Source organism: Serinus canaria, chromosome 10 (genome assembly GCF_022539315.1).
Source record: "Serinus canaria isolate serCan28SL12 chromosome 10, serCan2020, whole genome shotgun sequence".
In the NCBI taxonomy this organism is placed as follows: domain Eukaryota; kingdom Metazoa; phylum Chordata; class Aves; order Passeriformes; family Fringillidae; genus Serinus; species Serinus canaria.
This window is the reverse complement of record NC_066324.1, coordinates 11,869,018-11,998,261: the sequence shown is the minus strand read 5'-3', so window position 1 is coordinate 11,998,261 and position 129,244 is coordinate 11,869,018. Positions and strand designations below refer to the sequence as shown.

At 42.2% G+C, this 129,244-nt stretch overlaps 4 protein-coding genes across 6 annotated transcripts; 2 read left to right on the top strand and 2 right to left on the bottom strand.

Moving 5' to 3' along the window:
• Positions 1–15,205: 15,205 nt before the first annotated feature.
• On the top strand, positions 15,206–24,327 carry LYSMD2 (LysM domain containing 2). 2 transcript variants are annotated; one of them, XM_009089917.3, is made up of 3 exons: positions 15,206–15,550; positions 18,823–19,160; positions 23,554–24,327. In XM_009089917.3, the coding sequence occupies exons 1-3, from the start codon at positions 15,353–15,355 to the stop codon at positions 23,603–23,605; spliced, it is 588 nt and encodes a 195-aa protein (XP_009088165.2). In that variant the 5' UTR covers positions 15,206–15,352; the 3' UTR covers positions 23,606–24,327. The 2 variants fall into 2 exon arrangements, with proteins under 2 accessions (XP_009088165.2, XP_050834538.1); XM_050978581.1 differs by lacking the exon at positions 18,823–19,160.
• Positions 24,328–29,329: 5,002 nt separating this feature from the next.
• SCG3 (secretogranin III) lies at positions 29,330–53,825 on the bottom strand. 2 transcript variants are annotated; one of them, XM_030228374.2, is made up of 12 exons: positions 53,702–53,825; positions 52,947–52,999; positions 52,309–52,354; positions 51,999–52,214; positions 50,832–50,974; positions 49,557–49,718; positions 49,072–49,249; positions 47,106–47,222; positions 36,760–36,843; positions 36,040–36,168; positions 33,999–34,067; positions 29,330–29,893 (listed from the first exon to the last, which is right to left on the bottom strand). In XM_030228374.2, exons 1-12 carry the CDS (start codon positions 53,784–53,786, stop codon positions 29,775–29,777), a joined length of 1,401 nt encoding a protein of 466 aa, XP_030084234.1. In that variant the 5' UTR covers positions 53,787–53,825; the 3' UTR covers positions 29,330–29,774. The 2 variants fall into 2 exon arrangements, with proteins under 2 accessions (XP_030084234.1, XP_009088166.1); XM_009089918.4 differs by having other exon boundaries at positions 33,987–34,067; positions 53,702–53,824.
• A 4,258-nt stretch (positions 53,826–58,083) lies between these two features.
• On the top strand, positions 58,084–78,329 carry AP4E1 (adaptor related protein complex 4 subunit epsilon 1). Its single transcript, XM_050978465.1, has 21 exons — positions 58,084–58,270; positions 58,595–58,666; positions 59,514–59,637; positions 61,001–61,074; positions 62,443–62,564; positions 63,350–63,509; positions 64,007–64,173; positions 64,746–64,819; positions 66,895–67,017; positions 67,106–67,215; positions 67,478–67,621; positions 68,714–68,822; positions 68,956–69,074; positions 69,768–70,070; positions 70,630–70,744; positions 71,109–71,244; positions 71,779–72,034; positions 72,780–73,346; positions 74,688–74,872; positions 75,566–75,723; positions 76,156–78,329. Exons 1-21 carry the CDS (start codon positions 58,109–58,111, stop codon positions 76,314–76,316), a joined length of 3,441 nt encoding a protein of 1,146 aa, XP_050834422.1. The 5' UTR covers positions 58,084–58,108; the 3' UTR covers positions 76,317–78,329.
• A 2,180-nt stretch (positions 78,330–80,509) lies between these two features.
• Positions 80,510–124,912, bottom strand: TNFAIP8L3 (TNF alpha induced protein 8 like 3). Its single transcript, XM_030228645.2, has 2 exons — positions 124,770–124,912; positions 80,510–83,507 (listed from the first exon to the last, which is right to left on the bottom strand). The coding sequence occupies exons 1-2, from the start codon at positions 124,819–124,821 to the stop codon at positions 82,945–82,947; spliced, it is 615 nt and encodes a 204-aa protein (XP_030084505.1). The 5' UTR covers positions 124,822–124,912; the 3' UTR covers positions 80,510–82,944.
• Between the last annotated feature and the right edge of the window lie 4,332 nt (positions 124,913–129,244).

The following is a 129,244-nucleotide window of genomic DNA, read 5'->3' as shown; positions in this document are numbered from 1 at the left end:
ATCGCTTGGAGTCAGATTGAATCACTGCAAGAATACCCAAGGAGATCTGGGTGTTCAGGAGGAGACCTGCACAAGGTATTCTTATTGTTTGTGCACTGGTGCACACAGCCACTGCACATCCAGCTGTGCCCCTCACAGCAGTGTCAGGTGAGTCAAAGGCCAGGTGGGGACTTAAATCACCCAGTGGCACAGGTCACAGCTTTGCCTGTGAGTTGCTGTCAGTGCCTGCTGCTTTGAAATTACTTGGTGCTTTGGAATGATTCCACTTGGTCTCATTTTTCCACCAGGGGGACTCTTGGGGCCACCTAGTCTGGCCTCTTGTGTATCTGATATCCCTAAATTATAATTTAATTAGGCCAAATACTTGCATCATATGGAATAAAAGAAAATGTTGACACAAGACCTGTGCTCCATAGAGCAAGTGATGCAATGGCAGGAATGAATTAGGTGTGACATTTGAAGAGATTTTCATGTGCTGAAGGTAAAAGCCACCTGCTACAGAGGAAGTGAAAAGCCTGATGTCTCCATCAGCTCAGCTGGAGAGAATCAGCTCAGAGTTGGTGATTGAGTTTACCATGAGCAGTTTGGCACACAAGATGTGCCAGAGATACTAAAAAAGCTTTGGCACCAACATTCTGCATCCTTTTCCAGATGTTCAGATGGAGCCCAAACATTTGCTCTGCTTGGAACCTGACAAAGAAATCTCAGCAGGATAATTTACTTGAAAATGTTTAAACCCATGCCAAGCTGATCAGCCCTCTGGATGACCCTTTAAATCTCCTTCCCCTGAATTTAAGAAAAATTCACCCCCAAAAGGTTTTAGATGCCACAAGGGTACATAGAAGGAGTGGCTATCAATGGCACTGGCCCTGTAACTGGTACAGGTGACATTTCAGTTCCTGGACCATCTTCAAATCATTAATAAATCACAGTTTGCTGCATTTTGCCAAGCACTTTTGGTGTAAATTTTACAAAGTACTCGAAGACGACTGCACATATCCTTCACAGACTGCAGAGGAGGAAACAACAAAATGTTCACCCAACAAAATGTTAACACTGGATGTGCCCTTGGTATTGGTTGTAGGAGCTCCTACAGATGCCCTGCTCTGTCAGCAGAGATTTATCTGCTGGCCATGCATCTGTTTTGCAGTGGAGCTCATTGGGGCTGCAGTAATGCTTCTGGCCCTCTGATCTGTGAGTCACCAAAGGCATTGGTGACTGCACAGACACAGCCAGGCACCCCAGCACAGCAGAGGGGAGCATGACTCAGGCTGGAGCATCCAGGGGCAGTGATGCCATGGCAACTGTGCTTTAAGCACTGGCTTGCCCAGACTAGGCAGCCTTTAATTAATGGCTTGAGTCTCACTCCCTCCTTTCTCCCACATGTAATATTTACTGCACTCCCTAGGCAAGCCACTGGAACACTCCAAACAGACAGCAAAGAGCAGAGACTACAGCCCCTCATCTCCTTGATGAATCAGAGCTGGGCACAGCTGCTGGCTGCCTCAAGGAAGGGCAGTAGCAAGGCAAGGGACACCAGCTGGATCTGCCTGGAGCCTGTATGCTCAGCACCAGAAGAACTGAAATCTACCTGTCAGACTTAACACTGAGAAAGCCCCTTCAGCATCAGAGCATGGAAGCAAAACAAGTTGGAATTAGAAGCTCCCAAGCATGCCCTCATGCTGCTCATGGGAGGAAGAGGCCAAGGTTTGTCCCCTCTCCTCACAAGGGGATGACTGAGACCTACCACAAATAGGTTTATGTCTTCTGGTAGATGGACAGTAAGCCAGTGACCTTTAGGAATCCAAAGTTTATGAGCTAGAAATCAGTTCAAACCTGAAAACACCATTGGGAATGTTGAGGTTTCTCTGCTGTTTCAATATTAGGTGAAAGTCTATAATAGCAATCATTCAGCAAAAAGGTTCAAAGTAAAAGACAATAGGAAGGCTAACATGCATGCTGGTCAATTTTAGCATTGACACTTTTGAAATGCTCCCCCCCACACCCCACCCCTCAGATGCCATTAACTCTCTCTCAGAAGACACCCAGGGTTCAGTGTTCCTGATGAACTTGCCTTTTAAGGGAAAATTGCTGCATTAACCAGGAGAAATTCCTGAGGATAAGAGGTTTAAAAAGCTGAGGACTTATTTTGGCTCAGGGAGAAGCAGGACATGGTTTTTTTCTCTAGAACATAATTTTCTCTTTAATAAGCTCTAGACAAAAACCTGTTTAAGTACAGAAAAGAAGCATGACTTACAAAATGCTCTATCCAATTAGAAGACAATTTCTTGCCCTGCACTTCCTACCTGAGACACAGAGGGGTTTGATGCTAACAACTAACCTATTTACAGGGATTGCTCCCGGGAGGACACAGGGAAGAGCAAACCTGCATTTCAAAAGGACCAGTCCAGTTGTAATAAAGAGCATGGAGCTTTTGTTCTTTCGACCTAATCCCTTACCCATGCAGTCTGGGAGGAGAATAATGGTTTAATTTGAACACACTTCAGACTGACTTGAAAGATTCAAGTGTCCCACCACAGACTAAGCAGGGTTCATGCTCTTGTTAGGGGATGAAATTGAAAAATAGGCATAAACTGATACTGTTGTGGCCACAGACTGGCCTGAGTCTCCTGAAACTCAGTGTGGAACAGAAATTGCCATTCAGGAGCATCCACACTGCTCTGTGTGATGGCACAGCTGAAATAACAGCAGCCTCATCTCCAAGCCAGATGCAATCCCCCAAAACAAACCCACAGGCAGGGAAGACTGAAATCTCTGTATGAAAATGCTGCTACTCTGCCAAGATCTGGGTTTATGAGGACTAGAGAGCCTGAGAATACAGACAGCACAAAGGACCAACATGGATACACTGAGGTAATAGCTGATACCCTAAAATGGAACTTTCCAGACTGTCAGTGAAGCTAAGGTAGATTCCACACACAGATGATATGCTGGCAATAGGGATGATGAGGAGAAATCCTTGCAAGCAAAAACATTTGCTAAGAGAATTCCCAACTAGTGATTGCAGCTAGGAAAGGGACTAAATTACCGGGATGTTGTCTACTGGAAATAGGCTTTAGTGCAATCAGTTTTGGGAAAAAAAAGTCATTTCTGAGCCAATCCTCCTAGGTTTCACCTTTGAAATGTCATCTGAGTACATATTCTACTTGAGTTCCTTGTGTGCTAGATTTAACATTCAACAACAGAGCCTGCCTGTTTACAGAACCAGGTCAGGAGCTGGTCACAGGACTACAGGATGTTACAAAAGGGACCTTGGGATAATAATCCAAGTGAGGATGAGTAATGGCACCTGCCTCTTCAGATGTGTCAAAACCAACCATCATTAAGAGGTTTGGGCTGTTCAGATTTTCAGTGTTGTTAGATTTTAAGCCATTCAAGGACAGAGAGAGTTATGATTCATAAAAAGGCTTTTAAGAAGATGAGTCTAAGCCCTGCACTGGAACAGCTGATGTGGTGCTCCCACTCTGTAGCTTAGATAAATCACTTGGGTCAATTAAAAGCTACAAAACTAGCACTGGAGATGCAGTATAACAGCTCTTTGCAGTTTACAGAGCTTAGCAGCCCCAGCTGAGTGGGAGGCCCCAGTGTGCCATGCAGAGATCACATATCTAGCAAATGCACAGTTACTATTGCAAAAAGATTAGAAAGGAAGCCAGCAGGATTGTTATTTCTATTTTAGAGCTCAAAGTTACAAGCACACATCTGGCTCCTCTGCACCTAGCAGCCCAGCTGCATTTAACTCTCTGCATTCTGCTCTCTCCAGTGACCTCAAGCCAAGGGGCCTCAGGAAGCCAGACTGGACCAGCCCAGGCAGGACTGAGAGCCCAGAGACCCCACTCAGACCCTGCAGCAGAGCAAGGAGCCCTCCCCTCCTGGGCCTCCCCCCTCTGCTCTCCACAGAAACTCCTCCTTGTCTGCATTTCCCTCACAGAAATTCCCTCTGGGTGACCAGTACCAGCACAGCCACTGAACTCATAAGCAGCTGCAGTCCTACTGGGGAGAAAGATCTGCCCTAAAGAGCTTGAGTTTGTTTCCACTTTCAGGTTTAATGTAAATACCAAAGAAAAGCACCAAATCCTTTTCATCAAGAAGAAAGGGAAGTTTGTGAGTTTTTAAAACAAAAGCTGAAAATTGCTGGTTTTTTCAGGACATCAATGCACTGGAAAACATAATATATGTTCATTGTTTGGATTATACAAAGAATTAAATCAGTAACTAGAAATTAGCTTTTTTTGGGAAAAGTAGTTATTTTTTGGACAGAAACATTGCAACTATTTCCAAAAGGTCCTCAACTAAGAGTGCTCTCTGACTCCTACTTTGAAACAAGTCTAATAGCTGCAAACAAGCATAGATTTAAAAGGTCACTGCATAATCCAACCTCAGCGATGAACATTTTCCTTTTTAGTTATGGCTACACTAAAATAATGATCTCAATTCACAGGATGATTAAGCACTTACTAATTTATTGCTGTAAAAGAGGCTGAGGAATCTTTGTGCATCCAAGCTAGCTGAAGTGTAGTTCACACAACCTTATCATTCAAGGTGCCAATTAAAACAAAAAAAAAGCTAGTTCTTTTTCAAACTCAAAACTGTGAAATAAGATTCCAATTTTAGTATCTCCTTCAGAGCCAGCATCTCAAAACTACTGCTGAACATGATCCTGCTAATTTCAGGCATTCATTATTGCCCTAGGAGGCAGGTAATTGTTTACTATGAGAGTTCCCCTGCTGCTCCAGCCATTTGTACAAATATTCACCGTGGTGAGTGACTGCACTTGATATGTGAAAAGCCTGCAACTTCTCAGAAATTATGCCCTCAGAGCCACTTGATACCCACAGTTTTATCTTTCTGTAAAAAACACTGTTTTAGCAGACTTCCCTTGTTTTTTCTTAGCTTTCATTTATTTATCAGCACTGCCTTGGACATGAACAGACATCTCCATCCAGAAAAAGAGCAATCAATCTGTAATATTCTACTCCAAAGAAGTTCTTTCTTTTCTTGCATTTTGTTCTTTACATCCCAAACTAAGGCATTGCCTGGTGAGGCGAAATATACTGATAGTATGAAATGCCACTTTTAATGAAGGAAAATTAATCTCTTACCCTGACAGACAATTAAACCAGTAAGTAATGAAAGCAGATGGCAACTAAGTCACATTGCTTAAGAGAGTAACATATTCAGTACTTCTTGTTCCTCAATTCATGCATTAAATACTGCTGGTCAGCTTGCCAAGTTTAATCTGCACCACTAAATACAAGTGGTGGAAGTGGAAGTGGGGTGAGGAGGAAAGAAGTCCAGCCAGCTCTTTTTGCAGCTTCACAGTACCTCACATTATGCTGAAGGGGACAGAGGCAACAAAAGGGTCTGGACACCCATCCCACAATGTCATCCTAACTCCTGGGGATCCATGCACAATGAGGCCCAAACCTTGAGAAAAACAATCATCTTTTTTCTTTACAAAGTCATTGGAGAGGCACAGACAGAGCTTCAGAGAGACCCTGGCTCCAGAGGGCTGCTCTGACTCTACTCCTGACATGTGCTTGAAGTCCTTGAGCTTCTGATCCCACCTATGGAGCTGTGCAGGTGAGTGAGCTTCAGGTTTTGTACATACAAGGTCAAGACACAGCTCTTGATATATTTCTCTTCTGATGGGATTCCTTTACCCCTTTTCTGTCTCCTTCACCTGCCCCCCCCCCCCCCTTTTTAATGTGGCTTACTTCTCTGGAAGCAAGGGACTGAGCAATATATAATAAAGTCATCACTCAGTGGTGCCATGTTAGTGATCACAGTGCATTTTGTGAAATGCATCTTGGCAGCTGTACCCAGTGTAACAAACAAATATGCTGCAGGGTTTCATATGATTTTACAACAAAGTTAGTCTTGAAACAAAATGCTAATTAATTCCCTGATTGCTTCCTAATGAAGAACCTATCTGGGACTCTCACCAGGAAGCAGCAGAAGATTGATCCTGAGAAACTGAGGGTACCTTTTCAGGCTCTTCCCATGCATGGAGTTAGGAAATGATTCAGAGCACCTTGAAAGAACTGCTTAACAGGAAAGAAGATGTGAGGCAAGTTCCAGCAAATATGTGTGACTAAGAACAGCACAGGTATTTGCATAAACTGTTTGGGCCCTTTCAGGTAATTGGCTCACTTGCCACCTTGAAAATATTTGTTCAGCTGCTACAACTGACAGGACTCTCACAGGACAAGGCAGGTCTCACACACAGCTCTGTTCAGGTGAATCAGCTGATGGCAGCAGTTTGTTCTGCAGTTCTTCCACTCCATCAGGCTGATGGCCAGCAGTGGAGTTCATCTCAGGAAAGTGAAAATCCTGGTGCCAAAGAATAAAGCGACAGATTGGAATGGTCTATTTTAAAAAAGAGCTGCCATGTCTAGTTAGTATCATACAGAGATTCACTGCACACCAACAAATGGATGTTGGACTGAGCTTGGAAACTAAAGCCAAAAGTGTATGGAGTATTTCAGCCAGAAAAAGGAAGGGAAAAAAAGCTTTTCTTCACAAAATTGCAGGGAGAAGACATTCCAATTTTACTGATATTCTCCATTTTCCTCACTTAAGTTTATTACATTTTTAAGGACATAAGACAAAATTTGAAATGCAAGGGAAGTAAAAAGGATTTGATGTAAGCAGCAAGCAAATCAATAGATCCCTATTCCATTCAGGTTTCACCTGAAGGGATTAAATGTATCAAAATGTATTAATGTGTATTATAAACAAATGTGAGATATAATGTAACCAGTACAGCCTAGCTGAAAGAGTCTGCCTCCTCCTGCTGCAGCCCTGGCCAGCTAATGCCTTCATTTACAGGTCCAGTGAAAAGTAACCACCAGGAACTGCCACTGTCCAGACCTCTACACACGCAGCCTAGGCACTGGCATCAGCATCTCACCCACCTCTGCTTTAATATCAGACACAAGCACTGCTTCAGGCACTCCCAGTGACTGACTCCCACTCCAGGATCAGCTGCCTGTAACACTGCCTGGCAAGTCTGGAACTCATCTTTGAAAATTCAGGGCATGAGCTAATATGTATACCTGGTTTCTACTGGAGTAGTCTTTCCTTTCTTTATTCTTCCCTGTGGTAATAATGCCCCAGAAAGGCTTCCCATACTTCACTGTGTTTTCATGGAATTTCAGAAGTGTTGGGTAAAAAAAGATGAGGTGCTAATAAACCATTTGAAAAAAACCACATTTTATGCCTAGCATTAGCATCCTAATTAAGGAGCTCTCAGCAACTAGAAATAGAGATATAAATAACTCCTGAGAGAGCTTTTAAGTACAAGAAGTCTAGCTGAGCCAAATCATCAAGGAAATTATTTAACTGACAGTATCTGACAGATATTTCACACAGAGCCTCTGAGAAGCCTTCATAAATCATACATGCCATAAATTCATACACACATAGGTAGAACTATTGCCAAGGACAATCACCCAGAGGGTGGTGAGCAAGAATTAGCTGGCCATTACAGCAAGCACCTAAATAACCAGTCCTGAAAGACTCCCTAGAAGGGACTCTGCATGGGAAATTATCTCACTTTCTGTCTTCACTTTATCTGAGCTCACAAGCCATAGTGATACTTGAACAAACAAGTCTATCCCTAATTAAGTGTGTTAATGCAGGAAGAAATGATGGTATTTGCATAATGTGCAGGATGACAGAAGTTTACAGTACCTAGGAAAAACACCATCTTCTGTCTCTATGAAAAGATGAGAACATGAGAATATTCCCAGTAGGACACACTTAGGTACTTGCCAGAAGAGTTAATTACGTACAGGTAAGATTGTATATCCCTTTGGACAATTGGCCTTCAGTGAAGCACAGAAACATGGAGTGCTCTTCAAATACCCTGGGAATGCTAAGAACAAAGTCCTCCCAAGAGACACCTCTCCCTTCACATAAAAACCCTTCCTCATTTTTGTTTTTGCCTTTTACCTGGCAGGTAAAACAAGTCACATGCTGACACAGTTTCCAGTGGCCCAGAAAAAGAGCCATCTGAGTAAAACCAGTACACTGAGCCATGACTTACTGGCTGAGGAGCCAGCATCCTTATGCTGCAAAGGCTGCAGCCTCTGGCACAGACACAGAACAAAGCTCAAAGCAGTAATGCCTCAAGTTTCTTTACCACAATCCACCCTCGTCCTTTTATTAACTCCTGATGTCATATTCCAGCTTGATATACTGTTGGGGTGCTCTGGAGCTCATTCAGGACCTGCACACAGGCCCTTTGCTATGTGACATTCCCTCCTAAGACCCAGAGAGCACAGTGCAGGTACTGCTTAGACAAGCTCAGAAGTCTTTACCCTGTCACAGAAAAATATTCTTCTACAAACTGTTTCTATGTTAAAACCTTGAACTCATGTCAAGAATCAGTACAACAGGTCACAAGAAATAATCATATAAGTTAAATTTAGAGGGCTTGTGATCAGATAAACATATCAAAACACTACATTCATTCAGAATTACAGTTTTCCATCTGCCTGTAAAAGCTGAGGACACTGCTGGTGTCAGGGAGTTCCAGCTGCTGTGCCATAGCATTGCTAGGAAACTTCCAACCAGTTTCTGCACAGAACGGGCTGAGCAGCTGCTTCTGCTGGGTGCTGGCTCTGCAGCCCCTGGTGCTCGGGGACACCCGACCACAGGAACATTCACCTCCCAGAGGGACACGGGACACCGGCCAGGCAGGAGAGCAGCTCCAGCTCCCCTTGGGATCAATCGGCTGCTCGCCACTCGAGGGCAGCATTTCAGTACAATAACAAAGACACGGGAACAAAAAGGAAGGACACCGAACTGCCGGACTGTGTCAGCTCACCATGAGGATTTTGTTTGCAGCTTTTCCGTAGCTATTTAAACAGGGAGGCAACATGAGCCGAGAACTGAAGTGCAAGCAGTGAAGGAACATGAGGTCAAACCCAGATAAATCTGAGCAGAGACTGTACAGGCACGTTAGTTTACACGGGGCTTAGCTACCTAAAGAAAAACGGATGCACCCACACCCGAGTCTCCCACCCTTCTCCAACGGAAACATTTCATCCAAGAAAGGGAAAAGGTTTTCACTTCTTTGACCAGACCTGAGGAAGTTCTTGCACAATAGTGACTTTAAAAGCTAAGGAGCAGCACCCAGTAACAGGCAGGATACAAAACAATGACCCACTTGGACCATCATCACCTATTCACTTCCAATAATGCCATGGCACTTCTAGGGCCCGTTGCTAAAGTGAAAATCCCTAAAAGAAGGCATGAATGCTGCTGGTTTAGTGCTCTACTTACACCAGCTAAAAATAGTCAGAGGCCAAAAACATACTCCAGTTTTGGACAATGAATGACAACATAGGCGACGAGGCCAATTAGGTCAAATTAAAATATACCAACAGAAAGAAAATAAACACTGCTAAACTTTGTCTGGAAGGCAAAGAGAGCTCTTGGAATAGAAACTTGCTACACAGTTCCATATGCACTCATGTAATTGTTTTGCCTTCTTATTCCAGAGCAGCTTTCCTTCACACAAGGACTCTGCTCTCAGAGGAGTGTCACAAGGGCCACCACCTTCAGGCCTGGGCTGCTGTAGTCTGAGGCATCCTCTGCACTCAGTAAATACAGGTGATTTCAGAAGTGACTCACAGCACATCAGTGAAGCTGCCATTAATATCCACATTACATCCAGATTTACTGTGTTTGTTGTTTTTTAATCCAAAGAGGCTAAAGTAGAGGTTAACAGCACTGAATCTGGATTCAGCAGGAAAAGGAAGATGTTGTTGTTCACTTGGCACCAGCAGGCTCAGCAGTGATGGCAGAGTGGGATTAGGGTGAGGATCCTGCATATCCAGCTGTACCTGTGCTGTAGGTGCATGTGAACAGAGGAGGCTTACAGGAAGCAGCTGTCAGCATGGACAGCTCAGGCAATGAGAATAGAAGCACACAGAAGCTAAACTAAAAACATGTTGGAACTCAGAAGTACTTTGCAATGGCTAATTGGTAATTTGACATTCATTTCATTCCAGAAACTGAAATCAAATATCCCATCACGAGATCCAATGATGATGGAATGGCTCAGAAGGTTCACTGTTCTTCACACACACTTCACTCCATGTTTCCAGCACTATTTTTGCCCTTCCAAAATGAGCATGATGTGCTGCTATCATCCTGCAGCAGGGTTTACATGGACAGCAACAGATTAGTAACATAAGGCAATTCCCCCAGCAAATCTCTGAGGCAGGGCAGCTCAGGAGATAAAAGGTGCTTTGCCAATGTCTCCTGTCACTAATGTGCTACCCAGTGCAAAAGGAAATGTGCCACTGAGGCATTGTGAAGTTAGTCAACATTGAGCCATCTGCTACACATAATCTCAGGCTGCACGTCATCAGCGAGGCATGAATGGAAAGAAGGCTCTAGCCTGATATTTTACTTCTAAATTGAGTACATTTAATCCAGTAGTCACTGAAGGACAGCAGATACTGTCCCATGGCACCTTCCTAACAATTGCTTCTTAATGTACAACAGTGATTTATGTAGTTAATGATGTTAAAGGATATATATGATGAGGATACTGCTCCAAATGCTCCCCTTCTGTACTGTTGGCTTCACTGCCTGATAACTCATTAACCAGCAAAGGTGTAAACAATTTGATTTCAAGGATTTTATGACTTCAAGGAAAAAGTTGATAAACCATAAAAAGAGTATAAACAAAATATGAGCAAAAAGAAAGCCTGAAGGCCAGAGACTGTCCCTGAAGAGCCAATGGAGAGCTTGTCCCACACTCCTCCAAAGGAGTGCCAGCAGAAGCTCCCTGCCTGCCAAGTCCCTCATGCTGTACTGAGTACTCCCTGCTGGCCCCATGTCCCAGGGGCTAGTACAGCCATGGATAGTGTCCTCTTGGACTGAGATGTGCAGAACGTGGGGATTCCATCCTACATATTCAGCCCACCTTTTTTCAGTGAAAACAACAATGACATTTCCAAGAACTGTCTGTCCTTTCAACATGCACAGGTAAAAAGCAAATATCAGTCAAAAGATGTAGTTAAGAAGGAGAGGCTGAGTGGTACCATGATTTTCCAGGAGGTCACACCAAAAACCACATGGCTGGAGGGTGGCGGCAGCTCTCTGGCCACAGAGAAACAACTTTCCCAGGCATTGTCCCAGGGAAAACTCTGGGAGAAGACCAGAGAAAAGAATGATAAACAATTCTCATCTTCACTTGCTGCACCTGTTGTTGTGTACAGGTGGAATGTGTTATGGAGATTTGTTTTCCAAAGGGTGATTTCTTAACTGGCCACTGGTGATGGTGTTTGGATTGAAGGCCCAATTAGGTCCAGGTATATTGCAAATGTCTATAAAAAGCAATGGATTTCTTAATAATAAAATAGAATAAAGATTATTGATCAGTCCTCTGAGAATCATGGAGTCAATGCTAATTATGACCAGTTCGAGGATGCCCTGCAATGACACTGGAGGAAACAGAACATATCTGTGACAGCAGAAGCCAGCCCTTGCCATGGCACCCAGACTGGTTTCCTCCTTTCCTGTGCAAGATTGCTCCTCCCAGAATGGGACATGCAATGCTCACATTGTTAATTGGCAGGTGATGGACTAGTAAAGCTGGAGGCAATGAAGAATGAATAATCATGCACCACAGTCCACCTTAGAAAAATATTCAGCCTCTGCAAATGCTAAGGAAGGGGAATTAATAAAACTTCACTAGAACTTTATACAAAGCCAAAAAAGCAGAATGCAAACCCATAGTATATGATATTGCAAAGTTGTCTTGTAACCTTAATACAGAAACCCACAGTAACCCCTGCTAAGAGCATTAAATATTAATAATGGCTCCCAGCTGCTACTGCTACATAATGGGCTTATTTTGATGAGGAAGATGCGCACATCTTAGGCAATGTTCACCAGATCAGATGATCCTACTTTCCTTTTGAAATTCATGCAAGACCCTCTCTCCTTGCTGCAATTAATTGAAGAACCCAGGGCTATTATTCTTAAAAGGTAGGATTTGTCTCTGATCTTTGTCCTACATTACATATTTTTTTGTCAGAGGTTACAACATGAGCAGAAGTGGATGGTTTAGCTTGATACACGACTCATTACCAGAGGGCAGCCTTCTTTTCCTCTGTACTGTCCTAATTAGTGGAAATCTGCCCACACAAATAGCCCACAAGGATAGGGCTTTTCATTGTTCTCTGTCCTACATCAGGGCAACTATTATAAATGGTAATGTTCCTGGCTTGCATCAGCATAAACATCAAAGCTAGGAAATGCTCAGTTTCCATTTATCCTTTACTAAGCAAGCTTGAGCTTCTTTACTGGCAACACAGGTGATGAATAGCTGACCACTAAGAGAGTGATTCATTAGCCAGAAGGCATTCTCTTCTCTTCTCTACTTACTTTGCCATTAAATTATATGGCCACCATAACTAGACTGAGCTGATACTGATCTCTGTTTTAGAAGATGCTGACTGTAGTCTGCTGACCCATACATTTTTTTAAAAATCATGATCACTGTGCACTTACAGATATAGAGCTGATGGTTCTCAATGATAAAAAGGCAGCTAGATATCCAATACTTGTTGTCACCTTATTGCAGGGGTTCCATACTGTTGTCTCCCTATCACAAAAGTTCCATACCTTTTTGGTGTTTTTTTGTGGACTGCTCTTCAGAGCACTGACTCGTTCTTCTTCACAAAGCAGCCAACTGACTGCAGTTCCCCTCTCCACCAGCCACCCCACTCTTTATAGCACTCTTCTTCTCATTGCTTACAGCTGTGGCCTGTTAAAGTCAGGCCTGCTCCTAATCTTTGATCATTGGCCCAGCTGCAACTCCATAGGGGTGAGATTACTTTCTACACTCTCTTTATTTTCTTATAGTCTATTCCCCTACAAATACTCACTGGAAGTAACACAGACTTAAATACAGCTGGTTATTTAGAAGATTCATCATGAAGCATTACTAAAAAGAAAACCCTCACCCTCAGAAATTCAGAATGACAGAAGAGGCAGTAAGTTTCTAGACTTAATGATTCACTAGAACTACCATTAACTACTACTGCATGAGTAAATATTGAAATATATATTTTCTGACCTTAACCAATTCCTGTCAAAAGATTTTAGGTAAGAATGCAAAACTAATTTTATCTAGGTCTGAACATGTCCCCAAGCACACTTCCAAACTAATTGATATTGCATGTTCAGCTGATTGTATCACTAATGTTAAACAACATTTCCATTTTCTCAAATTGCAGCTCCCCTTTACTAAAAGCCACTTTAGCTGAAGTAACTGGTCTGAATAATTCCAGTTCTAGGCAGGCATCCAGATGTTTGTAACTTCCATTAATCAGCCTGAAGAGGCTGCAGCTGCTCTATGGCTCCACACTGCACACACAGTAGACATTTTTAATAAATGCTGACCTGCAGTTCAGCTCTTTGCTAGGTGGGTCATGGCTGAAGTGCTGATGCAGTTCTGCAGATCAAGCTGTTTCACAAGGACTTGAGAGCACTGAGATGGCACAATCTGGTGCTCGCTTTCTATAGCTGGGATAAACTCAACTGGACATCCCTAGGGGACCCTCCAACTTCCCAAATACATTGTAGGAAAAATTAAACTGAGCCTTTTCTTGCCATAAGTTTATGGTCTCTTGTACTGCTCTGGTCTGTCTGTGCATTGCCTACAGTCCCTCTGCTCAGGATTGTCACATTGTCACACCGGCTTCTCATGTGATGGTGAGATGCTGATGTGTCAGCCCTTATCAGCAACTTGTGTGTCTTGCAGGGCAACTTTTGTATTTTCCTAACTTACATCTGGAAACTCGTGGCCAAATTAACAGTTTGTGAGATCTGTCTTGATTTTTACACTGTGTTTCTCAGAGACTCCATGACCACCACTGAACAAAATCTGAAAACAACTAGGTATTATGTCAGTTGATGCTTTTTTTTTTTTTTTTGCAAATACTAGTATGAATACATACTGGACTGAGGAATGTGAGGTTATGATATGCCTGGTTGAGGCTGGAAGTGACCTTTGAGGAGCATCTTTTCCAACAGCCCTGCTCCAACACAGACACCTAGGGCAGGCAGCTCTGGACACTTCTGGGTATTTTGGTATGTACTATATTTGTACAGGATGCACACATGTGCACCATCTCTTTGTGACATACAGGTTTTGTTAGAAAGCTCCAGTTCAGCAATAATGGATCAGCTTTCCAAGCCCACTGCCAGGTTTCTTGGTGAGAGTACTCACTTAAGAACACATTACTATTAATTTTAATGTGACATGGTACTCCAATACCTGAAGGGAACTTACAGAAGTAAAATCGGGCAAGAGTATCTGCCAAGAGCCTGTAGTGACAGGACAATGGGGAATGGGTTCAAACTGTAAGAAGGTAGGATTGGAGTAGATATTAGGAAAACATTTTTTACTGTGATGCTACTGGGGCACTGGAACAGATTCCCAGGTAAGCTGTGGATACTCCATCCCTGGAGGTATTCAAGGTCAGGTTGGATGGGGCTCTGATCAACTTGGTCTAGCGGAAAGTGAGGGGCTGGAACTGGATGATCTTTAAGGTCCCTTCCAACCCAAACCAAATTAAGGATTCTATGATTCTAAGTCACAAGCTATTTTCCTCGAATTTTCCCACGTCTTACTGTTTCAATAATCCTGGCATAATTAGACTCTCATATTTGTGCACTTATGCCCGAAGTCACTCCTTTTCACCCTCGGTAGGACCGCGCTACCGAGCCTCCAGCTGCCAAACGCGATGGGGTCTGACCGGACAGGGCCACTCAGTGCCGGCTCTCTGGGCAGCGTTCTGGGGCAAGCGTGCGTTCTGCGCCCAGCGCTCAGGGCTGCCGACGGCCCGGCTCTGCCCCGGCCCGGCCGTGCCCAGTCCAGGCTCTGCCCCGGCCCGGCTGTGCCCAGTCCCTGCCCTGCCCGGCTCTGCCCCGGCCCGGCTGTGCCCAATCCCGGCCCTGCCCGGCTCTGCACCGGCCCGGCTGTGCCCAATCCCGGCCCTGCCCGGCTCTGCCCCGGCCCGGCTGTGCCCAGTCCCTGCCCTGCCCGGCTCTGCACCGGCCCGGCTTTTCCCCGGCCCAGCGGAGCCGCTGCAGCCCAGCCCGGCCGGTGCAGGGCGGGCGCTCCCCGCGCATGCGGCCTCTCCGCGCCGGGCGGGGCTGCCGGGCCGAGCCGGGGCTTCCGCCGGGGCCGGGCCCGTGTCCGGCGCGCCGGGGGCGGCGCGGGGCCGGTGCCGGTGCCGGTGCCGGGGCGATGCCCGGGGCGGCGGCGCGGGGCCGCGGGCGCTGAGCGGGCGGCAGCATGGCCGAGGCGCTGCGCCAGGAGCCGGCGGGCGGGCCCGAGTCGGAGGCCGAGCTGTCGCAGCGGCTCGCCCGCACCAAGGCCCGCTCGTACGGCAGCACGGCGAGCGTGGCCGCGCCGCTGGCCGAGCGCTACGTGGAGCACCGGCTGAGCGCCGGGGACACGCTGCAGGGCATCGCCCTCAAGTACGGCGTCACGGTAAGGGAGCACCGCCGGCGGGGCCGGGAGCGGCGCTTAGAGCCGGAGAGTGGCCTGGGTTGGAAGAGACCTTAAAGATCATCCAGTTCCAAACCCTGCCTGCCGCGGGCAGGGACACCTTCTGCTAGCCCAGGTTGCTCAGAGCCCCATCCAGCCTGGCCTTGGACACCTGCAGGGATGGGGCAGCCACAACTCCTATGGGCAGGCATCTCCGTAGGCTGGCGGCTATAGCCCCGACAGCGGGGACACTGGGGCCGGAGCCGCGAGGTGACAGCAAAAAGGTGTCCCTCAGGCATTTCCTACACACAGTGCGCAGGAAGCGGCGTGGGTACGGTGTTAGTTCGAGTTTCAGTATTTAAAATGCTGACATCAGAAGCACGGCCTGCCCGGAGCGGGCAGCGCTGGTGCCCGGGGCTGGCAGGTCTGGAGCTGACAGCGCTGGGTTCCGGGGCCCGGGAAAGGACTCACACCTGCTCCCACCCAAAAACCTGGACTCACACCGCTGTGCACCACTACACTCACTGCAGGCTAAAAAATATAATCAGTGTCATTAAACTTATCCTTAAAAAAGCATAATTTTGAGCTTGACACACAGGCTGTGACCAGAGAAGGAATTTCTTATAGTAACTTCAGGGCTAAACATTCTTCCATTGCAATCTGCCTACCAGTCCAGAGGTGAGGCACATATACCACTGATTTGAAAGTGTTGCTGCTTTTCTGCTCACTTTCTAGGGAGAAAGAAAGTTAATTTCTGAGATAACTGTTGAAAGGCTTATGCCAGCCTAGGACATGCAGAGTCCAATAAAGTCTATCAGCAGACCCTTCTACTGCCATTCCAGACGGAGCAGAAACCATCCACCCTGTGTGCAGCTTCAGTAGTCCCAACACAGAAAATTGCTTAGGGCTGAGCAGCTGAAGAGGTGGCACTGGTACAGTCAGTGCCACTTTGACATCAACTGCAAACAGCACCTTCCAGTTGGGCTCCTTCTAGGAGAGCTACAGAGGTTCTGACTGGAGTGGCTTCTTTTCCTTCTCTTGGTCTGCAAGATCTACTAAAGCCTTCTATCACCTTCAACAACACAAACTGATCACTAAAATAGTAGTTTTCTAGAAAAAAAGGCATTTCTAAGCTATTTACAACTCCCTTTCAGGTAAAGTGAAGTTGTGAATCAGACCTGCACAAACACCTCTAAGTTGTGAACCATGAATTTTTGTTTATAATATGAGTTTGATAAGTTTTTGCTGTGCTAATGATGTAAAAGATGTATGTTGGGATTTTTCCCCAACCTCTAACTGATTATTTGATTTAATAAGTGCTCTGCTTTAGAAGCCAGAGCTGCATTGTTACAGACTGCAGTTGAGAGAGGTTAACTGACATGAAATGCCCCTCAGAGCAATGACAAGTCCAACAGAGTCAGCCCTTGTGTTTATGTTTTTGAGGGTTTCAGCCCAGGGTAGGAACATTTGCAAACACATTTGCTTTGAGCAAAATGCAGGCTGTTGTGTGTTCACGCAATGACAAAGACAGATTTCCTCTAAAGAGTCCTTCTGTTTGCTTCCTGCATCATGTATTCTTGGCTGGAAGTGAGAGTTGTAATGGAAACATCAGAATTATCTTTGGCTGCCATTGCCTCCAGTATTGCTGGTTTTAGGAGTTTCCCCTGTGGTTTTCATCACTGGGAGCTAATTTGTAGCCAGAGACATCCTGTCCAGTGGCTGCCTTTGCATGACTTGGCATAGACAGTTCAAGATAGATAAAAATACCATGCTGGGGGAGAGGGATCAGTGTGCTTTGTTTGGCCTCATCCTCTGCCCTTCACCCCCTCCCCTGGATACTGCCTATTAATCTTTAGAACTTGCGTTTGTTATATTTCCCTTTTGAGTAAATTAACACTTGAATTCATGTTTATGGTTCAGCCAGTTTATGGTTCAGAGCAAGTGCCGTATCCCTTTTGAGGGGAAAAGGATGAGGACTATATTTCATTGTCACTAGAAGTAGTTTTGATTAATTAGTTCAGCACCAGTTTACAGCTTCAGTTAAGATATTAAGCATGTACTGAATCTTTTGCTCTTTCACCATGATAAATTTGTAGCTAATTGGCATTACTTCAGTTGTTCTAGCACTAAAAAAAGAAAACTCTTGTTAAATCCTGCTCTCCATGCACCTCTGAATGCAGAGTCACACTGAGTTGTAGGAGTTGTATTGCACATACAAAGTCACCTGCTCAGAGCTGGGGGATGTTCTTTTTAGAACCAAGTACTTTCCTTTTCATTATTGCTCAGTGCAGAGGTACAGAGTTCCAAATGCTACCAGCTGGTATTTTAGGAAGGAATAACCAGAGGTAGAGTTACAGAGAAATAGGAGAGAGAATAGCAGTGCAGTGCATTATTTATCAGCTATTGAAGCATCACCTTCCAACTCCCCTGCAGTAGGCTCTCAGTTTTCAGCTTCTGTATTGCATTTTTCCAGAAAAGCTCCAGCTAGTGTTTTAAACTTTTTTATACCCATCAAGACAGACAACTTACAGAGATTTTAACAATTGACATTTACACTAGAGCGATTAGAAGTCTCACTAAGGCCAAACTCTTACTGAGTTAGGTAAAGCTTCCTTTATACTCTTCAGATGGTGCTGAGCTTGGGAGAGAACTTGCACCCTTATACTCATTGAGCCTTACTAAAAATGGTTTCCAAGCTTCAGGAGGTGGAAGAGTAGTGATCTTCTCTTGCTTGTGACACTGGATATTAGCTATTCAGTTTTTAAATGGGATTATTAAATTGAAGCATTTCATCATTTTAGTCATCTGCATCAGCAGGTTGAACCCTCATAGTAGCTTTATCCCTCTTGTTTGGATTCTGCATCATTTTTACCAGAGTTCACCTACACAAGCTGCTAGCAGTTCTGAGCCTTATTCTAATATAAATCCAAATCAAAAGTACATTTGTGGTAGAATTTTTGTTCTTTGGCAGGCTGTTCCTCTGAGCCTGCATAGAGACTGCAAGACTGTTCAAGGACAGCATCTTTAGGTAGTGCAAGACTTTGAAAAAAGCAGTATTGTGGAGTCAAGTGCACATAAAGCTAGGGTGTTAGCAAGGCTGAAATAGAACATGCACTCTGAAATGACTTTGAATGCAACAAATTCTCTCCTGAAATAATTGCTGCTGCAAAGAAAGTATAGATTTAATTTAACTAAAGGTTGTATACTACTTCAGAAAGGTAATGCTTTATACTTTGCCAAAACCTAATAGCTTATATTTTCTCTATCTTTTTCAGATGGAACAAATAAAGAGAGCAAATAAACTTTTCACTAATGACTGTATATTTCTGAGGAAAACCCTGAATATTCCAGTTATATCAGAGAAACCATTACTGTTCAATGGACTCAATTCACTGGAGTCTCCTGAGAATGAAACTGTTGACAGCTCCCCTTCTTGTGATGAAGGACTAGTGGCAGTTCAGGAAGAAAGTAGCTCTTCTCCCAGTCCTCCAGAGCCTGACAATCAGCCCACTGCACCAGAAGAATTATCTGCCAAAGATTTCCTACAGAGATTGGACTTGCAGATTAAGTTATCCAAACAAGCAGCCAGAAAACTAAAAGATGAAAATGTCAGGTAAATGCCACTTTTGGTGTTAAGCATTGTAATCTCACCCTGAAGGCATTGCAGTCTAAGCTGACCCCTCTTTGTGGGGTCTCAGCATCTGTGGCTTTTACTTGTCAACAGCAAGTGCCTCTGTTCTCATGCACCAGGTACATTCAGAGCACAGCATTAGCAGGTGCCTTGCTATGGCAGTTAGAAAGGCTGCCTCACAACAGATTATTTGGAGAATACAAATACTATTTGATAGAAGCCAGAAGGCCAGGATTCTCCAAGATGTCTTGCTGTGTAAGTAGGCAGCTATTTAAACAAAAACATAGTTTTTGGTAGAGTGTTAAGCAAAGGCCTATGAGGAAGCTGATTGTGTACAGCAAGGCATGATTCTGTTTTTCTTCTGTCCCAAATTGCCTCATTGTGTAAATACTCTCCATGACACAGTTTCAGTTAAGCTTTCCTATCTCCTATGCACTTCACCCCACTTTGTGGATCCACCTGTGCAGACTTCATCTTTTCTTCAGTATTTCCACAGCCAGGAGCTCCCACATATTTACTCATAGAAAAAGCAGTACTTTGTGACCTCTGTGCCACAATAGTGGCCCATATCCCCTCACGTGTGTAGGTATGCTGTGGATAGCACAGAAAGACTCAGAACAAGAGTGGGTTTCAGTAGTGTTTGTTTTTCATGTCCTTGGGACAAACTTCCTCAGCTTGTTCACAATCAGTCTCTTGGGCTGGTTGTCTGCCTGTTATTCCTTGCAGAAATCCCTTCAGTGGGGGATGCTGAGGTGCTCCTTCTCACAATATAAGGTATGACTTCAGGGTACTGGTACTGCTCCTCTTACCAGAGAGCTGGAGAGAAGTTATGCCTGCAGATATATGCTTTGTTTTTACAAATTTGTTCAGTGTAAAACTTCAGCATCTTGGTTCACTGTCCTTTTTGTTTTGAGCAATGTTTTTGTAGCAGGCCAGAAGAAATGCAAAAGGATTAATACAGTTCTCTGTAGCATATCTTATTAATTTGTGTATTTGTATATTAGGGAAGAATACTCATTATAAAGCAGTTGTGATAGTTTGAGAAAATACAGTGGTGCTTCACCTGGCTCAAAACGCTCTTATGCTGAAACTGAACATGACTTTAGTGATGCTTTTTGTATCAGATAGTTGAATATGAAAAAGGTAAACAATGCCAGATATCTAATGCAAGCTGTTTATAGAGTCCTTAAGATAGACTTCAGCCATATACTGGGCTTCTGGAACAGGTCACATCTTTCTGCATTCACCTTGGAGGGTCTAATTTTGAAAACCTTGTAACTGAACAGAGCCTCCCTAATCAGTGATTGAAGCCAATATAACTGGTGTCAGCACAGGAACAGAACCTTGTACTGTCATCTGCTCACTTGCCTTGACCTGAACCTAGGAAAGACTATGGTCTTCAAGCCTTCAAAGCTCACAGCTGAGATAATTTGCCCAATATTTTTTCACCCTCGTTGGCTATCAGCTGAGGAAAGAGATGCCTCAACAAAGGAGGCTCTCTGTGGAGAATTCTTTCAACATCCCAAAACTAACAACTCAGATTTTGTTGTTTAATTGTGCGTTCTAGAAGCATCCAAGCATTTGAGTGTACTTACTCACAGTCAGGTGTCCTTGCTCTCACAGAAGCAGTTATTTGTGGCCTGATGTGCACCATAGCTTGCAGGAGATTCTTTCAGTTCCTGTAACCCACTGGGCAAAGCGGCGACAGCAAACGGGAAGAGACAGCACTACAGAGTGTTGTAATGCTGTGCTGTTCCTTTTCCATCCCCTGAAGGAGAATGTTGCTATGACTTAGCACTTTGCTATTTTAAGCATCTTAAAAGTGAAGTAAATTGTCTGGTCGTTAAACATACACACACTGCCATGGTGGTGCTTGTGGGTCACTGACCAGAGCTACTACTGTATAATTTTACTTCATGTAAAGCTCAGCCTCTTTTTAAGCCATCAGAACAGACTTGTACTTGCTATGTATGGTTCTAAGATCTGTATGAGTATTATTTCCTGGTCATTAGCCTGGTTTGGGGTGGTGTTGCAGAGCCTGGCACTGCAGCTGGAACAGAAGAGCAGAAGCTGTTCTGGCCGAGCAGTTCCAAGCCTTGGTCAGAAATGTCCTTTGCACATTACACCAGTCACTGCTTTGCTTCAGTTCCAGCATAACAAGCTGCTTTACAGCTCGTTCTTAAGTCCCTGCCCTGTAGAGAAGCCCCTCAAAGCTCCCACAAGCCCAGTGCAGGCCTTCTGCCCTCTGCTGACAACTGCCACCTGTATCCAAGTGCACCTTGCCCAAGGCAGGTGGGGACAAACAGCCTCAGCAATGGTTTTGGTGCTTGCGTGTCTGAAGAGCTGCTGATATAACAGCAGTATTTCAGCTCTTCAGTTGTCTATACTCACCCATAAATAACTCAGTTCAGTTCAGTGTTTAGTTGTTGGTAAAGATGGATGGATGTCCAGGTTAGGATGGATGGTATTCCTATAAGGCTTTTAAGAAGAATGTCTGAAAATCTGATTTTAGCAGCCTTTGATTAGAAGGAAGGTCTTTTTGCTGTAGTTCTGCCACATTTTATTGTCCTATAACAGGAAACAAAATTAAGTAGTACAAAGTAATTTCCAGTGTAGAACATAGAAAGGAAGTTTCTCTCCTACTAGAGTCCAAGCTCTGAAAATAAAAAAGTTATCCTTCATCCTCACACAAGCTAGCAGGAGATTGTTATTTGCAACTAAGTTCTGCACATGTGGCTGGACACCCATTGCTCCAGAAGGGCATATGTTGGAGCTTCAGAATGTACTTTTTGAAATATTTAGCTTTGGGCAAGTTGTTATGGTTGAATTTTACAGAACTGCAGTCCAGTCTTACCAGCTTGCTGTGTTGATAGGTTTCAATTCAGAAAAAAGCTTTAAAATGTCTTGTGAAAATTTGTAAGTAAAAGTGGCTTAGTGCTTTTTCCACTAAACATGAATTATTTGCTTTCTTACTTTACTGTCATGCCATGTATCATGGAAAGCTTCTGCAAATGATACATTATTAAGATTATAGTCTTCCATGGCAGTTTTGGATGCAGAACTGGATATAATGAAGGATACTATTTAAATGTATACAGATATTTGCATCCTTGGTACTGGCTTGGTAGCATCACTAATGTAAATAGATGTAGATTTGTAAGGAAGGCTAAAAATCTGTTCTCAGTACTACTGTAACCACACATCCATGCAATAACAACCAGTTTTATCCCAATCTTGGTTTTTTGAGGTTTCTGTTTTTGGCAAGATTATTTCAAGGCAAAGGACATATTATGCCTTTGGCTTAAGATGATAATTTTGCTGGGAAGACAAGTTACTCTGCTGTTTGGTTAGTTTGTAGGTTAGTTCTGTTTTGGGGGGTTATATGAAATTTAAGTTGTAGATAAATAATCATGTTTATTAGGGAAAAGTCTTCATGGTTTTGATATTGAAATATTTACTTTTTACCTTATACCATTATTAGACTCTTTGAATAACTGTACCTTTGTATGGAGGTACACACAGTGTTAAAAGCAATCCTTTCACAGTGTAGCAGCTGTAAAGTCCTTCTGTTCTTACCAAAACACTGAACTTGGCAGCAGCTTTAGGGTTGGACTCTCAGGAACAAAACTATGAAGCTACAGTAGTACAGAGCAATGACCTTTGGGGAACTTGGCATCCTTGATGCTGCACTGCAATAGGTTTACATAACCCCTGTTTTTATAGGCAATATTGTCAGGTGAACAGCAGGCAGACTGATTTTCTTGAGGATGTTTTAAAGCAACATTACTTGGCTTTATCCAGTTATTGCACTAACAACAACATTTGGGAGAAATTGCTTTTTCCTAAGAAAATCCAAATGATCAGTCTCCATGGGGATTGATGTAAGGAAAGTATACATCAGGAGCAGCTTGCAGCATCAGGATACAGATCCACCCACAGCTATGATTGACTGCTCCTGTTCTTGCTTCTTTTGGTCTCTCTCTATCCCTCCTGCCATTCAAAATATTGAAACAAACCTCTAACTAAGCTTTATTTTTTTAAAAGAAGAAATGAAAAGCAACACTGCAGGAACTCCAGCATGCCCTCCACCTTGTTATCCTTTAAGTTGTTCTAATTGATTTGATCAAGAATACTTTGTAAAATACATTCTGATGTTGTTGACCTTTCACAGCTTTACTTGCTTTCAGCATTATGTTCTTGGCATATCAGGAACCCCAGAGATGTGTAAGTTACAGTATTAATCTGCAAATATTCCTGTTAGGCAAGGCTGGCATGGCCTGTTTTGACCCACTAGGAAAACTGGTCACCTGCATTTTCATTGCAGTTTTACTGTTGAGAATGGATGCTCCTGACCTGATGATCATTTTCTTTCTAGAGATGAGGAGAATGAGGAAGGTCCCTATGCAACTTCTTCGTATCACCAGTAGAAGACAGACGTGATGGCCTGAAAACTTTCCATGAAATCAGTTCTTACAGAACTAAGCAGTCAATAATTCAAAACCCAAGTCTTTTGGACTCATCCTCTTGATGTACTTAAAAGAAGTCATGAATGGGTAATTGCACTGAAATTATGACCTCTTCTGCCTTCCATAGGTTAATGTCCTTATGTTATATCAATAAAAGGTTTAAGCCTTCCAAAACTAGCAATGGCCTTTTTACCCCTTCTGTGCAAACTGTAGCGTGGTAGCAACTATATATCCCTGAGGTCACCTTTATGCAGGATGTTGATCTTTAGTAAAGATTTTGTAAATACTTGTTAAAGTGAAATTTGTTTTAAGTATTTAAAAATATTAAATAAGTTTGCTTGTAAATGACAAATGATGGAAGTAATAGGAATTTACTTACTCTGCAAACATAGGCAAGTTTACTGTGAAAGTTTTGTCTACTTCAGGGCTGCAGAACTTGCCTGTAAACCTTGTATGTGTCTGTGTGTGGTTATGATGTATTCCTAGAAAGGGGAATTCAGCTCGTGTTGATAAATTAAAGCCTTTTTGGTTAAAGAACTGTTTGCATATTGGATTTCTACTCATAAAAGGGATGAGTTACACAAGAGGTTTTTTTGTGAGATATGACATTGGAATATCAGATGTGTGTTCTCGTGTGCAGTTAAATTTTGTGTGGTTTTAATTTAATAAAATACCAAAAAATAGTGATGTGTGTGTTCATAATGAAGTCAGCTTGGTTCCAGCCTCTTTTTAGGGAAGAATGGATTCTCTAGTTTCACAAAGTATTACATTGTAACTTCAGGGTAAATAATGTCTTTACCCTATCCATATAACTCACCCTCCTAGGTGAGAAGAGCTATCTGCCCTAGTTGTGCAGTTTGTTAAGATGAGTAAGAGGCACGTTAGCAAGCCTTCCCTGTTCTGAGAAGATGTGCCAGTATTCAGGTATGCAAGTGGACTCCATCTGCAGCTCAGGGACACAGAGTACAACCTGCAATCACTGTTGCCCTGAAGTCAGGGTATCAGGAACTTCTTGTTACATATCCTAGATTTTTTTCCCCAAGGATTCCATAAACTTCACAAAAGTTTTGTCATTAAAGATCTGATGGATCCCCACTGAAACTGATGCAGTTTCCTATCATATAGATCATCAGTATTACCCTAGAAGAAAAAGTTTTCAGCAGTATGTTAACAGGGAAACAAAAGAGAAAGTTTCATTACACTCCTAAAACCAGAAGTAAAAACTCAAAGCTCAGCAGGAATTGGCTGCTTTTGTGCTCTGCCTGGGCTTAGGGTAACACCTAGCAGCCTTGGGCTAGGGCTGTTTCTGAGGAAGAAGCCATGGAGGCAGGCATGTTGGGGCAGTTTTGTGTTCCCCTTGGGATGCCTTTCTCAGCTGCAGTGTGCCTGGAGCTCGGGGCTTTGTGGTTTCTGAGACACCAACCCTAGGCATAACCCTAGGTGAGGGATTCCCTTGGTTTGGCTGGAGCTCAGAGCCAGCAGGCTCATTCAAACTGACTCTATTGCTTCCTAAAAAGCAGGTCTGCAGTGGCACACAATAACAGAAAAAGCTTAGAGTTGAGAAAAAAATGTCCTGATTTTTCTTGAAGAGGCTGGTGGATTACTTTTTGGTTTTGTATCTTTCTTAGATTGGGATTGTATCTATTTCTTGCAGGATTGTAACTTCTCTTGTTGTCATTTAATTACAGTAGAACATTACAAAGCCAGAATTTACTATTTTTTCCAAAGGCCACCCTACCTTCAAGCCCAGCTGTATTTTATTATTCCACAGAAAAATGTAATCCTTTTCTATTGAAGACCTGCTGTAGTGATCCCCCCAGTGCTGCAGCACAGCCAGGCTGAGAGTTCTTTACTGAGCAGGTCAGAACAGCTCCCTGACACAGGAGCACTGCACCTCCTGCCTCCCAGGCTGGGCTGCCCAGCCTCTGGGAAGCCACAATTCACTTGGGCCTTTCCAAGAGAAGGGCTGTGCCTGTGGGCTGCAGGACCTGAAGGACACACAGCATTTGCACCTGTTTTCCCCAACAGAAAACTGCCATAGCCTCAAAGAGCTAGGCAGGGGATAGAAAAGATGCATTCTCTTTGATACACAACAGCAGCCTTGTACTGCTTCCTGTGCTTTAAACCCAGCTGGCAGCTCAGCCCCTCACTCCCCCCACAGATGGATGAGGCAGAGCACCACAAGGGTGAAAGGCAGAAAACTCACAAGTTGAGAGAAAGCCAGTTTAACAGGTAATGCAAAAGCTGGGCACAAAAGCAAAGGAAAGGAATTCATTCAGCACTTCCCATGGGCAGGCAGGAGTTCAGCCATCTCCAAGAAGGCAGGGCCCCACCCTAGGTCAAGGTAATTGGGGAAAACAAACATTGCTACTCTTAACAGCCCTTTCCCCTTCCTCCTCCTCCTGCCCCAGCATTACACACTGAGCATGGCACCACATGTTCTGGTGTTGTCATCTTATTGTAAAGCTCTCATACCTGCTCAGTGATTCCTCATGGGCAGCTGCTCACAGCACTGACTCCTTCACTGCACAGCCAACACACTCCAGCTCTCCCCTTACCCAGCTAACCCACTCTTGTATAGCCCTCATTAGACACAGCTGTGGCCTGTTCCTAATCTTTGATAATTCGTGCAGCCACAACCTCTTAGGGGTGAGATTACCTTCTGCACTATCTCTATTTTCAGTCTGGGACATCCCCTGGTTAGGGTTTGGGTTGGTGTTTAGGGTTAGGAGATAGGGATCAGGTTTGGCATAGGATTTGTGTCAAGGAATTTGGGATCAGCTGTCCTGCCTGGGGTCCCTCCCAGCTTCTTGTGCACCCTCAGCCTCCTCAGGGGTGGGGTGAGGAGAAGGAAAGGCCTTGGCTCTGTGCAAGCTCTGCTCAGCAGAAATGAAAACATCTCTGAGTTATCAACACATTTGTGTTTCCAGCACAGATCCAACATATAGCCCTAAATTGGCTACTGTGGAGAAATAAACTCTCCCCCCACCAAAAGCAGCACACTAATGTAGCTTGTAGTAAAGAGTTTAATAAAGTACAGTATCAGAAACAATAGTCTATTAGAAAAGCTCAAAAGGTGAATACCATATATATTGTACTTATTACATTTTCAGTCATAATTTAGAAGTGAAGGATTTCTGAAGGATCCAGCAGAGATAGAAACAACACAGAAACTGATTTTTGTCAGTTTTGAAACAGAGATGTGCAGTTGAAAAAAAGAAAGAAAGCAAGCACTGTGATTTACTAATTATGGCTAAACACACAGCAGTGCATGTCAAGTCCTAATGTGCTCCAAGTGTTCCCTGCAAAATGAGTACTGATCTGTGATGCAAGTTGAAACTTGCATCACTCGGTTTGATTTTATTTCGGGTAAGTCACAGCCCTTTAGGAATGCAGGGTGATTCACCAGGCTGGCTGTGTTTCACTGTCTGGTTCTGAGAGGTGTGATGTACAGATAGATGTTCATTCCATGTACCAGCAATGGAACCAGTATTTGAAACATTCAAGGAACAAGTTTAGTGGGCTTGGGCAGGATGGAAAGTGAATTTAGTTTGAGGAACTGTAGCTGTGATTTCTGGTCTATCTGTCAGAGGCTTGCTCTGTTCTCACCTACTCATCAGGCTGCTCCAGTTATCTCCCTGTACCCCCAGGGATGCACAGCAGCAGGGTAAATACAGAACAACTCCAAGAATGTGCATACTCTGAAATACAATCAGGGCATGCCCATTGCTGGGTTTTTGTTTTCCTAAGTTATGCCACTGATACTTTGTTCAAGCTATAAAATTTGCAAACTCAGAGGTTAACAAATATCACCACTCACTGTTCATAGTCACTGGCCACTGGTTGATGACATCTGCCCTTAAGTACCAGACTCGTGAGAGGACTAAGAAAGAAACTAACTTCCACTGAAAACTGAAATTATTCTTATACTACTCATCATGTTGACAGGAGAAGGAAATTTGGGGTCTTTTTAAAAGTAGTCATTGGAGAAGAACGGTTTGTCCTTTTTTGTTTTTTTCAAGTGCAGATCCTAGGTCACTGCCACTTCCCTATCTGTAGAGGTCTATGGTTAGTTACCATCCTCCTGACTTCTGTTATAAATCCAAGTTTGGGAAACAGTTTGCTTTTCCCACGTGATGGTCACATAAGAAAGGAAGTCAGAAGCTGTTGCAGAATGCAACTGAGATCTATAGAGACATAAAGAAATTTGGATCTTTGGGAACAATAGCAAATAATAATAAACTAACAAGAGGCTTTAGATGAGAAAAAAATGCACTGATTTAAAATAGCATTAATTCTTTTTTCCTAATTTTTTCTATAGAGTTTCTAAGGGACTATTTGTCAGGGGAAGATTACATTGAATACATTTTTGAATATGGTTTTTACCATTAGTGACTGATACTGCAATTCAGTGATTCATGTCAGGATGTGTATGAGCAGGCAGTGATGATGTATTTTGTGGATGCTAGAAAACACTCACTGGCTAATGTTTCATCAGTTTGCAAGGAGTTATGCTGTTAAACCTCAGTGCTATCACAGTCACTTAATGCTGATTATCAATAATGCTCAGTTGACAATTTATGTTTTGCAGGGATTCCAGGGTTTACTTCAGTTGGCTGAAAAACATTGGTCAAATCTCCTCCTCTTTAATCTCCAGCTGTGAGGAAGGAAATGACCCAAGGAGTGAGTCAACACTTAGAGAACTTTGTAAGGCAGTGCTCTAAGTCAGTATCTCCATCCACTGGCAGGCAATTCCAACCTCTGCATCAGATAACATTTTTAACTGTGTCAATCTTAGAGATATCATAAGATTAAAAAAAAAAAACAAAACAGAGAAGGGATAACCTCAATGATGAATGAAGAATCTGTAAGTAAAGAGTACAGGGCTTTGCTGGAGTTCCTCTACTCAACTGGGTCTAAGGCCTTACATCTTCTGGGACTCTGTTTGAAATTTACCTTTCTAAATGCTTCTTTACCTTTGATCTTGCTTTCTTAGTTCTTCATACATAAAGTATCCACTCACTTGAAGGTAAAAGACCTCATAAACCATTCTTCCAAAACTTTGTTAGCTCAGGAAGAAGAATGAGGATGACATTTTTGTTTTTCTTTTGGATTCTTTGGGAAGGACCAAATTCTTGGCTAATGCTAGCATATATAGGCCAAAAAAAAAAAAAAAAAAAAGTTGTTCTCCAAGATAATACTGCTCAGCACAGAAGAGAGGTCAGTAACCAGACCACAGCCTTGATATTCAGAGATACTGAGATACAACAGATTCTTGAAGTCTTTCTGAAAAGCAGGGCCCCTGTTCCTAAAAAAACATCTCTAGTTGCAAACTTCCCTTCCCAAACAAAATGACTTGAATTGCTTTCTTTTTTTTTCTTTAGAGAAAGCAATGGCTATTTACACTTGCTCTCAGGATACTCACATCAGGAATTCAACTAATTATGCATGCACAATCATCAAATGGTGCAAAGAGAATGTTCACACATGCTGAAGAAGAGAATATTCTTCTAATATGGGAGGCAATTGTAATGTCAAAGATTTATCAATTAGCTAAGGACACTACAGTCCACATTACAGAATACTACATATAGAAATAAAAAAGGATTAAAAAAAAGTGTTAGTATTTAAAAGCAAAATAAATTAATATAAAATAATATTAAGATTAATGAAAACTTTAATGGGTAAATTATTTTCAAATACTTTATTTAGAGAACTATGAACTATTTTCTAATAATGCCCTTTACATAGTTGCATCTATAGAAAGCTTGTTAAGTGAAAGCAAAAAAATGCAGCATTAAAAGAAATTTCCATCAGAAATTATTGGTTTAGCTACAAAAGTGAACCAAACACGAACAATAAATCAAAGAGAGCATTACAGAAATATTTACCTCATCAAATAGAAATTCAGTGTCAGAATTTGGTGTTTAGGGTTGATTTGTGAATGTAGGAAAATACAGTATGCAGAAAGTGAATGGAGCACTACAGCTCTTCATTTCTGTCTAGAGTTGTCAGTACAATGTAAACAGAGCATTTCTAATGATATCCTCAAATTAACAGATCATAAGTCATTGAGCCAGGAGTGGGGGAAACTAGACTAGATTCCTACAGGTTTGGCAGTCACTAACATTTACAGGCTGCCATAGATGCGTTTAATTACATCAGCCTCTTCCTTGTCCAGGATGCCCTTGTCCACATAAGCATCAGCTTGCTGATCAATGAAATCTCTCAGCTTTGAAAGATCATAGTCTGAAAAACAAGAATTCATTTGCACAATGAGTCATTGCCATTATATTGCTTCACCTAAGAAACAACGTCATTGTAAAGTTTATCCAACCAATGCACTTTATCAAACACGAAGAGAATTCGCTCTAAGTGCATCCTGTGAAAATATTAAAAAACCCAAAATAGCTGCACAAAGTCTTTTTACACACCATGGTGCTTTTATTATCCAAGAGATGTAATCATCTCTTGCTTTTGATTGATTGCTATCAAATGCTAAAGCAAGAATATTTTCCAGTCCAGGGATTTGATGTTCTAGTCTGCACAGCAAAAGCTGCTGTGCCCTAATATTTTCACAACTGTCATGGAATGAGAAGAAAGTATTAAACAGACTATTTCCAGTTCAAATCCCAGTAAAATTCCCACTTACTACCACTGTAGTGGAAATTCATGAAAGCAACTCCCTGAAAACAGATCAAAAGAATACAATTATTTACCTTGATACAGAACATAATATTCTGGTTTGAAAACTACTGCAGTGAGCAGCCTTTGTGACAGTGTTAGTGTCAGTTTGGGACAACCTTCCTCTGTCAATCTGCAACAGAGTGCTGAAAGATCCTTCCTCCTTTTCCAATAGATCAGTGACTCTGTGCAGCCTGATTCACTCCATATGCACTAAATAGACTTCTCCTATGCTGGAGAACATCATTATTTTCCATGGAAAGAATTCTACTGCAGAGCAATTTTTCAAATAGCATAGAAAGGAAACCTATAGTGTAGTTGTGACTCTGGCAGCACATTCAGTATATTCACACATAAACACAATAAAGTTTCAGTTACATAATTAGCTGGACAAATGTAAAGCCTAATTTATTAGAATCAGAAGAACATCAATGTTTTAAATGTTCATACTAAGTTAAATCAGTTAGTATCTTTGACAAGAATGAATACATTCTGAGTTTTTCACTATAAATTACTTATTCCACAGACTGAGCCTTCAGAATGCATTAAAACTGATTTTGCAATGTCCAATGTATAACATCACACAGCAGTATGTGGAAGAACCTTTTTTCAAACTGTGCATTCTTAACAAAATAGACAATAATGAATTTGTGGTTTTTTAGGTTTCAAAAATTGACCAAAACAGATAGAAATAGAAAGATATTAAGCAAATTGAAGCCTGTGATCATTTTTATAAAAGCATAAGGCAATTTCAAATGAGTAATACGGAAAATTTATATTCAACATTCTCCACTCCTGCAGAGGTGTTCTCTCCATATCTGAGTTAGCAGGAATTTTGCCATTTGCTGTACTGAGGTGAGAATTTCTTCTCTGCCCTGTTACTGTCATTACCTCAGAGAATGTAACCTACCTCCATCCTGCAGGAGTAACAGGGACAAATAGTACTGAGCTATTTTGTAACTGGGATGAGAGATTTTATTCACCTTGACAGAATGAGGGTCTCCATTGAAAGATACCAAGGAATGGAAGTGAATGAAGAACAAATACGAATTTAATTTATTTTCAAATTAAAATATCTGTGCTTATTTTCCTTCTAGAATACTTTTTCTAACTCTAAGATTATTATGTGGAGATGTGAAGGTTTAATTACTAAACATCCTGTATGGGATTACAACCATTATGACATTATCCAATTCGGCCTAATTTGTATATCTCACAGCAATTTAAATTGGGTTTTTTCTAGAAATAGATAGCTGCCAATTTCTAATACTTATTAAGAATCTATTGTAATTAGAAAAATCAGCTTTGGATGCTGACTCACTGCAACAGCTGCAGCATGACATGGAGCTGTGAAACAGCTCCAGTAAATGAAGTGAGCTCTTATTTGCATATTCAGATCAAGCCATTTGCCATTGAAATTAATGATAGGATTCACTTTCATTTCTGAATGGCTGCTGTTAGTGGTGTGAAGCTCTGAAGTACCCAACTGTTTGTTGAACAACCCACTCGTGCTCTTTGCCTGTATTGGTTAAATGCTCAGCTCTGCAATGGTTCCAAGCATCAAGCCAGGTCTGGGAGATATGAAGGACAGGCCCATGGAGTCTGTAGGTTGTAAACAGGCAAAACAAACTCTGGACACAAAAGGCAATGAGCCCAAAATCCAGGCTTTTGACATCTTTATCTTTAAATCATCCCAGCCACTCCAGCTTACCAGCCTCCTTAATAGGCAATTGATACTCCAAACTGCAGAAATGCAAATTAACATTTCCAGGGTTATTAGTCATTGAATGAACAATTTCTACTGAAATTCACACAAAATTAAGGACCCACAAACATTTGCTTGAAGAAAACCTAAACCTCTTCAAGGGTATTCGGTGAGTAACCCAATCCATGAGTAGGGCTGGGAAAGTCTGGCCATTTTAATACATGAATTACTTTGAGAATTGCTTTTCTGCCAGCCCCCAGGTGCCAGAGAAATGATTGATGAGCACAGCAACACCACCTAATCTTGCACTGAAGAAACACTGCAATGCATTCATAGTTAGATAAGCTTACCCTGACTGTACTTTTAACATCATCCATGGGGAACTGAATTAGCATTTTACAAAAATAAAGAATTTGAAAAGGCAAAATAAAGATGATGTATGAGAAGAGTAAGAATACTATTCTAATTTTGTCATAACTTACACTCACTTTAAGGCCTATTTCCATTGCCAGAGGACAATAAAGATAGTTTAGTGCAAATGAAAATCCATCTACACAGATATATATATATCTTCATGCATCCACAGGCACACAAAATGCTATTGATCTGCAGTCACAGCCATTTTCAGACTGCAGCAGTGCAGAAGAAAGATTACTACAAAGAGGAGTGAGGGGCTGCTCAGGCAGTATGTGGGATACAGAGATATAATCACACATGATGGAGATCTAATTACATCAATGAGTACATTGCTAAACAGAACCATTAATTAAAATTGGCAGGAAAACTCTTGAGCAAATATGCAGCCCTGCTGCTAACTGCTATCCCTGGCATTGTGTGGAAGTGATTTGAGAGATGGGAATGTTTTTTTTTAATAGTCTTTCCTATTACAGCTTCTGTACAGAAAAATGAATGTGTTGGGCTGCAGGCATGCACTCATCTCTGAAATGGAATTCATACACACTTCAGCTCACAGAGAGGATGGATGGATGACCCAGGGCTAATCTCATCTCAGATCACCCTCTGCTTGGCTGGTGAAAGAAGGATCCTTCTCGCCAGGCACCACTCATAGCCCAGGGACAGATCCCCTGGCTAGGAGCCTTCACTGCCAGAGAGGGCCATGGCAGAGCACCCAGCCATGGCAGAGAACGGGGATGGGAGGGAGGCTGCTTTTATGTGAGAGCTTGAGGGAAAAGATGGTATGGAGGAATAAAAACCTGTGACAAATAAAGGAGAAATTCTGCTGCAGTTCTGTCCCTGCTGGCAGCTCTCACACGGCCCTGCCTCCGAGGAAGAGGCAACTGGTGGGACAGCTGGGGAGCAAACCCTGAGCAGCTGCTTCAGTCACTGCTCCCTTCCACACAGCCTTGCATGGGAGAGCTACAAGTCCTTCGAGCTGATTTGGGCAGTAATCCAGTGTATTACAGGGCTACTGACATAAGGCTGTATCTCAGCTGTTCCTGGTTGTGGAGCCAGACTTGCTGCTGGTGGTGCAGGCACGCGAGCCAGACGCACCAAGCTCCTCCAGACATCTCAGACATTTCAAATGCATCTGTCTCACCTACAAAGTCACACTCAAACAACATGATGAGCTAAGAAATGAAGCACTAGACCAAGCTGACACAGCTACCAGGTGACAGGCAGACCACCACGACTGCCTGGACAGCCCATGACTGACTCCCTGCTGCTCAGCCTCTGGAGTTTGTGGCCAGTGGCCATTCGACCCAGTTTACATTAATCTACCTTAGTTCACTATTTATGTTCATTGGCTTAACTTTTACATGACCTCTATTATTTAACTCTAACATCACTAATGGTCACTATAATCTAGACAAGCACGGTTTCACATTACTATTATTTAAGGTATAGCACAAGTTACACAACACAATATAAATTACTTGTTTTTAATGCATATGGTGGGGGCCCACCCCAATGTCAAGACCTTTTACTTCATACCTTCTTTGTTACCTTGTTTATTGTGTTTTTTCAGCCATTCTATGTTCTTCCTGATTGCTTCCAAATATGCCTCAGATTTCCCTGGAGGAAAGGATGAGAGAGAAATCAAGCACTTACATCAATGATTGATGCAGCTTGCTTAACTGGGTGAAGTTGGTCACAGCAAAGGCAGATTAAAACTATTCTTAGTTTCTGTTTAAAACCTGAGTCCTGTCAAACTCAGTCAGGCAAAATTCCCAGAGATGGTTAGCAGGTGTTGCCTGTGCAAGATTAGTCATACACAAACCTAGGGTCATGGTTCTTTTGATCTTTATACATAACTTTTGGTGGCATCCACAGAAACTGCATATGTGGATTAAAAACAACCTGTAGCTTTTTGATCATCATAATTGTTCAGCAAAGAAAAAGCTGTTGAGATAGCAAGGAATGACTTAATTAGGGCTGAGAGCTTTCAGTATCAAAACTCCTCCACACAGTAGTACTAGCAGCATGCTGCAAATCCAAAATTGTGATATTTTGGAAAGACAACTTGAAACGTATTTACTGAGAAAAAAGATGTATTAAAATTACCATGATAACTTCTTGTTATAGCTGAAATTTAAAGTGATGGCTATTTTTGGACCAGAAAGCACACAGGACACAATTAGTACAAGGATTACCTAATAAGGCCCCTAAGAAAATATTCCAGCTAATGGATTTTGAATTCTTAGCTTGGCTGGAGCTTTATTGATGTAACGTTCTTGCATTTGTCAGGAATAAAACCTAGTGTGATCAGTGTGCAGAGAATTTCTATTGCCAGCCATGCTTGTCTGCTCCTGGCAGTAAGTGCATACAGCATTAGATACACCCTCATTTTGGAGCTGGGAGTGCAGTAACTCTACAGTAAGTTAAGCAAGGGCACTGCATGATGAGATAAAGAATAAATACTGATCCAATTTGAATTTTTAAAAAGCTGTTGGGCTGAAGAAAAAGGAAAATAACCTGAACCAAACTGAAAAGACAAATCTTCAAGAGACAAGCAAAATGTGTTATTTATCACTTCCTATCAAAAAGTATTGAGACAACTTTTCTTTACTGTGAAATCAGACAGCCACCTTGAGCTATTTTCCTCTTCCATGTTGAAATAAATAAGCTGCTGGAAAAAATGCCACCTTCCCTCGGTGAGTGGCTGCACTGCCCACAGAGCTGAACCAGGTGACCAAGGGAGTACAATCTACAGCAGCCCTGATTTCTGCCATTCATCACTGAGCAGCCTGAGTGAAAACACTGCATTCCAAAAAGTATGAGCATCAGACAGCACTGGTGCAAAAGAAGCAATTCTCTTTAACCAACTGATTACAAAACATAGATATTTATGCTGGACCCTTTGCAATAAGAACTCACTGAAAGGTTTCTGCACCAACAAACATTCTCCTTCAAGAGTTCAGCACAATAAGGAAGCACAGTGTTCCCTGCAGATTTGTTTTCAGAGAGAGTAGCTGATTTGCACCCAGGAGACTTCAGCCAGTACAGTGTAATTCAGCACGTGTCACGCTGAGGCATGACAAAAATAACTGTACTACTGTGCTGGTTTGCTCAGGGAGACACTAACTGTAATGTTTTCAATGTTACATAAAATAGGTTGATTACTGATAACCTTTAACCTCTGGCAGTGGGAAATGTAAATTGTATCACTGCAGAACTCCTCACTGCCTTTGAGTACCAGCTTGCTTTAACACAAACCATAGAAATCAATGAGCCTGCTCAGGTAGTGAATATTCTGGCCATCCTGAAAAGCCACAGATGCAAAGAAGCAAAATTTCTTAGCACTACTGCATCAAAGTGCATTTCCTATTGTTCTAAAAGGGTCTGTGAATTCTGTGAATGTCTGCTCAGCAAGGGATGTAGTGTCATATGTTTAAAACTTGGCAGATAAGCACACTTCCAAATCAAGCTCTTGTGTGCTGACTCCCAGTGACTATAGACTGAAGATATTTATGCTAACACCATGGGAAGTCAATACCAAAGAGAGGGAAAGACTCCAATCACTTGGAGGAAAAGCAATATTCTGTACCTCTGGATTCTTCACTGTTTCCTGATGCATTTTGTCCTTCATTTTTTGTAGAATCCTTTGAAACTTCATATTCCTTTTCCATTTTAGCTGCTTCTTCCTTTGTACTGTCTGCTTCTTCACTGCTCTTGTCTAAAGAAATAACAAAAGCAATTTTGTATCAAATGCCCAGGAGCATTTCCCAATCACATCAATACAATCTTGGCAAGTCAAGCATTTTGACTGCTGGTTGAGGAAGAGCCTCGTTGGAGCCTGCCTCAAGTGATTCCTAAAGGTCATCCCTACTCCAGACCTCTGGAAAGAGGAATGCTTGTTTCTGCTCTCACAAACAATAGCTGAATAGGTGACTGCAGTGCAAAGGCACATGTCTTTGTGCAGAGAAAAATTCTGTGAAATTTGCATTTGCAACATTCAAAATCGACAAATAATGCTTTCTCATTATTATTTTAGTATTAAAAAGCACTGGTACAGCTTGCTTTTGTATATGTGTAACATCTGGACTCCAGTGAAGAAAAGGAGAGTGAATATACTTCTCAAAGACTGGGCAATTAGGTGAAAATTTCTCTCTTGTTGTGCTTAGACAACCAGGCTATGGCATGGTACAGGTCCTGGAGAGACTGTGGCTTTAACAAGCAGTCTGGCTGCCAAAGCAATTAGCATACTTTGAACTGAATAGCTTAAAAAAAGGTGTTATTCCAGAAAAGAAAATTGTAGACTAAGTACCTGCTGTTAGTTTTGTCCTGGTTTTAGTGGAAGGGTTCTCAAGCTTCTTCTTTGTCTGCTCAGCTATCATTGTATCTAAGTTTTCTAGAAATCAAGGCAAAACAAAACCAAAGCCCAGTTATTCTACAGTGGATAAGATGCAGAATCCATACTACATTCTCCCCAACACCAGTGTGAATGGTTAGAAGAAATCTAAAAGAACAGCCTTCATCCTTGCCCCTGAGCAATTAATGCAGAGCCAATGCTAAAAGAACAAACACATCTGGAATATCAATCAATCTTATTTAAAAAATTAACAACTGAATCATGACAATGGGAGTACCAAACAGTGCTAACATGTATAAAGTCAGTAAAAGTGTACATTATATTCCATATTTCAGTCATGTAAGTCACAAAATACTGATGACTATCTGTAGCAATTTAGTCTGATGAAAGCAATGAAAGGCTTTAATTAGCTTCTCAAAAAAGACAAGACTATGAAATATGTGCTTCATCCTGGTGGGAAAGCACTTTCCCAAACTGCCTGTGTGTCTCAGTTTTATATGGTTTCATTAGAAAAAAAGTCCAGTCAAAGGTTTTAAATTATATTTAGATGAAACAAACATGTAAATTGAAGAGATGAAAACAAATACTTGCTCAAGTTGCTGAAGTCAAGCATTTACCTGAAAGCCAACTAGACAGCCGTGGCCATGTATACAGCTCTAGAAGACTAGAAAATGTGTTTCCATGCAAATTTCAGGGCTGAATTCATCTAATTTGAAAGTAAAAGCACCTCTTCATAAAGATGGATGTTTCAGATATAAACATTGTATGATTATGTGGGAAAAAAGTCCTTTTGGTACCACACTTGGTAGATATTCAAAATACAGATCACCTGCAACTTGCTATGTTTCCTCAGTCATATTATGGACATGGTGTAGAATTTTCCTTCATTTTATTATCTTTTAAAGGTTCAGTTAAACATGGATTCAAAATTTCATACTATCTTATTGGTGGGTCTTTTTGAGAGATTTAGTTTCGAAATTTATCAAAATTCCATTTATATAAGCAGCTGAAATATTCAGTGTATGATGTGGGAACTGTGGCAGAATAGATATAATAAGGCTAATAATATTTTAAATCATATTTTTTGTATTAGGCCAGTATTTTATCCATCAGCTGGGAGCACTTTTTCCATTAGAAAGATACTCAGTACTGAAACCTAAGGAGTAGTTTTTTAGTAAACATATTTCTCTTTGTGGCAGATCACCATAAGCAATTGTGCCTCCCATCTGATGACAAATCACATAATCCTGTCTGCCTGCATCCTCTGTATTTTGTTATTTACATAAAATTAAAATGTAAGCAGTATTTGTTGGCACCCTGCCTGATTGCACCCTCTCAATTCTACATCACATCATGGGTTTTTTAGGAATATTTTCATTTGGTACTTATCCCTTTAATGTGATTTCTGACCTTGCCCCATATGCCCTAACCAAAACAGGTCTGGGCTGTGTTACAAGCTGGATCAGACATCCTGGTGAAATAAAAACCAAGCTAGAATTACAGTGGTGGTATTGATGCCTCACTAATCACTTGATCCAAAGCTGATTGAAAGGACTGTAAACATCCCTTTCAGTTCATTTTAAGATTCTATTTTTCATCCTGAATCAGTACCATACTAGTATTTCAACAGGAAGATAAGGATTTCTCTGTTGCAAGAGGCACAGTTTCCAGGATAAGATTCCACAATTAAGAGCTTAAAAACCCTTTGTAAACTCAAACGAATAGATTATTCTCCTTCACTAATTCATGCAAATGCAAAAATGTCACTGATTTTGGAGATTAATCTGGCATGTTCTATTAAATTAGGCTTAGTTTTAAAAAATAAAAGTATTCAAAAATTTAAAATATTACACATATATAAGTGCATTGATTCTTAAGTGCCTTTCATGTTCTTCTCTTAAAGTGTCTGCATTTAGGCAGAAAGTTTCTATTAGCAGGAAATAAAAAGGCTCCACCACCAGACAGAGTAATACCCTGCAAAGACATCTTTGGATTTAAATGTCTGACATTTGTATTTCTGAAAGTTTTGTTCTGTCAATAGACTGTAGTGTTTAAAAGTTGTACATGTATCCACATACAGCTCGTGCCACTGCAGGCAATGGGATTCATACTCCTCCATTATTTATTCACTTCTATAAATAGCATCAGGAATTGTTCAGTTTCTCTGAGTCCTTTGATTTGGGTAACAATTTCATGTGAGTTCACTATCCCTCCTAGGTGAGTTCAGAACTGCTTTCCAGCCCCATGAAGTGTAATAAGGCACTGCTAATGACCTGAGCTTTGCCACTAAAGCCAGACTGAACACCATAATCACTGTGCTCCATTTTCAAAGCTTTGCTTTGTCAGTAAAGATGCAGACAAACTACAAGACAGGCCTTTTAACAGGCACTACGTTGACAAGAGAGGTGGTGAAGGGACCCTGCCAGCTGGATGGCACATCAACATTTACAATTTCCTGAGTGACAGAGTCCATGTTTGGGGGGCTTGTTTGATGTGCCTGCATGTGTACCCCAGAGAGAATATTGCCAGATAATCCCAGCTCTTCCTGAACAGGATTTATTGCTCTTGCTCCCCATCACAAGGAACGCTTTAACAGCTGCTATTGTTTCAAAACATGTTTGTACCTGCCCCGTGTGGCTGGGCCGGGGCTGAGCAGTGTTTGCCCTGAGTTCCACTGATGGAGTGAATCATCCTCTGGAGAGCAGCTAAGCAACGCTGTCCTGGCCAGCTCTAACAAGGACTGATCACTTTTCCCGAGTCGTCTCCTTGGCAACCTCATTTGCACAGAGGAAGAGCTTAGAAAGGTACTGACCTTTCCACACTGAAGCCACTTGTTTGAAATGGCACTAATTAAAACAACAGGACAGTAACTACTGAGCTAATGGAAGTGACCCAGGCTGGTAAATAGGTCAGGGCTCTGGCTGCAGCTCTCTGCAGAATGGGATAATCTCATCATCCAAGCAGATTCCTTAGTCACAGGATCTGCTTTCTGCCTTGCTTCACTTGCTAACTTGCTCTTTGATCTGGGATGACTCACTGGAGCACTCATGCTGCAGGAGGGCTTCTGTTTGGAGTAGGTTTTCTGAGACATCCTAGGCCCAGCTCCTACACACTGATAACTGCTCTTAATTCCACCTGAAAATGCAAATTCCTGCAGCTTTGAAACTCTAAAGTCCTTCAAGCTGGGCATCCAAAAATCTGAACTGCATAAACCCAGAATGTTTTATCTTTATTCTGGGAGAATGTACTGTGGTAACACCCTCCAAATCCATGAGAAAAGATAACTATTAAAACTATGGATAACTATTACAAATTAAATTACTTTGACCTGATTAGAGAGGCAGGAGCTAACATATCCATCTGAGTATTTCATGGAATTGCTAATGGAAGCCTGACATGGACCTTTCTCAATAGACAGATGCATAATGTTTTCCAGACTCTTGCAAATTTTCCTGCACAGGGTTTTTTTTTCTGCATAATTATCCAGTACCTGGGAGGCAGTTTCACATTCTACCCTCACCAAATTGACTGAGGCTGAGATTCTATGTCATTAAATTGCTACAGAAAGACCTGCTCTGCTCTTCTGTTTTCATGCAGCATAAAAAGACTGTGTTTATTAAAGGAGAAAAGGGATCATCAAAGTACCTAAGATCACTTTTAACACTTTTAATGAGTTCATACACTCCAACTGCTTCAGCTGGAAAGCTTTGTGCTGATGACTGCTTGTGTGACATGCACATATTTCAGGCATTAAGAAACCACAGTTCTCCTGGGGCTTTTCTGTCTCCTGTTGTAGGTGATCCTTAAGAGTTTGCAAGGCCATTTTCCATCTGTAAAAATCTCTAGACATCTCAGCATTTGCTTGGGACTGTTCTTTGGGAGACTATATCTGACTAATTCTTTGGACAAGTGGATGTCCAAGAACTGTCAATATCCACTGGATTTTCCCCAATGTAGCCAAAAGCAGAGTTTGACCTTTGGTCAGCTATAGCAAGCATATGTCACATAAACTACTGAAACTGTGATGAAGAAGAGAAAATTCCTGTAATTCATCCATTGTGGAATTACAGATGGGTGTCAGCCTTGCAAATCTCCTGCTGCTCTCCAACTCCCTATCTTATATGTCAAGATTGGGAATTTTCTTTCTGAACCTCCCTGTTTGACTGATTTGATGAGACAGAGTGTCTGAAGCCTAATGCTGCCTTGGGGAGTGACACGTCAGGGGACAAGTCCCAGGTCATGGCATCACTTACAGAGAGATTACAGGTGAGATGGTCAGAGTGACCTGAAATGAGGACAGCAATAGCATCACCTGGCAATCAGGTTAAAAGCAACTCCAAAAGTAAAACACAATTAAATAGATGTGCTTTAAGGTAAACATAGTTCTGACCAAGTCTCCTTCATCACCCTTATTAAATTCCCTGCCTCACAGGCTATTTCTCAGATTTATCCTTTTAGTGTTCTACAGGCATTTTTTTGCATTCCTGCAGGTCTCCTAGAGCTGTGTGGTGCAGTCCTTTGCTAATCCTTTCCCATCCTGGAGCTGCTCCATGGCCTGTGCACACATTTCATGTGTTTTCACAGCCTGCCCTTCACGAGCATGATGGTTTGGGACTGAAGCAGCACAGAGCTGCCTCTCCTGCAGGAGTGGGATGGAGTTTTAAATGTTCAGTGACACCTTCTTTCCCCCACACCCACATAATCATCTCAAACTTACAGTCTCAGAGCTCAACTGTCAACAGAGGGGCTCTGGATTCAGAAAGTAGGGAGGGGTTTATGGAGCTATTAAATACAGTGAGAAAAAAGAAAAGCTTTGCCCTCCTTTAGAAACACCAACCACTTGGGAAGGTGCAAAACCTGGATTTTCAGGAACTGAGTGATATATTTGTCAAATAAGATACTATGAGAAGATGGAGATTTCCATCCAGTTGGGAAAGCACAGAAGAGGCAGTGAAGGGAAATGGAAGAAGAGGCAACATATTTGCAAGAAATAACTGCAAATTTAAACAGTAGACAGTGACAAGCAAAGGAATGAACTATAAAGTATTTATTTGGACTCTTGAACACATGATTTGATAGCCATGTAATGTGGTGGGAAAAGCAATTAGTGAGACTAAAACTCCTGGATCTCTGCCAAAACATATCTGAGAAGATTTAGAACCTGTGGACACAGAACCACTACACCCTCACACACAGTGTCACCCTCAGTTCCCTGTTTCGTGTAGTGGTCCTCAAGAACTGTGAGCTCACAGACTTTCCACACCACAGCCACCCATTTGTTTTATTATGCAGTGACTCTGAATGGGGGAAAACAGGAGGTAAGATCTAAGTAGTGGAGTAAAAAACCACATTCATGTGTTTATTTAAATGCAGAAGTAGCAGGGGACAGACATGGAGGAGGTTACAGAAAGAACAGCTATAAAGGTGCAGTGAGATCTGCAATCAGCATAATTCCTAGATTCCAGTCTTGCCTGGGATCTTTGCACCTCTCTGTCCCCACATCATTTTATCTTTTCTCCATGCAAATTCATCCTGGGTTTAACTATTTGCATGTACTTTACAGAACCACTGCTGCTCCTCAGTATTCAGCTGACTCTCACATCTGAGGTGTCTCTGATTTGTACTTTTCAGATATAGTACAGTATACTGGCATCTGTGTGACTTTAGTTCATCAGATAAAAAAAAAAGCAGAGAAAAGAGCTGCCTGAAATTAAATAACTCCCACTGGCAGCTGTATGCATCATTCACATGATAAATACTGGGTAAGGAAAATCACTAAAAGGAAAATTAAGGTAGGGAAAAATTTGTTAAATAATTTAATGTTTATGAAGAAAATTTGCAGTAGCAACAAAGAGACCTTTGAAAAAAAGGATTTTTTAAAAGAAAAAGATGATATTTTGCATAAATGGTTCCCTGCATGAAATACTGTGAGTGCCCTTCATGGCCCAGGTCAAAAGGAACAAAAGGGCCACATGACACTGCCCATATTCCACTTGTAGCCTCTGGCTCTGCTTTAGCCAGACCTTCCCTCACCCTCTGAAATCACAGTCTGCATCAGGGAGCATCAGCTTATGGTCCCAGCAAGGAGAGGAAAGATGATGCCAGTGTGGGCTGTGATCTGCACTTTGCCTCACACTCTTGGCTCTCTGCCTCTTCTTGGCTAGCTGAACAAATATCAGGATCAGATCTTTGGCCTGCAGCATCTGTGCTGATGAGAATGTCAGGCATTAGTCACATTATTCACACAAGTTCTCCTCTCCCAGGAAAAGGCCAGATTGTGGCTACTGTGCCCTGGCATACAATGGGAAAACCACAGAGCTTTGCCTTCACCAGAAGTGGAGCTGGGAGAGGTACCAAGAATGAATGGGAGAGGCTCAATAGCTGTTTCATATTTCTTAGTGTGGAGAGGCAGGGATGTGTCAAAAATCAACATAGAAGACTTTCTGCCTCTTCCCCTTTCACACAGGCTCAGTCTGCCTAAAAGACAGCATGACAGTAAAATAATATCCCAGCTGTGCTCTAGGAAAGGACCAGCCTAACGAGTGCTCCTACTCCTCAGCAGAGCTCCCCGTGAACAATCCATCTCCCAGCGCTCCTGGGTCCTGCAGCTTGGTCCTGTCCCCTGCTGTCCACCAAGAACAAATGATGTGAGGGTGGGAAAGGTAAACAGAGACATCTGTTCATGCCCATTTCTAGCTAACACAGCCTCCTACTCAGTCATGGGGACAGTGTGGATCCTGACAGTGAGTCAGAGCCAAAGGGAGAGGTGTGAGATGTGGCTTTGGTTTGGTCTAGGGAAGAAGGCAGCTGTGACTCAAACACTGCACTCCGATTAGCTGGAATGATTTCTCTATTTCCCTCCTAAATAAAAGGGGGTTTGCTCCTCAACCAGTCTGCTGTGGGCTGTGTGTTCTACACTGGGACTCCAGCAGACTAAATTTTTAGTAGTCTTTTTACCACAAGGAGGTAAAAAGTGGGATCCCCTTCAAAGAGAGCAAAGCTACAGAGTTCTTAATTTTCTTCCCAGTCCTTTGCCCCTTTCTTTTCTCCAGTTGTGGAAGACACAGTATTTCTCTATCTCACAGATGTATCTGTGATATAGAGAAGTACTGATGGCAAAAGTTTGTGCTACATGTGCCAGTCAATAAATGAGAACTCCACAAGGCCTCAATGTGCAGATAACTAATCTGCATTTTTAGGGTAATAGTTTATTGAGTAACATATTTTTCACTTGGTTGGGGTGGCAATGAATACATTTGCTACCAATCTACTCGTGTAAACAGCACACAGCAGGAGAATGTAATTAATCTATTGTGTAAAAAGGATTCATATATACACACTGGTTTCTCTTAAGAATTTGTCTGTCATCTCTGAAAGCTGTTTTTTTTTATGGCCCCAAACCTCTAATTGCAAATATTTCCTAGAATTGTTCTAAAAATCACTCATTATTTTGGTCTTATTAGTGGGAGATGATTTACAACAGTATCTGAACAAACTGGCTGAAACCATTTGTTCCTGTTTCTAAGCTGACAACAATATTATTAAAATAAATCTATTACAAAACAATAGTTTACATAATTACTATAAATAGAGCTTTTATCAAGATGGTAGTGGACTGATATGCTTTCATTTTAAAACTAGTTAGATAGCTGGCATATACAGGGCCAGTCACTTGTCATAGAAAAAATTCTTTGTGTGGTGTAGATGAAGCTTTTCTTCAATATTTATCTGGTCTGTGATAGATGGCTTTGGTGGAAAGGCTTTAGAGTGAATCTCCACCATCATGTTACTCAACAGACAGAAGAAAAATGAAGGAAAGTGTGATATAAGTCACAAACTAATATTCCAACAGTGCTTTCTGAACACCTACTGTAAAAGGTAGGCATTACTTTTTCTCCTGATTCACATATATGAATATGCTGGTCTGGGCTTTCTGTATTCTGTTACACATTACATTTAGCATATGGAAAGATTTTAAATATGTATTACATAACATTGAATATGTGTATTAAAAAAATAAACTTATTCCTTGTGTTTCCATGTATGTGCATCTGTGTTTTTCTTGCACCACACTGCAGCTAGACCCTTTGTAACTTGAAGCTAAACCCAATAACATCAGTCACTGCTGCAGCAAAATACTTTCCCCTAGAGTAATATGATGATGACATAATGCTGTGGTTTCCAAATCCCAAGCCAGCTGTTACTGGTATATGCATTCAAATTCCCTGTCTCTGCACCCCTGTGACAGGCAAAAAAGCTGCACATTGTGACTTGATTCAGTAAATGATTTATCATTTTGAATGTATAATTCAGAGGCTTAGCTTACGCACGGCTTCAGTCACAGAGTGGGGAAAATTAATTTAGACAGTTTCCTACTGTAATAAAATGGAGAGAGGATGTAATCCATCTGCAGTCTGCACAGACCCAGTTGGTATTTTCCACCAAGTAGCACAGAATCTGCTCACTGATTGTAGACTGAGGAAACAACAAAAAGCTGCCAATTTTTTACACTGATTCTTCTCTCTGACAGGTATTCATATTAATTCCTTTATCTGCTATAAATAAGCACAGCTGTGTATCAATCCCATAATCCAAGATACACAGTACCTACCCAGCTATTACAGACTATAGAACTTTTAGTTCAGTAAGAGTGGCAATAAAACTGCTGCCATGCTAAAGGATAGTGCAAGAAGCTAACATGCTCCTGTGGATGCTCTTCCTCATTATTTGAGAGTATTACCTCAATAAATGAAGGTCAGCTTTAAAGCAATTTCTCAACAGCAAGTCTAAAAAAAGAATACCACAGAAGCAACCTGAGAATCTCTGAGAAAGCTTTTTCCACTACAGTAAGTTGCTTTGATGGAGCACAAAATCCATCTCTGCATAAATCACTCATTTGCAAGGCAGAGTCTGGATACATCAGTTGATAGACTTACTTTAAATCCAGACTAAATCAGACCTCTCAAACTCTTAACCCAATCCTTGCCTTCTGTACTATGTCATCAGGGCAATTTGTTTCCAGGGTTACAGTATCTATTTGCTCAAACAAAAGTCAATGTGAACAACTGCCCTGAATTCTAGCAGGAAAAATGCTTTCCTAGTGTAATTCCATTATCTGCATGGTCCTGCATCAGGGATGAATTTAGCCTATTAAGTTTTGGCAATATCTGATCAAGCCATAGTATCTTCATTTCTAGAATGACACTGAAATCATTGTGCTTAAAATCAATCATTTCTTAATGTGCATTTTCTTCAGATGTACTGGCAGACAGAGAAATAAAGAGCTGGACTGAGGCATAAGTTGTCCAAATATTCCAAAATTCAAGGAGATTTCTTGGTCAGATATATCATGAATTCTTTAGAGAGGAAGAGCAATCATGCACTGAATGTGAATCATGATTTACTGGACCTTTTGTAGGCAAGTAATTGATAATCAATCCATACAGTTACAATTTCATTAATCAAGTATCTGCAACGTGGAAAGACTGTTGCCAGTCCTCTCTCTGTGACAGGCTGATTTATGAAACTGAGAAATTTCCCTGATGCAAACAAAAACTTTTTAGACTAATCCAGACCAGAAATACTTCAGAAAAATGAAAGAGTTGTGCAGAGTTTGTACAGATGAGCCCTTCTTCTGTAGGTCAGCTTGTTTAACTAGACAGGCTGCCTACAATGAATAGAAGAGTGTTTGTCAAAGCCAGGAAATGTGGGTGAGACACAAACCAGGCCAATCCAAATTCCCTCTTCAGGAAATGCTAGCAATTTTATAAAACCTACATATCCACAGACTCTAAAATGGATCCAGGAAAGAGCACTTCAAAATCTACTCCTGTGCCAAGATGTAACACTTCATAGATGGAAGGAGTTTTACTTGGTGGACAAACTTAGCATTAGGTCCCATCTAGTCCAGCTACCTACAGTGAGAGATTAAAGGAGTTGAAGTTCTGGATTACTTCTGGGAAATGCAGGTACTTAATCTACTTCAATAGAACAGAAAAAACCCTAATATTTCCCTGACTTACAGTAATTGAAATAAATTGTGCTTCTCAGATACAAAAGTGCAATAATACTCTAAATGCATATCTGATATATTACCTTTCCTTCATTAGATGGAAATATTAAAGCAGTATGGAATTGAACATTGCTGTAGGGAATGATCAATAATTTAAAAGCTTTAGCATTTTCAATGAACAAATCTGAAACAGGTTTCATAAGAGCAAGGAAGATGAGAAGGTAATTATCACTGCTGGTAGAGGAAGAACACACCATGAATAACAGTTGTATAAAGTATGTACTCTCACCAAGATAGGAAACTCCTTCTTCTGGTGTGATTGTTCCATATTTAACCATCATCTTCACAAAGTCAATCAGGGTTTTCATGATAGTTATCAAGGTCTCTTTCTCTTTTGTCTCTGCCTCTGTGTGAGGGGATGAAGCAAAGCTAGTCAACCTCCAGGCAACTTGGAAAAACTGTTCTGCAAGCTGTGCAAAATTCATGCATCAAGAATGACCTACTCATTAAAAGAGAAAATGCTGTGCTGGATTAGAATGAGAACTTACAAACATGTTTCTTTTTAAACTGTCCCTGCAAAGTACATACTTTAAAACATTGGGGTAGGTTCTTCTTTATAGCTTTCTATCTTGAGGGGCTGTGTCATAATACCATTGGCTTGGAAGGCCAACGGTATTAATTCCATTTTACAGCTAGGAACACTAAGCACACAAAGATGGAATGATCTGACAGTTCAAATTGGTGGTTGGAGGGCAGATAGAGGTAGAGTTTTCTAGAGTATGTAATTTTTCTTTTATTTGTTTGGAAGTATTTAGTAGATCAGTCTGGCTCTGTATGAAAGAGATCTTTTCTCCTACAAGATCCACGGGTTCAATGACAAAAATATAAAATGTCCCATATGAGATTGTGACTTGGACAAGTCCATGACTTGCATACTGGGACAACAAAGCATTACATGGCTGGGAGGATCATGACTTCAGAATAGGATACAAAAAAAAAATAAAAATTATACAAATAATCAGGTTTTGCCCACACTTACCTGCTTCTTAGCTTTTCTTTTCCCACTGTGTTTATGTGCTGAACATTATTACTGCTATTTCTGCATTAGCAGTGTGAAACTCCCCCATCACAGTCACAGGCTTTCCCCACTACCCAGGCTGTCACTGAAGGACCCAACAGAGGCAGGGGCACAGTCAGTCAGGGACAGTCAGAAACACACTCCCAGCCTTGGCAGAGGGCCAGCCCCTCGGGAGAGCTGCTGAACAGGCTTTTTTTTGCTGACTGCAATTTAACACACAGCTGTGGGATGCAACTGAATCCTCTCCTCCAGCTCAATACAACCTGACAGGTGAACACATAAAGCAGGAGCTGGGCAGCCAGTGGACCTGGCTCTGTTTGCTTCAAAACCTGCTAAACCCAACATGCCTGCCTGCATTGTGAGTAGAAAAAGAACTAGCATGCAGAATAGGCATGGGAAAATTTAACAAAACAGGAAGAAAAATTTAAAGTTTGTTGTTTGGACTTGAGCAAAATATGCCCTCAGGTTTTTCATTTTAGCTCTCCACTCAGGTGCACATAGAGACAATTATTATTAATGCTCCTGTAGGACAAGAGAGCTACAAAATACCACCCTCCCCCATCCCTCCAAAAGTTAGAGAGTGTGTGTGGCTGCAGAGAGTGGGTGTGTGTAGAGGGTGATGACACAGGGAGTGGCAAGGAGCCACAGTCCTGCCTGCAGTAACTGGAAGCTGTGATGTCCAGCACCGGAATAGGAAGAGACTGCAGGGCTTTCACTGCAATAAACAGCAAACCTGTGGTTTGTGGAAAGGCTGGGAGGCTCACACTCATTTACTGGTACCATCACTGTGAGGATCCTACTGTGGCTTACTCGTATCTCTTGGCTTAGAAGACATGGATGTTACTGGAAAGATCTCTGGGGAAAACCATTTGCCAGCTTTTCATCATGTCCTTACAGGAATTAAAAGAATTCAGGACTTCTGAATCACACAGCACAAGATGGGAAGGGCTGTCTAGGTCACACTCTTTGCAGTTCTGAGTGTTGTTCCTGCCAGTGTTTTGCCATCAAAATCACTAATCAAATTAGTTTCTGCTATGTATTTTACAGAACATTTTCAAAGAACATGGTCTCTTGCAACTAGGGAAGCTGTGGGGAAGAGACAAGAGGAAAAGAAAACAGAGGGTCTTAATTTTTAAAGCTTTTTCCTAATATTTCTGTAACCACACAACAAGCTTACCTGAGTTAAGACTTTTTAATAATGCATAAAAATTCGGAAAATATTGGAGGTCTTCAAAATTATCTTCAGAAGGCAGCTCATTTCTTCTTTCCAACACATTAGATGATGACCACGTGTTATCCAGTGTATCATCAACTTCTCCATTAATGAAACTATCCTGATCAGATTTGCTTGGTGTCTCCACATAAGACATAATTAAAAAAAAATAAGTCTTTAAGCACATTGTTTTTGATGATAGAGTTAATAGAGTAAAAATTTCTATCACAACCTCATGCCAACATTGTCCTAACTGCAAAGTGAAGACTATAGTATTTTCTCAGTTATTTCAATTGACATCTGGTTTAAATTTTAAATTATTCTTTTTTCTATCAGACAGAATTTCTTTAAGAACAATCTCTTGTTTCCAGATTGAACTAACTATTCCCTAAAGAGCTCAGTACTAGTACCATTTGGCAAGCAAGACAAAATTATTGGCTAAAAATTACCATTCTTTCCTGTTGCTTTTCTTTTGTATCACTATCTGCTCTGCTGGCAGGGTAATCAAAATCTTCAGACTCCTTCTCTCGATCCTTTGCTTCATTTGCAATTAGCTGTTGTAAAACCTCTGCCACTTCATCTTCCAGAGTATAGGCCTGACTCTCTGTGATCTGTTAAAATATTTGTGCAGAGTACTTATAAGATACTGTGCTTTTTCTAGATCAAATATCAATAAGAAACCTGATATCAATATGAATATGTTTGCTTCAAAGCTGAGCATAGCCAAATGAGGTGTAACACCTGAGTGTACATATAGACATGTAAACATGTGCACATTTATAACACTCCCATACATATATACATAGAAATACACATCTGATCTGTGTGTACACATAAACCCCAGCCATTCACACATACAGCCTTCAAACCTCTTTAGGACTTAACACAGGGGAGTGCAGCTTGAAAGATGGAGCTGCAAGTGTGGCACCTCCCACATGTGTCCATAGGTGTGTATATAGAAACACATATGCACTGCAACACACCTATGGGCAGTTGAATAACTACAACAGAACTCAGTAATACAGAATGGGAAAAAAGCAAACAGCTTTCTATGATGTCATTAAAATGTTTTCTCTTTGCTTCATAACAGCTGTCACTTGAACAAGAACTCTCTCCCATGCAGTTGTCCCACAGCTCCCTCTGTAATCACTGGGGTGCAACACTTAGCTCCAAAATCTGGTGCTCAAAAGGTAAGGTGAGTATTTTAAAACATAAAGATCCCAAATGGCAATGGCTAAAGCCATTGAGACGTTCAGAGGTCAGAGACAAATCCACCCTCCCTAAAAATCAGTAATGTAAAATATCCTCAACTAGCCAGGAACATTATGTGTTTGCTGATGATGCTAATCAGCACGAGGTGGATAGGAAAGAGCTCAGACCTTTCCCCCCCTTTATGTATAAAAGAGAAATTAATAATAGAAAAGCACTCAGTGAAAACCAGAAGACAAATTAAAGGAAAAATGAGGACAGAGATGGGAGGAGTACAATCAGTGAATGCTTTTTCATCATCAGAAACATTCTCCAGTTTGGCCTATTTTGTTGCAAAGACATCAGAGGAACAACAATGTTATTGCAGAGCTCAACCAGCAAGCCCAAATAGCTCCAGAAATTGGCTTAGCCCTGAGTCCCACTCGCTTCACACAAAGTGTGCATCTGAATTGTTTTTAGAAAGAGCATTAATCCAATCCAAAGCACAGTTAAATGATGATTTCCAAGATACTTACTAGCCCCAGATTTAGAAGTTTTGAAACAATCTTGTCAAACACTCCTCTGTCATTTTCCTCATAAATTCTTGCAGCAATTTTTTGAACAATATCTTCAGCAGTTAAAGGAGTGCCATCCAATTGATGGAGGCCATCTGGATCATCTGAAAGGATTACAGTTTTACTGTGTGCTGACCATCCTAACTAATTTAGATTAAATATCTCTTAAAAAAATATCTGCCCACATCTTTTTCTCTTCAGAAAAAACCTGCATTTTTAGATGCATTAGGAATATACTTTGATACACACTTTGTAAGCCATTAAATCAGTCACAGGGAAAAGTTCTTTGTGTCAATTTTCCACATCTTTCTGAGTGGCTCTTCTGAAAGAGCAGAGATAAATTTTAGGAGCTACTTTCCTGTTTATAGAAAATATTGGTAGAATTTCCATATCCACTTATTTGTGTCTTCCTGGTATCTACTTTCATAGTATGGCCACTTAGATCAAAACAGTTCATGACAACGGCACATAATCTTGTTTGAATTTCAGCAAATTAACTTTTAATTAGGTAGTTATTACCTGCGGCAAATAATATCGTTGTGACAATGGGAGAGGGAATACAATAAGTGAGCTTTGGTCTGTGATCAGCATACTTTGATATAATTAAAAATATCCTGAGCTAAATGCTGCTTACAATTCTCAGAAGACTCACTTAAACTACAAGTCAATTAACTACTCCTGTAGCAAAGGCAAGTATTATTTGGTCTTTGGTAATTTCTTCTGGGTTTGTGATTATGAGAATTATCTAAAACTGCACATAATATTAGGAATAAATATAGGTGAATTAGCTGCTTATAGAAGTGCTTCTTCCTCACAAATCAGAATAAATAGATTTTCATCCAAAAATATGTCCCATTTTCCTTCCATCAAATCTAAATTGCTAAAAGACATTACAAATTACTCAATTAGACATTCCTCCACAGAAGTCTGTTAAAATCAAGAGCAATTATTTTGTACTGTGTTTCAATAACCAAACTGTAATACAACAAGCTTCCACAACTGGAAATAATTGAAACTGCACTCCAGCAACAAACAGAGCTCATGTTTAGTGGTGAATGCAACATTCATGAAAGCAATCACTTTGCAAGAGAAATCTAACCCAGAAGTCACTGAAAGATTATGGAATACCTTGGAATTTATAATCCAGCCCACTTTTAGTGGAGTCATAGTCATCCACAAGCCTGCGGTTCTTGGTGGAGTCTGCATCATCAATGGCCACTTGCTGTTCATACAAAGAGCTTCTAATGGACTCCCTCTCCTTCTCCTTCCTCTCTCTTTCTGCTACTGATTTGAGCAGGTTCAGGTCATCAACAAAGGAATAATTCCTGAACTCTGGCTTGTTTTCTGGAAAATATATCAATATCGACATAACATAAAATCTTATACCTCTTTGAATACCATTATGAATATTGTTATAAAAGCAGGAAAGATATTTTACCTGTGGGAGCTATTTTCCTATTCTTGTCTGCCTCAGCTTCAGCAATCTAATATACAAAAATAAAGCAAACAAAATAGCAAACAAGTAGAAGGAATAAAATGTGTGATCTCTTGATTTATCAGTATTAGCAGAGGGGTTTAATGCCTGAATTTCACTCTCAGTAAGAAGTTTGCCTGAATCAGTAGAACGGAATAAATACTGGAGACTTTCATCATTACCACCCATCCTCTGATCAGAACCAGACATTATGAGAAGCTGCATTTTAAGATAAATGCAAGTTACATTTTCCTTCTTCATTCCAAGCTCATGCTATATTCCCATAGGATGCCAATAGAAAGACAGGGCATATCTGTGAGCTGTTGGAGCTAATAACCTGCTTTTAGAATGCTGGACAGTGAAAGTCAGTTCTTAAAAATTATTGAAACCCTATTTTGTATCTAACCCCATCAATAATCACTTTATTGACAGATCTATTTTTTACCCATTACTGGTAATTCACGATATATACCCATTCACGATATATACCCATTACTGGCCATTCATGATATTCATGGATCCAGTACCTGAAAGGCTAAAAATATTTATAGGAATTCCACCAAAAAAAGAAAAAAATTGTAAATATTTTTTATTTCACTCACCTGTTCTTCCAAAGGTCTTTCTACACTTAATTGTCTGTTGTGTACAGCTTTATCTAGAATAAACACACACACACACATATATATATGCTCAGTTATATGATACATGCAACTACAAAGAGACAGGACATTTTTCCTGAATTTATAGTTTTCTGCAGTACAACATTGTGTCTTAAATAGGATGCCAACTGCATCCTTTAATTTTTTTCTTGCAAAAAAAAATATTTCAGTGTTCCTAGAAAAATGAGAACACAATAAAAAAAGTCAAGCCTTTAAACAAAGCATGACTGGGGCAGAGAGAGCGGTTCTGCAGAAGACAGAAATACAGATACAGACTCAGCAACCTCCTTCTGATCAGAAAACTCACTAATTGGGGAAAAAAGCACCAGAGGAGATTGACTAAAATAGCAATAATCGGATTGGCACAAGCAAGAGATTAAAAATCTCCTCCATCCAGAATACGGCGGGAGACTGGGAGAAGCAAAGACTTGTGCAGACACTGATGCAGAATGGATGAAAACACTGCTTGGAAAAGACGGAAAAAATTCGGAGCTTTTCCCTCTACCAAAACCTATCCCTTCACTTAAATATTAGATTGCAGCTTCAGTGATCGGGGTCTCGCACCAGGAATATTACCGCCTTAGGATCTCATTGCTTTTAGCCAAGCGGAAGGAAAGTTTTGACCATCCTCTAGGTCTATCCCGCGGAACTTTCCCCATCGGCGGCGAAGGGCGAGAAGGCTCGGGGCGGGCGCTTACCTGTGCCCGCGGGTTTGGGGAAGCCGTGCCCGCGGCTCGCCAGCAGCGCCAGCACCTGCAGCGCGACCGCCAGCCCGAGGAACATGGTGCGGCCGCGCAGCCCGGGCCCGCCTCGCACCGGGAGCCGCCCGCGGGAGCCGCCCGGCCCGGCGGGCGCTGTCCGGCCCGCGGTGCTGAAGCTCGGGGAAGCCGCTGCCCGGGGCTCGGCCCCTCGTCCCCGCGCCCGCTGAAATGGTCGAGCCCGGCCCCGGCGGCGGCCCCGGGCAAGGGGAGGAGCGGGGGGCGGGCCGGGCCCGGAGCATGCGCGGGCCCCTCGCTCCGCGGCCGGGCCAGCGCCGGGCCCGGCAGTGGCGGCGGCTCCGGGACGGGTCTGGCGGCGCCCACCGGGCCCGGGAGGCTGCGCTCGCAGCCGGGCCGAGTGCGAGCGGAAAGGCGGCCCGCGAATCACCGCCTGTCATCTGCTCAAAGCCTCTCCTCGGGGCTGAATTACACGGCAAAGGCACCGTCGGCAGTGACTCTTCTTACGACAAAGAGGGGACGTGGAAAGTTTAATTATAGCACATCCTGCTCTTTAAAATTTAGGATTTGAAATAGCAGAAGCACAAATGACAATGAGCATTTAAGCTATTTCTGAACGTTTTTAATATTAAAATTTAGCCCTTGTCGACGCATAACACCAGCAAATCCCCAGGGATCGGAGGAAGACATTTTCACCAGTTCGCGGCAGAACAAAGGATTGCTGCCGTAGCGCTTTTCAGAACTACAGGAGCTGCTTCCAAATAAATCACAGTGTTCTTTCTTCAGAAAAGAGCTCATCATTCTGTAGTCACAAATGCGCACACTCAGGGAGCAGACGAAAATACTTAAACGTGAGAATTGTCACTTCTTGCTGACTGCTAAAAATGGCTAAAAACTCTTATTTGAGAAGGACCAGTGCTTTCACAAGTGAAAAGCAGGAACACAGCCGAACTGTTAATACCTTTATTAATGAATATATACACAGTACTATAGCATAAACTATGAAGAACAAACAAAAAAGATAAGAGAATGATAATTAATTTTACCACAAGCACTAAAAACAATTACATTTTTTTCCCTTAGGAGCCACTGTATATTATAGTCAAGGCTTTGCATATAATTTACGTAAAATGATGCTCTAGTTTACATCAGATTCACTTCTATAAATTAGTCTTCAACATCCAGAGCAATGAAAATAAATTCCAGAAATGTACTGATAGCTTCAGAATCCTCACTTATTACCAGGCTTGGTAATTGTAGCTGAGCCAGAGTTAGAAATTGTAGAATATTTTGGATAAAAACCTTTTAAGCACAGTTGCATGTAAGAAGAAAACAGCCTTATTTACACATTGCTTGGTGACCTACAAGAAAAACTATTAGAAGCAGAGAAGATAAGCAGCTTTCACAAGGAAGTGCAGAGTAACCTCCTCCCCTGCCATATTCAGCAGATGTGTATGTACAGCAACAGGAACCTCAAAACTACAGAATAGTGCTGATAAAGAAAAATGAAAAGATAAATTCTTACTTTAACGTGGTTTTATATTTCATTCCAGTCTAGAATTAATTCAACAGTTCATTGCCTGTATAATGTTCTCAATGTAACAAAAATGTGGACATTCTCTCCAGGTACTCTTCCTGATGAGTACTTCCATTCCACTCAAACATTTCTCACAACACATCCACGTTTTCGAAACATGCATCCATTGCTAAGACTCTACACATTTCTCATTCAGTCAAAAGCACTGAACAATACAAAAGCAGTGAATATTTTAAACTTGCTGAAAGGAAGATGTCTGTCAAGCAGTGAGACCAGAAAAGGAGCTCCAGTTAGAGACAGCAGCATGAAGAAGATGCAGGTCAAAACCATGCCTGTTTATGTGATATATCCACATATGTCTTTGTATAATGATACATCTAATTGTGTTCAAATCTGTTTATTTTACAGGATATCCTTCTGTTTATGTGATAATTGTTTCTATTTCTGTGAAATCTTTTCTATATTATTTCCCAGATCTATACGGTTTATTTCCTTAGTACTAAAGTGTGTCCTGTTTTGGCAAGCCTCTCTAACAAAGAATGATGAGAAGGACAGGGCAGGGGCTGGGACTGATGATGGGGAGAGAAGAGAATTCAAAACCTGCCATCACTAAAGCTTCAGACACCAATCCTTTCCCTGTTCATGGGGACTGCCAGCCACGTGCTGCAGCTGTGAGCACAGAGCACACTGGCACTGCCCCCTCTGCTTTGGCACACCGGTCCCCCTGCTCCTTGGCCGTGCCCCGGTGAGCCGGTGTGACATGTGACAGATCAAACATAATCTCTGCTCATTATGACAAAGTAGGTTTAGTCCTTACAGAAAAATGACTGGGTAAGAGTGCTGTATTTGTTTCTCATTACACCTGTTTCATTTGGCATCATCTGCATCATCTACTACTACACACTCCTTTGCCCAGTGCAGAGACAACATGGTGACGAGCACAAGCTCTTCTATTTTGGATTATATTTTGGCTCATACAATCAACCCATTTTCTATTCTGGAACTCTTTATTTCCAGAGATGTGTAATGAGCCAGAAAGAATACCACTTGCCTATCAGATGCCAAGGAGAACTCAGAGGAATGGCAATTAGAATGTTGCTTGATATAGTGAGAGCAGTTGATATGAAGCATAGAGAAATAATTGAAATGCAGCCTTTCAGTGTTACATCTGCAGTTGTTTTATAACCACACTTCAAAGTTTTTCCTCTAGCTGATGAAAAAAAGAAGGCAGGTGAAAGCAGGAAAAAGGCACAACAAGCTGCCTTGCCAAGTTTATGCCTAGATGGTAGACATTCCTTACTTCTGTGGATTTGCTTTCTTTATCTCATATAATGCAAATTATATTCTAAATAACACCATGCTTAAAAAGAAAAAAGTGTTGGAAGAGTTACTGGTGATCTTTATGCAAGGCATTAGGTGTATCTATAATCATCTGACTATAAGTCATGTATTTTGCACATATGTGTGCACTATGAATAGTCCTCTTGATTTCAATGCAATCATCAACAATTAACCCTGCACATGCCTGAGGGTTTGTGCTCTACGAATCATTTTGTACACAGCATTTATTTATACACCACCTAAGATAAAGAGAAGGATTTAAGACTCTAGAACCATGAAAATAAAAAAAAAAGAGTCAAAGCTAGTGGGTTTTGAGCTTTTATTCAAGTTCCATCAACTTTACCAGCAGCTTTTCCTATGCTTATTAAATGTACATTTTTGGTCTGCAAAGCTTACCAGTTTTTCATGCTTCTACAATTTACTGTGATGTTCTCACATGAGCAGTTCTTAACTGAAATATTCTTAACCAACTCATTTTTTAAAGTGAACTTTAGAAACTACCAGTCTGTATCTTTCATCTTAGCTTCAAGGAAATGCCCACTTTTAATACCTTTAAAAATAGTGATCTCAGTTTGTTCTTAATGGGCTTTTCTATTTTTCTAATAGCAAATCAATTTATAGCTTTGAAATTCAGCATGATTTTCTGTCCAGATGTATGTAGGAGACAGAGGGATTGGAAACACATAGCTTGGAAAGGATTATTTCAGTTTCTTCCCCACCCTTTCTAGAAAAAAAAACCAAAAAAACCAAAACTACCTTTGAACTGAAATACAAGCTCCCTAGTGAAAACCTTCCCAAGAGGATAAAACTTTACCAGGGTTATGGGTACCACCTCAGATCAGCCCTCTGGAAGCCTCTCAACCATGACACACCTGATGTTCCCACCCACTCTTTAAGAATAATATTTTTCATAATTGGGAGGTTTAGATTGGACATTTGGAAGAATTTCTTCACAGGAAGGGTGATTAGATTTTGGAATGCTCTGTCCAGGGAGGTGGTGAAGTCGCCGTCCCTGGGAGGGTTTAAGGAGAATTAGATGTAGCACTCAGTGCCATGGTCTGATTGGCATGGTGGTGTTTGGTACACTCAGTGGTCTCTGTCACCGAACCGATCCTGTGATAAGCAGGGGTCTGAACCGAACCGATCCTGTGATAAGTTGCCACACGCAGCTGACTGGAACCGGCTGAAGTGTCTGTTCCGTGCAGCTGACCCCGGGAGCCGCCGCGGGCAGACGGGCGCTCGGGCCGCCCTCCTCCCGCGGCCGGGCCGGGCCGCGCTCCCTCAGGGCAGCGCCGGGGGCGAAGGCTCCGTGCCCGCCACACCCGCCGGGGCTGGCCCGCTCCGATCGCGGCTCTCCAGCTCCATCTCCCGGCCCAGCCGGGAGGCGGGTGGGGCCCGGGGAGCGGCTCCTCCTCGCCCGGCCCCGCCGCCCCTCCCGGCCGGCACCACCTCCCGTCCCGCCCCGGAAAAGGCCGCCCGGGCCCAGCTCTTCCGGGGGTGGCGGGTCCGGCATGAGCGACGTGGTGGAGCGGACGCTGAGCGCCCTGCCCGGGCTGCTGGGGCAGCACGACCCGGGCGCTGGCCCGGGCGGTGCCGGCGGCCCCGGCAGGGTATCGGCCTCCTCCCGGCTCGGGAGCCTCATCCGGAGCATCACGGCGCTCACCTCCAAGCACGTACGGGCTGCGGGGCCGGGCTCCTCTCCCTTCCCGCCCCGGGGGAGCCGGCGCTGGGCTGGGCTGGGGGCCCCGGGCGCGGTGTCTCCCCTCGGCCACGATGAAGCCCCCGATAAACTCCCCGTGTTTGTGGTGGCTGCGCTCCGCCGCCCCGGGGCCTGGGCTGGGCGAGCACGGCAGTGCTGGAGGCGATCGGCCCCGGAGAGAGGGACGCGCTGCCTCGGGAGCGTGGGGCAGCGCTGAGTGACCGTGTCTCCTCTGGTTCTTCTTTCACGTTTTGCCTGTGAAATCTGTGCGAGGTTAAAACAAGTTTAATTTTTCTAGGAAGAAGAAAAATTAATCCAGCAGGAACTAAGCAGTTTGAAAGCAACAGTTTCAGCCCCCAGCACAACACTTGTAAGTTCTGTTAGTGGCTGCAGGCTGTGGAACAGCACACCGAAGGTGAAGGGCAGGGTGTTCTCACTCTATCGCAGGTGGATGTGCACGTTATCTGCATTATAGACATGTAATCATCAGCGTTAAAAAGTGCCAATACATATGATTTTATAGCATGGTTAAAACAGGTAGAACATTGATTCTGATGGATGTGAATAAACTGTAATAGTATGACCCTACTCTCATTCTGTAGTTTCTGAAGTAGTGCAGACAGCAAAGCTAGGTGATGCTGCTTCCATTAAATAACACTCTTTGCAGGCTGACATTGCTCTTACAATTAGTCAGTGCTTTTTAAGAAGCTGTGCTTTGTTGTATGCCCTGTTGTCATGTCTGAGTTTCAGGAGATGATGTATTCTACTTTGAATTAGTTAATACATATGCCAGTCCCATGAGTGAGGATTTTTGAAGGGAAAAATGAATTTCATTATGCATGTAGTAAGAAACCATCCTCAGCCAGGGTAGTAATTGGTAAAAAATAATTTCTGTTAACAGCGTGATCATCATAATGCTTCAGATGGTTAATATTTTTTATGTTCGCATAGTTAATCTACTGTTGATCACATACTAATCAAAATAAGAACTTTTTTAGGGGTAGAATAAGGGGAGTTCTGCCATTTTAGCAGAAATTTAACACTGCTTTGCTGAAGAAGTTCATGGCAAAGAAAAAATTACTAATTCTGAGATTTTAGAAAATGCATGAATTCACATGTTTCTATGAGATAAAGCTCTCTGTTTCAGTAGAGCAGTGAAGGAGTGCATAAAACATGTGGGACTTAAAATTTTCAGTTAGTTCTTTCTGGTATTTCAGAGACTGATGAAGGAATGCATGGTGAGACTCATCTATTGTGAAATGCTGGGCTACGAGTCTTCCTTTGGATACATCCATGCAATCAAACTTGCTCAGCAAGGGAATCTTCTGGAGAAGAGAGTTGGTATGTGCATGAAGCTGTAGTCTTTATAATGTTCTCAGACTCCCAGTTTTAAAGTTTTTCAGGATTTGTTTTTCATATCAAATACAACCTACTTAAAATGTTCCTCTATTTTCTTGGTCTTGTTTTGTGGTCTGTTACTTTTTGAAATTATCCAAATCCTTGGCTTGTGAGGTGCTCTGTGTGTGCTTGCAGCACGGAAGGCAGGCAAATGAATTTATTTTGGCTATCAGTTCTTTCATTGTTTCGAATTGCGACACCAGTAAACAAATAATTTAAGAGAATATTTGTTAAACACATCAAGCAGAAAATGAATTTCTGTCAGGATCTGGTTTCTTTTCCAAATACTAGTGCAAGATTAGATAAAGATGGTTCTGTCAGATACATATTTTCTGTTTTGGTGCTTGTAGGATTTTTTTCTTTATTTTAGAAAGAGTTGCAGGGAATGAGGCAAACAGGGAGGCCCTTACAGCATAGAGGCAGAAGTTCCCAAAGAAATCTTGAAGGCTGTTTCAGATTCGTTGAAATTTCATGGGATCGATTTCCTTTCCTGCCATCGTGGCTATAAGCTTGTTTCCAGTAGGTGTAGTTTGAAGTATCTGGCCATGATCATAAGCAGATTAATCAATCTGATAGCCCAGACAGTACAGTTATTTATTTTCAAGCTGTTCATTTTGATCTCCAAGCCCTGTATGAAACAAGAATTCTCTAAAAACTCTCTCTGAAGTACAGTTCTTGCTATAAGTTGTAGCACACTCTCCCTACTCCCCACTGAAGTCCCTTAGTTTAAAAGCAGAGAGGGGCCTTGGAGAAAAAAAAGTTGCTGGCAGGTTTATTTTCCTGCATTCTGCAATGGTTTCCTCATTGTTAGAAAATAACACTGGCATAGGATGCTGGATTTACTTTTGTATATTCCAAGTTGAATATAAAATTCCTTTGAAGAGTAATTTTATTATTTGGAAAAAAAATAACAGCTATAAGGAAGTACATTCATGTTGTATAGTCTAAAATTAATAGACTTTTCCCTGTGCAGAGAAGACATTAGTTTGCCAGGAAGTGATTTATAATAGAAGGGTGCTCTTGACTGTTCTTTAGCTGTAAAAGTATTGTAATGTCTTTTATTTCTCACAACTTATGAATTCTTAGCTGTTATTTGTTGAGCTTCACTGCAATTTAAATGTAACTGATTTGCCTGGAAAAAGAGAGTCCTTATATTTAAAACAGGAGCAACTGTTATCCAGCGGGGGTTTTTTGTTGGGTTTTTGTAACTGTTTGAGTTAACTCTTCTTATGTTACAGTCTTAAAGTTTCTGTCATAAAGTTGCTTTTTGCTTGAAAATAGTAATGAAGTGTGCTTTCTTTTATAGGTTACTTGGCAGTTTCTTTATTTTTACATGAAAATCATGAACTGCTGCTTCTACTTGTGAACACAGTTGTGAAGGTATAGTGCCTTTGTAAAAAAATGAAAAGAGAAAATCTTACAGGCACAGGAGAGGCTGTTTCCATGTGCCAGAAGATGAGCCAGTGGGGAAGAACACCTGATTAAACAGAGAGCTTTGGCTGCAGCTTGATGTAGGGGGGCTGTGGGGTCAAAAACTTGGACCAATTCTTCCCATTTTGTCACACAACATCTAATTACTTTGATTAGCAAAGACAGTCTGGAATGGCTTTCCCTGCTTTTTTAATTTAATCTTAATGTTCTTGCTCTTGAAGCCATATTTTAAAAGTTCTTTCAGAGGACATATGCCATAAACTTTACTTTATAAATGTACCAGTTGCATACCCTCTCAACTCCAGGAGGAGCCATGCATGCATCTTGCCATGTTAGCTTTGGCTTTTAGCTGATGGAAAGTGTCTGTTGCCTTCTCTGAGCTCATCTGATAACTTTGACAGAAAATGGAAATACATTTTGGAGTACCACTGAAAATCTATTACTGATGTCTCTTGCATGGAGCAATTATGACTTATTATAACTCTTTCTGTGTAATGTTTACTCTTTTACTTCAGTAGGCCAAAGTCCCAGAAATTACAGATTGAAAGTGATAGTTGTTTTGTTGCTGTGATTGAAAACCTTTTTATAATATTTAAAAATATGGCACTAAGAATTAAATCAAAATAAGGACTGAAACTTATCTGGGAGAGATGAGCCAAGCAAGTTATATCAGCTAGAAATCTCACACATTTAATTTGTTTTGAAGAGTAATGGTAGTTTTCATAAGTTCATCCATTTGATTTTTTTTGTTTAGGGTTACAGTGAGCCATACCTACTGTATTTGATTGTATGTGGGACAGATTGAGATTGTTTGTTAGTTTTGTGGAATGTTACTTGTAATTTGCATTTGCTTCTTAGGAAGTAGGTAATATTGTAGTGTACAGATGGGTAATTGGCAGTATTATTGAGCTTGCTCATTTTTTATAATTCTTTTGGCTAGATCAAAAGCAGTAGAGAGTACTATTGAATTCTGTGGGAAGTGACTAATCTCCCTGATCCAGATAGGGACTCAACATATTTTTGCAGTCATTTCAGTAAACAAAAATTGATTGTAGCTCTGTGTTAATGTTGCACATGTTTGAAATAAGAATGTAGTTCTGTAAGAGGAGTATGAGGAGCTGCCTGTTCCCTCTTCCTGTGAAGGAGAAGAGCCTGGTGAGCTCAGTGGGAGCTGGCTCCTCTCAAACATGAGCAGGATGCTGGCTGTGGGTTGGCTCTCTAGGAGGGGTAGGTCCAGCTTGTCTGTGAAAGATTTGAGGGATGTCTGTGTAGAATTTAAAAGTCTTAAGGAAAAATCTACTGTGTTTTCTGTAACAGGACTTGCAGAGCACTAATCTTGTTGAGGTGTGCATGGCATTAACTGTTGTCAGCCAGATCTTTCCACGGGAGATGATTCCAGCTGTTCTGCCCCTAATAGAAGACAAGCTTCAGCATTCTAAGTAGGTATTTGTTACAGAATTTCAAATGGCCTTGTACAGCTGAATAACTTAATTTTGTAGGTAGTTTTAGTATTAACTAGTGTTTCTTCTCTCAGTTGGTCTTTTCTAGTCATCACCTTTAGAAATGAATCCTTTCCTTGTGTTTTTTCTTGGATTCTTGTCTCATTTATTTACAGCTTGACTGAGTATTGAGTAGATAGAAATTTTTTTTACAGCCAGTGTGGATAGGTAAATGTAATTGAATTTATTTGCTGGAGTCCTTTTAACCAGTATGCATGAAGGTAGTGTTTGTTGAGTAGGTGGGGAAACAGATCCAGATCCTTGAACTTCACTGATACTTTTTTCATGAAGCTCTTTAGAGGAACTGCTAAAGGTGTATCTGTGGATACCCTTGATTTGTTTGAATTGTTTACTATATCCCATAAAGAGAGGGAAATGCTGTAATTATTGATTCGAAAAGGAATTGCAGAATGAATTAATTCAGGAACTTCTAGACATGTATTTTTTGGAGCTGCATGTATGACTACAGCAGATGAGTTGTGGCCTATTTCATTTTGTCTTTGGTGGACATTGTTTTAAATGATCAATCTGACATCCACCTCTACTAGGCTTTAAAGCTGGCTTTGTCACTTGCTTGCTTAAGTGGTACTTTCAAAGTCATTTCTTACCAACATGTAAAACACGTGTTCCCATCTCTACAAATCATGATCTGGGGTCTGGCAAGTTTTTTGTAAAGTTGAGTACTTAAAGTACTCTTGTTTTGTTAAGTGTGAATCTCATTTCAGGGAAATTATCCGAAGAAAAGCTGTTCAAGCTTTATACAAATTCTATCTCATTGCTCCCAATCAAGTGCAGCACATCCACGATAAGTTCCGGAAGGCTTTGTGTGACAGGGATGCTGGAGTCATGGCTGCTTCTTTGCATATTTATCTGCAAATGATTAAGGTAGGTAAAGAATTAGAAGAAAAAGAAGCACAATTGAATTTGAGAGATATTTCTCTGTTTTTTGTTTTAAATACACAGTGTGCTCTACCAAGGTTTTGCAGAAAAAACTCACTTGTAGTAGTTAGAAAAGTTAATTTATGTAGTCATGTGTTACATTTGTTTCTGCCAGGCCTCCATTTAGCTGGACAGATCCACTTCTTCAGGGTCTGAATGCTCAGCATTGCTGGGTGCTTAGCTAGTGGATCTGTCCTACAGTGGGTTAAAGGGAAATTTCATTTTAAATGTGTTACACCTGCTCCTTTTCCAAATCTGTGAGAACAGAGCAGAGAGGCTTAAATTGAAGAGCGTATGGGTGCTGAGGGTTGAGAGCAGAAGTCTGATTTAAAGAAATGATGCCATTGGTGTAGGTATTTTGATCTTACTCAAATTGTGGATTATTTTTCCTTTTGAGCTGTTGTATTGAAATATTTTATTTGAATTTCATTTTCATTATGTAGGAAAACTCATCAGGATACAAGGACTTGACTGGGAGTTTTGTAACCATCCTGAAGCAGGTGGTGGGAGGAAAACTCTCTGCTGACTTCAACTATCACAGTGTGCCAGCACCATGGTTACAAATTCAGCTTTTAAGAATTTTGGGGCTGTTGGGAAAAGATGATCCAAGGTAACCAGATTTTTCTCTGTAAGTAATAATTTGAAGTACAGTAACAGCCTGCACTTCATAGACTGTAAGAGGCTCTCAGTGTTGAAATTCTTGCACGTTTGTTTTTAACCAAGACAGTGAGCAGATGAATTTCTGCAAAAGTAGTTTCTTAGCTTCTGGGTTGTCTAAACAATTGATTGTTGTGGAATATGATTAAAATGTAATTTTACTGGGACTTCTGTTAGAATGTTACCAAATAACAGTGAAGAGCTGGAGTAAAGCTATTATAAAAGAGTGCTGCCATTTTGTGAGGACCTGGTTGTCCGTGATCCTTTTCCTGTTGACCCCTTTATTTATGCAAGCAGCAAGGGAAGTGTTTTTATTCTTATGATATGGTAAATGTTGCTTTTGAAAGCTTCAAGCATCCTGTTAAATTCCATTTGGGATCATGTTATAGAGCTCTTCTGTGTTATAGCAAATTTGTGGATATGAATAATAGGTTACAGGTTTCAATAATAGCTCTGAACTGTTTGGCAAAATGAGACTGCATGCTTATTAGTGGTGCAATTAATTGTAAATATTTTCTTAAATAGGACAAGTGAATTGATGTATGATGTTCTAGATGAATCTTTAAGAAGAGCAGAGATTAATCATAATATTACATATGGTGGGTAAGGTTATTTTATGTAATTATCAATATTTGAAAAGATAGAAAATAAGTAGTTGATTATGCTAAAATACTTACACAGTACTTTTGAAAAATCTAATTATAGTCTTAACATTAATTGTATTCTCAAGTGTCCAACTAGTAAATAGTAGCACAAGTGATGCATTGCTGTACAGCATTAATTTTTTATCATTGAAGTAAAACACATCTAAATACAGGGAATTCTTTTTGGCTCCAAAGCCTTTACCCTTGTGTTTGCATTGACCCTGCCCCCAAATACACAAAGTCAGCTGCTTCATGAAAGCTTTTATTGGACATTGCTTAAGTTGAAATAAGCACTAAAAGAAAATCCTGCTGATACATCTCTGTGTGGTATAAAAGCTTCGATTTCTTTTCACTGCCCTGAGAAAGGCAATAGTGTGCAGGGACAGTGTCAGTTCTTGCCAGCTATGTAGGGCTTCTCCTCTGGGCACAGTAATAAACATTGCACTTCCAGAGTTCAGTGGCCGTGCTGCCTGTGAAAGGATGTCTTTGGCACGTGTCTCAATTGAACATTTCTAAAACGTAGCAGAAAGTTCATTTTGGTAGAAGTTCATTGTCTTCTCAGTAGAGAAAGCTGGTTTTGTTGCTACTACAAAGCAAAAGGAATAGTTGCACTGTTAACTTTTTTCCTACTAAAAAGTTGAGCAATTTGTCTTTTTCCTTGTCTTCTCCTCCCCAGATCTGAATACCTCCCCAAAATCTGAGTTCTGATGCTCTAGAACCATAATTTAAAAGCTGTTTTACTACTAAAAAAACCTACCACCCTAATTTTTTTATTGTTAAAGAAAGCAGATGTGCCTAAGTTCCCTGTGCTAATGGAGTGGAAAGAAAGTTGAGACTTTAAAACATCAGTGAGGGGTGAAGCAAAAAAGGAACATGGCTCAAAGCTGTAGATGTCTAACACCTACATCATACATATGTTGTAAAGCATTGTGTAAGCCTCACTTCCATAAAAAGGGGAGCTTTGGGGAAGTATTCTCTTTTAGTAAATAATAAATGAGGAAGCATCTGTCAGATGTTTAGAGTATTCAGCTGATTGCTTCTGTTCTTTTAGGCAAGAACATACAAGTTATTGGGAGATGGGTTGACTTTTAATACAGGCTATTTGCATGTGCCAAGAGTTAAACATTAAATTTGTTTTGAGCACTTAGAGGGACAAAGTGGGTAGTTCATTATGATTTCTACAAGCACATAGAAGTAGTTTTTGTTCACCTATGGCAAGCGTTTTCTAAAACTGTAGTTGATAATCCCAGACAAAAGAAAAGAAAAATGTAATTCTGAGTGATTTGCTCTTTCCTATAGAAAGTAATTGGTTATGGCATGTTTCTTACAGGCAGTTCTGTTGGGTGCTAGTCTTGTGAGATTTAGTCTGTAATGGGTAAGGAAGAGAGGGGGCTGTCTATTGGACAGTTCAGTTAGGCACTGAATTACAGGAACAACAGCATGATTTTAAGCCCTAATTAACTTGGGAGACTAACTTGGTCTGAATCTTTGCCCAAATTGTTGCCATAAAGGAGTAATTACTTTTTGTACATTGTTCAGTTTATTTCTAGATGTTTCTCAAACAACTGTACAAAGCTGATGGGGTTTTTCTGGTTTTGTTTCTGTTTTAATTTTTCATTGGTTCTTTTTTTTTTTTTTCAAGAGTGTTCTTGGGATGATTTTGGCTGTTGGTAGTAGCTAAGAAATTATGAGTTACCAAAAATAATTTGTCTCAAATCCTTTATAGTTGCTTGTTGGCTTTCTGAAGACTGTCCCAGTCCAGTGCCTTGAGCAGCTGTAGGAGACTTCAAGGTTGGAAGAACTTTAAGGACAGAAAGTTGTATGCAGGGGCTAATTAAAACATGTATGTACTAAAGGAGATAGACTTTTACCTGCTTTTCCTTGTGTCAGATGGTACTCTCTGCTTAGATTCAGTGGGAGTGGGATAGCACTGCCAGTCCTTGAGGAACACTGAGCTCATTTGTTTGTTAAAATTTTTGGATTATAGAAGTATTCAATACACATTAATTATGTGTCTTCTCCTCCTGCAGCCATCTTGTTTGAATGTGTCCAAACAATTTATACCATTTATCCCAAATCTGAATTACTTGAAAAGGCTGCCAAGTGCATTGGAAAATTTGTTTTGTCACCCAAAATTAATTTGAAATACTTAGGTAAGGATGCCTGATTTTATTATGCTGTCCTTAATTTGGCCATAGTGGTAGCATTGCCTTTCATCACTTGCAATCTCTTACATTCCAGGTTTAAAGGCTCTGACCTATGTTATCCAGCAGGATCCAAACCTGGCACTTCAGCACCAGATGACAATAATTGAATGTCTGGACCATCCAGATCCCATTATTAAAAGGGAGGTCAGTGAATTTCTAAATGTCAAAAATTAAGGTCATTGTTAAGCTGGGGGATAAGTTTTGTAAAATGAGTCGTGTAAAAATGCTTTGTTTCCACAATGGTGAGAGAGCAGTTACAAACACTGTTAATGTGACAAGCTGTGTAGAGAAGCAGGGTATTTCATTTAAGAACAGTTGCTCAATTTGGTGTACTAAAGCTGCTGTTTTGCTGCTTCTTTTTTTGAGTCATCAGAACCAATTAATATTTCTGTGCTTTCTCTTTCAGACTTTAGAGCTTCTCTACAGGATTACAAATGGGCAGAATGTAATTGTCATAGTCCAGAAGATGCTTGACTATCTAAAAGAAAGCCAAGAAGAATATGCTATCATCAGCTTAGTTGGCAAAATAGCAGAACTAGCTGAGAAATATCCTTTTATTTTTCTGAACTAGTTGAGAAATATCCTTTTATTTTTCTGAAACTTTGAAGTCAGAACTGAGGCACCTGTAGCATTGATACCTATCAAAGCATCATTCATGATCTTGTGAAGTAGGAAGTGTAAGAGCTGTGCTTCTCATCCTTTCAAATGCAAAAGAAAGCACATACAAACAGTGTTTCTTGTGTTTCACTGAGAGGAGCTAATTGCACACAAATTTTGCCTTTGGACTTTAGCATTAAAACCTTATGTTTTAAATTCAAACTTTGAAGCCTTATACCACTGCGTAGAGAGAGATGTCTCAGTGCTACTTGAAGTGCTGTTCTGTAATGGTGGGACTGATCTTCCCTGATAGAACTCTTCATTGGTGTATGGATTCTAAGAACAGCACACTTTGATAGAAATAAAGAAAAGATTTTTTTAAAAAAATGCCTTAAAAGATGAAAGTAATGATTAGGGATTTGGTTTATGATGGGCATTACTGTTAGACCTGCCACTGCCTGATTTCCATGTGTGTTTTTGTCTGATATCTTGAGTTGTAAGCTTTTGATAACAGAGAGCTGCCTTATCATCCTGTTTGTGCAGTGCTTGGCATGGAGTACTGTACTAAAAAAAGCTCTGTTGTCCTGCAGTATGTAAAAATGAATACAATAACTCTAAAATTTCTGTGCTGTTAAGAATTTCCATTCATTAACTGTGTGTTTTCAGGACTTATCTGAGAGAAGGCAAAAGCCAACTTTCAAAGTTAGTAAAGGCTGATCAAAAGTTAAATATATTTAAAAAAAGGCAAGGATTTATGTGGAGTGCTTAAAATAATTTTCTAAAGTTGGTAAATCAACAGCAAAGCACTGCTGAAAAGAACTGTTTTGTTATCATTGATCAAGTGATGCTGGGTAAACAAAAGATTATCTGGAAGCCTAGCACAGGACAAGTGTGAGCTTAAAATAGAGTAGGACAAATGTGGACATGCTGTTCCTAATGTGTGAGGCCTGAATAAACTCATGATGGGCATTCCTCTGGAAATACACTAAAAGAGAAAGAAAAAGTTATGCCTTAGCATTTCATTCCTTAACATCTGGACACATATGCCCCTAACAATGAGTGGTTCATCCAGACAATGAATGCTGTGTTCTCAGTTGGAGGTGATGTTGTGCATTCTGATATCCCAAACAACTTCCTGAGGCTGTTGGCTGAAGGTAACTCCCCACATGCTCTGAAGAATGTTCCTTAATAATCTGGAAGCAGTTTTCTTTTCCTAAAATGAACTTTGGAATGCTTGGTAGGATATGTTATTTGTGTTTCACAGAAACTCTGCTGTTTTCTACCCAGGATTTGATGATGAAAAAGAAGATCATCAGCTACGGATGTATGCAGTTCAGTCTTATTTGGGGTTACTTGAGGAGGAAGATAAATTGTATCCACAGAAATTCCTACAAGTTATGAGTTGGGTAAGGTAGACACATGGTCAGAATTCCATACACAGATTGGAGGAAGCTGTCAAAGATGATAGTGTTTTTAATAAATATTTATTAAACTTTAATTTTTAGTCACTTTTACTTGAAGTCAAGCTAACATGCTGAAATCTATTTTAGTGACCTCTCTGGTAGCTGAGGACTATTAACTTGTGGTTTGTAGAAAAGCTGACTTCCTCCCTTTTATGCAGGTGACTGTTGGAATGGCTTAGCAGTCACCCGAATCTGACTGCATACTGAGAGTCTTTCTGTCTTCATCCAGATTAGCCAGGTGTGGTTGTGAAATGCTCCTGTAGCCTGCAGAAGACTGGCCAGGTGCTGTGCTGGGGTTATCTGATACTGGGGAAGCTTCAGCTCCCACCCAAGGGAGAGGCTGCAGTTTGAGGAGATGGTGATTTGTCAGAGCCTAGTTATGTTTAACTTTCTTTTCCAGACAGTTATTTGATTTTTTTAAAAAGCCAAAAGTTGAAGTTTGTTGAGGTGAACACAAAGGTCACTTCAACCCTTTGACATGTAAAACACAATGTGGTAAAGAAATAACTTGGAACATGTTTAAATAATAGTTTCTTGAATGTGAGTGGATTTATTGTGTTATTTTAATACTATATTCCAATCTCAAAAGCGAGAGCTCTGCTCTAAATGCGTATTTTGTCTGTTCTTTGTGAATAGGTGTTGGGAGAGTATTTCAGTCTTGTTACAGATGTTGATCCAGAAGTTATTTTGACAAAGCTGCACAGCCTGCTGAAGAAGACTTTTGTTACTTCTGAAACGAAAGCGTGGATAATGGCTGCAGTCACCAAGATAGCATCACACACTTCCTGCTCAAAAACAGTGGATGCACTAATCCAAGAACTCAGCAGCTCTCTGGATACATGCCTGAGACAATATGCCTTTGAATTGAAGCATCTGTATGAAGACAAAGCCCTGATGAAAACCTTGCTTCCATTTGATGCTAGTTGCAGTGACCTGGTGGTAAGACACATTCCAGGTTCTTTTTCTTGAACCTCTTTGTGGTCCAGGGGGGTGAATATTTTGGTGAAAAGGTGTTTCTAAAGTGAATGGTATTTGCAGTTCTCACTGGGTGCAAGTCTGCTTAAAGTGGGTTTTCAGAAACACTTCTTCAGGCATATGGGATGAAACATAGTGTTCTGTACTGAAAGATAAAGAACCATGGTGTGTTAGTTAAGTAAGATGGAGTAGCTTTTAGCAAAATAATAATTCTAAACACTGGTTTATTTTTAGTTGTCTCTTGTTTTTTTCAAAGATGAGGTAGGCCTGCTTTAGTGATACAATACTGCTTTTGAATTCAAAGGGTTTTGTTTCCTATTTAAAAACTACTGATTTTGACCATGAAATTTCCACAGCAAAGGATGGAAAAGATTCTGTCTATATAGCTTCTTAACTGATAGATATGGGACATGTGACATGAATGTCCTGATTTGCTGATAAGACACCATATTCTTCTGGTGACATCTGGCTCACATAGAGCAATTATTTTTATTGCCTTTTCATTCCTTTAAATTCTGTGTAGGTAGATGCTTCCTTATCTTTTCTGGATGGGTTTGTGGCTGAGGGACTTGGTCATGGTGCAGCACCATATAAGCCTCATCACCAGAGACAAGAAGAGAAACTTTCTCAGGAAAAAGGTGACAGCTCACTGCATTTATTTAATACTGGTAAATTGCCTGAGAAGTATTAACAATTAAAGTGTACAGTTAATTTATCTTCTTAAAATAATAGTATCTCAATGCAACTGTTGTTTGTAGACAAGAGCTGAGTTCAACTTAGATTTTAGTTCTACCTTTGTCTAGCTGATGTATATAGATTGTTGTTCTGTAGGTGAGAAAGTCTTACTATAATCCTTGCTGATCTAGAGGAATTGAAATTTGTGGGGATTATTAAAGTGAAAGCCTGAGAAGTCCAGCAGTACAGGGATATCTATTTTCAGAAAATATATTTAATTCTTTTTTTTTATGCCTCCTTGTAATTTTAAAATTGTCTGTCTTGCAGCTCTGAATTTTGAACCTTATGGATTGTCATTTGCTTCAAGTGTGTCCTCATCTGGTGTCACTGGCAGACAGTCCCCCACTGGTTTATCTTTTGGCTCTGATATATCTGGGAATAGTGCTGAGACGGGGCACAAAGAGTGAGTTCATTTGTATTTGAAGTGAAGTACATCTAAGCTTCTGTTCTTGTCATTATCATGAGTCTTTGTTGCTTCATTGCATGGAGCTAGAAAGAGTGCACCAACCTCTGTCACATCATAAGATCAGGTGGGGGCATCTGTGTAATAAGTAGGAAAAGAGCTGATGTGGCCAGACTCTTCTGCCACTTTGTTCACAGACTGCAGTTGAGGTGATAGCTGATGCAGTACCATCAGGGTAGGCTTGCCTGATGATTGCACCAAGATAGAAGTGAGGCTAAGGGTTTGCAGGGTAAGATGCTCCTTTTATTTTTAGTACACTACACATTAATTCCATATCCATAGTTGCATACGAATTAATAACTTCATTTATACTCTGCTAAACTGGTATGCAGGAAACCTTTCCAGAGTCTTTATATTTTACTGCTCACTCTTGTCTATCAAAGAACCAAAGTAGTGAATGGTGTTTGAGTCTTGGCATGTTTTTATGAGCATGTTCATATTTCTGATCCTGCTTTGTTTTGTTTGCCTTTTTAGGACAAATACTCTGAAACTTGAGGGAGTACGCAAGCTGTGGGGAAAAGAAGGTTACCTTCCAAAGAAAGAAAACAAAACAGGGAAAGGAAACGAGCCACAAGCAGTGCCTTGTGGCAGCTTATTAGCAGGGCCAGTGGGGGAACCTCCTGCATTGCAGCCTGAGCAAGGGGCCAGCCTGTCTGAGGAAGACAAAGAGAAGCAGCAGTTAGCATCAACTTTGTTCATCGGGCTGGGATCAAGTGCTGGTGTCAGCCTGGTGAGTGATTCCTTTGGGACTTAGCAGTTTAAAGTTTACATATGGTCTTGTTGAGAATTATAGATACTTGTATGCAGATGGAGATCAAATTAGTGATAAGACAACCCCACCCCCACAAGTCATTGAAAAACTATTGAGAATGGCTTTTGCAGTGTGATATTTTATTGAAACCTGAAACAGCTGGATGAAACAACCTCTGAGGCAGATCTGATTTGGTAACTGGAACTTTCCTCTGTTTACATGTTGTGCTCCACGTTCTAGTGTTAGTTTTCCTGAACAACTGTTCCTTGACCCAGCCTTGTAGAGCTGTCACCATTCATTTGGATCTTAGGCTAGAATTTGACAGCCTATGTCAAGACCTTTTTAAGTTTATGTATGGTAGTATGTTGAACATAAAAGAATTCACTATTAGGTAATATTTTAAGACTGGCATCATATTAGCCAGCTCAAATCTTGGCACTTAGCACTGGTTAACCAGATACTACCTTTGCTTAGTCTTTTATTAATAAGAGCTTTTAGTTAGTTAAGAGAATCTTGAGTCATTCTTGCATTATAAGCTGATTTAGTACTCTCTAAGAGATACAGCAACCGCCTGGATCCATTAAAATGTTTGGAATCTCTTTGATTTGTCATCTGTTTTGATCCCTTGGTCCTTCCTCACCTCCTCACTGCATGGGATAAACAGTAACACAGCTGATTGCTAGGAACTTTTCCACCCATTTTATTTTTTCTCTTTCCTTTTCAGATGGGCAAAGCAGACACAGCTACTCAGAAGTTCAAAAGGAAATCAAAGGTAGTTGAAACTCAGCACTTGAGTGAGGAGACATCAGACTTCCAAAACAGTGCTGCTTCAGATTTTGGTCCCTTACTTGATACAGTACCTATTAATGTGGAGGACTCTGAGGGAAGGTTAAGGAAAGCCTCCCCTTCTTCTTCAGATATTGTAGAAGACAATTTAGCATTTGAAACACCTCAGTCCCTCAGAAAATCTGTGCTGGATGACAGAATTTCAGCTGACAGGCTGTCACAGTCATCTTTGTTTGCTGATAGCAATATTGAAATTTTTAAGCCTTCTTCAAGTGCTCAATGTGAAAGTGCCAGTGAAACACCATTGGTCCCTTCCTTACCGGAAGAACTTGAAGAACTTCCTCACTCTGAAGTAGTGAGACTTTGTCAGAATGATGCCTTAGCTCTGCATTTATGTAAGGTGTGGACAGATGACTCTCTGTTGCTCATTGTTTTTGTTTCAAATAAAACTACTTCTGCACTTCATGCTGTGAACTTAGTGTTTGAAGAAACAGAACACTTTCAGGTAAGAAATGTTTCCATTGTATTTTAAATTCTCTTGGAACTTCTTGCTTTTTGCTTGTATTTAACTGTGCAGTATTTGGTTTAATGTGGTAGCCATGCCTTTTTCCAAAGTATTTCCTTAAAACTTGTGCTACACCTGTGATACATAGCTTTAAAAGGAGGTGAGAGAAATCTCACTATAAACTTACTTTGGTTATAAAAGTTAGCCTCTCGCTTTTTTAATTCACCTTGATTTTGTTTGCCTCTGTGTAGTGAATATGTGTGATTTTTCCATTCTGAATGCAAAAACTAAACCAAATGCAGACCTCACTGGTCCTGCTTGGAGTGGTATGACTTGAGTTCACCTTGCTGTGTAGCTTTCTTTTGTCTGGGTGTGGCTACTGTGCTTGTGCCATCATTTGTATTTACCTGATAGGCAAACATGATGCTTTCCTGACACCAGATTTGAGTAAGCTGCTTTCGGTTCTTGTTTCAAAGACATCAGTCATGGTTCACTCTCATGCATTTAGCTGAGAGTGCAGAGGAGTTGGTCAGTTTATTTTTTTACATTGGCTGCATTAGGGATTTAAATATGATTGGTAAAGGGATGTTGTAGTCATAAATAAAACTTCATTTAAATATTTGGAAAGATATTTAGGAATAGCCAGTAGATTGATCTATCCACAGATTTTGCTTAAAAGAAGCACAGAATTATTAAACAACTCAGCAAGTGATAACCAGATAACAAGAATTAAGTGGATTGTTTCTTTTAGAATTGACTTGGTGATGGAACTGCTAATTGGTTATGGAGTCCCTTTCCCTTTCTGATTTGAATCAAACTTAGCTTGGCATTGATAGATAGTGAGCATCTCCTGTCTAGGTTTTTCTAGTGATTTACTTAAATTCCCACCCAGACCACTACCATGGATAGAATTTGTGTTACCCATTTGTTTGGAGAGCCAGGGCCTGCTGAGTAATCTAGAAATCCTCCTTTTTATTAGGGATGTTTTCTCAAGTTCTTGCTTTAGTGTGTAGCTTGATGTGATGCTGCTTGCTTGTGTATTAGTTTATGTTGGGACTGAGCTACAGAATTCAGGTTCCTGCTGCAGTTTTTTGGAGCTGAGAGAAGCCAATTGTCAGAGATCAAATTCACTGGTGCTGTGGATCCCATAGAATGTTTGTAGGTGTTAGTGATTGATTTATCCTTCATGAGGGCTGAGGTATGGTAGCTCTGCTCACTTGTCAAATACTCCAAGAACAATCAACAGAAATGAGGCACTTACACAGTTTTATAGCTGTGTCTGAATCACTTGCACAACTTGACAGCAAGACTTATATTCTTTATTCCTTTTATGACATATAGATTTTGGAGAGTGCCACCTCCCAGTTTCCTGTAATTGACGCTCAAAGTGTGGAACATTGCCAGAAATGCATGAGGATGAACAAAGTCTGTACACAGGCAATTCTTCCTGGCTCTGTTAGCTACCAGTCAGAGATGGAAACTTGCCTTGAATTTTCAGTAACTTTATCATTGATGGACTTCATCAGGTAAATAAAATAAGCTGCAGTTTTTAAAAACACTTCTATACAGCTCAGTGTTAGACAAAGGTAGGTGATTTGGGTACTGACTATGAAAATATAAGGCTTCACCTTTAGCAGCTAATTCAAATCTGAGATGGCTGGTAAAGATAATAAAGGGTTATTTTACACTTGCAAAAAGGGGTAAAGTTCCAGCAAGAAGTACAAAGGCAGGGAGAATATTGACTGTAACTGTTCTTGAGGACACTAACAGAACAGAGAACAGAAGGACATGATGCTTTAAAATATGGCATAATGTAAACATGTCAAGAGGAAATAAGTGGTTTGAGTGCAGAAACCAGAACACTGTATGAAAAGGTTGACAACTTCTGCAGAGGAAGAAGAAAGCTCATTCTTTTCATTTTTGAACACTGCATTTATTTTAGGAGTAGGAAAAAACAAGTGTCCTTTGTCCAAGAGACTTTTCTTTTGAAGTGAAATTTGAAAATTAATTTTTTTAAAATTTAGAAATCTAAAGCAAGACATAGAAACAGCTTTTAAATGTTAGGCTGGAAAGAGGAGGGGTTTGATTAAACTAATACTTATTTACTTATTGTGTGCTCCATTGTCCAGTTGCTTCCATATACAGGGGTTTTTGGAGACCAAAGATATTCCGATTTATAAATATTGTTTGGCTAAGAAATGTGGTGAACTTCCTTTTAGGCCAATGGAAATGACTACAGAAGACTTTGGGAAGCTGTGGTTGTCTCTTTCCAATGATGTGAAACAGAATATAAAAATGTCATCTTGCCAAGATTCCCTTTTAGCAGCCCTGGACACACTGCAACAGAAGCTGAAACTCCACAGAGTTGATGTTATAGGTAAGTGAGAGTCTGCTGTGGGGTGCTCCAGGGTAATTTGTCCCAGGAAAACAAGAGAGTATCTTGCAGGTTAAGGGAGGGAATGTTTGGGAACATGGTGAACAGGGACTGGTGTCCCATGGACTTTGCCTCACTCAGGGGTCTGTGGGAAGGTGATGTAAAGGTACAAGTGTTCAGCAAACACTGGATTTTTTTACAAAGGAGAAAGCTTGCACTGTGAAGAGTTTTGGGTAGGACAGAAAGGGAATGAAGCTGTATGACAAATAGGAAGGTAGGATTTTGGCATGATTTGTGGTGATGTGTTCCATGAGTTAGAGGTAAGAGTAGGGGAAAAGAGCAGACATGGAGTGTGGCAGATGCATTTTCTGTGAAGTCTGCTATAGCAGTAGTTGCTTGCTAATTGTTAGTGCATTTGTCCCTGTGTTCTCTCAGGTAATGAGGGAATCCTGGCCTGCCAGCTCCTTCCTTCTGTGCCCTGTCTGCTGCACTGCCGCACTCACTCCGGGCTGCTGGCCCTGTGGTTCAGGTCCCCTTGTGCTGCTCTTCCAGATGGTTTGCTCTATCAGTGCCAGAAGGTGATGGAGGAATCCTGAGAGCAACAGTGCCTGCCTTAATCTGTTTGGTGTGTGAAAGCAAGTCAAAGATTTATACAGCTGCACAGATAATTACCAAAGCTAAACTAAGATACTGCTTCTTCAAGTGTTAAAAGATTTTTCCTGCTGAAAATGTCCAAGTGGACTTGTGGGGGAGAAATGGTGACCTATATTACCCCTGCAAAAACGTGCTCAGGACTGTACAGTACATTAAAGTATTGTTACCTGTGTAAGTGAAATGTATATTAATTTTGTTGTAAATGACTGAAAGTATTTATTTTTATTACACAGCTTTTATAGATGCCAACACTTATTCGTCATGGCAACTACTTAAATATGATTTTGAAGAAACATGTCCATTATGAGGTCAGACTTGATCAGTTATTTAATTTTATTTTGATAATTTTTCTAAAGCTATTTTTAAGCACTGCTGGCAACAAGACCCATATTGGTGGTTATATAAAATAACTTATGTAGCAACAAATGCATGGTTTTAAAACAGTTAAAAGATTCTAGGGAGGAAAACACTTCCCATGATCTTTGGTTTTTACCATGGAAGGGATAACATCTAAATAGATTTTTGATAGGAGTCAGGCATGTGAAATTGTTTGGAAGCACCTCCTGGGGGTTAGCTAAAGCCCTTCAGGTTAGTTCCTGTCTGCAGTTCTTCCTGACCCAGATTCCAGTCTCATTCCTGTTGCACAGGGGTCTGTGACAGTCACTGAGTGTCTGTGCATGTCCTAGATGAAGTTCCATGTGGAACAGCTCTGAGATGACTGAGTTGGGGGCACTTGGCTGTGGACATGTTGACTGCTTGATTTTTGTTTAGTGAACATGTTCATTGCTTTCCAGTCCACCCTATAAATTTAATCTGGCCAAAATCCCTGTGCATGAAAATTCACAAGGGGAAAACTTCCATTTATTTTTACTTGTAATTATTTATAGCCTTGGTATGACTCACCAAAGGTCTGAATTGCAGAGATGTGGCTGTGTTGTGTGTGCATGCCTGGGAACTGCAGCAAGGCATGAGGGATTAAATCACAGCAGCAAATGTGGAAAACGTGTCTGAGCAGATTGTCTCCTCTTCCTGCAGGAACCTCACAATCTTGAAAATCCAGCAATCTTCATTTATTTAGATGCTAAATGAAAAATAGTACTGGTTAGTATTTATAGCTGGTCTTGTTTTCTGTTGAAGCATCCAAGATTGTACACACAGTTCAGACATGGTACAAAGGGATTCTGTGGTGGAGTTCTCTACTTGGTGTGTTTAGTAGTAACAAGGAACCTCTCACACATCAGCATTTCTGATTCTCACCTGATTAGCTCTGGTTCTAAAGGAAAACAAAGTATTCTTTTACTTTGTTTTGGTAAACGCTCATGAAATTGCTGTAAGAAAGTTAATGTGCTGATAGAAATTTTTCTTTTAAGTCAAGCTACTTGTGTTATCACAAGTATAATCATCCAAGCAAAGTTCCTTTTTTATTGTTGTTTCAGTACCCTCTTACTGAGGAATTTAAAGTGCACTGAACCTGTAAATATATTTAATGTTCTGCATACTTAAATGTTTACTTGGCACTTCAAGACAGTTTATATAAATGAAAACTGATTTATAGTGGAATAATTTCCAGCAGATGATTTCCCTGCTGGTAAATCAGACTTGTGTTATGCAATTGGACTTCTGTAATGATAGGAACTCTGATACAAATATCTGTTTGTGGCCTATGCATTTAAACCATTTCAGCAAGGAGATGTTCAATGTCCTGGTGTTTAAAGAACTGCAAAGACAGCAATGCCTTCTGTTGTTAATGTAATGTTCTGTGTAACCTTTCTCACTGTATGAATAGTGTATGTTAAGGTGTCAGTATTCTGATTGCTCTATGGTGTCATCACTTAAAGGAGTGTGCAGGGAATTGTACCTGTGTCAGACATTATTTTTGGATTGCCCAACAAATACTGTTCTGAATCTATCACCATATTTGCATTTCTTGCAGTTTAATAAAATCAGTTTTATTAAAAAAAAGTTGGATACTTGTTAAATGTTCTTTTCCATCACATGTAGCAGTGTTTCTGTATATTAAGAGCTAGTTTCTATTTTAATTGTTTCTTTTTGCATCTGAACAGTGAAACATCACTGAAGTCTTGAATCCATTAATAATTTAAATGTCTTGTTTCTCAGCTGGAGATATGAAAACAGTGAAGGACTACACTTTTTAAACAGCATTGTGTACCAGCTCACATTATCCAATCCTTTTTTTTTTTGAATACTGCCACAGTCTGATTTTGTTTTTAGGCATCACAGGAGATCTCAGTGTCTCTTGTTATTCACAGCTGACAGGAAGAGCATATTTTTAAGTTCAGTACAAGCATAAGCCATTGCTGTGGAGTTGGGAGCTTGGGAAGTGTGGCATGGGCTGAGTTGAAGGTGGTTACAGCCCTGAGCTGAGCCATGAGGCTGTTTGGTGTAACAAAGCTGCTGCTGTGTACCAGGAGTCCTGGCTGAGCTGAGGAACTTGGGCCCTGGAGAGCCTCCAGGGTTAACATGTCAGCATTTCAGTGCTGGCAGTCCTTCTGATCTTGAGCCAGCACCCAGTTGTCTCAGAAACAGAGCTGCAGAGGGAACTCTTCAAAGGAATGTTATTCCATCCCGCTCTGTATTGAAAAGCCTGTTGTGAGTATCCTCATCTTCCATAGTGTTGCAATTTCTTTTCTTTGTGACTTCATCTTTGAACCCTGAACCTGTTTTCCAGGAAGGGAGATGAGGTGCAGAGAAGCAGGCTAGAAGGAAGAGAGCACATAAGCAGTCTGCATGAAGGAGCTGGCTCAAGAGGCAGCCACTCAGTCTGTACTGACCATGCTGAGCTGGCAGGCTAGCAGGGACTGGACCAAACCCTTGGGTACCAGGAGGCCTCACTGTTCCACTGCTCTGTGTCCTGTGAGTTCTGGACATGTGGGAGTCAGCGGGAAAGTGATTGTATTGGATCCATATTTCAGCTGTTTTGTTAGCTTCTACCTCCTTACCCCAAGTATTTTCAGGTATTTTACTGAAACAAACACTTTGGTAGGAAAACTGGAAGAAGTGCAACATGGCAGTTTGAGGCAGGATGTTTTCTTAGATACAGACTAAATCTTTTGGCTTGTATTACTTTTTGCGAAGTATTCCCAAATCCTCCTTGTTCTGTAAGGACCCAGAAGAGTAAATTTGTGTAATGGATGGCAGGATCTTGAGGTTTTCCAGTACTTGCAAGTAGCTCATAAATGACATTGGTGGTTTCTAAGCATTGGAAAAGTGTTTCTCTTGTAGAGTCCCATCAGTAGTTTTTCCAGCATAAAAAGATGTATTATCTTTTTCTGTGTGGGTAAGACTGTGTGTGGTCTTTTTCTGGCATTGATTTATGTAAAACCAGAATAGACCTGCTTAAGTCATCCAGTTAAAACTTGCTCTTTGCATTTCTGTTGCTGTGGTGAAACAATTTTGCTTTACTGCTTAGTTCTCTTCAGGGCCAGCTATTTATGTGCCTGTCTCTGAGAATATTTCTCTAGCACAAATCAGATCCCACATTCAGTATGATGTGCAGCTCTGTGGCAGAGGCACCATATCATTAAGATGTTAAAAGTGGTCACTCCCATGAGAGTTTCTTAAACATTAGCATTCTTGTCTTTATATAATAAAATTGGCAGCGATGGAGCAAAGAATATTGTGTCCTGCCATGATATGATTCATAAAATTAACCTGACAGAAATGTTTTACCAGCAGGAAGGCTCAAAGCACCACTTAAGGAGATTGCTTTAAACTTTGATTTTAAGGTAGTTGTCAGTTTTCTCTTTGTGCCAGTATTTCAATGCTTTCAGTATAATTGCCATGTGAGCTGTTTGCAAATCCCGAGCTCTTTCAGCCAAAACAGTTTGCCTTTTCTGGGAAGAAAGACAGGAGAATAAATGTTTCCTGTTAAACTGTTCTGGTAGGTTCCAGCCTCTCCATGTTTAGGACAGGGCTGTGAAATCTGTCAGGAATATGTTTTCTATCTACCTTAAATCACATCAAGCTAAACTGGGCTGAATATATAACGGGAAACTTGCAAGAAGGTCCTTGAAAGAGTGAGATTTTGGCTTGTGGTACCTGCTCTTTTGCTGCTGACATGTGCTTGTGATACAATAGTGGTGGTAGGATAAATAAATCTAAAGGAAACAAAAAGGGCAGCAATCACACATTTTTAATCCACAAATGTGATAATACATAATATATTTAAGGTGACCTGAACATTGCCCATATTTTAGCAATGTTTTTACATACCAAGCTACAAGTACAAAAGTAAACAATGAATATACAGGATATGCAAGTATGAGAAATACTTGAAAACATATCTTTCCTTAAGGCTACTCAGATTATTTTTAAATAAAACAACAGATGTTCAGCTGGTGTGTTTAAAATACCAGAATCTGAATATTGATACTTGAAACACACAAAAAGTCACAAATACAGGATATCCCTTTCCTTTAGACATCTTGAATAATCTTTTTCTGGCCTTAAAAGAAGAACTTAAATTTATTTGCCACAAATGAAACACACAAAATGTGACATGTGCACTGGGACAGGAGCATTGGATACAAGAAATACAGTTCAAAAGCATCAGTTGACAAGTACATGCCTGGAAGAAATGCAGGTAATGTTGCATGTAAATATGGCTCTGCAATGGCTGAACTTGCAACCCCAAATGTTGATGTTTCATTTCTGTGTTGCAAAGGAGTTGTCCATCTTCATTGCAACTAAATCTACTTTTTTAATGGTTAAAGGAAATATGGGGGTGAAATTTACACCATTAAAAACTGTTCTGCCAATGTATTTCATTTTTACTGTGCTTCAAATGAGTTCTGGGAACAGGTAAAAATCCATCTAGGAGAACCCAAGTGAGTATATGACCTGGGTGTGTGTATTCTTAACTGTATAAAGGTATGACAGTAAAAACTGTTGTTGCAAGAGATAAAATATAGTTATGCTGGGGTGAGGAAAGACAGAAGGATAATAAGAATTTTGAACAGTTTTCTATTAATACCATAGTATTCAAGAATTTATTTAAATGAGAAACATGTTGGTTTTTTTGTTTTGTTTTCTTATCCTAAAGTAATGAGTGATCAACCTGTAAGTTTCCCTTAGAGAGGAATGGCTTTCAAATACAGTTTCTTGTCTTTGTCAACTTTCAGATACATGCATCTCTCTGTTATAGTATATAGGATATGGAAGGTATTTCCCCCAGATGATGGCACTGTCTGCTCTCTGTGTCAGCTGAAAGGAGAGGGCTCCTGACACTGCAGTGTCAGGAGACAGAGATGAGTCTGGAGGATAAGATGGAGAGGACAAGGAGAGGAGATTTCTGAACCTGTGTTTTTCACTCTGGATCAGTCTCCACCTACCCAGGTTCTGCAAGTGGCAGCCAGAGCATCCACTCAGCTCCCACACTCCCTGTGTCCAACCATGCCTGCACAAACCCCACTCTTTCTTGGCAAAATGTTTTCAGTTTGAAGACATTGCTATATCTTGTTTCAAAAAAACCTAGAAAATTCACTGAAATCATTCTGAGCAAAAACTCACTCCAGGAACTCACCAGAGTCACTAAGGCTGTTCTGTTTTGACAACTGTGGATATGCTACACTTGGAGGCACTGCACAAATACTGGATGGGGTTCCTTTGTATCCCACCTCTGATTTACTGTAGGCACAAATGTCATGGGTAATTAAACCAAGAGTATTGTCTAGGCTGAATATTTTGAGGCTCAGGGATGTAAATGTTGGTTGCTCCTCACAAGGGCAATTTCAAAATCTTCACAGAGTATTTTGTTCTGTCAGGCAGAACAGTAAGAGCAGCACAACCTCCAGTCTGAACTCACCTGCTGTTACCCAATAGACAAGCCCTGAGAGCAGGGGAACTGCTGAACTACTTCATCTGCCTTTGAGCTTGAACCACTGAGCTGCTTTTCAAATTAAAATGAAACCTCCTGTCTGTTGTTAGCAGGTATGAAACTAAACTGATGGAACTGTTTCTTCATAGAGCAGTTCTTTCTATTTTCTCCCGCTTGTGTGATTTGTTACTCTCTTATTAGATTTATATACCATGTAAAATCAGAGATGTTTTCTCATATTGATTCCTGATCCTTTTGAAAGGAGTGAACTTAATCCATTACAGCCCTACTTTCTGTCAAAGCCTTTTCAGTTAGTGTGGAAATAATAAAAATATATGCACCAAGGGCCTTGGGGGCAAATTCCATGTATTGCTCTTGCCTTCATCTGTCTATTTTTACATAGCCATGCATCTGAGTTTACTTTCTGTTCAGCCTTGAACACAAAGCTAGCGAGATCATGGTGAATAGCAATCTGTGTCTGAACAATATATATCAGCAGCCTTGTTCATTCTGCTCCTTGAAAAAGACTGAATAATCTGAACAAAGCATTAAAATCGATAGCTTTCTGATCTGAGTTTTCCACTTCATCACGAGCCTGGTGAGCACCTTCTGGGCCCTGCAGGGGACTGTAGTAAGACTGATGGGAAGGAAGCTTGCTTGCCTACCATGGCTTAGGAAGGGTGGCCAGTTCTAGAGAGAAGTTTTTGGTTGGTTTCTCGCCTTCGAGCGCGGCTTCAAAGCACCTTCTCATCCAGCAGTTTGTTGATGCCGTTGCAGATCTTTTTGAGGTAGGGCCGGCAGTCCCCGTCCAGGCTGTAGAGGGCAGAGAGGAACTCCACGTCTGCAAAGTGGTTGAAGACGTGGTTGATGCGCCCGTGGGAGCGCGCCGTCAGGTGCCGCCCCACGAGTTCGTGCACGAGCTCCTTGCACTCGTTCAGCAGTTCTGCCAGCACGTTCCTGTCAAAGGTGTACTCCACCTCGTAGAAGCTGACGATGGTCATGGCAGTTTGGTTCAGCTTCTTCCTGAACTTGTCCACGATCTCCAGCTCTTCCTGGTTGAACTGGTTATTTCGGTAGAGGATCCCGATTTTTATGGCCACTTTGATCAGGTCTTTCATGATTTTGTGGGCTTCCTTTTTGTTCCTGGTGTGCTCCTTTGTTACTTTGTACAGCTCGTCGAAGATTTCGCTGCTTGTGTCATCGATTAGCATGTTAGCCATGGTTTTGGTTGCCATTTTACTCAGGATCTTTTTCTGGGCTTGCAGTGCAAGATTCTTGGAGCTGAAATAATCGGGACCTGGTTTGGGAAAGAAAAAAAAGGGGAAATGTTAATTTTATTTGGTGAATTATTTTTGCCATCAGTTAAGAAAAGGAGTACCTGCATGCTTAACTGAGACCTCACATGTGTCACTGACCAGAACAGTCACAACTGCAGGAACACTCCCAACACACTATTGCCAGGTGTCCTTGGCTTCCACACACCCATGTTTCAGGTCTTGCAGCCACTTTATTTTGCTTGCAAATAAAGAACAGAATATTCTGGCAGGGGATATAGATGCTGATTCTAATAATTCTAGTAATTTCATTTTCTAGTTCAACATGAAAGCTTTCTTGGCAGAGAAATCTGCTGAGATGTGGTGGTTGAAATAGTATGTGAAGTATCAGAGACAAGCAAAAAGATATAGTGACAAGCAATACATGAACCTTCAGAGTTTCACTCTGGTCATTGGGAGGCACTGTTGTTCCATGGTAAGGCTAAGCACATTCACAAGAATGCATTTATTTTGCCTTAATCTGTAGTATCAATGCCTTGCCCTTTTGTTATCAATTTGAAAAATTATAGAATATGACTTTTATAAAATGTTGGTGCCTCAGTGTATGCAGTTCCTGACAGACAAAAATATCTGAGGTATTTACTCTACATTTATCAAACAAATATTTTGACTCATATCTGCACATTTCACTCAGCAGAGCACCTGAAGACATGGCTACTGCTGGGCTTTATCTCATGAACTGTAATTCTTGGTCGAGATTAATTTGACCTTCCTCTGTTCTTCACATTAATGTTGGCTTCTAACCGATCCCCTATGGACAAAGCAAAGGAAATATGGATACGAAATAATTGTCCAGGTTAAGACTGGGGCAGCAAAGCCTCTGTTGGATCAAAGGGCACTTTATTACTGTAGCCAGATGGTGAGGAGGGTGTGTATCTGGGGAGGACAGCCAGTGAGCTCTGGGTGGTGGCAGAGTGGCCTCTTGGTTCCCAGACCTTCCTTGCCTTTCCCTCGCTTCTCTTGTCAGTCTGTGCTCCTGCAGAGGAGGTGTCCCTGTGTCCCTGCCAGCTGGGGACCTCGCTCTGCTCACCAGGACACTTGGCTGCTCCCAGGGGGATGGAGGTAACCACCTCCATCAAACCACTAAGAGATTAAAAATGACAATGAAAATTAAATCTTCCAGTACTTATTCGATTGTGAGGTTTGAGTGAGTCTTTAAGCTGGTGGGGTGAGCTCCAAAGCCCTTTCCAGCCTTCAGCACAGGAGTGTTGTCACTTCCCCTGTGCTCCTTACACCCTCCTGCCAGGAAGAAGGGGTGCTGGCTGCCAGTGCTCACTTGGAATTCAGAGTCCTCTTTTTAATTCGGATTTTCAAGTTGGCTGGAATATTAAAGCTGTCATCTTTGTGTGCCACAGCTGTACCGCTGAGCAGTGTTAAAGAGTAACATTTAATTTCAACTGAACCACCACCTGGAAAAAATAATTCAATGTGCTTAAAAGAATTGCCTGTCATTTGGAGAGAAAATTGTGGGGCTGAGCTGCTGTCTGGAGGAAATAGGAAAAACTGTGATTTAATCTAGAAATGATAAAACCAGGATGAAAGCATTCTTTCACTTAGCAGTACGTGGGCATATAAATAGTATCCATGATGAGTAATTATGTGCATTTGACACACTGAAATGGGGGATTGTTAGTGTCTGTTTCTGTAGTGAGTGCTTGCCATTAATCAAGTGGATGTGGTTGATCAGCACCTGGCTTGATCAAAACCTGAAAAGAATTGCAGTAGATTTTTAGGATATTAATTTTACTGAAGTTCATGACATTTCAGCCTCGTGTCCCTTTGCCCAGGTGAGAGCCCAGCTGAATCCTTTGTGCCTGGCCCTGCTGCAATTCTGTAGCTCCAACAAAGCCAGCAGTTGGGGTGAGTGAAAAATCTCATTCCCATCCCACACCCTGGGGGGGTCTGGGACCAGCAGAGCCACCAGCTCCTCAAATACAGGCACATGCAGCTTCCCTCCCTCCTATGTGATCTCTGAGACAAATCTGGACTTCAAATTAGCACATAAAAGCTGCTGATGAACTTTTCAGAAGGCAGAGTTGTCTGGCACAGAAAATAAAGCGTGATCTATGTTTGTGTGTCCAAAGTTCTGTCTCTTACCCACAAAACTGGGCAGTGTGACCATCAAACATGGGTCTCTTTCCTGGGACACCCCTGGGTTTGGTAGCTCAGACAATGATACCACAGCTCCCAGTGAAAGGTGCAGGCTGTGAAAAGCACAGCCCAGCTGGAAACCATCAGGCCAAGTTTAGCTCAATGTTAGGGCTGGAATGCTTTTCCACACTGAGTCCCAAGGGTGGGATCTACTATTTTATGGCACGAGACTGAGCTCCTCCTCATCTTCCTAAAAGTAAAATAAAGAAATGTATTATTGCATTGCTGCTGTGGCTCCCTCCCTTTGTGCTCCTGCCTCTCCATCCTCTCCTTCCATGGCATCTGCAGCCCCCAGCCATGCCATTCCTCAGGAAGCAGGCAGCCCCAAATCCTCTGGGCAGGCTGCTTTCCCCTGGCTGGCTCCATGGCTCAGGCTGCTCTCTGTTCTGCACAGTCTGCAGGAGCTGGCAATGGTTTCACCACCGGGGCTGCCAGGAGCTCTCTCCCACTCAGCTGTACCAGGCAGAAGATGCTCCAGGGGGCACAGGCAGAGCCTGGTGGGACACAGATTGTTGTGTCTGGGGAATAGAGAAGCTGCAGCTGCTGCCACGGTCCCTGCACCACGTCAGGAGCGGCTGCCAAGCTCTGGAGGAGGTGAAGGGCAGCATCCACCTGCCCCAGGGCTGCGTGCCCGGGCCCTGGCATGGGCACTCTGCAGAGCCCCAGCACTGCCCCAGCTCCTGCTGCTGCACTCAGACCATGTGTGTGGCATGGGGACAAGGCAGGCAGCAGCCACCAGCCCACTGGTGCATCCAGACAGCGGCGTGGGGGCTGCTCACAAAGGGCTGTGCTGGGCTTTGCTTTGATTCTGGGTGAGCACAGCTTTGCAGCAGCATCTGCTGGAGAGGGAGAGAAGCTGCTTGGATTGATTGTCTGGATTGCTGCCTCCAAAACCACACTGTGCTCAGACACCCAGGTGACGCCTTGCCTTTCAAAGATCACAAGTGGTTAGCCACATGATTACACTCAGGCTTTGGTGGGGACAGCATGTTTACCGTGGCAGCCTTTTCTCACTGCAGCACATTGCTCACTACACAAAATACATCTTCACCTCCTACATACAGCAATTCTATTTTCTGCTTTCTTTCATACAGCAAAACAAATCAGCAACGACATTATAGATGCTATTAGCTTTCAGGAACATTTCACCAAGGCTAAAAATGAAAAACCACCCTCCAAGCACACTGCTTTGTTGGGTAGTGATTAGCTGCCATTATAGAAAATCTGACATCTTAGTTTTTACTAAAGAAAGGGCCAGTTCTGCTTCAGATCTTCTCTCACCTTCTCTCTGTCATCTAGAGAGCTATGTATGATAAAAGCTGTCAAAAAAGCTCCTCGTGGTGAGATTGATCCTGCAGCAATCTTCCAGCCTTCTATGAGTGCAGCTCTCCAGCCCCGTTTCCCCTGCTGGGGTGCCCATGGAGGGGTGGTGAGTGCCCAGCTGTGGGCAGCAGGATGGGGAGAGGCTCCCTGTGCCCAGGGAGTCCCACGGTCAGGGCAGGACACCCTGTCACTCCCCACCAGTGACCAGCCAGCTCCTGGCATGCAGTGCTGAACACGACAAAGATGTCTCACACCCACTAAACCCAATAACATGATTGCTTAATAACAGAGTTGCTTAATAACAGAAGTGCAGAAAAAGTTTGGCAACTCTAGAGAGCGGATGTAGGAGTTTTATATTTTAGGAGATTTTGAGACTAACGTGCAAGAACATCTGTAATATTCTCCCAACATTTTGATTGCAGATGGCTGTACCAAGTACAAAATGGTCAGAACTAAATGCTCAGCAATACTATTTTTATGTAAATCTGCATTCAGCTGCTCTGTACAAAACACACGGCAAATCCACTCACCCAGAAGATTCTTCTACTGTGGTGAGGAGGGAGAATGGTCACCATTTGCTGAAGCAATTATGAGGATATGGAAACCAGCCCCCTGAACAATGAATCCATTTCCCCCCCAGTTGGCTGCTTAGTCAAAGCCATGATACCATTTTGCAGCCAGGATATTTTCTCCCCTGGCTAATGGCTGAAAACTGAGTTGAAGTGAACTCTGGAGAGAGCGTGGCTTCACCACAAAAATGGAGAGAGGAGGAGCTGATCTAAAGGGTTTCTGTGGGGGTTGTCCAGTGCATCTTTAATTGCAGCAGCAGGCTGGCTGGAATGTCACCTGACACTGGGGGCTGTTACCCCAGTGCCTGCTGCAGCTGTCCTGGGCAATCACTTAGCTCAGCCATTGGCTTCACCTGCTCCCAAGGGAGACACCTGTGGAGCTTTGCCCGATTTCCCACTACACTGGGTGCAAAGCAGTCAGGGTGGTTGTGTTTTCCAGCCAAGGAGTGCACGTGGTGGAGCTACTGAGTAGGCTTGAGAGCATCCTGGAGAAGTGAGTTGAGCTGTTTTAAATTAAAGATCTGAGCTAAAATCATGAAGAGGCTGCAGGTCTGAAGAGGGTTCCTGCAGCTTGGCAGGAATGGGAGGTGCTGGGAACCAGAAGAGGTTCCCTGCATCTGTGCTCCAGCTGTACTGGAAGTAGGCAAAGGGTTGAATGTTAACTGAACAAGATAGAAATGTATAAGAAAGTAAAGATGATGAAGAAGCTGAAATATTTTTAATACTCCTGAATCTTCACTTTTAAAATGCAGCTTCTGCAGCAAGGGACAGGCTTCAAGGAGTCAGCAGTGCAGCTGGAAACGTGGGCATCCCTCCAGCTGCTAGCATTTGCTCAGGCTTGTGGGAGATGGACCAAGCCAAGGGCCAGGCACAGAGTCTGCCACGGTGTGAGGTGGCTGGGTTGTGAAAGTTGTTGTAGAAATGTGCTGTTTTAATGACTTGTGTGACCCAGTTTGAGTGCATCTGTGTGCTTTAACTTAGTGCCAGACCTGCCCCTGAGCCTGGAGAGTCTGGGAATGGCAATGAGGCAGTTGGATTGCAGTGGATATCTGAATGGTTAATCCAGTGCTGCTGCTGGTGTTGATAATTTACTGTTTCTTTATAACCTAAAGATTTTCCTGTAATGGCTCCTTTTCTTGACATACATACAAAAAAATCTAGTTGCCTAATTTCCATCATTCAGGCAAAATGTTAGAGGACATGAGCTGCAAATGTGTGTTTTTTATTTATCCACCAAGTCTTAACTGGCATGTCATAGGATTGATTAGAAATGTGAACTGCAGGACTTAGGATTTCAATGTAGCTCTAAAAGCAGGCAGGAAAAAAAGCCCAGTAAAGCCACTTGTAGTGAAGTGTTTTAGTGCTGAGCAGCCCAGGCACGAGCTCTGAGTGTGTGTATTACTCTTGGACAGCCCCAGGATCACTGCAGAAGAAACATTCAGTGTTTCCAGTAACTTTAAGCCAAGAAATCCAGTAGAGCAGATGGAATACATCAGCTTTCAGGGAGGGCCAATTTAAACACGTGTAAGCACCAGGGGCCCAGTGCTCAAACTTTAACACTTCCAAATTGTTACTGTGAGCATTAAAGGGTTGCTCATACCCACAGTGGAACAGGAGATTACAGACTGATAATTATGTGATCCTGGGAGAATGTGCCAGTGCCCAAACGTCTGAAAGCAGAGCTTGGACATGCTGGAAAGGGCAGCAACAGCCCTGAACAGAGGAAATATGACTGAATGGAAAAAAAGACCATTTTTCCTTTCAGTGCTTTAGCTGAGCAGTAACTATGCCACAAAAACAGCCCTGTCTGGGAACCTGGGGACAGGAGATTCCAATGGACAGTCTTATTTCTGCTGCTGGTTTGTATCTATCTGGCATTTACTTTTCTAGTACTCTCTTGTTGCTATATACTGGAGTTGCCTTTCAGTACCTGGGGGAGGTGGTAGAGGCTGGGGGGCCCCTTCTGTAAAGAGAAGAAGAGCAGTGAGAGTGAGTGGATGGACTGCTGTCCTCTGGGTAATGCCTCCAGGAGCCTGTCCAGGGGAGAGGAGCTCAGCTGCAGTTTCCATCAGCTCTGAATGAGTTGCCAAAAAAGGGTCTGGCTGAGTTTTGCTCCTGCTGCCCCTGATAGCTGGCTGGGAACTGAGCTGCACTGCTGGGCTGCTCTCCTGGGTCTGAAAGCAGTAGCTGGCAAGTGGTGTGTGCATGACAGCCCTGTCCCAGAGCTGAGCCTGGCTCACAGGGTGGAAACCCTCCCAGGCACTCCCTTGGATATATGGCAGGGCTGGCAGCAGGCTGGGATTTTGTATGGCTGCTGTTTGACATTACAAATGAGACATTGTGCTTGGTCATATCCTGGAGACTCACAGCCAGCCTGTGGGAGAGGAAACCCCTCCCTGCCAAAGGGGCTCCCTGAGGATCATCTCTGCCCCTGTGTGCCACAAACCAATGGGCTGGGCCAGGCAGCAGCTGCTCTGGTCAGGGCCCAGCCCTGCTCCAGCTGGACACATGCAGGCAGCAGACACCTCTCTGAAAGTGGCCACTAAAGCTTTTCATTTCATTATCCTGATAATGCAAATCAGAACCAAAGCCTAAACCTGGCTCAGGGAATGGTGTCTTGGTAGGGTGACTTTCAAGGGTTCAGTTTCAACTTTGCACCTTGTGTTTTGCAGCACAGGGGAAAGCTCTGCCAAGGCAGCAAACACATCTGGTTAGGTCCTGGCAGCTGGCAGTGAGTGATGCCCAGCACCTGGGGCACACCCAGAGTGTGAGCAAGGCTTTGCTCTCGAGTGAACTGCTCAGGAGCTCAAGCCTGTCTGCCAGGAGTGATAGTAAAACACCAGGGTGTTTGGGTTTCCAAGCTTTGCTATACAACTAAGAGAGGTTTTGGTAAACTGACCACTGTATTTTATAAACAGGTTTAAAGTCTTTTGATGTCAGTTTATGTTCATGTCAAAATACAGTGCAAGGAGTGAACACCCCTGTCCCAGAAAAAGCTTGTTTAGCTCTGCCTGACACTGCCAGACAAAAAGGTTCCCCACTGACAGCAGAGTTTTGACAAGGGAAGATTGGTTACTATCCCTTGCAATGACCTGTTGATCCTGCTCTTGTTTTGCGGGGTTTATGGCTATATTAATATGGTTTTTTTAAAATGCTAGTTTTACTCTAAAAGACTTCTTTTGACCAAAGAGGCATGGTGGCATACCCAAAACTCTACAGGCAGATCTTATTTAAGCATGGATAGCTCACCAGCCCCAGCAGCCCATGCCTTGGTGGCACTCAGGGACATCCCTAATTGGCCAGGAGTTTCTGGCCTTCAAACTGTCTGTGAAGCTTTTTTCCCCCAATATAGGCTCTCCAGAAATCTTGGGCAGGAGCTATTGAAGAATTTAACTCCAGTCTCTGAAACATTTTGTGTTTCATGTCCTTATCCTTTCCCACAATTACCACATCTATTACACTGGCCTTCCTAGAAGACACAGCAGGGGAAAAAAAAAAGCTATCATGGGGACTGTGTGGCAAAAATACCCAATTAGTCAAATAATTATTATCTCTATAGGAAAATTATGCTTGTTTTAATGTCTGGCCATGTAATTTTCACAACAGGATTGTAATGAGCTCTTTGATATGTGCTAAGGGGTTGTTTATTGCTTAGAAGGGACAGAGGCTCTTGGGGAATATCAGGCATATCATGAATGATAAACAATTATCTTGTTAAGGAATGAAGGCTTGTAGGCTCCTTTGAAAGGATTCAACCCTCACGTTCTTCCACACTAAGGTAACAATTATCCAGCAAAGAAAGGATTTTCTTGCCAAAGTGTTGTTTGTCACAGAGACTTAAAAGCCACGTGCAACCTTTGAAGGTCTTGCAGCTGTCCTGGTGCAATTGTTGTAGCAGCTTCTCTTTGCCAATGATCTGTAGAACTTGCTTGCAGTGGTTCCAAACTTAGAGATTTGCTCTGAACAGAAACTTGAAAAGCTGTTTGAACGTGGTGACACTTGCACAGGTCTTGGGGGCTTTCAGTCTGGTTTCATCAACGACTGGAATCCTTGATGAGGGGGGTATGGTTTCATGGATTCTTTTATCCTCTCCCCTGGCAGGGTGAGGGAGAGAGGGAGGCTGGGGAGGCATCTGTGCTTTTGTGGGCTTGGTGCTTGGCAGCTACCACAGGCACCACTCCTGGTTTAGAGGAGGGTCAGATTTCCCTGTGCTTCTGCAGCTCAAATGCTTTCTGTTCCTTCCAAAGAAGTCTCTTTAGCATGCAGGAGCTGGTTGTTCCCAGTAGGAACAAAATAATATGCTGTTAGTAAAGCAAGGCCCATCAATGTCAGCCCTAAATATTAAACAAGGCCTCTGTGCAGTCTGGGTGCTTTAAATAGTTAAAGTGCAGCTATGAAACAAGCTACTGGGCACTGCTTCACCAATTGCTATTTTTTTCCCCACCCATTCCTCATCCTCTCAGGAAGAAAATGTTGAGGGTTTATTTTTGTGCCTTCAAATTGCTTGCTGCTGCACCACACTGCTCTTTCTCCGCAGATAAAACGCCCTTGCCTTTTACACAGAATAATTCTATTTTTGACTCTAATATATTAAGAATGGCATGAAAAAGAACCACGTCTGTGCTCTAGGGATGTACAAAATCCCATGAGAAAGCAAGCACTTGGGACCCCGAGGGTAGCTGGTCTGAAGGTGCTGTGAAACTGAGATGGCATTTCTCTGTAGCCTGACGTGAGGCTGAGGGAACAAGGGAAGGGGGAGGCATTTCTGCTGAACCAGGTCAAGGTGAATGAAGCCCAAAGAACCCACACATTGCAGGATGCAGCTGCAGCAGGTGTCCAGCTGCTGCTGACCAGGTGGCTGTGTGAGCTGAGCTCTGCCATGTCCAGAGGGAGAGGCTGGGGCAGCAGCTCCATCCATCCCTGCAGAGCTACCCCAGACAGGCTGGAGAGGCACAGCTGTAACTCACTCTGCTCCTATGGTTCTTGCCTTGGGTTTTAAAAACAGGCAGAACACCTGGAAAACAGCACTGTGTGCAGTGCTTCAGGCACTGACCCAGTGGGGGCTGGCTGGGCTGGGTAACACCTGGCAGGGTGTGTGGGAATGGGAAGAGGCCAAGGGCAGTGCAGGGGAAAGGCAGGCTGCTGGAGCTTGGTGTGAGTTAATGCATCTCTGTATCTGGCAAAAGAGAGAGATACTCTGATATGGACACTCTGTGCTATTATTTTCCTAATTTGGTATTTGATTGCTTGACCCCTTGGTTTTGAATTAAGAAGGTGATGGATGGAAGGGGAATAAACCACTGCCAGATATCAGGTGCAGCTGGAAAAACATACTGTTGGTCCCTAAATAGAAGGGCAAAGGAGCTGCTAATTTCCACATTTAATTCCAGCCATGCTTCCAAACTCTGTTTATACCAGAGAACAAAGTCAAATGAGGGGAAGGTGAAGAGGACAAAAATGGCAAGAAATGTCTGACAGCAGTTCACTTTCCTAGGTCAGGAGCAGACACTGTAGGCTGATCACAACATGTTTAAAACTATGAAGGGAAGAAGGTTTCCTTAACCTTTTGCAGAGGCCATTTATTGTCTAATCTTTATTCTCCCCCTTTGTGTTTTGGGGGATTCAATTAAAAAATATTTTGAAGCTGTTGATTAGAGCTCACAGCTCTGGAAGATGAGGGCTCCCACTTGGAGCTGCTGTTTGACAGTGCAGAGAGGCACAGCTGTGGCTATGTTAAACCTGCCCCAACAGAGAGCCCTGGTATGGGCATAAGGGAGCTCCAAGTGAGGCTTATCCTACAATGGACTGATGTTCCTTAACAGATTAAACCAAAAAACAACCCAAACCCCAACCCTCCCCCTCAGTAAGACAAACACAGCCCCTTCACCAAGCAGAAAATCCCACTCAAAACCAGAACCCAAACCTATTGCTAGAAGAGGCTCTGCAGATGTGTCTGTTCCTAAAGAAACAGTTCTCTGAACCCTCCCCTTGGTGATATTGTCTGTGCCACAGAATCATTACTTACAAGGTATGTGGGTGCACTTGTCTCTGTATTTATAACAGTTTTCACTCCCTCCATGAATGCAAAGGCCTGGAGTTGTAAAGGCATCTAATTTATCACTGACTGCAGTCCAAAATTTTAGCTCCTATTCTGAGAAATCTGCAGGAGGTAAAAAAGGACTTAAACAGATTTGGAAGAGTTGATGCATCATGTGAAGTCTTTTGGGGTAAAGAAGATGCTCTGGATGAATTCATGGCTCCCACTGCCAGGACTCTGCTCGTGCCTTCCAGAGCAGCCCTTGCTCCTGTGCCCCAGTGCTGTCCCACTGCAGCCTGGGTCAGCTGCAGCATTTCTGAGCCAGGTGCTGACCTGTTGCTCTCACAGCAGGTTTCAGGTGCAGAGCTGGGCTCGAAGGTGGCACTGAGGGTTTCACTGCTGCTGGAAGCAGTTTTGTTCCATCCAGCCCCAATTAATTGTTGGCTGTGCTGCAGCTTTATGAGCCCAGCACAATGCCAGATGGGAATGCTGCTTATGCAAGCTCATAACAGACCTAAGGGTGCCCTTCCTTTCTCAGCAAGAGCTGCTGATAAGATCAGTTTCTGAATGAAGCCTGCTCTGGTTTCTTTAAACTCTTTTGAAGTTTTTGGGTTTTCTTTAACAATTTCCTTACAGACTCCTAAAAGACAATCTCACTGTGGCCTGGCTGAAACAAACCCTGCTTGCTGTTGGATTATAACCACCAGGACTGATATTGCAGAATCCACCTACAGTGAGCTAGTTCAATGGTATAGTTATAAAGGAACTGCTGGTGTTACAGGTTTAAAAGAGAAAATTTATTCTTAAATGTCACTGGCTTCTCCTTGCTGACAAGCAAGTGAGTAAATTCCTTTTCCTTGTAGTTTAGGCACTTTTCCCCTTGTTCAGCAGAGAGGAGATGAAGCCTGTGCTATCCTGAAACAGCTGCCCACATATGAGCACTGGAGCTCTGCACACCTTCAAAGAAAATCTGACCTCAACATGTCAATATCTCAGTGCAGGGTGAAATGCCTTGTTTTCTGTCTGAAGGTGCTGGAAAAGTATTTGTTAACAACAGCAGAGCTGAAACTGAAAGGACAGAGGATATGACTCCTTAGAAGAAGAGTTTGCTGTTTAGTGTTGTTCCCCAAAGAGAACAACTAGAAGAGTCTCCATTTACTTATTACTTTGAACAATGCTTTACTGTTTGCCTGGTTGTTCAAAAGAAAAGGAAAGACATTTTTACAGTTGCAGAACATGAGGCTGTGTAGAATCATTGAGTAATTTTCTTTTTCTTTTTTTTTTGTTCCTTCTTCCCCTTGTCTCTAGAGAAGGATTAGTTGCTGGGGAGATGGCCAACCCAGATTCTAAATGGAAAACTCCTGAACAAAGGAAAAATTAATGCTGGTCAATGCAGCTGGGATTCATCACACTCTGCCTCTCTTACAAGTTTTTGTGCATCTGATTGGGGATTTATTGGTAGGAACACGTTGCCTTATGCCTCAGATGTGATCTATAACCTTGTTTTCCTTTAAAATGAAGTCTGATTTGGACTTTAACATATCCTTTGTGTGATTTGCTCTGCGCTCCTTGTCTGCAGTGTCAGGTCAAGCCTCTGATCAAGATGCACAAAACACTAGGGATGAATATGTGATGAATTCCAGCCCTGTGGAAGAAAGGACACAGGTTAATATACCTGTCTGTTCCACATGAACCAGACCACCTGCTGGATTCTCCACACTTGCCCTTGGCAATCCTGCCACAGGGAATGAGCACTGTGAAAAACTTGGTCCAGGCTAATGAAAGCTGAGCCTTACAGTGCAAGCAAAATGTTTTTTCCTTTGAAGGACAGAAAACCTGGGGAAGTAGAACTGCAGGTCAATTCTGTTCCTCCTTGGTTCAAGATCTGCATGAATGTTATCTGCTAAACTTATTGTGTCTTAGTGCCTTACACCAATGAAAGAAAAAATCCTGAGTTTATACTGGGAAGGAAAAAAACAAAAAGGAGGAGAAACCTGACAACTGGTGATGGTTTCCTTGTTATGGGTTTGAAGCAAAGTGCTAAGCATGGCATCAGCATCTTCCCAGTGAGATAACTGGCCCAGGCAGCACAAACAACACCTGACAGCCAGAGCTCCTGCAGAGGAGAAGCACTGATGAAGATAATCTGGTTTTGTGCTTTTACCTCGTTCATTGTGTGTGTACATACTGCAAAGTACATGGTGCCAGGAGGGAAACACTGATAGCAGGGATGCCTTTGCTGTCATCAGCCTCTAATAACACTGGAACAGCAGGGGCTGAAACCACCCATGGTGCTGAAGTTCACTCGAGTACAACTCTTTATTTCAGGAAAGCAGAAATGGGAATGATGCTGGAAAAGTACTGGAAGGGTCAAGACAGTTCTTAGAAGGTCTGTGTCATTGTTCTGAAGCATGTGAGGAACAGCAATGTGTTGTGTGGGGGTTTATATTTATATATATATATATATATATATGTATGTATGCACACGTATCCTCATTACATAACACTGCAGCTCCAAGGAGTCAGGACTGAATTTCACAGCTAAAAAAAAAAAAACTCACTGCCTTTGCATTGCCTAGAGAAAAGCCTGACAGGACAAGCCTCAACAACAAACACAGATAAGCAGAATGTGCCACCCCTGATGGTTTCAATTCAGTGAAATCTCTGAGCACACGGGCACTGGTTTGTGATGATGCCCACACTGTGCAGAGAGCATCCAGCTGGGCCATGCAGAATGGAACCTCTGGGTGCAGCAGGGACATTGGCCTCTGGAGAGGCTCCCCAAGGGCTGAGTCTGGCCTGGGCTGATGCTAAGAGAAAGCCCTGCAGCCCAGCCCACACTCTGCCATCATCTGGCTGCTCCAGCTGCAGCAGGGCTGCTGCCTTTGGCTCTGGCTGTTGGGGAGGGAGCAGCAGAGTCCCACAGCCCTGAGGGAGCAGGAACGCATTCCTCCCAACAACTGACACTTCTGAAGGGACTTTGGTCATGGCAGCCCTTTCTTGATCTCAAACATGAATTTTTAGATGTCTGTGGTACCTGCTGAAGAAGCAAAGGCTCTGGTCTGTTCCTTCTCCTTCTGGAGCCATTCTAACCATAGGCAGCTTCTCGAGGCTGACCTAGACAGTTTCCAAAGGTGAGTTTAGAGCCATGTTATGTTATCCTGGAACTGACAAGGTGTTCAAAGGCTGAACACCCTGTGGGACTTTCTCAGATAGACCAGCAGCCACCTGAGGGAAAATGCTGCTTACTTTCCTCTTGCTGCTTTGTAGGACTTGGTAAATCCTTCTTTCCTAGAAAATTAACCTTGCCTTTCTTAGTCCTGCCCAAGGACACTGGGCTCAGTGCTCTTTCTGCCTGGAGAAATGTGACAAAATCCAAATTCTTGCTCCGCTCTCATCAATCCTGTGGGAAAAAATCGGATTTTGCCCAATCCTATATTTCCCATTCAGCTTCTTATACAACACAGGAAAGTGTTCATTCCTTTCAGGAAGGGGGGTTTGAGCAGTTCTGGCATGTCCTGCTGCAGATGGGCCATCCCCAGAGGGGTCTTTGTCAGGCAAGGATGGGCCAGTCTGCTTGGAGCCCAGTTCTCATACCTGGCCCAAGTGCCTTTGGTGAGGGGGTCCAGCAGCCCCTGTCCCACACCTGGCTAGAGAAATGAGAGTCCCATCCTCCTGCTTCTGGAGGCTTTGGATTTTCCTGCAACAAGCTCTGTCTGCAGCTCCTGCCTGTGCTCCAGCTGCTGCCATAGCATACCCCAGGGACAGTCACATCTGAGTGCACAAGGAATGAGCAGAGAGCCTTTGATCAAATGAGACATTTCTGTGCTTTTAAATGGACAGGAGCCTCACAAAGGAATGACTGTATAGGTGTAATTCATTACTATTATTTCATAAACCACAATAATCTTGGGATTCCTATGGGTTTGCACTAATAAGCCTAGAGAGTGATAATCCAGTGTTTGAGCTCTGAATGTAGGTATTGCTCATGGGGAGTAAACTGCTGGCAGGAACACTTCAATAAACTCTATCATCAAGCTGAATGATACTTTAAAATAATTGTTTAACTTTTACTAGCAGCCATGATTAATTTAATGAAGTTTCCCAGGATGTTTTAAACCAAAAGAGAGAATGTTTGCAGTCCTCTGCAGGGAGACATCACACAGTGCACATTCAACAGGAAAGGTCTGGCAGAGGAGCCCCTTTGTTTATTCTTATTTCCTTTTAACCAATGCTAATCTGAGCTCCTGGTCTCATGCTGTTAAGCCCTACACTTCAGTATAGCTGAAGCTTCCCCTGGCAAACAACTGAGCAGCAATTTAACCCTCACCTCAGTGAGCTGGGTTTGCTGCCAAAGAGAGCTACCCTGCTTTGTTTTTTAGGGTTTTTTCCCCCTTTCCCCCACCCAAGTCTATTCAAATAGTTCCTTTTGCAGCAATCTGTTCCCTTCCTCTGGGCCTGGTGCTGTTGCTGAGGTGCCCTTGGCACGGAGCTCTCCAGGGCTGCCTCTGCTCCTCTGCATTTCTGCAGCTCCTGGCAGCACTGCTCCCTCCCTGCCCACGGGGCTCAGGGGCTCTTTCAGGAGCAGCACCTCCCCTTCAGTCAGCTCTCTGTCCTTTCTCCAAGCCTAAAGCCAGAAGGTGTTTTGCCACTTTTCAGTATTTTCTCCCCAAATACTCTCATGCTCACAGAGAAAGTACATGCAGAAGCTTTGGCTTTTTGGCTTGCTTTACAACCAATGCAAAATATGCCTGTGATAAAACTGCATTTTCTCATGGCAAATGGGCATCCCAGAGAGCCTCTCAGACTCCCCACTGTGTGAGCTCCCATTCAGTGCAGCCCAGTGGTGGGAGTGTAATGGTGCTTCAGTGGGCATTTATTTGAATTTAATATACACCAAATTGCTGGTGGAAAGCTTTTATCAAAGAAGTAAAACTCCAGATACCAGAACTCTGTCTTTTATCTACTGAGAGATAGCCTATAAATCCAAGCAGCATTGGAGATTGCAAGATTTGTGACAAATGGAAAGAGTAGGGTAAAAATAAGAAAGTCAGCTGCCATTGTGTGTGCTCTGGTCCCATGGTCATGCTCGTGGCTGGCTGATGCAATTTCTTCTTGGAACTCACACAAAGGATCCATCCTAAGACAGCAGCTGAAGAGGGATTTGTATCCAGTGACTTTTGTTTAAGTGAGACCATTAATGCTCTGAACACAAGTCTGTAAATGTGATGATGTGCCATGGTTTATTCAGGGCAGCTCTGAGTTTCTTACTCAAGCTGGTTATAATAATGATCCTGCTTTGGAAAGTGGTCAGATGGAACCTGATAAATCTCCTTAATAATCTGATGGGTGTGGTTTGTAAGGTTCTAGAGATTCTTGATGATTGTACAGCAATCTGCTTTGTTCCAGAATAAAGCTTGGTCCAACACTATAAAAAGAATGCAGCACATTCCAATATTCTAAAAGTGTACACTTGGATGTCTTAGTTCGGGCATTCCTGTAATGGCTTCTTCTCATACAATTTAATTGCTTTCTTATTTTATATTTACCCATAAAGTTCTTTATTTTACAATCAATGAAACTACATGCATTTGGAGGCAGCTTTTCCCCTTCATTTTCTTTCCAAAGAAAAATTGACAAAAATTGAAATGTATGGCCAAGATGTTGTAGTAAGAAAAAGTTATCTGCTCAGATAAGCTACAGAAACAAAGTGCTGAAAGAAAATACTTGCCTTTTTTCTTCACAGAAGTGAAGAAAATACTGCCTTGTGGAGGAGCATTTGCTGTATGGGGATTTGCCTCTGAAATAGCTGGGGATCCCAAAAGTTGCACCTGAACAAGATTTAGGACTCCATTCTACTTCCTTTTACATAGATAAGAATTCTTTTGCTATAGTCAGAGTTTCATGAAAGAAAGTCTTTGCTGATGTAAGTGACAATGGCCTGAAGTGCCATTGTCAGGTAAATGATGATGTCACATAGGATGACACACAGCTTTCTCTTTCCATGATGTACTTAGGTTTGACTCAAGCCCTTCTCATCCAAACCTGACTTAATCCCCAGCAGGTCCTCCCTCCTCATTCCTTTAGAGGGAACTCGCTGTTCAAAGGGGACATATCCCAATCCCATTAGATACTTTTGGGTGCACTTCACCACCTTTCTCAGGACCTGTTTTGGTACAAGATATTTGGTGTTATCCTTCTGATTTCCCACAGCTACCAGAGCATAACCCTGCACCGCACAGTGGCTCCAGCCTGAATTAATGTCTTGAATTTATAAAATATGTGTCTCATACTCAAGCTCTCACCCTCCCCACTGGGGACTGAATCAGCAAATGAAGAGAAGGATTATTTTCTGCTTTCTTTTAGTCATGTTTATTTTTCACTAAGACAACTTCTCAGAGAACAGGCTGAAATCTTACTGTGTCTGCTCTTTCCTCACTCTTTGGTTTTTTTTTTCTCACCACAAAATAATAGAAATCATCTGGAGTATGGGGATATAAATTATTTATGTCAATGGCTACATTTAGGAGTGACTTTTAATGGCTTTATCTTTGCTTTAGAAGTGAAGAGACCATAGGCATAGGTCAGTAAAGCAGTAAAGGGAAAAAACACCTTCAGAGACAGGAATGGAGAGATGTGTGCAGGGGATGCTTTAAACTTTTGAAATATAACAGGCTAATTCCACCAAACTCTACTGATTTGTAAGATCTCTGAAACTCTTAGTTCTATGCCATTTCTTGGCTGTCACTTTTATCACGTGGGCTAATTAAAGTATTTTGGTTAAATATGGGCAACTATAACCACAGTCTGTTCTTCCAGTCCTGCTGGTGCAATCTTTCTTTGTCAAACAAGGAAAATGGACTTCCATCTTCAAAGGTTTACTGGGGACCTTTAAAAGATTCCATGGAAAAGGTTTCCTCTGATTGCTTGCAGAGTTTGCAGTGTCACATTGCAGCACTCCCATGAATGAGCTCCAGGGAGCAAAGCTGCTGGGGCTGCTCTCCCTGACTGAGCTGTGCAGAAATGAGCTGAGCACTCTCAGTGTCAGTGGAACAAAGGGATCCTATGGGGACCTTTGTGTGCAGGTGGACCTTTTGAGGTCCTATGACAGTCTGTGAGGGGTTGGTCACACCAGCAAAGCCACCCCCCCACAAAAATACAAAATCCTTTTCCCTGGAACAGCTGCCAGAAGGAGCCTTTTCTCCCCAGTCAGTCCTGGCTAAGGCACTGGAGTGGGAAGAAGTGAATGAAAAGAAGTTTGGCTCTCCATTGCCAGGAGCAGCTCTGGGAACAGAGCTTTTCAGCAGTACCCTGATTGGAATGGCTGCAGGCTCAGGGCACTCCCTGGTGCCAGCCTTGGCACCTGGCTGATTTTCAGCACCATTTGTTACTTTTTTTAAACCCAAAGCCAGTTGAAACTAATGAAAACACGCTTCCTTAGCAGCCAGGGATTTGGCAGCCAAGCACTGCTTAAACTTTCAAATGTAAATAGCTTTGTCATTCTATAGGGTTTGTTCTCAGGTAAATGAGCAGACCTTACTGGGAAATTGAATCAAAAAATATTGATTTCCCCCCTTCCTCATATCTTTCCAAATATGTCCTTAATTTTTGCCAGTTCTAAGGTGACCCTGTTCATGCAATCTAATGTTTAATAGCTATATTGAATAATATCCCAAAGATGAGTCACAGCATGGCTGAAATTTGCACTGAAGTCATAGAAAAACATAACCCCTGAATCAAAAATAATTTGTGGTCTTTCCTATACCCTCTGGCCCTAGGTACAGAGTCAGCCTCTGAAAAGGTTTGCTTGTCTTTAAAATAAGCTAAATCCTCTGGTGTGCCCCAGCACAATTCCACCAGTGCTGGCACACTGCTCCAGTTCCACACCCAGAGAGGGAGCACTCCCTCATCAGATTTATTTTTAATAGGCTGACTGAAGAACAATACCCACTCTGCACCTAATGAGACTTAAGACTGGACAAATACTACAACTTTATCTACTTTTGCAGTTGAGAACAGGGAAAAATCACAAGTTGCAGACCGTCTCCAGCATTCATATAAAATGGAATTCTTAAGCTATTTTGACAGAAAATGTTGGCTGGCTAAAATATTGTTGGAAGTGCTTGTATTTTTTCTAAAATCCCTTGTGGTTTCTTGTCAATCTCCCAGGTTTTCAGCCCTTTCTTCTTGAATCTGCCATTTGAGTTAGCCTTGCTGCACTGATTTTGGCTGAAAAAGTGAATTGTTCCCCCATGCAATTGGGAATCCAGCTCAGTCCTCCTCTAAGACAGCTGATAATACTGACCTTGGTTATATAGACTTGGTGTGATTTTGGAAAAAAAACCCAAACAAAACCATCAAAACAAACCAAAAACCCTAGAATATCTATCTATCTATCTATCTATCTATCTATCTATCTATCTATCTATCTATCTGTCTGTCTGTCTGTCTGTCTGTCTATCTATCTATCTATCTATCATGTTACATTTTTTTCAGGGAATTTTTCATTCTCAGTGACAATGCAGCACCACTAGATTTTGCAGTGCAAAGACTGCCTTTAATCAAATCCAATCTTGCAAACACTTATGTAGATCTCCCTAATGATAATTTCATCTCTGTGACACCACAGGACTGGAAATACTAATTGTTTCAGCATGTTATTACTGTCTCAGTTGTTATTGTTACCTGCTGTCCAAAGCCTTTGTCATTTCACAGGACAGCGAATGCTTTTATTGTGATATCCTATTTCTAAAATACACAACAGAAGAATTATTGTTATCATAAAATGTTCTAACTGTGTGAAGCATGAAAGGAACAGCCCTATTTCTCATACACATTGAAGGGTTAAGTCACATACTTTGGGAGCACTGTTGCTTATTAAAAAATTATTTACGAGCTGAATTGTATCACTTCTAAATATATAAAGAGTTGGGATGGCTTCCAACAATTACTGAAGAAGCCAGCCAAGTGATGCTTTCCAATTAAATCAGGCTGAGCTGTTTGGTTTTTTTCTTTTTTAACTTCTCAGTGTCCTGTGTTCTTGCTTCTGTGTTTGATGACTCAAACAGACAATGAATGAACCTCGTGCAAGTGAAGTCTCACACGTCTCCTCCTTGCTCTCCTTTCATGTGCTGGGGAGCACGAGGAGGCTCTGCAGGTACTCCCCACATGAAAGGTGTCTTTCTTGTCCATAGAAGTGCTGCTGCTGGTGCTTCAGTCCTTGCTTTTATTTAGAACCAGTTGTTATACAAACCTTCAAAGCTTTTAACTTCAGATAGCTTATTTATATTTGTTATGTTCGGTCTTTGATAATGACTGTGTTAAAAAACCTGAGTAAAGAGAGCAGAGCTGAAAGCATTGACTTCCATGGCTGTGCCTGTGCAGTTCAGGCTAGACAAAGAGACAGATGAAAGTCCATGATGTCTAATTTATTAGAGGGGAAGTAAAGAACAAATTAATTAAAAAGGAAAATGCTGGACAAAAAACCCCACTAAGCCCTGAAGTATTCCCTTTCCTCCTTGCATTGGATGAAGCTCAGATGTGTACAGGGATGTCATGCACCACTACTCACGTGTGGTATCACACTGCTACCAGGTCTTGATAGAGGAAAAATTCCCCAATTCTCCACTGGTTTATTTCCTGGGTGAAGCATATTATAGAAGGTTCCATCTTTCTATCCAGGCTGAGTCCTGGACTGTAGACCTGGAGGATATACCCAGACCACAGCAGCCCATGAGCTTTTTCCAAGATGTCTGAGAAAAAGGTGATTATGAAAACCTACTCAAGTCTTTATAAACCTAAATTCACTGTAAACACTCTGAACTGAAAAAAAAGTTACATAATCTGCAAAATTAAATAGAACACTGAAAACACTGCAGCAGACTATTGAGTGCTTATTCCTTGGGAGTGCTTACTCCTTCCCATAGCTGGCTGTAGTCATCACTGCTGCAGAGCCCACTTGGTTCTATGCTGAAGAAATATGTCAGCTCCAGAGCACATAGGGCCTGCCTTTATTGCTGGGATTGGAAGTTTGCCACTCAAAGACATAATCAGAATAGGTTTTTTATTTTTATTTTTTTAGATATAAATCTCATTTGAGTATCTGGCATATTTATTTAGCTCTGTTACAGGTTCACCTACTCACCCATGATGGTTTACAAGATTTAAATAAAGGTTTCTCCTCGATTAGTGCTGGAAAATGAAACCAGCTTGTGCAACCTGGAAAAATGATTTAAAATGATGGAAATTATTCTTGTACCAGGAAGACAGAAATAGCCCAACACAAGTGCATTCTGCAGTTGCCAGTTGAACAGCAGCCTGTTTTGTGCTGTGCCTTTTACTGATTCATTTCTAGGGTTGTTCTCTAAAAAGAATCTGCAGTCAGTGGGACTGAACCGCTGCTTTCTGTCAAGTGGAAACCGAGTGGCTGTTCCATAGCCTTTGTCCAAAAGCTTCCTGTGAAAGCTGAAACAGTGGGGCACAGGGACCTGCCAGAGCCTGCCACTGGGAATGCAGGAGTGCAGTCCTTGCCCAGGGTCTGCAGGTCCTGCCAGCTCCTCCCTTTCTGCTGGGACAGCTCAGATGCTGCAGCAGAGCCTATTGCTGCCCAGGCCACACTCAGGAGTTTCAGCCAGAGGATTTGGGAAGCCAAATCTGATTGTCACATGTCTGCACCTCCACCAGCCTTTCCAAGAGCATCCCAGGGCTTGACACACACTCCTTCCCACAGAGTGGAATTGCCCTGCCATGCTGCTGTCTCTTAAGGGGTTGGCACTTACAGACATGTCTACTGTTTTCAATAAAGATTTTTTGGGATTGATTTCAGGAGCCCAAGTTTTCTGGGCACATCAGTACCACCTGCATTGATGCTGAACCATCTCTGTGTGGGACACTCCCAATGGCTGGGAATGTGTTCTGCTGACAGGATTCAGGCAGTGAGTGGTGTGCCCTGGGCAGGGCTCCTGACCATGTGCAGAATCTCCCTGCTTTTCTTTCACATTGCACAGCCAGAACACCAGGGACTCCAGGGCAGTCCTGAGGAGCAAGCCAGAAGGGAGGTGGTCTGTGAGGCATCAGCAAAGAGCACTCACAGGACTGTGGGTGAGTTTGTCCTTACTAAAGATGAGCTGCTCCAGCCCATGGTTAGCTTTACTCCCAGCCTGTCCCATTAAAGAAATGCAAACCCACTCTGCTAGGCCCAGGTAGGGCTGTCAGTCCCTCAAGTAACATCCCCTACAATCAAATGATGCCTTCCATTTGGGAATTGGCAACAAAACTCAACAGTTTTGTTGCCAATCCCATTGAGTTCCATGTCTCACCACGTTTTCACAATGATATTCAAAGAGTAACACTGATGTACTTCCAGCACAGTGGCTTAAACAGATTTCTGTGGCATGTCCACATGCTTCTGAAAACTGTATTCTCACAAGCCAGCAACTTCTGTGAAACTCTTACCAGCCATGATCCACCATGGACAATCTTTCTCTGCTAGAATTGAAGATTTTCTCAATACTGTGTTATCTGAGGGCAATAGGACACACAAAGAATCCTGCAGGGCTCTCCAAGACCAACACAAGCCCCTGGCTACAGCCATTCTTTAGCTCCTTATGGAAGTGCATCTTATGGGTATCTTTTGTACCCATATGAATGTCACAGTCTGAGCTGGGATCCACAGATGAAAGAGTGGGAGAAAGGGAAGTTTTATCCCACTTCCACCCCCAGTTCTGCTCAGTTCACTCATTTCCTTATGTGCTTTTGGCTGTACCACCCCAGCTTTAACCTCTTTCTGCCCCAGTGACAACAGCTGGTTGTTCAGCTGATGTCCAAAATAGCACTGGGCTGCTCCAAAAATTACCACAGCTTCTCCTCTGGGGCACAGCCAATGTGGTCTCACTCAAACTATTTATTTACAATACATCTTAAAAGCCCTCTGACATCCCAATCAGTAGCAAAATGAAATAAACATTGATTTGTTACAAGATGTATGAATCTTTCTACCATCAGGGAGAGGAAGGAAAATAGAAGCTTTAGAAACAATCAGAGTAATAACTTTTGTATCCTAGTCTGGAAATTGCAACACACACAAAAATAGACATTTTTAACATATAAAGATCTAAAACATATTTTCTACATTTTTGTAATTTGAAGGCTCCCAAAGCATAATGAACACAAATATCTTTTTGTTTGCAGCATATATCCTGCTTAATAAACCATCACACAAAGCATTTTGGCTCTTAAAAATAGCTGCTAAAATGAAGGCTGTCTAACAGAGCATAGATTGAGATGGTTATTAATGCCAACACTTGGCCCCTAGATAGTCTGCCAGAGGCTCTGCTCAGTAAGAACTGAGAAGTTCATTGCACTTGTCTTAGAAATGCCTCTCCATAATATCCATATTTGGAAAAGAAATGGGAAAAGACACTGAAGCAAAATATTCTTTTCCTCTCCAAGCAGAACTTAAAAAAATTTTATATTATCTAAAATTGTACCAAAAAAATGCTTTCACAGCAACCAGTTTCTGAGGTATTTAAAATTCTCTTACTTGACTTAGCTAGAAACAATCTCACTGCTATCTCAAATTTGCTAGAAAGAGAATGACAGATCTGCCCTGAACTTCAAGTATCAGGCACTTTTTCATTGTTCTTTCCTAATGAAATATCAAATTTTCACTCCTGTTTGGAAATCAAATGACAAGATTGTTTGACTACAGCTATGTACAACAAAGGCACTAATTAGAAAATTCCCTGGCAAATGCCACAGCCAAGACTGATTTCTGTTCAAGACTATGATGTTTACCCTTGCTTGGGTAAATAAGAAATACAGAAGACAAGGATAATCAGTTATTTTGTGTATCCTAACCATTTCTAGTCCCAAATAACTTCCACATAAAATTATACCTTCAAATCTTCTAAAAAAGCCCAGTAGCATCTTCCCACCTTCTCCTAAGCTGTAACCCTTTTCCTGCTGTATATGTTATCCATGGCAGAAAACAAATTCCTTTTGTTTTAATTTATCCAATCACATCATCTTTGTTTGCACCCATAAGATCTGACACTCAAGCTGGGAATTTTCCTTAAGGCCTGCAAAAGGACAGATTTTGGGACAGAGCTAATAATGATTCCTTTATCCTTCCCATGTATTACAAACCACTCCAGGAAATGTAAACTTTCCAAAGCTTTTGAGCATTTGAACATTTTGATTGAGAAGGAATCCTCAGCTTGTCACTTGTGTTGGTTTGTGCTTTTAAACGTGAAGGGTGTCTCTTTCTGCTCATGGCAGGGATCCCACTTCACACATCAGCTAATTAACCACAATTTACACTGAAGTACCAGTGATTACTCTGCTGTAATGCTGCTGTTTCTTAGCAACCATGAAAGATATGGTAAAGGATGTGAGACAGAGACCCAAATAACATCATTTCCAGATTGAGAGCTTCCACCTAGACTAACCTATGAGTGGGACAGTAAATTAATTTTAAATTTCTATTTCCCTACTTCAGTGCTATGTCCCTTTTAGGCTCTAAAAGGGACATAGCACTGAAGTGTGCTTTGTGTTTTTCCCAGTCCATAATGGCAGGTAAACATTTAACCTCCCCCGAGCTGAGGATACCTGCTAGCTACTCCAAATAATAACTTGTAAGGCTTAATTAGAAAACTATTTCCTGCGTTATTCCCATGTGATGACATGTCTAGCACTAATTCCCCACTTGATGGGAGTTCTACCACACTAAAGCTGCAAGGTTAGGTCTTGCTTCAGTGTTACACAATAAACAAAAATCTATTTTTTAAGTAGCAAATTGGTAGTAGGTAATTATGTGTTTCCTCATAATCCTAAAATGGTATTTTGAGCACTTAAATTGCTTTACTCTGATCTGAAGATACTTCTTTTATGTATTAACCAACTTTATACTGGAAGACAATTCTGTCAATGCTTTTCAAAACTATTGACAGGATTAAAAAAAAGTCTGACCACTGAAAGTCCAATTAAAAACCAAATGCCTTTAATATTTGATGTGTCCTTTTATGACTTGCTATGTAGCTCTATTCTGTGACTGCTACTTCCATATGATGATGTCAATAGTGCAGGTTTAGTTTTTATTCTGGAAGAAATGGAAGATTGGTTTCTGTGATCCTATTTATATTTTTCTTTTAAACACAGCAATGACTGAAGCAGGAAACCAACAAGCAGACTTTGAAGTACCAAAGCAGGACAAAAACTGAGGGCTCCAGCTCAGAAGAGGCAGGAGCCCACATTTGGGATTAAGTGTCCAAGGCACACAGAACGTGCAGCCATGGGAGACACACATGGTGCCACCCCCAGCCCTGGCAGCTGGGAAAGCTGCACTGGGAGGGAAGAGCTTGATGCAAGTGCTGGGGTCTCATGGTCACCTGGGGGGCACAGCCCCACCAGGATGCATGTGGCATTCACATCCTCTGAAAAATCCCTCCGCCCAGGATTTCTCTCCTGGGAAGCTGAGAAGCCTCAGAGAAAAAGGAAAACAATAATTTTCTGATTTGCTTCTCCTGTGTTTGGAGATTGTTTACAGATGGTTGTTTCACTGGATTTCTGGTGTGTTTTGAGTCATTGGCCACTCAGGTCCAAGCTGTGTTGGGACTCTGAAAAGAGTCATGAGTTTTTTATTATTATCTTTTAGCCTTCTGTAAGGATCCTTTCTGTATTCTTTAGAATAGTTTAGTTTAGCATTCTTTAATGTAACATAGTATCATAAAATAATAAATAAGCCTTCTGAGAGCATGGAGTCAGATTCATCATTCCTTCCTTCCTTGGGGCACCCCACAAACACAACACATGCAGAACTTCAGTGTCTGCACCACCACTGTGCCAGGCAGGGCTCAGCCTGTGGTGGCAAACTCACCTGGCACCAGGGCAGAACAGGGGTGTCAGGAGGCAGTGGGGGCACCTGCCAGCCCTTCTGCAGTGGCACCTTCCTGGGACAGGGCCTGCCCCAAGGACATTGGTGCTGTCCCCCTGGCACCAGGTGCTCCCCATCAGCAGAGCCAGGGCTGCACTGAGCAGCTGCACCTGGGGCTACAAATGTGGGAGAGGCAGGGGAAGGGGCTATTCCTGCAGGGAAGGCTGGGGAGAAGGTGGCTGTGGAAGGCTGGAACAGGGGACACACGGCTTGCAAGGTGAGTGAGCAGCTCCTGGGTGCTGCTGGCTCCTTTTCTTCTTGCTTGGGGCTGTTTGTTGTGAGAAATTGCTTTGCTGGTGTCACAATGTACTCGGTTGTTGTTTGGGGTTTTGCTGCTGTGAGACATGGTGTGCTGGGCTGGAAGGAGCCCTGGTCCCACCTGGGGGCTGCTCTGCCCAAGGGTACCTGGGACCTGCAGGCAAAACCTCTGTGAGAGAGGGTGGCTTTGTCACAGTGCCCCAGGCCTGCCCAGGGCAGGGCTCTGTGCTCCTTTTTGCTGCTCTGGCAGCAGGTACAGGTGGAACCTGGGGCTGTCTGCATGGGTGCTGTAGTTTTGTTTCATGGTCATGGAACTGAGAATGGATCTAACTACTTTTATAAGGTTTTCATTGTTTTTGCTGAAAGAAGATAAATGTAAATATCTGACATTACAGCTCTTTATTCATACATTCTTAGTGGTGTCTTGCAGGGTGTTTGGCAAAGTTCTGCAAGAACCAAGGAGTCAATTCCCCTGGCACTGTGTGGTAACACCTCCACCAGCCAGCCTGACTATGGGTTTAAAAGATACCTCTTCACTCACTGACTTTAAAAGTAAAGCTAGTTTGGCAATGTTTGGATTTTTGCTTGTTTAGGTGGTGTGGTTTTCTTTTTTTGTTGTGTTTGGTTTTTGGTCTTTTTTTTTTTTTTGTTGGTTGGTTTGTTGCTTTTTTTAAAGCATAGATATTAATTGGTAATCTGAAACAAAGAAACTATTGGATTAATGAGTATAAATAAGTACATTGTCCGTGCTCAAGAGGAGTTCCCAGAAAGGGTATTTTCTTGTAGTGCAAGTTTACATGGTCCTTGGGATTACTGTTCTTTTATCATTTTAGCTGCCTTCTGTTGAGGTATTTTATTTTCATCTAGAAGAGCAATGAATCTCCTTTAACATTCAAATGAATATCATCAAGACCAGTTGCTAAGTTTATTTCTGGTAGGAGCATAGCTGAAGATGATAACATGATGCCAATCACTTTGTTATAGTAGTGTTGTTTGTGCATTGCACTTCAGTAACTTTGCTCTGATGTGCTTTTCTTGTACAGCTCAGAGAGACTTTGCAGCTCTCTCCCTGAGAGGAAAAATGACTTTCCCCCTTGTCTTCCCTCTAGGCAATAAAACTTTAGAAAACCTTTTTTTCCTCCCCCTCCTTCAGTCTGTTTACATTTTTCCAGGGGAAAGTTAGAGCACTATGAAATAAGGACTAACTATAACTCATAGGTTCTAACATTCCTTTTTATTTCTGGTTAAAAATCAGATTCCCAAGACAGATGGTCTGTTTAGTCTATCTTGGGTCACTTCAGAACAGGTCTACTTCAGTAAGACTCTTTTTTCCTGTTATATATAGCTGTGTTTTAACAAGATTAAAATAAAACCCCCAGATGTTTAATGTATAAAATTACATTGTCCAGTTTGACAGAAAGTGTGTCTGCTCCTCAGCACCTACACTTGGTATTCATTTGTCTCCTGGCCTCACTGCACTGCTGAGCTCTAAATCAATGTATAATCAGTTTGCAGGCTGGGAGTAGATGGTGTATCTTTAATTAAACCCACCTTCCTTTTTTCCCAGCTGTAACTTATCTCACAAAGTGTTTCTGTAGGCATTAGTCAAGTGGCATCTACAACTACCTGTGGGTGATCCACTTTGCTGTTAGTGAAGAGGGGCAGGTTTGCCATGAGGTGTCAGGAGTGGCTGTGGGCTATGGAAGTATAAATGTTATTGAAGACCACCAGGCACAACCTGCTGCTGATTTGGACTGGCTCTTTTGCTGCCTCCAAAGGCAGCTGGCACAGCAGGTGGCTGCACCTGGCACCTGCAGGAGCACTGCCTTCCAGACAGGTGAGGCCAGCCCAGGCTCCAGGGCAGTGCCTGCTGCAGCAGTCAGGGACCAGCAGGATGATGGTGGTGATGCTGGCAGGAGTCAGTCTGGGGTGAATCCAGGGAGATGAGAATGGGCTCTGAAAGTGATCTGATAGCATGGGGTGCACCTGATCCCATGGCTCAATGCCATCTATGGTTTTTTGGCTTGCTGCAGATTTCTGGAGGATAAGGATATGTGAGTGTGTTCTCTAAAATTTTTTTCAGCTGTCTTTATGAGCCTCTGCCACTGAACTGTGTGCACTTACACCTTGGAAAGCAAGGTTTGTGTTAAAAATCCCCTGCAATGTCATTAGGTAACTGATCACTGAACGAGGCACAGCTGGCAGGGCTGATGTTAGGATGGGGAAATCTGCACAGCTCTTGACTGAAGGAATTAGACCCTCCAGAACCACTGGAGGCTTTATCTAAAAGACTATCAGTGTTAAAATGAGGTGGAGTTAAGGATTGAGTTTTGGCAGAGTTTATTCTGTGTGCTCACATGGAAAGTGAGTCAGGTTTGGTGCAAAAAATGGTTGTTTACATCACTGAGCCAAAGTTTTGAACTGCTGTGTATTGTTTCAGTGCCATGGAAACCTGGGGTTGAAGGAAAAAAACCAACTTATATCAATCATCTAATCCATTCCTTTCTCTGATACAGCTAACAGGCTAGAAGGGATAGCTGTCTGACATGTTCCTAAAGACCAAGGTTCCTTCTCAGTGGTTGTAACTCTGATTTTCCTAAAGTCTTGGCTGCAAACTTGGTGAGTGCCTCTTGTCTCCCCAGCAGGCACTGATCCCTCTGTGCATTAACAGGGCTCAGCATTCTCCAGTGTGTGTGACTGTGGAAAAAGTTCTCCTGCCATGATTTCATTTCTAGGTTAAATAAACTGATCTTGAGAAGTGAGAGGATGAAAATAACATTATCCACTCCAGCTGCTTACTAGGAAGTCTTCAACCTGTGTGTTCTGCAGGCAAGGTGACTCTCAGAGCTCTGTTAGTGAAAAGCTGAGTTTTGGCCAGAGCTGACTTTGGAGTTTGTTGTGTTTCAGGCCAGGTTTGTGGGATTTCACCTGGCTTTGTAGAGTTTGAGGGTTAGTGCCAGGTTACCAGACCCTGTGACCTTGAACAGGACTTATTGTTTCTTGCACTGAGGCACTGCCTGAGATGCAGCAGCCTTGGGCAGATGGTCTAGAGCACAAATTCACACCCTAGGGAGCCAGCTTCCTGCAGGGAAGCCTTAACAGACAGGACTGGAAAATGTCCATGTTCCCTGGCCTGCACACAAGGGATGCTGGCAGCCAGCACCTCTTGGGAAGATGGTTGTGTAGGTGGGTTGTGTTTGTGAAGTCCACCCCAACTCCTTCATGTGCAAGGACTGAAGCTTGGGCTGCAATGAAGGTGGTGGCTCTCTGGGAGGGGGAGAACTCTTCCCTGTGGCTTACAGCAGGTTTCTCATGGATGATGGGGTGTTGCCCCATGGGGTGTGCACAAAGGCCATGCAGCAAAGCCTCTGTCCAATCACTACATCAGGATTTCTTTTTGTGCTTGATGCCACCTTGCAGAGACTTGTATCAGAGAATACACCAGCAGGAAAATGCTGCCAAACCCTTTCTGGTAAATTCTCTCTGGGTGAATGCCTTTCCTCATTTCAGAAAGAACATATTAAAGGGAAAAGCAGAACAAAGCAACACAGGATAACTTCAAATTGTGGGGTCTATTTTGATTCCAAACATATTTTCACTGCCAGAAAGCAAGAGTTGGAATCAGAAGCAAATGGGAAAATAGAGGGGAAAAATGTGTGCCCCCTTCAGCTCAGCTGATAAAAATATGAATTTTCTACTTTTGGTTGTAACATTCCTTTGTCTTATGATATACAGTGGCACTGATTATTGAAAAAAATAATTTCAGTCATCTGATCAATGTGACAAAATGTCAAGTCTGGTTAAGATAAAGTAGTGTACAAACTGCAGTCTTTTTCATAAAAACTTCTGCAAGTCCTTATTGATGCATATGTATCTTTCACATTTGAGATGATGTGTGCACTGCAGAAGAGCAGATTTTCTCTGGTAGGGAAGGAAGCCCTCTGATAATGTACCTGTAAAAGTGCCATGAGGGACCATGCCCTGCATTGGTATTAGTATTTACATGCTTTTCATAAAACATCTCAGGGTTCTCACTGCACAAGTGTAATGAAAGACATTCCTCATCTAAAAATAGTGAAGGTAAAAACAGACAAAGACCAGGAATGGGAGGAGACCTAGACACAACTGAAAAACTTGCTTAAGGCTGTCATTAAGATCCTGCTGACAGCCCAGTACTTCATCCAACAGATTTTGAAAAGTTATCATATGGGAGGTTGCACAAAGAAATTAGCCCAGTATCTTTACAGTGTCCTGAAATTTCCAGTTTTATTTACTTTGAAATTCAGGAAGGTGTTATTGAACAGAAACCTGCAAGGTGCATTTTGAAAGCTATACAGATTAGAGATGCCTTTTCCAATGTACTAAATTGGTTTAATATGAGTACAATGTTACTGGTGCACAAACCTATCTGGGACGTCACACAAAGAAAGGATTCCAGCCACTGTAGGTTTTCTTTTGTTTGTTGGTTTTGTTTGTTTTTCTTTTTGTTTGTTTGGTTTTTTGTGTATGTGTTTGGGGTTCTTTTTATGAAAGAAACATTTATTTTCTTTCCATCTTTTTTCCAAATGAGCATGTGAAAACGTGGCAAAGCTTTTTAAATGTTGCCATTCTCAGTTACCCTGTATGTCTGTCCCTGAGTGCTCTGTCAGAACAGCTCTGAATTACATAAACCCCAAATCAGCAATCCATCTGTTGAAATCTGACACATCCATGCACTCCCTAAACCCTTTCAGTGCAGCCATCTAACATTTCTTCTGTGATGTCTGCTCTACCTAAATAACTGCTACTGCAGAATCAGCCCCCTGCTTCCAATGGCTCAGGCAGCACTGTCCCAGGATTAATTTTTATTTGCTGTAGACAAGCTTCTGGTTCCCCTTTGTCATCATGAAAGCTGCGTGTCTGTAAGCCCAAGTGAAAGTAGCTTTAAATACCAATTTTGTGTGTTTGTGTTCATATTAACTCCTTTGTAGTGTGTCTGCTAAAAAGAGAAGGAAAAGTGGAGCTGTTACTCCACACTGTACATCTCAAGAGTTGTGGAGGCTACACCTTCTCTGGCTTATTCAGGTTGTGGCATCTATTAAAAACATTTAGAACTGTGTTACCTACTGATGTGTGCAGCTCCCTTTGAGGGTTAACAGGGAATGATGATTAGCAGAGTGAAAAACATGAATCAGCAGGATAAATGACTTCCACTCTGCACAGCACTGTTCTCTTTACTAGGTGTTTCTGATCTTCTGCATGTTCCTGTGCAGGAAATTGCTTTTTTATTGTTTGTCCTCCTGCCTCCCTGGGGATGGTGTTAACAAACCTCCTGAAGTCTGTGACTTGAAAGTCTTCAGATTTCCTTCTATATATAGCACTTCCTTACTTAGGGAAATTTTTTTTTGTCCATTTTACATATGTGTAAAAAGGCTTAGTTATATTCAATCACATGCTGTTTGTATAAAAAACGTTTTCAACTCAAAAAAAGCTAGACCAAGGTAAGATTCAAACCAAATGAATTCAAGTAGATAGCTGTAAAACTTCTTCACCAACAAATTTCTGTGAGCTTTATGATCTCATATGTATTTTTATCACTTTATCATAGTAAAGAAACCACATTGCTTTAAAAGCAAGCTAAGTACTTATTTAAAGATTTGTTTTCCATCTCTTTAATGACATATGAGCAGAGTTTGTATTTTAGTCAGTGATGAAGTGACTAAGCATAGGCCTTAGCTGTACCTAAAATAATGCCCATTAAGGAGTGTAACTATTGCCTTAATGCCTGCAAAAGAGAGGAAAGAAGGGAAGTATTCCAGAATTGGTTGTTTAACATAATGGCATGCATGCTACCTGAATTCCATCAGAGGAGGCTACGAGGAAAAAGGAATTATAAATATAGAAAAGCTTCTTCAGTGACAAGTATATAATTATTTTTTAAACAACCCCTTGCAGTTTGCATGTGTTATTTGCTATGTCTAGTCATGCTTTATTTCAGTGCTCAGCCAGAGGTATTCCACATGCACACTTCTGCCTGTCATTGACTGCTGTAACTTCAAGGAAATTAAATTCTCTTATACCAAAATATGGAAAACCCTGAATAATCTCTCCCCCACCATCACCCTAAATTCTCTTCCTACATGTCATGTGTCTCTTCTTTAATAAAACTCTGCTGTTGCTAAGGCACCACTTCCCTCACCAGGTTCTGGGGGGTGAATGCAGAGAGCTCCAGGCAGAGCAGGGCAGCTGTACCCACCCTGCAGACCTGGATGGGCCAAGGCACACACAGCCCTGGGCAATCTGGAACAGCTTCTGGCTGCAGAGTGGGAGTTGTCCTGCTGCCCTGTGCCAGGCCAACGGGGAAGGGCAGAGCTGTGCCCTCCCTGTCTGCCAGGCAGGGCTGTGTCCCTCTCTGGTCCCTCAGTGAGGACATGGCTTGGGCACAGCCAGCAATCCAGAGAGAGATGCTGTGCTGGGAAATGGGGACCCTGGCTCTGGGAGCCTTGTTTCTCTTCCCCAGTGATGGAAGACGAAACCTGAGTGTCAGGGTGGCTGCTGACCTCCAAAGGGCAGGATGGGCCCAATTTTAGTTTGGTTCAGCTCAGGCCAGTCAGTGGCAGAGTGGAAGGGTGGATGTGGGCACTGTGCTGTTCTGGTGAGTCTGTACCTCCCAGGCAATCCCTGTGCTCCAGTCCTTTCCTTGGAGCCTCCCTCAGTGCATTCCTGTGCTCTCATCCTGGTCTTATTGGCAGAAGAAAATCCAAACAGGCATTCTTGTCCCAAGTGAAGATGAGTTTAGTTTACAGAGCATATTTTGCTTTCACAGCTGTTTAAAGCTTCTGATGGCTTTCTAGAGGCAATTCCTGTCAATTCTCTTCTAATAGTTTTTAAATGAAAGTTTGTCACTTTTTAATAAATATGTATTTGTAGCCTTGTGTGAGGGAGATCTGCATGCTGTGATTCAACACAAAACTCTGCAAAATGGCAAGGCTCTGTTTCCCTTATTCCTTGTAGTTAAGCTCTATCAGCAGGAAGCAGTGTCCTGCTCTGACCTGGTTTGATCAGTGACAGTCACTGCTGTGCCTGGTGACAGGTGCAATTCTCCCCTGCACTTGCTACTCAAGCCCAATGATTTGAACTCAGAGGGGTGAGGAAATACTGTTCCTTCAAGGAGTTGTTCATTCAAGACTGCACTCTGGAAATAGCTGGGAAGCCCTTGTTACCTGTGAAGATCCTATTGTGTTCTCACTTTCTGGCAAATATTGCATCTGCCTGTTTCTGTATTTCAAAATCAAATCACCTTTCCTGATCCCTGTTGGAAGCCCACTATCTGTATTTTTTGTTTGCCAGAGGAGGCATGTTGGTTCCTGTTTCCAGAACCTTTAATTACAATGCCAAGTTGATATCTTACCTCCATCAATTTCCCTTTCTTGAAATATAACCTAACAGCATTTACTCCCTATTTTAGTGGTAGAAATCATAAACCCTAGAGGATTTGAGAAGAAATGAGTTAAGGAGGAGAAATCAGATCAATACTGGAAGAACTGAGGCTTGGGGAGGGCAGCACATTGGCTGGGACACAGAGAAGTGAGAGATCAGTGAAGTGCTAGAAAGATGTGGGTATCTGGAGAATGAACAAATTGTTAGTGTAAGATATGAGGGCAGATAGGAAAAGAGAGGATTTTAAAGTATTCTAGAGGTTAGAAAATGGAGAATACAGCCACCATGTAGGTGCCTGCCTTCCTGCAAGGGCCTTAGCCTCTCTGGTGGCAGGGGCAGCCCAAGCAAGGGTGCAAGGAAACCTCAGACCTTCCTCTCCTCTGCCTTTTCTCAAAGCAGGAGGAGTTTCTGCCTGTCCTCCCTCACTGCTCCTGATGGAGTGGAAACATCCATTTACACCAGCACAAGTATGTGCCAACACAACACTGAAAGTGGCTGTTCTCTGTCTGTCCCCAGCTTTCTAGGCTCTCAAACACCTAGAACAGAGTAAAATCAGCAAGTTTAAGAGAAAGTTGTGCAGAAGTGAACAACAGCAACCAGTTAAGAGCCCTAGCTCCCAGTTTGGCTTCAGAACTCCAGGGGACATCCAGGTCTGAGGATGAACAGATGCCAGCTGATTAACTACTAAGAATTGGGACTGCTTTAAGCCCTCCAGCATCTGATTTAATCCAAACTACGAAGTTAAATCATGAAATTGTGGAAAACATTGGTATTCATCTGTCCTTGAGACAATTTGTTCTTGGCTTTCCATCAGTTCTGTATTATTTCTGTAAGGGGAAGTGCTCTCCAGAGAAATGCCAGTGGTGACTGTTTTGGATGAGTGTACAGGTCTGGGGGTTTTGGGTGCTTGTTTTTGTTTCTTGTTGTTGCTTTTGCTTTGGGTTGTGGGTTTTTGATTTGTGGGAGAGGAATGGACAGGACTGCAGGCAGGAGTAAACACTCTTGGGGCTAAATCTGCCCCAAGGATGCAAAGTGTTACATCCTTCTTATGCAGGATAATCTGACCTTTAAGAACTGGTATAGAAATAGACAAATGCAGGTAAGAGAGAAGCCAGAGAAACCTCAGCTGAGGTCAGGCTAGATTCATGCACCAGAAGCTGCTTTCTGTTTAGTGATTAAAACCTCACCTGTATCAGAACCTTCCTCTCTTCCTCTGAATTTAAAGAGCCCTGGTCAGTCCAAGGGGGTAAGAAGGGGACACACTGGCACTGCACAAAGTTTGTGCAAGTGGTTTTTATGTATTCTTGGGCTTGAACTTTTCTATCCCGTTCTTAAACCTGTAATTTCAGTCACTATTTTTCCTCACCAATTCTTTATCACTCTAATTAATCCAGTAGCTGTGCATGATAATGACTGCACTGATTACTTTTGTATCTACTAGTAAACATTCTTTCTAACAGTGGAGATGATTAATAATGTGTAAAAATAGTGAGGCACCAGCTATAACTTGCTTTGAAGTGAATGTGAAGGTCATTCTTGATCCCTTTAGCCTACTTCCTTCTCACTTCTGGGAGTTGGAGGGAAATGATCCACAAAACGACAAAACTAAAATTAAATGCAAGTAAACAAAAGCTACAGATATTCACCTGGCATAACACTATATGGCACAGAGCTTTTGCTGAAAAAATAATCTGAAAGATGGTTATCCTAATTAAAAAAAAACTAAAAATACCCCTGACTTGAAAAGTCTAAGAAGTTTGTATTTGTTTGATCTGCATCTGTCAGTGATTTGACCGTGTAAACTATAGGCTCTAAAAGTAAATGAAAAATTACTTGGAAAGGAAGCACTAACACAATAATAGTGTTAATACATTTCTTCAAAGAGAGAATTTAGTTTTTCCTGCAACACAAACTGCTTGGATAACCAAAGTGAATGCCAGGAATGGGATGGTGATAAGTGAGGCATTCTGCTAACTTTTACTCTTTCAGAAGACTGCCTTTCATGTTAAACTAGCACTAGTAAGAAGGAGAATGGTCAAGTGTTTGTTTCATAGATGGCATAACCTTCCTGCCCTGTCTATCAACAGCTGTCAGCCAAAACCTATGCCTGGACAGAGGGACTGGTCAGTCTGTTCCTCTGCAGAAAGGCTGAACAGAGCCAGCTGCCCAAACCTGACATAAACCAGCATCTGTACCAAGGAGGGATTAGTGACCACTGAAAAGACATCCAAGTGACTCTTGCTCTTTCCCAGCCTATTTTGTTGAAGATGTCTGCCTTAAAGAGCAGGAAAACTCACTGGCTACCAGCCCATGTCTGAGCTCAGCCTGGCTTCTCGAGATGATGTTTGAGGCTTGGCTATAGAGTTGTACTCATTGCAGCAAGTCTCAGCCTGCCATGAATCTCCTCCAGCTGCACTTGTCAGCCCATGAAATGACCTCCCATAATGTAACTGGCAAAGAGATTTCTGCAAGCAAACAGCAAATAACACACTTTTCATTGGGCAAGGCTCCAAGCCCAGGTGTCAGCCCAGGGAAGCTGCCCTGAGCAGGGTCCCAGAGCAGCCTGGACAGCCCTGAGCAGGCACCAGAGGCCACAGCAGAGTGAAGAACCTCTGCAGCCTGCTCTGACCACAGGGTCTCTGTCTGCAAATACACCAGCACAGACCCTTTTGTCCATGCATTGTCCTGCCATCTGGATGCAGGCTGAATTCTTTCCCACACTCCAAATGTTGTTTAATTCATACTGGCCACTGTTATCCTCTGTCTCATGCCAGGACATTTAGTGGGAGGCTATCTAGCATGGGCTGAAACAGTGCCAGAAGAGTATTAATAGATAAACAGTTTAGAGGATTGTGTACCACTGCTTGGGCTCCCAGCCAGGTCCTGCTTAGTTTACCAGATAAAACAGTGAGGTCTCAAAGTTATGGGGTTCTCCTGCCTTCCTGGGAGGGCCTGTCACCCTAGGGCTGATGCTGTGGGTAGAATGCAAGTACCAAAGGTTGCTCAGAGTTTTCAGGAAAACTCTCTCATGTGTCTGACACACTGTTGTCCTTTTTACCTGGGATTTATAGCTTGATTGCTCTGTTACCAGCTAAATAAGGTGACATACTCTTCCCACCATGACTTTTTAGTCTCTGCTGTAGAGGAGATGAAAGGCTAAGAGATTTATTTCATCAAAGGGGAAGTGTGAGATTTTTGGGGCAGTGCAGTTGCTTTGTACAGGTCACTCCTTACTGCCAAAATATCACTTGAAATAGAACTCAGTCTCATCCCAGACCTTTGGCAAGGAATGACCAATAATTGCTCCATATTCCTACTTATGAGTTCAGTATGCCATCATAAATTCCTAGTCCACATCCATGTTTTAGAAAGGGTGGAGCCTTCCTGCTCACTGACTGCTAGCAGCACCAAAATTTCAGGTGGGGGAACAGCTTGGTCATGATCTTGCACAAGCAGGTGAGCTTGGGCTTCCATCCAGTGCTTCATGCAGTTCATATTTCCACTTGATTTTAGGAATAGAACCCTGATCAAATTGACTTGTTCAAGTGAATTACTGTTTGTCTAAGGTGTCAGTTTGACAGAAATGGAATTATTCATTATCCTTACAGTGTGCTTAGAATTTTTTCCCTATAAAATTTTTACTTTTTTTTCCCCCCTGCTGGACAAGACTCCCTGACTGGCAGCTGCTGTGCTAATGAGGGCTCTGTATGCAGATCAGCAGCCCAGGTGATTCCTGGAGGGAGCACTAAAAGAAAAAATTCACCCAGCCAGGCTCTTGGCTCCCATCCTTGCCCTGGCTGCTGCTGCCTGCTCATCCCAAAGCATCCCTTGCCCACTCTCTTGGCAGACTGAGCTGGACCTGTCTCAGTTTGCAGTGTGATGCAGAAGCCCTGTAACAGTCTGGTGCACAGGTCCCATGGCATGTTATCTCCTGTTGTCTGTCCATCTCCCCTTTAATTAGCTGTGTTTTCCTTTGTTGTCCAGCAGAAAGCAAAGGGAGAGCCTTTATTAGATAGTTGCTAGAAAGAACTTCATAAAAATTCTTTGCTTTTAAAATATTTTTCTAGTTTTCATACCTAGAACATGTTATCTATTTCTTCTGGCTTGTCTGAAGTCTAATAAATATTATTGTTTCTCTTTGGAACATTCTATGTAGAATCAAAACAAGGCTTTGGTAAACCAAACCCCTCCTCCTTCACACAAATATTTCTTGGGGCAAAGGCTGTATTTTTCAAATGTGTGTGATACTGCAAAAGGTGAAACAATGCTTGCTTGCACTATACCTCACATAAGCATGTTACTGATGCCTCAAATAATAATTCTTAAACATCTTCATTGCACTTTCTAATTCATTTTGTATTTACAAGAATATATTAAGTCTTGAATGGCATTAACTCTGTAAAACAGTGATTAAAATATGTAACAGTCTTCAAAGATTAACACCACAGAACTACAGACAGTTCACATGACATGATAAATAATTTGCAGAAAAAAATTACTTGCTGAGCATTGCAAATCAAATAATAGTACAGCTCTAGAAAAATTATTCATGTCTGTACAGGTCATTTTACACCAGTAAATAATGTTTAAATCCATTGGGTTTTTTTACTAAGTATATATTTATTGCCCAGGGAAAAGCTCAGATAATTTATCATATGATTTTAAATGCATTACCATTTTTTGTGCTAGGAGTTCCAGGGTAAGATCTTGGCCCTGCTGAAGATGTACTGAAGTAATCATCAGGCTCCCACTGCCCTTGTGGATTCAAGCCTGGTGATAAGGTCACCTTCATCTTGCTATCCTTGCCATTATACAAAGCTGTAGGCTTCACACTGTCAATTCTTTAAAAACCCCAAAAACCAAAGCCCCTGCCACCAATTTAGAGCTCTACTTGGGTACAAACTGCTCTTTCCTAAGCCAAACTTCTGACTTCTGTGGAAGGAAAGCCAGAGAAGGGACCAGCAACAGTTTGCTCTGCACAGAATGTTAAACTTCATGAGGATAATCTGTGTTGTTTCAGAGGCCATAAAGGCAATTTAGCCTCTGGTTATCTCATGTTACAGAAGTAACATAACAGCTCCATCAAAACAAACATGAAAATCCATGCTGTGACTTAGTGGCTTGTATAAAGGCTTAAATCAGTGCACAGAAAAGCTACATGGCCAAATCCCCCTGCCTGTTTCAGCCAGGGAGCCTAGGACAAGGCACACCAAATGAAGTCTCACACCTTTATTCTCCTACATGCAGAATTTCCAAACCCGCTGTGAAATCATTTCTGTTGGTGATGACCTGAATTTCTGAGATGTTACTCTGAAAGATGACATGGAGGATCATTCTTTCATGTGGCAGGATGACTATGAAAGAGCTGAGGGAAAGGAGACCATTACTCCATTGAAAAGGGCTTTTTTGAAACCCAACCTCTCAATAGGTGGACATTAAAAAGTGAGAACAATGTTCTATTTCAAGATTACCTGTTCAGCTCTTAAAAGCTCTTCTGTAGGACAAGAAAAGAATGTGACTAGCCACCTCTACAGTAAAACTAGAAATTTCATTGGCTAGTAAGCATGTACCTTTTCTTCTTTTGCACCACAATACATAATTTTTTTCAGAATCATGAAGACCCATTTAATGTTCTTAATAGGAGTCTGTCTCATGAGTAACCATTTTTGAAAACCAAAGCTTTTTGACCCTCTAGACACCTCAAGTGCAGAGCAGTAATAGATGGGCGTGGGAGGCTTGTGGGAGCCAAGGCTGTGGAGCTGAATGTTGTTAGAGGTGTGGTGGTTTTTCTGTTTGTTTGCTTTAAAGTGCAGCTGACATCTTGCCCTGCTCACACATAAGGAGCCTTTTGTTTGCACCAAAGGAATATGAAGATGCTATTGTGACAGTATGTTCGGAATAAATACAGAAAAATATTTCTGCCTCCTTGAGACTCAAGTTTGAAGAGGGCTGTTAAAGCAAATGAGGCTGCTGGGGTCTTGGAGCAAGACTCCAGCTGGTTCTGTGTATGGCAGATGGGGGGGAGCACTAGGTAGCCTCCTGCACACCCCTGTGAGCCCAGGAATGGCAAGGGTGGGACAGAACAAAAGGCTGGGAGAGCACTGCACGAGCAGTGCAGTCCCTGAAACGGGCTGGGCTCGAAACATCTGGGCTGCATCAGCGTGGTGGAGCCTGGAGATAAAGCACACTGCATCCCCGGGGCTCAGACAGTCAGGCAGGCTCGGCAGTGCCTGCAGGGAGCTTGAGCTGTGCCAGCTGAAGCCCGGGCAAGTGCGAGGACTGGTAATGAGGAGAGCAAGCTGAACGCCGGGGTTCCTGTCAGTTTCAGTGCAAAATTCGAGCTGCACTAAAATCAGTGTCCAAAATCAAACCACCTCCAGGACTTCATCCCAAATTTTCCTCCAAGACACTGTGCTTGCCCTCTGAGCTGTGGGGTGGGCACCTCCCCGAGCAAGGGGGTGGCTGAGCCCCACACTGAGCCCCTCAGCTGCTGTGCCTGCAGCAGTGACTGACAGCCTGACTGAACACCCACGTACTGAGAGAGGCTGCACTACACATATGGCAGAGAACAGAAAGAATACCCAAGGAAATCTAGCAAAAATATCTATTTTTCAGAAGATGATGGGGGATACAAAGAGCTTGTAATTCTTTAGTGCAGGAAAAAAAAAATTGCAGCTGGGTAAGACAAAACATCCAAGTTTTCTCTCTATATTCCAGTTTTATTCTACTGCATAGGCATCTGCCATGTATGGCCAATATACCAGATTTTTCTTCTCTTAAATAGAACAAAGAAGGAATAGAAAAGAGGAAAGGAGACTGATGAACATCAACTCTTGGCAGCTAGCAAGTGATGACATGAAAACCACTTATGGCAATCTCTGAGCATAGTTATTTTAAATTTATTTAGAAGACATTCCTATTCAGAACAGGAGTAAAATGTTGGCAGGAGCTCTATTATATTAATTTGTCTATAAAGTAATGTTTGTAACTTGCTCTTCATGCATGGCTGGGAAGATTTGTCTGGATGAAAAATTATAGCTGTTGGTGGTCTTTGCAAGTAAGCTCAGCCTAACAGAGCTCTGTGAATATAAGGAGCTTTGTGACCTGTTGCTGGTCTTGTTTAATTCTCTAGATCTCAAGTAAGAAAACACAAAGCCAAGATATCAAGAGTAAATACCCCCTATATTTAAAACAGAATTAGATTTCAGATTATGCTATGAAATGTTTTGCTGGGAGACTAGAAAACAGATTTATCTTATGACTCCCTACTGTTGTTTATCACTACTGTATTAATAGGACAGGCGAACTATTTCAAAAAATATGCTTTTCTGCCTTTGTAGTTTGAACATTGGTGTTCAAATCCTTCCTTTTGGGGATGCAGGAAGGTGTTGGCTGGCATGAAGTACACATCCAAACTGGGCTGGTTCTGGGGATTTTTCTCAAAGATCTAATAACATAATATGGCAACTTTCTATTTGGATTTATTATGATCACTGGCACTATTTCAGGCATCATTCCAATTGCACTTGCATCTGATGCTAGTTAAATGGCTTCAGAGAAGGATGTCGATGACTTTCACTGTGGGAAGCTGGAGGTCAAACAGGTTCCTTCTGCACCTGGTGTCAGTGACAGCCCAGCATCTGTCAGGTGCCAGCCGTGTGTGTGACACCCCTGCAGCCCGGTCCTGTCTGTCTGTGTGACACCCCTGCAGCCCAGGGCTGTCTGTGTGTGTGTGACACTCTGCTGTGGGCAGGGTGACACCGCCGCTGACCCAGGGCTCGGCACCCAGAGGTGTGGCCGGCAGGTGACAGCGCATCTCTGGGCCACGTGCGGTGCTGGCAGAGCGAACCTACCTCTGTGTGTTTCACACGAGTTTGTTGTCCCCGTTTTCACCGTGCGTGCGGGATGGCCTTTGCCTACGGCGCGTTAACCATCGTTTGTTTCGCGTCAGACACGAGAACGTGAAGGTTTGGAAAGGGCAGGAGAGGTTTTTAATTTTTTTCCCTTCTGTCTCATCCAAGAACTATGTGGGTTGCAGCAACTAGACAGCATGGTTCCTGTGACAAGTTAAGACTTGAAAACAAAAGCTCGGCAGCCCGGGGGCTCGGCTCCGGACGGGGCCGTCCCCCCTTCTATAGGCGCGCAGGGCGCGGGGGTCCCGGAGCGACAGCGGAATAGCCGCGACCAAACCCCCGAAAACTTCGCAGCCTCTGGGTATAGAGCATCAGCTAGCGCCGGCACTGCTATTTAATCAGCTGTCACGTCACAGCCAGTGGGGCAGCCCTCCCGCACCCCGGGCACAGCGAGCGGGGCCGCAGCCCCGAGCCCGCGGGTCCGTGCCCGAGAGCCGCGGCAGCGACGGCCGGACCGGGGGCGGTGCTGGGCTCCGCCGGGGCCGCGGCAGAGGGGATGGCGCTGCCCTGTGCCCTCAGCCTGGCAGCGCTGCCCGGAGCCGCCTCTCGGCACGGGGACCCGAGAGCAGCGGACGGGAAGGGACCCGGACCCGGCGCCCGTCCGCCGCGCAGCCGGCGCTTACCTGCGGGCGAGACCAGCTCGCCTTCGCTGAGCTCCGCCGAGTCCGAGTCCATGCTGCAGGCACCCGCCGGGGCCGCCGCTGGCAGGAGCAGTGCCCGGAGCGGCGGAGCGCAGCCCTCTCCCTGCCCTGCGCTCGCAGCCGGCGCTGGGTCGGCGCCGCCGCATGCAGCCAGCCCGCCCAGTGCCATTGGCTGCGGGCGGAGCGGGGCCGGGCGGGCGCGCCGAGGGCGGAGGCAGCGGGGGCGCGGCCGAGGAGCGGCTCCTGCCCCGCGTCTGACACGAGTTGGGCTGCGCGGCCCGGGGCAGCTCCCGAGGCAGAGCTGCCGGGCGCAAAAATACCGAAATGACGGTCCTGTACATTGCCATCGCATCTCCCGTCTGTCTTTTCCATCGCTCTTCTCGTGGGCATCTCCCTCGAGTTTCAGTCGCCTTGTCTCTTTTCCATGGTTCTGTCTCCCTTACGATGTGTCCTCAAAAATTAGAGAGGAAGCCAATGGGGAAGTGCCAGTTCTTGTTGGGTATTAGTGCCCAGAAGAATAATGGAAGGCTGAATTCTGTTGCTTCCTGATTATATGTTTTTCCAAGGGACACAGTGCAATATCTGGTAAATGGTCATGTCATTACATTGTTTTGAAGATAAAAGTTCTATAAGTTAGGTTCTGCAGGCTTTGCTTCTGTTGTACAAGCTACTACAGTCATGAGCCATCCCTTAATTTGGAGGGTTGAGGTCACTTGTTCAGCTCTGAGGTCAGTCAGATCTTACCCTTTGCATTTATTTGTTTCTACTTTTTCTTGCTGCCATAGACCAAATGTGACTCAAATTCTAGCACAAAAGTCTCAGGAAAGTAGTAGATAAAAGTACTTTTCTGACTGGGAACCAAACACCATCCTAAAACAGGCCTTAGAGATCTAATGGATCCATGGATATGTCACATCCTAAAAGCTGCCTGGGGCCTTCAACACTTACCTGCAGCATACTCCAAGCTCCAGCCAGGTGTTTATGCCTGTAGCTGTAGACCACAGCTTTAGTCTGGAATTCTCTCCCCAAAACCACACACCCTTGTTGCTGGGAAAAGCCATGTTTGGATGCTGCTTTCAGGCTGCATGTAGAAAATTATCTATTGCATCAGATCAAGCTTGACACTCTTGACAAGTGTGAAGACTTTTTCTTAACATAGAGCATGAAATTTAAAAAAAAAGGATATTTCTTTTAACTCAAAGGGCTCTGTTAAATTCTTTCCAGGGATGGCTTATCTTGTGCAATGCTACAGTTCCAAAAATTAAGGCTGGTTTATGTTCTAAGGTTGCTTCCGTGCCTTCAAATCAGGTTGAGCCTGAAGAGACAAAAGACCTCCAACTTTCTGACCCTAGAATGCACACATTGCTATGGTCAGCTTAGGCACAAAGACCTTCAAACTCTGGAGTGAAAAGTTAGTTCTCAAGTAACTTGGGACATTGCTGTCATAACCTGAGCCCATACTGTTAAGACACTTAATTCCATGAAAACAAATTCTGAATTTTGTTTGTAGATGTTTCCATTAAGTTTAAAAGGACATTCCAAATACTGCTGAATATAATTTCATAAATTAGTACTCATGTAAAGAGGAACATATAAACCAAAGTGATTCTAGGATTTTGTTGTGAAAAACCAATGCAAAATTTGACTGCAGAATATATGGGGAATCTACAGTCGTGATATGAACAAGGTGGCAACAGAAACAACCAATATTATATTACAGAAATAATCCCAGATGCCACACCAAGCATAGAACCTGAGAGCTGAAAAGATTTTAGTCTCTCTCTCATTCTCTTTTTGTTATTGTTGTTCTTGTTTGCAGTTATGATTGTCAAAAGCAACCTAAATCACCTCCCCAGTAAGAGCACAGCTTAGTAGGAAGAGCGAGTTTGAATTTGAGTACAATGAATTAATTTTGTGGACTGTCTTAGATTGCTAGAAACTAATGATAATTTCTAACCTGGACAAATTCTGACTATTTAAAGGCAATGGCTGTAATCAGATAAGCAGAGGAACAAGGTGGTTTTTTGAAGGGGCGTGTCCAGCAGAGCCCTTCCAGCTCTGTCAGTGGCAAAGGGGGCTGCCTCTGCAGTGAATTTTGGGTCATGCATGGGGCTGATACAGTGCGGCTGTGGATGCCTTTCCAAGGAGTGTTCCAGGCACTGCCCTTATCCTATTTTCTATGTGGGATTTTTTCTTTTCTGAGTGTGGAATTAAGTGTTAAGGTCTTGAATAGTCCTACTTCTCTGCTACAGATCATAGTTCAGTAGGTAGAAGGAAAAGTCATGATCCTCTCAGAGATGGAAGTCTTAGCATGGAATACTTAAAAGAAAGACCCAAGCCCCACTTATTTTTATTCCTGTCAGTTTTTTATCCTTGTATATGCACACTAATAAATATAATGATGGAAATGGTATAACTCAATCAATGTTGTATTGCACCATGCTTGCCATGCATGCATTGGGTATTCTCATTACTCTGCTCTAATTGCTTGCTACTTGACAGTAAATTCTGCCTCAAGATTACTTTCCCTTTTTATTACTGCTAACCATAAAGCAGTTAGAAAAGTTTTCAGCTGTAACAGAATGAGCATATTGTTTCATTTCAAAGCATATGGTTAGAATTCAGGGTTTTTTGCTTCTCAGTGTTCTCTGCCCAGCGCAGTCCCGCGCTTGGTTTAACATGTGACCTGGAAAATTCCATATGCTTAGAGCTCTGAACTTCATAGTTTCCACTCCTTACAATACTGGTGCAGAGAAAAGCACAAAAAGTTTATTAACAGCAAATATGCACTCATCTAGTTGCCTGTTCAATGAAACTCCACATGGAGAAAGCTGACATTTCATGATTTATTTTCTGCATTTGGTACAAATAGTGCAATTATATATTCATTGTTATAAACTGAATCTCTCACTGTAGCTCTGCAACTGCTTCCTTTATTCCTTCCTAAAGACTGGGATGTTTAGAATCTGGAATGTTTTTTCTCAAGGGCCAGTTAATATATTTGTCTATAAATCACTACCAATAGGATGTAGCAGGGGAGCCAGGAACATTGGAGCTGCCCCATGTAATCCCAGTTATGTGATGCTACATCTCTGTGTGGCTCCTCCATTCACATTTCAGCTGCATCTGGTCTTGATCTTCATTCCATATGGAACTGAGCTGAAACTCCTCTGCCCACTCATTGTGTGAGTGCTGGAGATGTGCCTGTGGCAGCTTTCAGGACTCATGCTTTTGCAGTGTTCTGTTGGCAACTCACACTTGCATGTTCACTCAAATGCCATTTCATTGTATTCTAAATGCCTAGGGTGCCCAGCTACCATTCCATCCATGCCTTACACTTCTCCTTAGAGCCCTGCTGTGAAATCAAGATAGCAGTATTTTTCTTTTTTAGAGGGAAATGAGGTACTGAGAAGCTGTGTTTTAAAGTCAGATGTAGAGCACAAACTTTCACCAGAATCCCCTGAGCTGTACCTGAGCTGTCCAGTTATCTATTTCTGCTGAATGAGAGGCTGGTAAGCTGCCTCTGGTTTGCTACTCAAGCTTTCCTCCTTGAAACTTCAAACCTATGACAGAAAACAGTCTCTCTTCTCTTTCCATTGTTGCATCTAACAGAACCCCCTCTACCATCTTTGTGTTTGACTTTTCTCCTTTACACTGTCCAGACAGGTGTGTAGGATTGTATCTTCCTCTCAGTTCTAAGTGTAAAATGTAAGGTTATATTTTTTTTTTCACAATGTATTTCTTTATTTAAACTAATCTACCCTACGTTGTACTGTTTCTAAACTTGACTGATATTTTATTGTGTTATTTATTTTATTATCTTTCATACATCTTAGAAACTGTTGAAGTCTGGCCATTTATGAGACTCTCTGGCAGTGACACTCTAGCCTAACAAAGCCAAGCACCCTTGCTGCTGAATGTATTAAACAGGGCAGCATCTCCCACAGGCTGACACACTCTTGGAATGTGCTGTAGCAGGGTTTAGATTTTTTTTCCCCAATCTCTTCCTGGTGTATCTGTATATATTTCATGAAGAAAACTCCCCCCACCATTATTGCCAGAACATGAATAATTGGTGTCAGTGGATTCTCTGTCAACAATTTTGTCATGTTGGCAACTTAGACTCTTGCTGGTGTTTGGAAGCCAATCAGCATGCACTGCAGATGTACATCTTGTGTGCTCTGCTGGGAGATGCTCATTGCAATCATGCATCTATTGTGATCTGCAAACAGTCTGATTTGATTTGGAGTTCAAGTGATGAACAAGATGTCTGTGTTATTGAATTCCTTCTCATGGGCCAGTAGGCATTCAAAGATTGAGATTTTTGTAACACATGATGTAGGCAGTGCCTGTACATCCTGTGTTGAGAGGATAAATATGGAAGAGTTCAGTATTTCCTGTCCCTCCCTTTTTGAGTAACTGTAAGAGATGGGGAGCATCAGTTCTGGATACCAACC

What these genes read in the sequence shown, in the direction of transcription:
- TNFAIP8L3 (XM_030228645.2), bottom strand. Translation starts at nt 124,821, where the DNA reads ATGGACTCGGACTCGGCGGAGCTCAGCGAAGGCGAGCTGGTCTCGCCC. An exon ending in CGAGCTGGTCTCGCCCGCAG is followed by an intron (nt 83,508 to 124,769) that starts GTAAGCGCCGGC and finishes TTCCCAAACCAG; the next exon opens with GTCCCGATTATTTCAGCTCC.
- SCG3 (XM_009089918.4), bottom strand. Translation starts at nt 53,786, where the DNA reads ATGTTCCTCGGGCTGGCGGTCGCGCTGCAGGTGCTGGCGCTGCTGGCG. An exon ending in AACTTCTAAATCTGGGGCTA is followed by an intron (nt 49,719 to 50,831) that starts GTAAGTATCTTG and finishes ATATTTTAACAG; the next exon opens with ATCACAGAGAGTCAGGCCTA. An exon ending in AAACAGTGAAGAATCCAGAG is followed by an intron (nt 34,068 to 36,039) that starts GTACAGAATATT and finishes CCTTTCCTCCAG; the next exon opens with GGAAATCTGAGGCATATTTG.
- AP4E1 (XM_050978465.1), top strand. Translation starts at nt 58,109, where the DNA reads ATGAGCGACGTGGTGGAGCGGACGCTGAGCGCCCTGCCCGGGCTGCTG. An exon ending in TTGGGAAAAGATGATCCAAG is followed by an intron (nt 64,174 to 64,745) that starts GTAACCAGATTT and finishes TTTCTTAAATAG; the next exon opens with GACAAGTGAATTGATGTATG. An exon ending in CTAGTTGCAGTGACCTGGTG is followed by an intron (nt 70,071 to 70,629) that starts GTAAGACACATT and finishes AATTCTGTGTAG; the next exon opens with GTAGATGCTTCCTTATCTTT.
- LYSMD2 (XM_009089917.3), top strand. Translation starts at nt 15,353, where the DNA reads ATGGCCGAGGCGCTGCGCCAGGAGCCGGCGGGCGGGCCCGAGTCGGAG. An exon ending in CCCTCAAGTACGGCGTCACG is followed by an intron (nt 15,551 to 18,822) that starts GTAAGGGAGCAC and finishes TATCTTTTTCAG; the next exon opens with ATGGAACAAATAAAGAGAGC. An exon ending in CTAAAAGATGAAAATGTCAG is followed by an intron (nt 19,161 to 23,553) that starts GTAAATGCCACT and finishes TTTTCTTTCTAG; the next exon opens with AGATGAGGAGAATGAGGAAG.